Source organism: Bos indicus, chromosome 8 (assembly GCF_029378745.1).
Source record: "Bos indicus isolate NIAB-ARS_2022 breed Sahiwal x Tharparkar chromosome 8, NIAB-ARS_B.indTharparkar_mat_pri_1.0, whole genome shotgun sequence".
NCBI lineage: Eukaryota > Metazoa > Chordata > Mammalia > Artiodactyla > Bovidae > Bos > Bos indicus.
Window position 1 is genome coordinate 60505445 of NC_091767.1, and position 144179 is coordinate 60649623.

General features: G+C 39.6%; 1 protein-coding gene across 9 annotated transcripts; it reads right to left on the reverse strand.

Moving 5' to 3' along the window:
• Positions 1-1284: 1284 nt before the first annotated feature.
• RNF38 (ring finger protein 38) lies at positions 1285-120793 on the reverse strand. Of its 9 annotated transcripts, XM_070794755.1 has the most exons (13): positions 120482-120786; positions 67837-67907; positions 47814-47963; positions 35953-36146; positions 24928-25141; positions 20220-20387; positions 18828-18998; positions 16448-16609; positions 16019-16125; positions 14631-14715; positions 9534-9655; positions 5998-6097; positions 1285-4714 (listed from the first exon to the last, which is right to left on the reverse strand). In XM_070794755.1, exons 1-13 carry the CDS (start codon positions 120726-120728, stop codon positions 4652-4654), a joined length of 1854 nt encoding a protein of 617 aa, XP_070650856.1. In that variant the 5' UTR covers positions 120729-120786; the 3' UTR covers positions 1285-4651. The 9 variants fall into 9 exon arrangements, with proteins under 9 accessions (XP_070650856.1, XP_070650859.1, XP_070650858.1 ...); XM_070794758.1 differs by lacking the exon at positions 16448-16609 and having other exon boundaries at positions 120482-120793; XM_070794757.1 differs by lacking the exon at positions 47814-47963.
• Positions 120794-144179: the final 23386 nt, after the last annotated feature.

The window sequence follows — 144179 nt, forward strand, 5'->3', positions numbered from 1 at the left end:
ATACAAACAGTAAAATATTTCTAATCATACTGTAGTATATTAAGGCATGCAATGAAAACATTGAGAAGTCTAGGGATATCAAAGGTAATGTTTCATTATCATTAGCCTGAAGCACACAGAGACCTGAGATACTTGGTAATGACCTGAACAATTTTATCATGTGGTGCAAATCTGACCTTGCAAGTTAACTGTAGTCAGTCGTGTTTAACTGGTACACTTGAGGATTAGTATTAGCAAAGTGTAGTAAGAATAAGACTAAACAGACTTAAGTCTTTTGAAAGGGGGGAATAAATGGGCAAAGACAAAGTCCTGACAAAGAGTAGTCTAAGGACCTCAGTTTACTGTTAACACAAAACCCGTGGAATCCAGTGGCTCTTCAGGCAGTGACTCAGGATCCAGGGCTGCCATCACCACGGCAGAAGAGAGCGCTGCATGGCCTACCCTTATGGTCCCTTGGTCAGAACCAGCCGCATGGGACTCGCTGCCTACAGTAGTAAGTAGGGAGGTGGGAGAGAATGCACAGGTACTGACTGAGCAGCAAATGCCTCGGTAATATAAGACAACAAGTTTTGAGACATTCACAGTTCAAATGCAAACATTCTTTCAAGTATGTTGGAAAACTGAGGGACACAATCAGTGACCCTGATTGGTCACTTTTCTGAATGCTTCTGTCAAGAAGTACTGGAGCCAAAGGACTGCTTCCTGAAAGAGGGAGAATTGGGTTCTATTACTTAGCCTCATTTTTTTCATCCTATTTCCACTTTCAGCATGTAATAATATATAAGTAGATGGCTTTACTCTCTTCCTTTTTTAGTCAAAAGAAAGCAATTCAACAAACATGTATGGAAAATGAGCTCCTCTTTCCGTATTATGTGGACAAGTTAGACATAACATACTATATCTAACGTGAACCAATCTGCCCAACTATCTTTTGTATCTTATGGTTGACACAAATAGAAAGAACTCCAGGCACCCACTTAATGTAACTTTACTGTTCAATGAGCTCATACCATGTACATGTGCCTACACTCGAGCTATCTTCTTGGCCTTTTTGAAGATATAAGTATCTGCCACACGAGTTATAAAGCAAGTTGGTTTTATGTTTCTAAGTTGTTTACACAAACACAGAAACAAAATCTGAATTACTGCCTCAAAGTTAAGTTTGGCTGCTCGGAGCTCAAGAGCTCTATTTTCCTGCTGGAAGTCCCCTACATCCCTCCCTCCAAACACACATGACCCCTACCCTTCCCTACCTAACACAGTAACACCAAACACAACCCAATGTTTTAAGTGTACATCATACATTTATTACCAACAACCCTCTCAACTCCAAAATTGGGCACAGGGATTAAAAATAAAAATTCATTGCACTACTTAGTAAAGCATTACTAGTAACTTTCATAAAAAATGTACAAACTTTGTTAAAAATTTATCAAGCCTTCAAATGATTTGGTTACAGATATTTATAATACGTACATTTAAAACTATATGTTAACTGATACAATGGAGTATGATTTGAGGAAATGACTCAGCAAATGATTCCAAAATACACCCCTGTGAGCTTTCCATAATCTGAAACAAACAGCAAAATGAGGTAACCAAATGTACCAACAGGGGGAAAATAGCTTTCTAATAAAGGCCTAAAGATATCTGTGAAAAATATTCTCGTAAGTGAGTTGGTAGATCTCATTTAAAATATTATAAGAGGCCCAAATATAAGAATCTTAACAAATCACATTTCAGAGAGTGTATAAAATCTAAATAGGCTTTCACATTTTCTAGATTTTGCTTGAAAAAATTCAGGACAGAAAATCCTAATGAGATCTTGATACCTGGAGGCCTTGTTTTTTGTTTTTGTTTTTCTTTTTGGGGAAGAGGGGGTGCTAAAAACCAACAAAGGTGGTATTTCATGCAAAGGAAAACAAAAAAACACAGCAGAGTTAAGGTGGTAAAGCCAATATTGTTTTAGGAGGAAAGGGGAAGAAGGCAAGAAACCAACATCTGCCTGCTATCTGGTGCATCACCTAAGGAGTCAACAGCTGGGTACAAATCAACTGTTCTTTCTCTTCTGCTAGCCACACGGTTGCTAAATGTGGCTAGGTTGAGCTGGTTTGGAACACATGCATGTACGCTCCTAACACACACTAACTACTTAATAAGCAAATCTGCACACATCTCTAAGAGCCCCATGCGAAGAAAAGACATTCCCAAAGAGAGATCAGCCACAAGAGTGCAACAATTCTGGATTTTACCAAAATAGACCCTGCTGCCTCCTAAATTGCCAACGGCCTCTCAAAAATTTAATGGAAAAGGGGTAGTATGACAAGAATTCATCATCCCAGAGAGGGAAGAAAGAGCTACTTTTCCTAGTCATTAGTACAGTGTGCCTTGTTAATTATCTATATAAATTAGAAAAAGTGCTTTACTTGCATGCTTCAATAAAATGAATACTGAGTGTAGTAATGTTATGTTAGATCTGTACAGATATAAATTTTTTGCAGCTATATAAAAGAGTCTATGTATAAGATGGGCTTTTGCCATTTTAAACATGATTTTTTTAATTAAAAAAAATAAAGATTAAACTATACGTGATTTGTAATGTAGTTGATTATTACGCCAGTAATTTTGGTCTTTAACACACTTTATTCATTAGGAACAGGTAGGGAATACTCTAATGATTTAAAAGTAACATGTGCATTTCACCACTGTTTAGATGTATTTCTGATGCACTGACAAATACAGGGGCAAACAAAGTATGCAAAATCCTACTTGTAGGACTAGATAGAGGCAACAGTGTCTGGAAAAGGGCAAAATTGTGCTTCTGTGTGAATTGACTTTACTGAACTCTAAGCTGTGATAAGCTTATAGTCTTCAAGGGAAGGCAAGTAGCATGGCAGTAACAAGTAGTTAACACTGTCTGAGTAGAAAACAGACACAGCCAAACGAAAGCTGAGGTTGGCAGCAAGTCATCACAGTCCTGACTGGAGAACTGCAGCTTGTGCCACTGCAACCAGAAGGAGGACAGCAACTGCACGAAGAGGCAGACAATGGTGAAGACACTAGAAGAATGAGAGGGGAATTCAAACACTGCTAGAAAAATGACTTGAAACGATCTGAATTATGCTCAAGGAACCTATTAAAAAAACAAAGAAATCCACACAGCTATGTATTCTTTTCAGAGCAACTAAATGCAGGTCAATTCCTGTTTTACAGCATTATTTTTTATACAAAAATCAAATCTTCATTTATACTGCAAGTATTCTGGACACCTGTTAATTTTTTTCTCATTCAACAAAAAAGAAAAGTGATAAAACATCAAAGCACACCAGGTCTAAGGAACTCGAGCTGTCACAGCACTTGATCCACCCTGGAAATGAGGATTTCAATGAGAAGCACGTTTACTGAGGGGAGAAGAACTAGACAACTTTCAAAATTGGAGCTTGGCAGAACAGAAACATAGTCTTCTTAAAACAATTTTGTTGCCTGTGGGAGCTTGAACAAATAACATATCAGAAGTCAAGCTGAGTTAACAGATTTTTTTCTGGTGGAATTAGAAGAGGTGAGACTTCATGGGACCAGTGGTATTCTTAGAAATATATTACTCAAATATCTTCAGAATAGACTACAAACCTAAACATTAAAAGAAAAAAAAAATCACAAGCACGTCTGGCTAAGAAGCTTACTGAAAATGTAAAGGAAAACCAAGAGAGTATCAACATTCAAATCACTGATTGAAATGCTAATATTGCTAACTGATGATGTATGATATTGCACCTTCTTTTTGGAAACAGCAAGTTGGAGATTTAAAAATTTCTTTTTCACGACAAAAATCAAAATTTCAGGTTCATGGAGTGAGAATCTATTACACTTTTTCCTTAAGTGACCCAGTTGGGACCACCAACGAAGAGAAGGTGACAGCTGCCTGAAGCAAAGGAAGAAGGCTTTTCTCATTCCATTCACTGGGAGGGAAGGGGATGGAGTATTCAATGCTTATCGTTGATGCACCCTTAGCAATCAGTGTGCAACAGCAAACACAAGGGGGAAACCAGTGTACAGTACTAGTGCTGTTTAAATAACACACCAGATTATACATTGCAGCATAATTAAAACTACACACACATTCTTGGTACATGCTGGTATATAGGATCTCATACACACGTTAGCTACCATGCCCTCACACAAGTAGTTTCACACATTCTCTCTCTCACACACACAGATACATTTACCATCAACAGTCATACGCTGCACTCATTGCCACTCACAGTTTCTGAAGGCTCTATATAAGGTAGATTGCTATATCATCTGGAGCTACCACTTTTAATGAAAGCACATGCTAAAAGATCACGTCCACTGTAATCTTGCAGCAACACTCGGAATGATCACACAAAAACCAGGGAATGTTAGTGCACACACAAAATTAAGCTAAAGAAAAAGTCTTTGGAGTTCCAATCACACGGTTAGTATAACAATCCCATAATTGTGAAGACTAATTGTAAGCTTTTATAGTTGATTAAGTCACACAGTGCAAAGAAAGGTCCATTGACCCTTTTGGTAAAGGGAGGGCTGGAAGCCACACAGATTAAGTTCAATGGATAGTCCGTATATACATGTGATGAGGAACACCCAAACTAAATTTGTGCTCTTAGGTTGGTCATTCTGAATCCCGATGCACTTCTGAAGCATCAGCTCGGCAGATTGGGCAAGTACGATTTGCCTAAAAACAAAAGAGAGAGCACTTGTCTGAATTTTGACTTACACTGTGAAACATATTAAAAGAAACAGAACTATTTTTACTTTCTACATAGTTTTTACATTCTCTGTTCCTTTAAGAAAGTACAATCATTTAATCTCTTAAAAATACTCCACAAACCTCTAAAACAATAGCCTATGAATAATTCTTTATTTGGTTTGTTTTAACATAGACAAGACTATCCATCACCACTTCAGCCAAATGTAATAACTGGCTTAAAATTAAAACTCCATCTCAACAAATGGCATTACCATTCGTTGTGCTGCTAAAATCAGAAACATAAGCAACACCTGCTCTCTTATGTTCTACAAAGCATTTTTTATCAAATGCTCTCATTTCTATATTATGATAGCTCTCGAGTCAAGTACTCTTTTCATCCAGCTTCTACTATTTGTTCTTCATCTTGCCCAGTACATCCTTATTTCATCAACCTCCTCTATTACCTTCTTCAAGGAGTGGCCGTGATCTTTCTAAAACATGCTTTCAGGATCCAGTCCAAACTCTCGCACACTTCACAGTGACTTCACAAAAAGCTGACTCCTGGTTTTACCTCTGAATCCCCTTCTCGCTACTCTCCCTCACACTCTAGCCATCAGCCACACAGAACACATGCTTTTCTGGTCATCCTGTTCTCACATGTCAGGGCTATGCATATATAATAAGTTCCGTTTTCTAAAAAGCTTAGATTCTTTACCTTTAGGATTCAGTTTGGACAAAACTGGGTACCCTTAATCTGTGCTCACATGGAAGACTGATTCTATTTTAACTTATCTGTCTTCCTCTCCAATTTTCAAGTTATCTAAGCCAGTATTATCATCCCCTACTCAGAATAATCTAAAACAAACCAACCCTAAAGTTAACTTAAATTATTTTACTGTATCACATTTTCATCCTACTATTAAAAAAAATTTGGGGGGCTACACCCCACAGCATGTGTTTAGCTCTCCAACCAGGGATTGATCCTGTGACCCCTGCACTGGAAGGCAGTCCTTAACCCTGGACTGCCAGTGAAGTCCCTTTATCCTACTATTAAAAAAGAAGAAGAAAATAAGAAGTCCCTGAAATAATTTCACCCTGGCATACTATCAGAATTTGTGTCTTTGGAATTTTCCCTCCCATATACACAAAGGAGAAAATGGTCAGAATTATGAAAGCTGTGTTTCAATTTAATCAACCTCCACCAAACCATGGACTATGGTCAGTAATAGAAAATTCAATGTCATTCTCTTCAGATGCCATCACTTTACCTTAAGCCATTTGTCGACACACTTGGCATGGAACTCATGGTTACAGGGTAAAACTCTAAGTAGCTGCCTTGACTCAAAATCACACATGCATACTACACACCTGAAATAAACCAGAAAGATTGTTTAACCATAAAACCAAGTAGTTTCTATTTTGTTACAACTATCGAAACCATAAAGCCATTTACTATCTCACTTATCAAAATACCATGTAAATTTTAAAACTAAAATAATCTATCAAATACCCTTAAAAAAGCATGATGTTAAGACATTTAGTAAGAGTGCTTTGTTTTGCTTAGTGAGAGATCAACAAGAAAATTTCTGGTTTAACATCCAAGCCAGCCTTAATACTGAAGATGCTATTATATTCAACAGTGTTGAAACAGCTGGACATTCATAAGCAAAAGAATGTAGTTGGACTCCTACCTCACACAGTATATGAAATTAACTAAAAAATGAAAAACCTAAATATAAGAGCAAAAAACTATTAAACTCTTAAAGAAAATACAAGTGTAGATCTTCATGACCTTGGAATAGGCAGTTCAGTTCAGTTCAGTCAGTCGTGTCCAACTCTTTGTGACCTCATGGACTGCAGCACACCAGGTCTCCCTGTCCATCACCAACTCCCAGAGTTTACTCAAACTCATGCCCATTGAGTCGGTGATGCCATCCAACCATCTTATCTTCTGTCGACCCCTTCTCCTCCTGCCTTCAATCTTTCGCAGATCAGGGTCTTTTCAAATGAGTCAGTTCTTCACATCAGCTGGCTAAAGTATTAGAGTTTCAGCTTCAGCATCAGTTCTTCCAATGAATATTCAGGACTGATTTCCTTTAGGATGGACTAGCTGGATCTCCTTGCTGTCCAAGGGACTCTAAAGAGTCTTCTCCAACACCACAGTTCAAAAGCATCACTTCTTCGGTGCTCAGCCTTCTTTATGGTCAACTTTGACATCCATACATGACTCCTGGAAAAACCATAGCCTTGACTAGACGGACCTTTGTTGGCAAAGTAATGTCTCTGCTTTTTAATAAGCTTTCTAGGTTGGTCATAACTTTTCTTTTAATTTCATGGCTGCAGTCACCATCTGCAGTGATTTTGGAGGCCCCCAAATAAAGTCCCTTACTGTTTCCACTGTTTCCCCATCTATTTGCCATGAAATGATGGGACCAGATACCATGGTCTTCATTTTCTGAATGTTGAGCTTTAAGCCAACTTTTTCACTCTCCTCTTTCACTTTCATCAAGAGGCTTTTTAAGTTCTTCACTTTCTGCCGTAAGGGTGGTGTCATCAGCATATCTGGGGTTATTGATATTTCTCCTGGCAATCTTGATTCCAGCTTGTGCTTCATCCAGCCCAGCGTTTCTCAAGATGTACTCTGCATAGAAGTTAAATAAGCAGGGTGACAATATACAGCTTTGACATACTCCTTTCCTGATTTGGAATCAGTCTGTTGTTCCATGTCCAGTTCTAACTGCTGCTTCCTGACCTGCATACAGACTTATCAAGAGACAGGTCAGGTGGTCTGGTAGTCTCATCTCTTGAAGAATTTTACACAGTTTGTTGTGATCCACACAGTCAAAGGCTTTCGTGTAGTCAATAAAGCAGAAGTAAATGGTTTTCTGGAACTCTCTTGCTTTTTCAATGATCAAACGGATGTTGGCGATTTGATCTCTCGTTCCTCTGCCTTTTTTAAATCCAGCTTGAACATCTGGAAGTTCACGGTTCATGTACTGTTTAAGCCTGGCTTGGAGAATTTTGAGCATTACTTTACTAGCACGTGAGATGAATGCAATTGTGCGGTAGTTTGAGCATTCTTTGGCATTGCCTTTCTTTGGGATTGGAATGAAAACTGACCTTTTCCAGTCCTGTGGCCACTACTGAGTTTTCCAAATTTGTTGGCATATTGAGTGCAGCACTTTCACAGCATCTTCTTTTAAGATTTGAAATAGCTCAATTGGAATTCCATCACCTCCACTAGCTTTGTTCGTAGCGATGCTTCCTAAGGCCCACTTGACTTCACATTCCAGGATGTCTGGCTCTAGGTCAGGGATCACACCACTGTGATTATCTGGGTCGTGAAGATCGTTTTTGTACAGCTCTTCTGTGTATTCTTGCCACCTCTTCTTAATATCTTCTGCTTCTGTTAGGTCCCTACCATTTCTGTCCTTTATTGAGCCCATCTTTGCATGAAATTTTCCCTTGGTATCTCTAATTTTCTTGACGCGATCTCTAGTCTTCCCCATTCTGTTGTTTTCCTCTATTTCTTTGCATTGGTCACTGAGGAAGGCTTTCTTATCTCTCCTTGCTATTCTTTGGAACTCTGCATTCAAATAGGCAATGGTTTCTTAAGCATGATATCAAAAGCGTAAGAAACAACAACCAAAAAAGGCAGATAAATTGAACTTTATCCTTTAAAATAAAGGGGGATACTAAAGATGCTTTATAAATCTAAAGTGAAAAGACAACTAACTCATAGAATTAAAGATATTTTTGAAAATCATGTGTCTTACAAGGACCTATATATATAAAATATAAATAACTCCTACAACTCAATAAAAGCAACCCAATTAAAAAACAAAGAATGTGAATACACATTTCTCCAAAGAAGATACATAAATGGCCAGTAAGCATAGTAAGAGCTCAACATCACTAGCCCAGCTGGAAAATGAAATCCAAAACCTCAAGAGATAACACTTCATTCCCACTAGGGCTGCTAGAATCAAAAGACAGACAATAACAAGCACTGGTGAGGATGGGGAGAAAAGGAAACTTCTGTACACTGCTGGTGAGAATGTAAAATGGTGTGGCCCATTAGGAATGAAATGATACAAGCTACAATATGGTGGTCCTTGAGAACATTATGCTAAATCAAGGAAGCCAGACCCAAAAGACCCCATGTTATATTGGTTCCATTTACATGAAATGTCCAGAACAGGCCAATCTATGGAGATAAAAGTAAATTAGTGGGGGCCTGAGTCAGGGCTTTGGAGGGTTGGGGAGCAATGGGGAGTGGCTATTAATTGATAAGGTATTTCTACTGGGGGTGATGAAAATGATATTAATTTGACTGTGATGATGGTTGCAAAACTCTTATTAATATACTTAAAAACCACTGGATTGTACACTTTAAATGTGAACTATATCTCAGTAGAGTTGCTATTAAGAAAGATGCTATAATAAGCAGAATCTTTAGGTAAACCCCTCAAATTTTACAGGTATGAGACTTTTCGATTTAATATAAAACATTCTAGAGTTAAAAACCGTAAGATTTCTAGGCTCATAAAAATCCAGAACAGCACTGTCTAGAACCTTCTTAGGTGACAGAAATGCCATATACCTCTATCTTTTGATACAGCATCACTGGCTAGTGCAACTAAAAATTTTAACTTTAACAGCTATCTTATTGGACAGAACAAGCCTAGACTATGAAAACGGTCATTACTTACCTTCATCAAGTTATCTTTGACTTTCAAGCTTTTATTTCATGAAGGTGGAAAAGTAAATTTAATACAGAAAGATGTCAGAAAAATGTACTTACAAAGTCTGTTCTGACTGGTGGTTGTTAGGATTGAACCGGTAAGAAGGAAGTTGTTCAATATCTGCTTTAGTCAGTCCTCGAGGCTTGGCCTCTCCCAGTCGCTCTGCTAGGTTTAACAGGGCCTATAGAGGGAAAGAAAGATGTATCTGCATATCCTTCTCTGAATTTTATATTCCAACATATATATTTTTTAAAATTAGCTTTATTATGGAAAAATTTTAAATATATACTAAAGTAGAAAAATAGTATAAAGAAATTACTTCCATATGCCCATTACCCATGCTCAACAGTTCATGGCTAATTTTATTTCATTTTTCACTGTCCACTCCTACATCCACATTATTTTGAAAGAAACCTAAAACATGGTATTTCACTGGTAAGATAGTTCTGCTTTTCTGTTTAAGGCAGTCCGTCAGCCTCAGCATTTTGGACACTTGAGGCTTGGGTAAAGTTTTGTTGTAGGGGGTTGTCCTATGCACTGCACAATGTTTAGCAGTAACCCTGGTCTCTACAACATCTGCAATGGCTCAGCACTGAAGAATCTGCCTGCAATGCAGGAGCCGCAGATTCAAATCCCTGGATGTGGAAGATCCCCTGGAGAAGGGAATGGCAATCCACTCCAGTATTCTTGCCTGGAGAATCCCACGGACTGAGGAGCCTGGCGAGGAGGATCGAAAAGAGTCAGATATGACTGAAGCAACTTAGCCCATGTGCGTTGGTCTATACAAAAGTTATCTCCAGACTTTGCTAAATACCTTTTAAGGGATAAAACTATCCCCAGGTTGAGAACCACCAGCACTTTAAAAACTAAAAGATTATTTAAAATGTAACAACAGAACATTACACTCTCCAAACTAGTAATTCCTTAATGTTAAATATCTTTGATTGTTTCAATTATTTTCAATACTCTTTGAAATAGTTCGTTCAAATTAGGATCCAAATAAACCATGTTACCACTGCCTGATGTCTCAAGTATGTATTTTTACTCTTCTATTTGTTAAAGAAACCAAGTCAACCACCTGTAGAAGTTCCCAGTCTGAATTTTGCTGACTGAACCTCCCCACACCGATTCCTGTGGTTTAATACATTCCCTGTCCCCTCTCAGTTCAGTTCAGTTCAGTCGCTCAGTCGTGTCCGACTCTTTGCGACCCCATGAATCACAGCATGCCAGGCCTCCCTGTCCATCACCAACTCCCGGAGTTCACTCAGACTCACGTCCATCGAGTCAGTGATGCCATCCAGCCATCTCATCCTCTGTCATCCCCTTCTTCTCCTGCCCCCAATCCCTCCCAGCATCAGAGTCTTTTCCAGTGAGTCAACTCTTCGCATGAGGTGGCCAAAGTACTGGAGTTTCAGCTTTAGCATCATTCCTTCCAAAGAAATCCCAGGGCTGATCTCCCCCTTCAGAATGGACTGGTTGGATCTCCTTGCAGTCCAAGGGACTCTCAAGAGTTTCTCTAGCACCACAGTTCAAAAGCATCAATTCTTCGGCGCTCAGCCTTCTTCACAGTCCAACTCTCACATCCATACATGACCACAGGAAAAACCACAGCTTTGACTAGATGAACCTTTGTTGGCAAAGTAATGTCTCTGCTTTTGAATATGCTATCTAGGTTGGTCATAACCTTCCTTCCAAGGAGTAAGCATCTTTTAATTTCATGGCTGCAGTCATCATCTGCAGTGATTTTGGAGTCCAGAAAAATAAAGTCTGACACTTTTCCACTGTTTCCCCATCTATTTCCCATGAAGTGATGGGACCGGATGCCATGATCTTCGTTTTCTGAATGTTGAGCTTTAAGCCAACTTTTTCACTCTCCACTTTCACTTTCATCAAGAGGCTTTTTAGTTCCTCTTCACTTTCTGCCATAAGGGTGGTATCATCTGCATATCTGAGGTTATTGATATTTCTCCCTGCAATCTTGATTCTAGCTTGTGTTTCTTCCAGTCCAGTGTTTCTCATGATGTACTCTGCATAGAAGTTAAATAAGCAGGGTGACAATATACAGCTTTGACGTACTCCTTTTCCTATTTGGAACCAGTCTGTTGTTCCATGTCCAGTTCTAACTGTTGCTTCCTGTCCTGCATATAGGTTTCTCAAGAGGCAGATCAAGTAGTCTCTACTTCCTGTAATTTGGAAGGTTTTACTATTTCCATCATACTGCTCAGCATGCCTTGTTTTTATGTTAGCACTGATGGAACACTGCCTAGGATCCATTAATTCATTAAAAATTATAATATTCTATTATTCTTTATTTATTAGATAAAATGCTTTTTATATTGATCAACTGCCTCATATCAAACTATACTTAGTTGCATAATTTATATGAAATTGGAAGGATAAGACCAACAAATTTATTTTCTATTGTTTTTTTTTTGAAGTATCACTCATGAACTCATGGATTTTAACTCAGGTGGTAAGTTTCAACACATTGTAGCTATTATATTTATTGATTTTACCCTGCTGCTGCTGCTGCTAAGTCGCTTCAGTCGTGTCCGACTCTGTGTGACCCCACAGACGGCAGCCCACCAGGCTCCACCATCCCTGGGATTCTCCAGGCAGGAACACTGGAGCAGGTTGCCACCAATGCATGAAGGTGAAAAGTGAAAGTGAAGTCGCTCAGTCCTGTCCGACTCTTCTCGACCCCATGGACTGCAGCCTACCAGGCTCCTCCGTCCATGGGATTTTCCAGGCAAGAGTACTGGAGTGGGGTGCCATTGCCTTCTCCGTGATTTTACCCCAGTCCCTCCATTTTCCTGGTTTTCCATAGTTCTAACTGTTCGTTTGCTTTCTACAATCAGGCAGCCATGTACAGGTCGCTTGCCCCCCACCCCCTTTTTTAAGGCTACCACTGGTTAAGAGAATAGGTAACAAAGAAACATTGATGGACAACGAGAGGAATAAGTTTAACTTTCCATAGACTCAATAATCAATGCTGTGGTAACTGTTGCTACTTCTGGTACAGCCTTACTTGGAGAAATGGGTCACCTAAAAGACTCTTTCCCCATTCCCCATGCATGCCCCCCAGTGTCTCTAAATGCTAAATAGATGGTAACTTGTTAAATTTTATCAATGCTGACTATAATTAGCTATAAAATTTATGATACAGGTGATATATCTTTTATACCTCTATTTTATATTCTATAGGATACTTAGGTCAACTAATACAATTTATTGACTACTATGTTAAGGCCTTATTGGATGGAGAGTAAAATGATATTGAGCCCTTAACAAATCTACATGATCAGAAGGCAAGACAACTGAAGGCAGGACATAATAATTATGCATAGTTGTATAACACCTATGAGGGCAAAAAGGAGAAAGACTCATACAGACCTGGGAATAGACCAGAACTGCCTTTCACAGAGGCAGCATTAGTTGGGTCTTGAAAGACAGCCATGTGTAAGAAGTGGGCAAACTTCTTAAGAAGAACCAAGGGAAGTAAAGGCACTGAAGCAAGGATGTACAGGAGAGACTCAAAAAATGATGAGTACTCTGGAATAGGGAGTACTGGAGGCATGCACACTATGATAAAACCACAAATAGCAAATACTTTCTTGACTGGATTAAAGTACAATTTTGCAGAAGATTAAACATGTCAACCCCAAATATAATTTAGAAAGAGACTCTAACGCCAAACACAAAATATTTTTCTTTTACTGGGATGGTATCACTGTTTTTACCACTGATATGTATATGATCTGTTTAACAGAGAGCTGTCTTGCTTTCAGCAATATGACTTATGATAATTTTAGTACAAAATGCCTAAAGGATAACCAACTCCTTTTCTTACTACTCTGTTCAAAACTAGCATAAACAGTGTAGAAACATAAAATTATTATAGCCCATTTCTCAAGAGATCTGAGACTGGAATCCAAAGGACACTGCAATATGACTGTACATGCAGAAAGTAACATAACAGCATTTTAAAAATGACAAAAGAATACAGCATTTGGCCTGATTTCTTCCACATGCATTAAAAAGGGGGGAGGGATGCTGTAAGACTATGTGTGTCTTTCCTCTCTGTACCCAGATTCCATTTACCTAAAAACAAATAACAAAAAACCTGTTCCAATATTTATGTTGTATAGAGACTAAGTGAGGCTGGGGTAAGCAGCAGCCAGCCAGCAGTACCAAAACAAAGTCAGTCACTCACATTCAACATTTCCAAATCCAAATATGTCTCCCAACCCTTTAACTGTCCACTCTACTCCAAACCTCAAATAATACAGCAATGTCAACATCATCTAAATTAAGTGGTATTATCTATTTGCCCTGACATCTTGGAGGCAGCCCTCCTCACAAGCTATTGCAGTCCTTTTGCAGAGCATCTTCTCTTGGAACCCTCCCACTCACAACCCTGACACTACCATAAACCATTCAATGATCAAATCCTGTTGATTCTAGTGTTAAAATGTTTGTCAAAGTGTATTCTTTTCTACTTCAAGTTTTCATAGTTCAGAACTTGCATGGTTTTATAATTTACTGTCTGGTAAAAATTGGTTACCCTGCCACCAACTCTGAACCACTTCATCTATTTCTTCATGCTACTAATTCTGACTCTTTAAGATAGCAATCTGATCGATAAACACCAAAATATTTAGTGGTTCGTTCCTCCCACAATATTCAAAATTATGTTCATTCTGTACCAGGGCAAGCACAGGGCACTCAAATACAACCAGTTGAGTTTTTCAATCAAATCTCCAGGTTCTCCTCTCACTTTAGCTAGATATTATGTTCTTCCTCAAGAATATCCAGCATTTCCCTGCCTCAATCTTAGGCATGAAAAAGCTTTCCCATCCCTCAGGAACTGACTCTTCACACTTCTGCGGCCGCAAAATGTTTTCAGAATATCCGATCTTAATTCATCATTTTCTCATTTACATTCTCTCACAGGAAGTGTATGTAATTCTAATAGAGAACACCAGTCTATCTTGTTATCATAACTATGTGGCACATGTTGAAATAATTTTTGATATATCTGTATCTTGAAATATACAATGGATTTACCTAGTGTTTAATTAGATGAATGAGTTGAGTAGTACAGTATTTTTATGCATACAAAGTTCCCCAAATCAACTCACAGTTCATCTACTAACCTCGTAATTTTCTACTTCTCCATCTTCCACATCCAATTCAAAGCTGAAAGTTGGGCCCACTGCAGGTGGCACTGGAAGCATTGATCTGCAGTGAAAATAACCAACACAAGGATTGATACATTAATGCATTGTATCAGTGAACAGGATGAGAAGAACATGGCCAGTGCTACAGGGATAAAGAATGAATGTTGATCAGTGACAACCCTTTAAAGAAACTGATTTTACTAGCAATAAACAATTAAAAACTGACATTAAAAGAATATCATTTGCAACAGCATAAAAAAACATGAAGTATTACAGATGAATTTAACAAAACATGTGCAAGACCTGTAAAATAAAAACTGTAAAAATACTGCTAGGATAAATTTGAAAAGGTAATAGACAGAGAAATATACCATATAAGTAGGTCAGAAGATTCAATATTGTTAAAGATGTCAATTCTCTTCCAAAACTCATCTATGGATTTCACATAATCCCTACCTCACGTAATCCCTACCAAATTCCAGCTTTTTTAAAGTAGAAACTGATTTGCTGATTTTAAAATTTATATGGACATGCAAAAGACTTTAAATAAAATCAGTTTAAGAACAAAATTAGGAGATTTATAGTATCTGATTTTAAGATAATAAAGCTACAATTTTCAAAATAGTATGATATAGGCACATAGCCGTCTGGTATAAAAACAACATTCCCTAGCCTTTCTAGAAGTACTTACAGACATGGGTCTAGATTCTAACCAACAGGAGTTATACATGTCGGCAGGAATCATACATGCAACTTCTAGTAATTATCCTTGAGAGGAAGCAGGTAGGCAGAGAGATTCAGTTTCATTTTTGCTAGCTAGAATGTGGATGTGACGGCCAGAGCCTGAGAAGTCATCTTATATCATGCAGAGGAAACCATAAAATTTTGAGGATGGTAGACCCATTCTTCAGAGTTATGGAGTTAACAGACCATGTCTGAATCACCTAATTCTAGGCTTCACTGCACGAGAAAGATAAAAAGAACTATGATGTTTAACCTATGGGTGTTTCTGTTACAAATCTAATCCTAGCAGAGTATTTCTAAGGCACAGATATAACTTTTCTCTCTTGCTTCCCTTGAGAGAAGTGGCAGCATTAAATGCTAGATAACCATGGAAGGTGGCGAGTGACGCCTGCTGTGAAAGAGGCAACCCATTTAAGCTTCTCTACCTAACTTCTGGTGTACCCCTGCCCCACTTCTCCCCTGTCCTTGCTCTTCTCTTTCAGCCTTAAATGGTCCCCCACCCCAACCTCTTAACATCAAATAAAAACAAGTATCTAAGACATATAAAATTGTTCATAAAGGGAAGAGTATCTCAAGGGTGTCAAAATTCAGAACTCAATAAAGAATAAGACAGAACTTACAACACATATGGTAGTAAGCTGGGATGGTAAGGGGGTGGTGGTATGGGCTGCTGGGATCGGTATCTACTGCGTCCTGTGAGCCTCCGAGGCATAAATGGAGGATAAGGCTGTAGAGAAAAAATGTTAAGACAATTTAACATCATTCCACATCCACAACTTTTTAAGGTGTTAAATAAAGTCTCTTCTTTTTTAAAAACCTAGAAAGTTATTTATTGTTCAAGGGTATTTAGTATTTCTTAAATGTTAACAAAGGTGCAGCAACTAGTTTAAAACAAGAATACTCTTAGGTGTGCTTCTAAACACAATTTTCCAACTGACTGCAAGAATACATTTAAAATTCGAAACATGTAGAATTATACTGAAGCAGAACTCAAAACAAGTTAGTTACCAAAGCGAGCAATAAATTAATAACAACGAATGAAAACTTACTACTCCATACGAAACCTCCTGATGCAAAGGATCATGTGTTAGGAACTGCAAAGGAGCTGATGGAGGTAATGTCGGGGGATGGGCAGATGGAGGGTAAGTAAAACCTCCCACAGGAAGATGTTCTCCTAAGAGTTCCACTTCGTTTTCTATCCTTTGCAGAGGCTGAGGGGGGGAAAAAGCAAACTAATATACTTCCAGTGTTTAGATAGATAGACTGTGCTTTATAACAAAATTCAAAAAACCCAAAGATATCTTTTGGGTCATGCATTTCCTGATGTTCACATCAATCTAAATTCATACATGTGGACATACAGCCTACAGTAATACTGCCTTTAACTGAATTTCAATAAGAAGATCTCTCAAGCATGTTATTACACATTTCCACTATTCACTAAATGAAACATATCTTTCACTATTTGAACTTTCCCTTAAAAATGATATAAAGAAAGACAAAAAGTCATGTAGTAAGCCAGTTACACGAAAGTTGAAGTTACTTAAGTCATGGCACACTGAACTACATCAATTTCAGACACAACCTTTTAACAGACGAAATCAAAGATGGTGTATACTGTAAATGAGAACTAGGGCTAAATAGTATAGAACACAGCAGGCAGTTATTTTATAGTAGAAAGCTTACGGGCTTTGGCATTAGACAAACTCTTGGTGCTGTAAATAATGAGCCCTGTGGCTCTTATAGAAATTACTTAATCTGAACCTTAATACTGTCATCTGTAGAACTGACATGTTCATAGCCTACTTCCGAAGTGTGATTTGAACACCAAGACAATGTTCAGAAAGCACACAGTGCTTTGCAAAGCACATAGCCTATGTTGCCCCCTCCCCCCAATCTTTTATAAAAAAATAGCTTGAGATAAAATTCACATACTATAAAATTCACCCTGCTAAGGGGTACAATTCAGTGGATTTTAGTATATTCACAAGAGTTGTACAATCATCACCACTGTCTAATTTCCCTCAGACATTCCCAAGTTCTAGACAACTGCTAATGTACTTTATATTTCTATACACTTATTTTGGACATCTCATATATATGGAATCACACAGGATGTGGCCCTTGTATCTGGCTTCTTTCACTTAGCATGGTTTCAAGGTTCATCCATCTTGTAGTCTGTATATTAGTACTTTGTTCTTTTTGGAGTTGAATAATCATCTACTGGATACATATACCATGCCTTGTTTATCCACTCATCAGTTAATGGACATCTGGAATGTTTCCACTTATGGCTATTAGGAATAATGTTGCTATGAACATCTGTGTACACATTCTGGGGCTGATGCTTTCAATCTGATCTCTTGGGAACAAATGTTAGTCTAACGTCTTCCCACAGTTAAGAGAACAGCAACACATTATTCAAATACAAGTAACTGCTAACAGTTACTGTGAAAAGTTATGTATGCTTGTATGATGGCTAAATTTAGTTTTAACCTTGAATTCCCAGGTACTGGAAGCTTCCTAAGGAACATCCTGGCATGAATCCTGTTCTGATTCTAATAAAAGATTTTCTTGTGGGAGTAGTTTCAACTTTTCAGATTAGCCAAACTTCTGTCATAATTGGCTTCTAATTTTCAGGAAAGCAGCCAGGTAAGCTCGTATCTCACCTCTTCCTGAGACTAAGCATGGTGTATAAATCCTAAGTAAAGCATGGTCAGGCTCTGTTAGGGTAAACCATCAAGCTCCATTCACAAGACCATTTCCACTCAAAGCATTTCCATATGTTCTTTCCCTTATTCTCCTTTAATCATGGTTCAGATGTTCAACTTGGCCTGTCTAGAAAACAATGGGGCCTTCTTCCTGTGTGTTTTCCCGCACTGATCCCTCCAGCCCCTGGAAATATTATGCCTCTCAGCTATATTCCAGCTCCAGGACAGAGTGAACTATGCTAACAGAGTATCTCATCTACTTTTCATCAGAACACAGCATAAAACCACCCTTTGGAAAAAAACAATTGAGGTTCAAAGGATTACTTACTTGCCTAAATGAATATAAATATTATTCTAACAAGTATAAACATTTTTATAATATTTTCATTTTCCCATTTTAGAAACGTATGAAAGGAAAAACTAGAACTGTGTTTTTTTTTTTCCAGATTCAATTTCCAAAGGATTGCAGATACAAAAGAATAAATTTGATTAGACAAGTTTCATATAAAATAACTAGAAAAACTTAATAAACCAAGGAACTGTAGGTACAATTATTGCTTATATATATTTCTATGTGTGGGGGTTCTTAGTTCTTTTAAGAACCAGCAAAGTGTCATAGTTACAATTTTTAAATGATAACAACTTAAACATCTACTAAATTAATCTGTCTTTTACGTCTAAACATTCTGTAAAAGTTAAAGACAGAAGAGATACCTACCGATCGTGACTGCTGTGTTTGGAAAGGGACAAACTGGCTTGGAGGTGGCAAATGAGGAGGATGATGGGGAGAAAGATGGGGAGGATGTAAAATAAACGGATCACTGGAAATAAGGGGTGGAAATGCAGCATACGGTACTGGTAAGTGCTGAACAGAACATGCTTGAAGCATCTGTAAGAGAAATCATTTTTTGTTGAGAGTATCAGAATATATTAATTAAAAAAAAAACTATACAATCAGATTGAAATGTTACTCCCAGAATCATAAAAATGTCTTAATAACCTATAGTAACAATAAGATACTTATGCATTTTTGCATTTATTAGTACAATAAATTGTAACTAGTAATTATTCTGGATTTTACATAGCTCTTATAAATCAGTCAAAACACCTATCTTTTACTTAAGCTTTTGTAATACCTATGAAAATGAAGGGAAAGTGCCACAGAGAAGGAATCTCTTCCCACTTGGCTTAAAATGTAGCAGACATTACTGCTTTCCAAGAAGCTGTCCTTTTCAATCTTGTAATTTTTTTTATTTCTAAGAGCCCAATTCACAACTAAATGCTTTATGATCTCTCAATATTTTAGTTTGCTAATTTAGCACATTGGTTCTATAATCTATTAATGAGAAACCATGCATGGGTAAATTAATCTGTTAAATTGGTGTTAGTACTTGTATGTATGTGTTTGTTTTAATCTCAAATTCAGACAGGATTATTAGGATTTTAATAAGATTTAGCAAAGTGCTTTACTTTGAAGACTTTATTGACCTTAGACAAGTCATTTAAATTCTCTGGTTTTCAGCAACCTATTTTTCAAATAAGGGGGCTGAACTAGGGGCTGGTAAAGGACAAAGTATAAGAGGCAAAGGAGTATGAACTCCTGTTTTCGCATGCTAATTGCTTCTATGATATTAAGCACACCATTTTCAATTTCATCATTTAGAAAATGAGGGTACTATTTTCATCACAGGCTTCCTATAGTATGGAATAAGTAAGTCTAAGCAACTCAAAGTGCCTATTAAAAACCCAGCAAGTGTTGAGACTATTAATGTTGATCACCAAATTCTGAGACTTAATTACTAATCAGTTCAATATCCTAAGTTAAAACCTGAAGGACAATCTTTATTAAGGTTTAATTATAAACAGTGCAGACATGTGAAGGAACATGCTTTGACCTTCAAAGAATGTTAAAATATGTGTAATTTAATTAACGTAAAAACATATGAAGTTTTAAAGCTAATTCTACTTTACTGTTACTGTATAGGTGCAACTGAGATTTCTGTTGCAATAAAACTGCATTTTTTTACTTGAAAGTGAAAAGCTCCAAGTCTCTTGTGTTTTGTTTATATAACATATTTCGCCACTCTATAGAAGTACTGCACAGACTTACTGGAGGAGGCACACTACAGACAGGGAGGTGCTGTCCACTGAAAACCACAGAGCATCCTGGGACCTGTTGTGTACTGCAAGCAGGGATGTGCTGGCCTGTGCAGAGGGGAATCCCATGTGGTGCCACTGTTGTTACTGTGTAAGAAACAGGGACGGTGCCCTGATGGAGCTATTAGAAAAGAAACAGAACAGAAAGATGTGAGTGTGAGTTTGGATAAACTTTTAACAGTTTGGATAAAACATCAATTATTAAAAATTAAAATCTGGGCATTTATTGATTCTATTCTTAGCTGCAAAGATTGTTCACAATGTACTTCTGCAACAGTTTCAACCAAAATATTCTTGTTACTGTAGAGAAAAGCTGTTTCAAGAGCAGTATATGATATCCATTGAACTGGGCCTGACTCTTCACTCAAAAAAACTTGTAAAGTCCAGGAGATAATGAACTGCTATATTAACTCTTCAAGCCTGCTCTACAGAGCAGAAAACTTTTCTAAGGAGGAAATCTGAAAAAAAGAAACATGTCTGCTAATAACCTGCTCACATTCAACAGGAGGGAAAAAACCATTTGTTTAATCCAACTAGTGAAACGGAGAAGGCAATGGCACCCCACTCCAGTACTCTTGCCTGGAAAATCTCATGGATGGAGGAGCCCAGTAGGCTGCAGTCCATGGGGTCGCTAAGAGTTGGACACGACTGAGCGACTTCACTTTCACGCATTGGAGAAGGAAATGGCAACCCACTCCAGTGTTCTTGCCTGGAGCATCCCAAGGACGGGGGAGTTTGTTGGGCTGCCGGTCTACGGGGTCGCACAGAGTCAGACACGACTGAAGCGACTTAGCAGTAGCAGCAGCAGTGAAACGTTAAGTAGCATTTTTAAAAAAATAAATAATTCCCTTCTCCCCTGGTCAGTTTTATTCCCATCCTATCTATCTGGAAGCAAATGACATTTAAAAATATGTCCTCCTGTATCATTCTCCATGAGCATGTAAAAATATGCATGAACTATTGTCATGCTTGTTTTTGTTCTTAACAGAAATATTACCCTGCAACTTACTTTTTCCAATTAATATTGTAGATATCTCTTTAAAGAAATTAAAGCCATCTCATTCTTTTTGACACTAACAAGATATTTCAAATACAGTCATCACTTTAACACAATCCTATCATTCATATACTAAAGGACTTTAAGTTGTATCACCTTTTACCAATACAAATAACAGCCATAAAAAACATCACTGAACATATATCCTTACACATTAGTTTCATTTATTTCACAGGGATTACTGGGTAAAGGGGTGAATGTATTTTAAACTTTAGCAAAAGTCTGGATGGATTAAATCACAATCCCAATGGTAGTAACAAGACTCCCAGCACCTCCACTCAAGGCAGAGTTTGCATAATAAGCATGCTTGCTTGTTATATACAAATACTACAATGGGGGAAGGGGGAAAAACCAGTATCTATCGGATTTACTTTAAATTTGTATTTCTCAGATTAGAGAGGTTGAACATCTTTTAATATGCTTATTAATCATCTAGATTTCCTTTTATGTAAATAATCTATATCCTGTGTTCACTGCCCACTTTCTATAAGGCTGTCCATTCATATTAACTTATAGTTTGGCTTTTTACTTAGAGATACATGTAATATTTTCTCAGTCTATGATTTCTCTTTTGATAAATCTTTTATTTAATGGTAAATCAACATTCCCCTTTCCTCTAAACTGAATTACCTCTTTCTATTCAGTAACTTCCCAAACATACCTAGATCTATTTTGTGCCAAATTTGTGTTGTCTCAATTATAGTCTCTTACTAGAAAAGTCAGTATCTAGTAAGACAAGTTCTTCTCATTATCATACTTTCTTCTCATTTTATTTTTGGGCCATTTTTTATACATTTATTCTTATGTAAATAACCTCAAATAATTTTATTCAGTTTCAGAATCCACTGGAATCCTAATTTATATTAACTGTACTAAATGTTATTTTACAAAGAACAATTTTATATTCAGTCTTTTTGTCATGTCACTACATGATCACTACTATAGTACTATACCTCCAAGAAATTAGGTTTCTTCATAAATACTACTTACTGAATTTATTACTCAAAATTCTTTTGTAAGTTTGGAGGCTTTGTTATATTGCTGATAGGTTATTTTTGTCTATTTCCATACCAAATTTCTTAATTATTCTGGCAAAAATGCCTTCATACAGCTTTATAATTAGTCCTAATAATTAGAAGAGCTACTCTGCCCAACTTGCTCTACTTCAGAATTATACACCAAAAGTTCTCTTAATTGGCTTAAAACACATTGTTGGGTCCCACACCTGATAAATCTAGTGTATAGTTTTGAGAATCTGCATTTTTAATAAATGTCCAGGTGCTGCTGCTGCTGATTAGCTAATTCAAGACATACTTTGAGAACCACTTGGCCTCAGAGACCCGAGACCAAAGTGTCAGTTGGCCAGCTATTTCACTGAGGGCCAGAAAATTAAGTATTTTAAGTTTGTGGGCCATCCTGGTCCCTGCACAAAGCACCCACAAATGACAGATGAGCAAACAAGCTTAGCTGTATTCCAACAGAACTCTACGAAAAACAGCCAGCAGTAGTTTGCTTTTCCCTGCTCTAGATAATCCCTGGTCCTTTAAAATGCTGTAGAAATCGCAGAATCAGTTTCTCAAGTTACACCAAAAACTTACTGGAAATTTACTTGGAATACACTAATTCTATGTATGTGAGTTCTGAAAGCAGACAGTTTTTACAGGTTTGGATCTTTCAAGCCAAGTATCTATTTAGACAGTTTTGTAATCAAAAAGGACTTGAACATCTTTTGTTAAGACCCTTAACTTCCTTCATGTTATTCTGATTTCAGTTGTACTTTCTTCTTTGCATATTCAATATGGAGAATTTCAAACATGCTCAATGTATTTTTTTTTTTTTTAATTATGCTGACTAGTATAAAGAAACACAACTGATTTGCTGTATTGTTGCTTTAATAATCTGGGATTTTCTACCTGTATGATTATCTCATCTGCAATTACTTATGACGCTATTTGCTCTTTTCTTATTCTTACCCTCTATCATCAGTCCTGGCCTGTTGTTGTTTAGTCAGGTCTGACTCTTTCACAACCCCATGGACTGTAGCCTGCCAGGCTCCTCTGTCCATGGGATTTCCCAGGCAAGAATACTGGAATGGGTTGCCATTCCCTTTCTCTAGGGCATCTTCCTGACGCAGGGATCGAACCCACGTCTTCTGCATTGCAGGTGGATTCTTTACCACCTGGGAAGCCCCCAGTTCTGGCTTAGATTCCAGGATACTGAATAGATGCAGTGATAGTCATCACCCTGGCTTAGTCCAGCTATCAGCAAGAAAGCACTCTTTAAGTTTTACCATTAATTATGTTGCTTGAAATGTTATGTGAACTCAGTGTGGATCTATTTCTATTGGTTTTCATTTACAGTCTTTCTTTCCTCATGTATTTGGTTAACTTTGTTTCCTGCTTACTGTCCTTGAAAATTTAGTTGAGGAAATTCTCTGAAAACTAGAATGAAGATTTCATCCTCCAAAGAGAATATGCATGTTTTCTAGGCCCCTGCAGTCCCAAATACTTTGAGTAACTTCACAGTTGATGTGAATTTGACTGCAAATTACATTTGGTGCCAGTTACTTTTATTCTGCTGAAGCTGAAGCTCCAACACTTTGGCCACCTGATGTGAAGACCCGACCCACTGGAAAAGACTGAAGGCAGGAGGAGAAGGAGAAGGAGGTAACAGAGGATGAGATGGTTGGATGGCATCATCAATTCAATGGACATGAAACTGAGCAAACTCTGGGAGTGGTTATCCTCAATCAGGGGGAATGCTCTCAATAACCCTCACTGACAGCTCCAGAAAATAAAACTCCCCTTTTCCATTTTAAGATATTTTATTGGATATGATGGCAAAATTTTATATCTTTGCATCTATCAACAAAATAAAACATTTTCCCTTTATACTGAAGATTTCCTAGTGTTGAATTTATCCTGCACCATCAGGATAGACTATTTTACTATAACACTATTGTTTATTATTTAAACATCTGCATCTGTACTCAAGAGGGAAAGTAGCTGAAAGGTTTTGTTTGCTGTACTGTCTATGAGGTTTGATTATTAAGGAGCTTCACATAATATACTTGGAAAATTTCTATCTGTGGCTATGATTTTTGGTCTGGCAAACCCTCTTCTCAGCTAGTTCCTCAGTTCCTGGCAGGAACAAAGGGAAAGAAAGCTCGGTACTTGTCGTCTCAGTGGAGACCTAGGAAAACTTGAAAGCAAAGCTGCACCCAACTGTCTTGCCTACTGAATTACTCTAGAAGAAACTGGAAGGAAACAGAAAACAGGAGTATATCCTCAAACCACCAGCTGACTGACTGGCGTTGTTATTAAATTCTCTATCAGTCATTTGAAATCAACTATTACAATGAAGTCATTCTGAGCTTTTATAACCCTGATCTAAATTTTTTAAAGTTCAACTTTCTTTTAAGGAAGCTGTGTAGAATTTAAATTTTAATCTTCAATGAAGAACGATGAACTTATCTCCAATAGATTCATTTTAGGTAAAACTATTTCCTTTTAGGTAAAAGTAATCTACAACAAAAAACAATCAAACTAAATACACTGCTACCAACTTTAAGCATCTGTATTTCCTGGATATTCTGTTACTATACCTGATCATGTATGTCAACCATTACTGCATTCTGCTGGGGTGGATGAGCAGCAGGGTGTAACAGACGGGGAGATACATTCGGAGGGTGGAAGGCTCGAGGTTCTTCTATTGCTTGCTGCTGTGCATAAGGGAGATGGTGATAATTTTCATCTTGACTAATGGAATTAAGTCGAGACTGACGATCCCTTCTTCCTCTCTGACGCCTGACAGGAGGACTGTAATATAGTAAAAATGTCAGAGGTCGTTATAATGTTTACTGCTGTGATCCATCAGGATTGTGTACTGTCTCTCTTTGTAATCCATTAGCAGTATAAGCTAAATAGGCTTGAGTATTAAAGAACTGCTGTGGTTCATCATCAGCTCTAAACACAAAATAGAATGCATGTTTTTTAAGAAAATAACAAGAAAACAAAATTGATAATTGATTCTGAGAGTATTTAGAAATCAATAGCCAATCATTGTCATTTTGGGGGTGGGGGTTTAATTGTATAAAATTGCCCTTTTTATAGACAAATATCTATAAGTTCGTATGATTTAACCTACTATTTTGTCCCTTTTATTTTATAAACATTAACAACAAATTTTAATCTGCATATATCCTGGCAGTAATCCTATTATGCCTAACGGGCATTTTATATTTGTTTACTGGCTAAGGCATATAGAATAGACATAGTTCCCACATGCCCAAAATGACAATTTTAAAAAATGAGTAATAACTAAAAAACATTTAATCTATTTACAATTGCAAATAACTGAGTAACAATAAATACTGAGAATGAAAATGACTGTGAGATAGTGTCAGCATAAATACTCTAGCGATACACAGAATTTTTAGGTAGAATTTGGCTACAGTGTCAGACTTTATTTTTTTGGGCTCCAAAATCACTGTAGATAGTGACTGCAGCCATGAAATTAAAAGATGCTTACTCCTTGGAAGGAAAGTTATGACCAACCTAGACAGCATATTCAAAAGCAGAGACATTACTTTGCCAACAAAGGTCAGTCTAGTCAAGGCTATGGTTTTTCCAGTGGTTTTTCTGTGAAGAAGCTGAGCTCCGAAGAATTGATACTTTTGAACTGTGGTGTTGGAGAAGACTCTTTAGAGTCCTTTGGACTGCAAGGAGATCCAACCAGTCCATCCTAAAGGAGATCAGTCCTGGGTGTTCACTGGAAGGACTGATGCTGAAGCTGAAACTCCAATACTTTGGCCACCTCATGTGAAGAGCTGACTCACTGGAAAAGACCCCGATGCTGGGAGGGATTAGTGGCAGGAGAAGGGGACGACAGAGGATGAGATGGCTGGATGGCATCACAGACTCGATGGACATGAGTTTGTGTGAACTCTGGGAGTTGGTGATGGACAGCGAGGCCTGGCGTGCTGCAATTCATGGGGTCACAGAGAGTCGGACACGGCTGAGCGACAGAACTGGCTACTGAAAGAAACCACTTTTACTCTCTATGCACTTGTCATCTACATAGTTAAACACAAATAACAGTTGTTATCATAAGTAGACTTCTATTTTCCACATCCCTTAATTCCACAATTCAGCTCCACTGCTTTTTACAAGGGCTCAGCATGGGTAACAATTCGAACAGCAGGCCTCAATAAAAATGTACTCCATTTCAGGCACAAGAGGCGAAACAGCCCCTTTCTAGACACAGCTGCACATAGCCATCTCAGCAGTCTTTACTGAGGACAGGTCACCTTTCCCTTAATTGTTGCATTCTGCACCTCTAAATCTGTTTCTTCTTTCTCTCAATTGCCCAATCTTAAAAAGAACAAGGGACTTTCTTTTGTAATATTAATTTCTCCACAGTGCTCTTAATACTAACCCTCAAGGTTAATGCTCCATTCATTGCTTCCTCTATGTTCAGCATAACTTTTTGCATTTCTGCTTCAAAATCGACAAACTATATTTCATTGATTTTCAGGTGCCATCTACCTTAGAACTTACTTTAATGTTTTGAGATACTTTTCATATAGTCTTTGCATAACCCTTACCCAGCTTTCCCTCATGTTAATATCTTCCATTAGAAAAAAAAATTATCAAAATTAAGAAATGAACCTTGGTATCATACTATTAATTAAACAACAGAATGTATTTAGATTTCACCCAGTTTTTCTAACAATGTTCCCTCACTGTTTCAGAATCCAATACAGGATCCCATTATTGCAGAGTGGTCATGCTTCTTTAGTCTTCTCCAATCCATGAAAGCTCAGTCTTCCATGACCTTGATAGCTCTGAAGACATACTCTGCAGAATGTCCTTTTAACCCAGGTTTGTCTGATGTTTTTTCATGACTTGCATGGCATTACGTATTACTGGAAAGGATATCACAGGGTTGATAGGCCCTTTTCAGTGCACTGTATAAAGGGCCCCACGACACTGATATGCATCACTCATGCTTACGTATGTATTACCAATCACTTGGCTAAACAGGTTTCTGCCAAGACCCTATTTTCTTACTGTCCATGGGGTTCTCCAGGAAAGAATACTGGAGTTGGTTGCCAGAAGAAATATCAACAACCTTAGATATGCAGATGATACCACTCTAATAGCAAAAAGTGAAAAGGAACTGAAAAGCCTCTTGATGAAGGTAAAAGAGGAGAGTGAAATGGCTGGCTTGAAACTCAACAATAAAAAAACTAAGATCATTGCATTCAGTCCCATCACTTCATGGCAAACAAACAGAAGGGGAAAATGGAAGCAGTGATAGATTTTATTTTCTTGGGGAGATACTCTGAATCATGCAAATATTCTGCTTTTGCTAAAAGTTTGCCAATAACTTTAGATTGCATGAATGGATCTTCAGCAATCACTCTATTCTGATATTCTAATGGTGATTTTCTACTCCCTTCATTTCTTCCATATATATCAACTGCAATTCTATAAAGAAGAGTTGCTCCTTCTCTCTCACTTAGTTATATATGAGTAGGGGCTAACAGATACTTATTTTATTCTTTAGGTGATAATCCACAGTCATTTTATTTTGTTGTTCAAATTATTTTAACTCTGTTCAATGGGAGCATTTTGGCTCCTGTGACCTTCTCCTGTTGTCTTTATCATTTTGAGCACTTCCTTAATATATGGACCACAATATGCCCTAGGCTCATCTAGTATTTTCCCTACACCGACTCTGGAATTAACCAGTTCTCCAAAAGAGACTCCAAAGAGTCCTGGTTCCTTAAACTGTAGAATGGTATTTAAAAGCTAAGTGTGCTGACTGCTACACAGTTTCTAGCCTAAGAGAAAAGAACAAGAAAATTTATCTATGTATATGCACATATCTGTATCTGTACAACTATTTTAAAGGACCGTTTAATATATCACTAAAAAGGAGAAAGCTGCCAATTAGACTATGCTACAGGCTTCCCTGGTGGCTCAGGTGGTAAAGAATTTCCCTGCAATGTGGGAGACGGGTTCAGTCCTTGAGTCAAGAAGATCCCCTGGAGAAGGGAATGGCAACCCACTCCAGTATTCTTGCCTGGAGAATTCCACGGACAGAGGAGCCTGGCAGGCCACCATCCATGGGGTTGAAAAGAGTCGGACACGACTGAGCGACTAACACTTCACTTCATACCATCAATATAGATATTATGATGTGAAAAAATGTGCACTTTAAAATCAAAACACACGCCCAGATCATCTCCCGAAAAACTCTCATTCTATTCAAAAACTTTAAGGGCCCCTTTTATTATCCCTTTTATTATTTGATTCCATTGTTGCTTCTTGCTCTTACTTCCCTACTCAAACATAATTTCAGAAACTCAAAACTCACACAAATTAAGACACAAGTCCTCGTGCTGAAATGTAAATTCCTCGACAATTTTGGTCCCTATCTTTCCTGAATTTCCTCTTATTAAACGTTATGTATATGACTTTGTGGTAGAACATTTAGAAACCATAATTATTTGAAAATCTAGAAATAAGAAACAGTGATAAAAGATGGACAAATATTTCTCAGTTGACTTTTATATCAGTGATAGATACTACTTTATCACTTTGTTTTAGACATATCATTTGTAAACAGCACAAGGCTATTCCCTCCTGGCTCACTTACGTACCCTTGCTGGATTGAGTTTTCTAGACTACATGCTGTTTATCTGTTTCATTGTGTGGAAGCTATATATACCAGTTTTATTCTTCCAGTGACTACACTTATATTTTTAAATACATACTTACATTTTTAAAAAAATATCTGGATTGCACATTTTTACTTCTCTCTGCTCCGTCCCTATTTTATGTTCAGATTTTTTTTTTTTAATTTCAATCTTTTTTTAAAGAGACTTTTATTCAGACTTAGCAAACCAAATCATATTAAATTGTCCTTTCTGCATTTATTCTTCTACTTCCTAGACAGAATAGTTTTTAATAATTCTTTCAAAAAGGTTTTCTGTTTTAATCAGAAGTATAGTTGCCCTACAATATTATATGTTAGAAATATACAACATAGTGACTCACAATTTTAAAAGGCTACATTCCCTTCACTATCATTATAAAATATTGGCTATGTTGCCCACGTTGTACAATATATTCTTGTAGCTTATTTTATACTGAATAGTTTGTACCTCTTAATCCCCTACTCCTGCACTGGAATTCCTGCATTCTTCACTTTTTTTCCCCTCTCCCTATTGATTAACCATTAGCTTGTTTTATCTGTGAGTCTGTATTTTTGCTATACTCACTAGTTTGTTGTACTTTTTAGATTTCACATATAAGTGATACCATACAGTATTTGTCTTTCTCTTGACTTATTTCACTTAGCATAATGCCAAGTCCATCCATTCTGCTGCAAATGGTAGAACTTCAGTCTTTTTATGGCTGAGTAGTATTCTACTACGTATTCTTTATCCATCATCTGTTGTTAGACACTTAGGCTGTTTCCATACCTCGGCAATTGTAAACAGTGCTACTATGAACATCAAGGTGCATATCTTTCTGAATTATTTTTCTTTTTTAAAAATACGTACCCAGGAGTGGAACTAGTGGATCATATGGTAGTTCTATTTTTAGTTTCATTGAGAAACATCTATACTATTTTCCACAGTGGGTGCACAAATTTACATTCCCAACAACAGTGTGCAAGTGTTCTCTTTCTTCCACAGCCTTGCTCACATTTGCTTTTCATGTTCTTTTTGATAATAGCTGTTCTAACAGGGGTGAGGTGATATCTCACTGTGGTTTTAATTTGCATTAACCTGATGATTAGTGACACTGAGTATCTTTCCAGGTGCCTGTTGGCCATCACATTTCCTCTCTGGAAAAACATCTATTCAGGTCTTCTGCCTATTTTTAAAATCAAATTGTTTTTCTGTTATGAGCTGTTTACATATGTATGACAGTTAACTCCTTATCAGTTCTATTATTTGCATATACCTTTTCCCATTCAGTATGTTGTCTTTTCATTTTGCTGTTGATTTCCTCTGCTGTGCAAAAACTTTTAAAGTTCGATTAAGTCTCAATTCGGAGAAGGCAATGGCACCCCACTCCAGTACTCCTGCCTGGAAAATCCCATGGATGGAGGAGCCTGGTAGGCTCCAATCCACGGGGTTGCGAAGAGTCGGACACAACTGAGCGACTTCACTTTCACTTTTCACTTTCCTGCATTGGAGAAGGAAATGGCAACCCACTCCAGTACTCTTGCCTGGAAAATCCCATGGACGGAGGAGCCTGGTGGGCTGCAGTCCATGGGGTTGCGAAGAGTCGGACATGACTGAGCGGCTTCACTTTCACTTTTCACTTTCATGCACTGGAGAAGGAAATGGCAACCCACTCCAGTGTTCTTGCCTGGAGAATCCCAGGGACAGGGGAGCCTGGTGGGCTGCTGTCTATGGCGTCACACAGAGTCGGACACGACTGAAGCGACTTAGCAGCAGCAGCAGCAAGTCTCGATTGCTTATTTTTGCTTTTATTTTCTTTGCTTTAGCAACCAGGTCCAAAAAAGTACTGTTGCAATTTATGTCAAAGAGTTTGCCATGTTTTCCTCTAGGAGTTTTATAGTTATCTGGTCTTACTTTTAAGTCTTTAATCCATATTGAGTTTATTTCTTTATATGGTGTTTGGGAATGTTCTAATTTCATTTTTTCCCATGTACCTGTCCAATTTTTTCAATATCACTGAAGAGGCTTTTTCCTCCCCTGTATATTCTTGTCTTTGTCATAGATTGAACATTGTAGGTGGGTTTATTTCTGGGTTTTCTATCCTGTTCCAGTTATCTATGTTTCTCTTTTTATGCCAGTACCATGCTTTTTTGATGCTTATAGCTTTGCAATATAGTCTGAAAGTTAGGGAGCAATTGATTCTTCCAGCTCTGTTGTTTCTTCTCAAGATTTTTTTTGGCTATTTAGGTATTTTGTGTTTGCATAGAAATTTTAAAATTATTTGTTCTAGTTCTATGAAAAATGTCATTAGTATTTCGATAGAGATTGCACTGAATCTGTGGAGAAGGCAATGGCAACCCACTCCAGTACTCTTGCCTGGAAAATCCCATGGACGGAGGGGCCTAGTGGCCTGCCGTCACACAGTCAGACACAACTGAAGCGACTTAGCAGCAGCAGCAGCATAGTGTTTATTTTTAAAAATCCACGTATAAATGGATCCATGCAGTTCAAATCCGTATTGTTCAAAGGTCAACTGTATACTGTAATAAAATTTATGTGAATGTGGTCTCTCTTGCTACCTTTCTATAAGGTTTTCTACCTCCTTAGGTAGGTTCATTCTTAGATATTTTATTGTTTTTGATGCAATGGTAAGTTAGATTATTTCCTTAATTTCTCTTTCTGATAGTTTGTTGCTCATGTGTAGAAATGCAACAGATTTCAGTATATTAATTCTGTATCCTGCAAGTTTACTGAATTCATTGATGAGCTGTAGCAGTTTTCTGGTGGCATCTTTAGGATTTTCTATGTATAGTATTATATCACCTGCAAACAGTGGTAAGTTTTATTTCTTCCTTTCCAATTTAGATTTTCATTTCTTTTTTCCATCTAACTGCTTTGGGTAGGATGTCCAAAATCATACTAAATAAAAGTGGCAAGAGTGGACATTTTTGTCTTATGCCTGATCTTGGAGGGAAGGCTTTCGGCTTTTCATTGTTGAGTATGACATTAGCTGTGGATTTGTCACATATGACCTTTATTATGTTGAGGTATGTTCCCTCTATGCCTACCTTCTGAAAAGTTTTAAAATCATAAATGGTGTCAAATTTTATCAAAAGCTGTCTCTATATCTACTGAGGTGATTATATGGTTTTTATTCTTCCATTTGCTAATGTAGTATATCAGACTAAATTGCAAATATTGAAAAATCCTTGCAACCCTGGGATAAATCCCTCTTGATCAAGGTGTAAGATTCAGGGAAGATCTCTTATTGCTCAACTTTCTTTCTCTCTGAACGTTTATGCACATTCTTGAATTTCACCAAGATCTTGCTCAACACCCATTCTTTAATTCTTGAAAATGATTTTTATACTATTTCTATAAAAACTGTTCCCTTCTATTGTTTCCGTCTGGAAATATGATTAGATGTATTTAGAACTGATGACTGTCGATATATTTAAATTTCTTTCCCACACTTTCCATTTTTCCCTTTTCACATTACATTCTGGGAAAGCTCTTTACTTGATCTTCCAGGGACCAAGATGCTTTTTCTGCCTGTTCATTAATTTTACCAACTAAGATTTCCAGTTGATTTTTAGGGATACAATCTCTTGTACTTCTCTCATGTTACACTTTTTCGAAAATTATTCTTGTTTCTTAACTGTTTTATTAGTTATTTTATTAACTGTTACTTCAAGCTCTTTCTTTGAGTTTCAGAGACTTTCTTTCACTTTGTTGGCTTTCTTCAAATGTTTGGTAACTTCCCAGTGTGCTCATCTTTGTATCTGAAATTGTATCAGATTGTTGCTGAATACTGCATCTGCTTATAAACCCTACTTCTGGCAGAAAAACTGGCAGTTAAACTTATAGCTAGCCTGTAAGTACTAAGGAGAAGGAAAGGGCAACCCACTCCAGTATTCTTGCCTGGAGAATCCTATGGACGGAGGAGCCTGGTGGCCTGCTGTCCATAGGGTTGCACAGAGTCGGACACGACTGAAGCGACTTAGCATGCATGCATATATTGGAGAAGGAAATGGTAACCCACTCCAGTGTTCTTGCCTGGAGAACCCCAGGGACGGAGGAGCCTGGTGGGCTGCCAGCTATGGGGTCATACAGAGTCAGACACGACTGATGCAACTTAGCAGGAGCAGCGTAAGTATAGTACTAAAGTGAGAAGGAAGTAACAAATAACACACAATGCTGGGGATAACAAATTTGTAGCTTGTTTTCTAGGTAAGTGCTCCCTATCTCTCCTTTGTGTTTGACGAACAGGGATATTGATGCTTCTTTTCAACCTGAAAACTAGTTCCTGCCATCCAGCAACAGACACTGTCATGCTCTTTCTGGTCCAGAACACATTTTATGACCTACAGTTGTACTCCTGGGCTTTTATCTTAATGAAATGCTTGCACATGCACACTAGGAGTTGTCTACACAAAGGGTCCTAATAGAACTCTTTTTATTACCCAAACTGGGCATAACTATTATCCAACAGTAGGTGGGTACATAAATTATGGTACATTAATTCAATGGAAGATTATATCACAATAAATGAACTACTGCTACCCACATTAAAAAAGACTGACTGCGTAATAAACAAAAAATACACTTACGTGAATTAAACAAAATGCAAAATTGTGTTTTTAGAATGTATTTACAGGTATTAAAAACATGTACCAAGGGAGTTAGAACAAATCACAGGAAAGGGTTGAACAAATCACAGGAAAGGATTTTGATGTTATATTTTAACCTAAATGTAGGGCACACTTGTGTGTTACCCTTTTTAAATGTACACTTGTTTTACAAGTTCTCCTGAATGTATGGCATAGTTCACCATAAAACAATAGGAAATATCACAGCAGGTACTCAGACGTTATTTCCTTATGTAGTTATATTTAATAGCTATGAAATATTTTACCTGGTTGGCATAACATTATTTTACTTAAACATTCCCATATAATTGGGTAATAATGCACCAGATAATGTGAAAGTTTAATGGTCTCAACAGAATATACCTCAGGAACAGGTTTATCTTGTCTGATTTGGAACAACGAATGATGGGTTTTAACATCCCTTCAGTATTAAGTTACCTGTCTGTTAGTCACTCAGTTGTGTCCGACTCTTTCAACCCCACTGACTATAGCCCGTCAGACTCCTCTGTCCATGGAATTCTCCAAGCAAGAATACTGAAACGGGTAGCTATTCTCTACCCTAAGAGATCTTCACAATTCAGGGATCAAACTCCGGTCTCCTACATTACAGGCATATTCTTTACCATCTGAGCCAAAATTAAGTGCCCTAAGGCTGCCCTAACAACATATCACAGACTGGCTTAAACAACAGAAATTTATTTTCTCAAGTTCGAGAGACTTAATGTCCAAGATCAAGGTGCCAGCATGCTCGATTTCTGGTGAAAGCTCTCTCCCTGGAGTCTTGTAAGGACACTAATCCTCTTGGATCAGGGACCTGTCCTGATGATTTCATTTAGCCTTAATTACTTCCTTAGAAGCCCCATCTCCAAATTCATCCACACTGTGGGTTAAGGCATCAGCCTATAGATACTCAGGAAACATATTCAGTTCGTTAACACCTTACTACTTCGAGATCATCAGTACTTCTTAGATTATCAACATCCTGGAAAGATAAACAGTTGTCTCACTTCAAGGATGTTCTATTTCCTTGGAAGAGGAAAGGTATGACCTCAGGCCACTACTAAACAGGAAGCAGCTCAGGAAACATATTCCCTGGAGAAGAAAAAACAAGAGCCAAGTCCCAAATAGAAGAGAGGACTGAAAGCTGAACTAAACTTCAGTCACTCCTCATATCACAGGGTCCTCAATTTGAAAAGAAACTTAATGAAACTACAGCTGCCTTAGAGAATACAGAAGGAATATTTGTGGAGAGAGGTTATTCATTTGTAAGAATGGAATGGATAATAATGGAGTGAAGAAGAGACTGATCATTTCTAAGACTTCCATATTTCCACTGTTGTTGCTGTTCAGTTGCTCAAGTCGTGTCTGACTTTTTGCAACCCCATGGACTGCAGCACACCAGGCTTCCCTATCCTTCAACATCTCCTGGAACTTGCTCAAACTGTTGTCTATTGAGTCTGTGATAGCATCCAACCATCTTATTCTCTGTTGTCCCCTTCTCCTCCTGCCTTCAATCTTTCCCAGCATCAGCGTCTTTTCCAATGAGATGGCTCTTTGCATCATGTGGTCAAAGTATCAGAGCTTCAGCTTCAGCATCAGTCCTTCCAATGAATATTCAGGACTCTTCTCCTTTAGGATTGACTGGTTTGATCTCCTTGTTGTCCAAGGGCCTCTCCTTAGTATTCTCCAGCACCACAGTTCAAAAGCATCAATTCTTCGGTGCTCAGCCTTCTTTATGGTCCAACTCTCACATCCATACATGACTACTGGAAAAACCATAGCTTTGACTATACAGACTTGTTGGCAAAATATTAATAATGTCTCTGCTTTTTAATACACTGTCTAGGTTTGTCATAGCTTTTCTTGCAAGGAGCAAGCATCTTTTAATTTCATGGCTGCAGTCATCATCTACAGGGATTTTGGAGTACCGTTGTAAATTATAAAATGCATTTTTCGGTAATATGGATTGAAGGTCAGCCCACAAAAAGTCTTAAACCTTGAGGTAGCTGAATTCATATATAAAGGTATGGATTGATTTTAAGTAAATCACTTTAGCCTCTTATTATACAATTTCTACATCTGTCAATCCCAAGCTAAATGAATTCTCATGATGTTGTTTGGTAGTCCAAACAACTTGTAATGTTGTTTGTGTGTGAGTGTACAGAGACAAAAGGTGTTGATATATTTATAAAATGCTTACAGAAAAAATGCTTTTGGATGTTTAAAAATACTCTACCAATGACTAAAAATTTAATAAGCAATAGAACCAACTAACCTTCTTCTGTTGCGTGCAGGTGTGTTGCATCGTTCCCCTGAGAAGTGATGTTGGCTTGGTCGAACTGAAGGGGGCTGCCTATTTGATGTCATCTCCCATGGTCGCATTGGTGGTGAGGGAGCTGGTGATGCTGATGTATAATCGAAGACTGAATGAGAGAGGCGCTGTCTCTTGGGACTTGGACTATCTTCACTCTGCCAATGCAACAAAATCAATCAACAGAATAAGAGTTTTAAAGGATTTTTGCATTACTATTTACATGCATAGATGTTTAAGTACGTTTACCTCCAAGTGTAAAGGGGGGAAAAGATACACTATTAACTTGAATTAAATATCCGTTTAAAAGATGTGAGGGGTGGGGTAGGAAAGAAAGATCAAATGAAAAATTAACTCTTTATTTGAATTCATCATGAAACTAATCAGGTAACAACATACATACATGATAGGGTAATAAGCAATTTGGAAGGAAATGGCAACCCACTCCAGTATTCTTGCCTGGAGAATCCCATGGATGGAGGAGCCTGGTGGGCTACAGTCCACGGGGTCGCAAAGAGTCTGACACGACTGAGAGACTTCACTCATTATTGTACTTGACTGAGCATCCCAGGTGGCTCAGTGGTAAAGAAGCCACCTGCCAATGCAGGAGATGCAGGTTCGTTTCCTGGGTTGAGAAGATCCCCTGGGTCTAGAAGATCCTCTGGAGAAGGAGATGGCAACTCACCCCAGTATTCTTGCCTGGGAAATCTCATGGACAGAGGAACCTGGTGAGCTACAGTCCATGGGGTCGCAAAAGAGTTGGACAGAACCTAGTAACTAAACAACAACAAATGGTACCTGACCACCGCTATGAAACTCCAATTTTAACTGAAATTCTACTATGCCTTCCCATCAGTTACTAGTTACTCTTTTAGGCATTAGTTTGCAGCTGAGAGATCCATTTAAGAGAGGGTATAATTTAAGTAGGCCTGTGATTTGATTCTAAATCACACTTGTCTACCTCCTTATTCCCATTGTTTAAGGTGATTACATTTACTCTTTAAAGCGATTATGTGGACAAAGTAAGATTTACTTAAAACATTAAAAAACAGTCAATCGATTTATTTCATCAGTTCTTAACTAAAATATCATAAAAGGACATCTTGGGGAAAGACATTTCAGGTAGATCATGGGAGTGATGGATAATTCAAAACTTATACCTGTCAATGTTGAAACAGTCTCAAGCTTTCTTGCTTACTAGCTACAAAATTGGTATGGATAACTTAATTGAATTATTAACTCTCCAGGATTCCTCACACAACTCAATCTTCCAATTGAGTCTCACCAAAACTGTCAAAATTGTAAGTTAACAAAGTCTGATGAGGGCCATGTGTTTTCTAATAAGAGCCTCTCCTGTCTCCAGTCTACTCCTGAAAATTCTATTTGGGTATCAGAGCACTTTGGGGCAGGGAACTGTGTGCCCTGAGGATGTGGGATCTTAGTTCCCTGACCAGGGATCAAAACCACACCCCCTGCATTGGAGGTGAAGGGGTTTAACCACTGGATCACCAGAGAAGTCCCTAGAGCACTTCTGATTGGCACCTGCTGCTAGAACAAAAACCATGTTAATATTAGCTAAAGAATACACGAGGCTACATACTACAACATTAGATTTTAAGATATAAAGCATATAAAACAATTCATTAAACTGACAGGAATGAAGCAAACTACTTTGGATCATTCTAAATTATTTAGCTGAGGTATTCACAAAATCATGCCATGTCCAATCTATATTAGGGAATACTATAATTCAAATTTGTCATTATAACAAAAATAGGAAGTAGTTTTCAGAACCATATACAAGTTTCTTATAATTTTCCTCACCACACTAACCTTATTTCTTCCTATAGTTAAGTGAAAGTCGCTCAGTCGTGTCCGACTCTTTGCGACCCCATGGCCTATATGGAATTCTCCAGGCCAAATACTGGGTCGGTAGCCTTTCCCTTCTCCAGAGGATCTTCCCAACTCAGGGATAGAACCCAGGTCTCCCGCATTGCAGGCAGACTCTTTACCAGCCGAGACACAAGGGAGCCCAAGAATACTGGAGTGGGTAGCCTATCCCTTCTCCAGAGGATCTTCCCAACTCAGGGATAGAACCGGGGTCTCCTGCATTGCAGGTGGATTCTTTACCAACTGAGCCATCAGGGAAACCCTATACTTAATGGTGCTATTAAAAATATACTTGTTTTAACCCCTGATTTTAATATCAGTTATGTTTTGATAATCCTAAAAAAAAGTGAAAAATAACCGTTGAAATTTAGATATTCTGATTAAAACAAAACGACAGAGCAACTAAGACTTCACAAACTCAAACATGAACTGCACAGGTTAGAAGTGATCGCCAAATTTCGTAAAACAGACTTCATTAACGTTGACTTTTTAAGGTACAAAATACTAGTGATGTATCATCACTGGCTTTCATATGTATAAAAGGTGAAAGTCTCAGTTGTTCAGTTGTATTCAACTCTTTGCAACCCCATGGACTGTAGCCCCTGGGCTCCTCTATCCATGGACTTCTCCAGGCAAGAATACTGGAGTAGGTGGCCATTCCCTTCTCAAGGGGATCTTCCCAACCCAGGGATTGAACCTGGGTCTTCTGCACTGCAGGCAGATTCTTTACTATCTGATCCCTCCTATGTATAGCCTGTACCTCAAAGCTTAGCGTGAACTAAGACATGGAACTCTGAATTCTAAAAATCCACTGCCCAAATGGAGGAGAATGTTGTTGTTTGGTTGTGTTCGACTCTTTGTGACCTATGGACTGTTGCGTGTCAGGCTTCCCTATCCTTCACCATATCCCAGAACTTGCTCAAATTCATGTCCATTGAGTCGGTGATGCCATCTAACATCTCATCTTCTGTTATCCCCTTCTGCTCCTGCCTTCAATCTTTCCCAGCATCAGGGTTTTTCTAACGAGTTGGCTCTTTGCATCAGGTGGCCAAAGTACTGGAGTTTTAGCTTCCGCCAGCAGTCCTTCCAATGAATATTCAGGATTGATTTCCTTTAGGATTGATTGGTTTGATCTCCTTGTTCTCCAAGGGACTCCCAAGAGCCTTCTTCAACACCACAGTTCAGTTCAGTTGTTCAGTCGTGTCCAACTCTTTGCGACCCCATGGACTACAGCACACCAGGCCTCCCTGCCCATCACCAACTCCCGGAGTCCACCCAAACTCATGTCCATTGCGTCAGTGATGCCATCCAACCATCTCATCCTCTGTGGTTCCCTTCTCCTGCCTTCAATCTTTCCCAGCATCAGGGTCTTTTCAAATGATTCAGCTCTTCCCATCAGGTGGCCAAAGTATTGGAGTTTCAGCTTCAGCATCAGTCCTTCCAATGAATATTCAGGACTGATATCCGTTAGGATGGACTGGTTGGATCTCCTTGCAGTCCAAGGAACTTCTCCAAAACCACAGTTCAAAAGCATCAATTCTTCAGCGCTCAGCTTTCTTTATAGTCCAACTCTCACATCCATATGTGACCACTGGAAAAACCATAGCTTTGACTAGACGGACCTTTGTTGGCAAAGTAATACCTCTGCTTTTTGATATGCTGTCTAGTTAGCATATCAGCAGTCGAGGTTAGTCATAGCTTTGCTTCCAAGGAGCAAAGCGTCTTTTAATTTCATGGCTGCAGTCACCATCTACGGTGATTTTGGAGCTCATGACAACAAAGTCTCTCACTGTTTTCATTGTTTCCCTATGTATTTACCATGAAGCGATGGGACTGGATGCCATGATCTTAGTTTTTTGAATGTTGAGTTTTAAGCCAGCCTTTTCACTCTCCTCTTTCACCTCCATCAAGAAGCTCTCTAGTTCCTCTTTGCTTTCTGCCCTAAGGGTGGTGTCATCTGCTTATCTGAGGTTATTGATACTGAGGAGAATACTACAGATTCACAAAAATAACCTTAAAAAACTTAGGCTATCATATTTTCAGTGATGTTCAAGTTGTGCGTTAGCATATTCTTATTTTACAACAAAGCTATTACTTTTACGAATGGAAATGACTGAGAAAATTTCCCATCCCTTCTCTTTCTGTTGTAAAAGGTTCTCAGTGTGAAAGAGACAAAGACTAGGAAATAACGTGGAAGTGAGCTCATTCACTATGGCAATAAGCCTTACTTTTTCAGTCAAAGTAACAGGAAACCACAAATTGATATCTAGGGACAGGGATTAAAGAGTTTATTACATGCAATGTTGTTTCATATTCCTTATCAATTTGAGTACTCTTTCAAACTCTAACTCAGTATTTAGCATCTAATAAAATGCGTAAAGGATTACATCTATCTAACCCCAAATCTCTATAACCAAACATTCTTATTAGAAGTGAAAAAACCCCATAAGAAAGTATTGCAGGGTTTTAAAAAAAAGCAAATCAGAAATTGTTAAATGCTGAATGCCATGGGGGAAAAAAATACACAAAAACACATGTGCATATGTACATATATAAACACACATAAAATATAAATATTTATATATCTCAATCAGGAAGTTTTGGAAGATAATGGAAACCTTCAGCAAAGCAGAACCAGGTTCCAAGTTCCAGATTTAAAATGGTGATTGAAATGTGCCTCTGACTTCAGCAACCACTAGTGAGCCCTGAGGACTTCCTTCTCAAAGGAACAAGGGGGCAACTAGAATCAAGAGGTAAAATCTCCAGAAACCTGGTCCTCTCTCCATCTGGTCCTTAATCAGGACCACCATTCATCTCAGACTCACAAGTAAGTAAGTACAGCGTGATTTATGAGTTTCCAACCCTCTTTTAAACTTCCAGACTTTCTCTATTTGCCTTACATCTTGGACAAAAGACTAAATTTCTCATTCCACATGTGGTGCTAGTGGTAAAGAACCCACCTGCCAATGCTTGAAGCCTCAAGAGATGCGGGTTAGATCCCTGGGTAGGGAAGATCCCTGGGAGAAGGGGCATGGCAACCCATTCCAGTATTCTTGCCTAGAGAATCCCATGGACAGATGAGACTGGTGGACTACTGTCCACAGGGTCACAAAAAGTCAGACAAAACTGAAGCGACTTAGCATGCAAGCATGCAGAAAAAACACTCACTGAATTCTATTAATTAAAAATAAAAGACATGACAAGAACCATCATTTAAAAGTCTATAAACAATAAATGCTAAAGAGGTTGTGGAGAAAGGGGAACCCTCTTGCACCATGGGTGGGAATGTAAGTTGATACACCCACTATGGAGTATATAGTATGGAGGTTCCTTAAAAAACTAAGAGACGTGAAAGCAATTAGAAAACTGAAACACTCACTCTACATAAAGCAACTAATAAAGAATAAACACAAAGACAATTGCCTTTTTGTAAATAATAAGCAGGGGGAAAGCTGGAAATTAATAACTTTATATTTGAACCACACAATATAATTTACAAAATGATCTCTACATATTCTCTCACTTAATTCTCCACAAACCCAAGTCTTGACTTAAACTATATTCAAATTTATGTAAAATGTGTTTCTATTAGTGAAGATGTACCACAGACAATTCCGTGAAATACTGCCTTTGAACTACACAAGGTATACAAAGTCCTGTCTGACATAATTCACACAGGACTTTAGAATTTTCTAAGTAGTACAGCTTTGATAGTTCTCAGCTCAAAATGTTTCAGAACAAAATCCAATTTCATAACCACTCTAAAAGTACATCGTCCTGGAATGTTATTTTACTTAAAGATATGGGCGAGGGGGAGGCTTTCACTGTTCTGTTTTCAAAAGTTACTGCAGCAGACATTAAAAAAAAAAAAAAAAAAATCAGGACTTTGCTTTTGATATGGCCCAGGTTTGTGTTTTTTTTAAATAAAAGGCCAAAGAACAGAATGACTGTAAGTGCAATGAGTGCTTACAAAGGGACTCTAGTGGTATAACTAATGCAGTCCCACCATAATGAAGAGGATAAAATACTGTGTGAAAATATTAAATTACTGCAACATTGGCCATAACTACTAGGCCAGCAGTGGCTTCCTGAGTTTAGGGAGGCCTGTGTGGCTAACTTCTGAATAATTATTAACAACCTAAGTCCTAGATTTTTCTTAATTTTTAATTACACAAAACACCACTGGTTCACAAACTGATTTATCTTGATGCTGTACATGTACTGTGTTCAAATGCTGTATTTACTTCCATAGAAGCTAAAAACAAGGATAAATAAAATAATCTGAAGCATAAATATGAAACCAACAAAAACAGAAAAGCTATTAAGAACAACCTGAAATCAAGGGATCTCTTTGAATTATCCACATGGAGTTGTGCAGACAACTGAAGCTCAAATAAAAATGTTAATTCAGCAGTTTCTGGTATACAGATAGCCGATATGTCAAAGAAGTTGCAGGCAGTGACAAAATTGCTCAAAATATCAATGATTTATACAGTGAAAAAGAGGTCCAATGCTAAACCCTAAGAAGCTCCAACATTTGATGTTGAGTAGCTGATGAAAGGAGCTACTTTAAGCCAGTGGAATGGAGTTTCAAGGAGTCAACTATTAGGTTGATGCAAAAGTAATTGCAGTTTTACAATGTTGCACTTATCTGTTTGATATTGAGACACACTGTTAAATACATGTGGTTATGTTATACATCTTTTTAATGTATATTTCTAAATATTTTGCTAATAACTTTTAACTTACTGTTTATATTTATTTCAGACTAGAGAAATGATGTTAGACAAAAAGCAAATTGGAGCGATTCTCTTATTCAAGTTCAAAATGGGTCTCAAAGCAGCAGAGACAATGCACAACATCAACACATTTGGCCCAGGAACTGCTAACGAACATACAGTGCAGTGGTGGTTCTTGTTCTGCAAAGGAGATGAGAGCCTTGACGATAATGAGCATAATGGAAGTTGGAAGTTGACAACGACCAATTCAGAGGATCATTGAAGCTGATTCTCTTTGGCAACATGAGAAGTTGCCAAAGAACTCGACATCAACCATTCTACAGGTTTTGCAATTTGAAGCAAACTGGAAAGGTGAAAAGGCTTGGTAAGTGGGTGGTGCCTCATGAGCTGATTGAAAAATCAAAAATATCGTTCTGAAGAGTCGTCTTCTCTTATTCTACACAACAACAACAAATCATTTCTCATCAGACTGTGATGTGTGACAGAAAGTGGATTTTATACGACCAAGAAGCTCCAAAGCACTTCCCAAAGCCAAACTTGCACCAAAAAAAGATCATGGTCAACGTTTGGTGGTCTGCTGCTGCTCTGATCCACATCTTTCTGAATCCTAGTGAAACTGTTACATTTGAGAAGTATGCTCAGCAAATCAGTGAGATGCACTGAAATGCCCACAGCCAACACTGGTCAACAGAACGGGCCCAACTCTTCTCTACGACAACATCTGATCGCACATCTTACAAGTGATGCTTCAAAAGTTGAATGAATTGGGACTACGAAGCTTTGCCTCATCCACCATATTCACCTGACTTCTCGTCAACTGACTGCCACGTTCTTCAAGCATCTCAACATCTTTTTGCAGGGAAAATGCTCCCACAACCAGGAGGAGGCAGAAAATGCTTTCCAAGAGTCAGTCGAATCCCAAGGCACATATTTTTATGCTATGGGAATAAACAAACATTTTTTGTTGGCAAAAATCTGTTGATTTAATGATTCCTATTTTCATCAATAAAGATGTGTTTGAGCCTAGTTACAATGATTTAAACTGACGGTCCGAAACCTCAAATACTTTTTCACCAACCTAATTAAGAGGTCATGTAGAATGAGGGTTGAAAAACAGCCACTGTATTTAAACAACATGGAACTCAATAACATGAACTATTTTTGTACAATATGATTTAGTATCATTATGGCATATTTCCCTTTATGACAATTTTGGGAAAAGTTCCTGTGTTTCCTTTGTTAATTTTCCTTATGAATTTAAGGGTAACTGTAAAGTTCTAAAATAAAAATTTTCTTTTATTATTTTGGCTGAAATTTTTATTATGTCTATGAACTTGTTAAGAGAATAGACATTTTTACAATAATTAGTCTTCTCTTTCATAAACAATGTATTTATTTGTATAAATCAACAGATTTCAATCACCTAACTTCAATAAATTTACAGATTAAAGTTGTTATCTAGTTGTATTAAAATGCACACCTGAGGAGAAAAGGGAACCTCTTACAGTATTGGTGGGACTCTAACTTGGTATAGCCACTATAGAAAACAGTATTGAGTTTCCTCAGAAAACTAAAATTACCATACAATCCAGCAACTCTACTCTGAGGCATATATCCAGACAAAATTCTTAATTCAAAATGATACATTCACCCCTATGTTCATAGGAACACTGCAGACAATAGCCAAGATATGGAAACAACTTAAATGTCCACTGACAGATGAATGAATCAGGAAGATTTTATTTATTTATATATAAAATATTTAAATAAAATGGAATACTACTCAGATTAATAATAATAATGCCATATGCAGTAACATGGGTGCTACTAGAGATTACCATAATAAGTAAAGTCAGAGAAAGACAAATACCATATGATACCACTTATACGTGGAATCTAAAGTACGACACAAATGAACCTATCTACAAAACAGAAATAGATCCACAGACACAGAGAACAGACTTGTGGTTGCCAAGGGGGAGAGGGCTGGAGGATGAAATGGGAGGCTGGGGTGAGCTGGTGTAAGTTTTTATATACAGAACGGATAAACAAGCTCCTACTATATAGCACAAAGGACTATATTCACTATCCTATGATAAACCATAATGGAAAAGGATATTAAAAATAACATATATATGTTAAATACACACACACATACACACACACATTTCTGAAATCAAGGGCTGTGCCACATCTGAAATTCAAGTTCTCCACAATGCACCTGACTTTTTAATAAAAGCATACAATCTTCACTCCCTCACTGAATTGGTTGGTAGTACAGTAACTGCTCATTTTACTTTTGTTGGATTTACTATGCCACTATGTTATTACTGCTTTACTATGTTAATTTCTGCTGTACAACAAAGTGAATCAGCTATATGTATACATATATCCCCTCCTTCTTGAACCTTCCTCCCACCCCGCCTCATCCCACCTCACAGAGCACAGAGTCGAGCTCCCTGTGCTATATGAAACTGCTAATTTTAAAACTGTAGGGGGTTGATGGCAAACAGATGTGATGGAATTTGGGGGGGGGGGGGGGTGGTACTGAAACTATCGTATCTTTATTGTATCAGTTCCACATCTGTATGCTTTTGTCAAAACTCACAGAGCTGTACGCAAAAAAGGTGAATTCCACTGTAATTATGCCTTAATTTTAATTTAAAAAATTACAAGAAACACCTTGATGCTAATTTTAAATATAGGCTTATTTTTATAGACATGTAAATGTGCTTCTTAAACCATTTTTGAAAAAAAAAAATTTCAAAGCAAGAAAAACAAAACCATCATTTTTATAGAAATGTTCCAAAATATTGGTAATAGTTGATTTCTTAAGCTGGATGGTAGATTTTTAAAAATTATACATACATCTTCATGCTTTACAACATGCATGTGAAATATTTCATAATTTTAAAAATTAAAAAGCACGCAAAACTTGAAATATTCTGACTAGAAAAATGAGCAAAAAAAGAGCAGAGTGAAAAGTAATAAACAAGGATAGTGATACAAACTCGGTTAAGTAGTGAAGATCAAGGACAAAAAAGATCAAAAATAGGATGAACTTTTTGTTCAAAGACTGATGGTTAAAAGCAAGGATCCAGGAGAGTGTCAACACTTGCCTTCACCTCTGTGACCATCCTACTTACTCGTCACATATCCAATTCCACGCTTGAAGCAAGAAAAGCCAATCATTTCTTTACTCCTAGAGAAGGCTATAGGAGAAATGAGTCCTCACAAAAGAGACTAGTTTCAGCTAAAATATGAAGTAGAGGGGGTGTTTTAGGGAAAAAAATGGAAAAGGTAAGGTGATTGTTTGGAATGGATGGAGTAAAAAGGGAAAGGAAAAGTAGAAAGAGTTGGGAGGGAAACAACTTGGAGCAAAGCTGCGAGCAAACAATGCATTAAGGCAGTGACTTTGAGGACAGGATACGGCTGCACAGGTTCTCCTTTTCATATGGCTACTAGGTTTTATAATGATGAGAACCATAACCGGAACTAGGAAATCACACTCAATTTTGGTGTCAGAATTAGTTGAAAGTACCTGACAGTATCTCAAAGGGGATGTGAGAAGGATTTACTTTACTTCATGTGGAACAGTGGTAGGGATAATAACTGGACAAAGAAAATCTCTAGTCTCTCGTGGGAGCAAAGTACATTAAAGGCCTGATTTTTAAGTTAGAGCAAAGTAAAGTTTAAGTTAAATTAGGACTATAAATAAAAAAAAAAATACCTTTCACTTTTCTCCTAACACTCAAGTGGAACTGGCTAACTTTTTGGTTTTATTTTCAAAACACGGGTTTTAATCTACTGCATTTGGCAGCTATTCTTTGAGTTAATGTTACCTTAATGCTTAAAGACTCAGAGTAAGTACAGAGAACACAGAAAGTGTCAAATAACTGTTTACTGGTGGCAGTAGTGAAGGTATGAAGTCAATTTCCTCATTAGTTACTACTAAAGATCAAGTTCTTGCCGCTAATGCTGTATTCAAAACAGCAGTCAATATGCCACGCAATTCAATAAACGATGTCTTTTAACATACAGTGAACTGTGTTTACAGAAATACCCATAAGGTGGTATGATAGAGATAAGAAATAGCTGAAGTTGGATTTGAGTCTCTATTCTGTCAATAAGTAGGTATGTAAATTGGGCAACTCAATGAGATTCTCTGAGGCTATTTCTTCATCTAGAAAACCATCCAGATGAACTTTATTACGATGGCTAAAAACAAAAGGAGACCACACATGCAAAGCAGAGAACTTGACACACAGTGTCAACAAGGAATAAAAGACTCAAGAGCCCCAGGTCACCTATACACCTTTCCTCACCTACATCAGCTTCTAAATCCTACCTCTCCAGTGTGTCATAAACACCTCTCTTTCGGAAGTAGTCTCCAGTCCCAACCTACCACTCCCACATGAACAGAAAATAAGCTGGCTCTATCCAGAAGTCCTAGCTTTGATTAGCAATTCTCACTACCTCAACATGGACAATTACATGTCTTGGCCCACAACCCTAGTATCCAGAAGCAATTCTGTAACTTAGTTTCCTTTCTGGTAATGATGACTTCTGTTACTGAATCTCGGAGAGTAATGGATTTTACATACAGTAGTCAATGATTTCTGTGAGTACATCCTAGTAATCTTGTTAATAACTTAATGATAGTTTAAATCCATTTATACCTTAATTTGTTTTCATTTCATATGTAATGAAATTTTAAACACATTTACCCACAAATACCAAAAGTCACAGAAGGCAAGTTACCATATTTTCTCTCTGAAATGTGCATTACTACCAAAGTCTGTAGTGTGCATTACTATCAAAGCAGTGATGGCTTTAAAAAACATCTTACATGCTTCTATTTTTCTTTCTCTATACAATTTCACATATTCTGTAATGTCTTCTACTTTCCTACAGAACTTGACCTATTAGGACACATGATTAAGACCAAAAGATTAAAAAACAAGAATATTAAGTGGTCAAATAGTAACAGCAGCTCAAGAGAAGACAAACATTCTTCAGAAAAGCTGGCTGAGTAAGTTAAAGATGTCCTCTAAGAAGAATACTTATTTCCACAAACAACAGAAAATGAGAAGTAGGAAGATACTAAGAATGTTGGTTCAAGCCTTCCTAGAGACAACCTAGTACGTATCTTGTGACTTTCAGCCCTACGAAGGCAAAGGGTAAATATATAAGAACCTGGAAGAAAGCTTTGAAGTGAGCATCCTCTTGAACGGTAGTGTTCTGATCACTTGGGAGGAGAGGGAACAGGCTCTGAAGTCTCACCCTTTCACAAATCACCTTGTTAGGATGGCCAGGTAGAGGTGCTGAATTGGCCCCGGGAGATATCTGGGAAAAAGAGGGAGAAGAAAAGGATAGTTCATGGCTAGCTGCACCAATGTGGAGAATCATGCCTATGAAGGACAGTCTGGATTTTCTAGGTATTTGATGATTTTGTTAGCAGAGCACAAGAAATAAAAAATTAATCTTAAACATCGAAACAAACATAAGGAAGACAAAGACTGCCTCTGGCAATGGATCGCTCATAAAAACTTTCTTTAAAGGCAAAACAGCACTGCTCAAGAATGCAAAGTCCTTCCAATGTTTCCCATGTAGTACCTATCTATATCTTTCTTGCTGGCATTAATTCTGAAATCTTAAATGACAGATAAGATTTCATGTCAAGAAAACTGGAAGTAAAAATCACTTAAGTACAGAAAGATTAGTCTCCACCTGGCTATGATTAATTTTTCATTCTGTTTTTCAGTTCACCTTCCAAATTATCAGGCAAGGGAAGAGAGATTTTAGAACATCTATGGCCAAATTTCTATAGCGATCACAGGTATAAAAAACAAGATTTATATTGTGGAGACCTCAGCTCTATTCAACACAAACCTAGGAACCTACTTAATGAATAAAGGACAAGATCATAAGACTCAAAGTAAATGCCTGCATGTTTTAAATGCTTGACTAGACTGTGAGTTAATGCCCTAAACTCATATGTAAATATACTTGATCTGTAGCATTTTTGATCAGACATGAGTATCACCATTCCACGGTGCTGTGCAGTGAATTGCCCTTTGGGATTAAGGTCTGTGGACCTGCTTGCCCCTAAAGGACCAGGTGCTTTAAGGCTGTCTTGTTTTTTCGTTTCATTGCTGCAGTCATTCCCTTACACATAAGTGTCTATCCTGTAACAGGCACTAAACAAAAACACAGTCATGATTTTCTACCTTCAAGAAGTATATGCAATAAAAAGAAAAGCAAATCACCATACAGTATAAAAAAGTACCTTTCTGTAGTAATGGTCCATACTGGTGCTATGGAGAGGTAATTGGTAAGAAACAATGTTGTCAAGAAACTACAAAATGATCAGCATAACTGGTCAGTAAGGAAGTAGCCAGAGAGGAAGGAATAGACAGACCATAAAGTGGCAGGCTAATTATATGAATAATGCTGCTATAATAAACTTTGTTAGCCCCTTTAGAAATTTTTCTTTCTGGCTTGATATGAGCCTGATCAACAGATAACTAGGCCTGTTAAGAAAATAACTACTTCCAAAGACCTTCCTAGAACTGAAGGCAATAATTTTAGAATTTATTAGTACTGCTCCACCAAATGCTCTGGACATGAACTAAAGCTCACCTCTGTACTATAAACATGCATGTGTTAATGTCCTTTACCATTGTGATGAAGCAGGAATGACTGAATCAAGGAATATCTACTGACTGCCTCCTATAAGCAAAGATTTATGTTAGAAAAGAAAACAAGAATTCCACCCTCAAGGAGCTTATTCTTGTTTAAAAAAAAAAAAAAATAGAGGTAGGAGCCATGGGTATATCTGAGGGCAGGAGTAAGAAAATATTTCACAGGAACAAGTATTTTTCACATTCCTGACTCCATTTAATCTAAGGAGTGCTTTTACCACTTTAAAGTAATTCTCTCTCAAAATGGCCTGTTCCTTTATGCAGGCTTCATGTTCTTTCTACAAGTTTATAATGTGCACAATAAGTACATCTGAAGAGTGTTTTAATAAGGTGACATAAAATCAACTATCACACTTAAGCAGTCTTACAAACTTAAAAAGTGTGAGCAGCACGCTTACAAACTGCTAGTACAAAAGCTGGCTGGGAAAACAAATTTCAGTAATACATAAAAAGCTGACAAACCCTGGTCCTTGCAGACACAGGGGAGAGGGGTAAGGGGAGAGAAAAGGAGAGAGAAGGGAAGAGGGAATTCTAAGATGGCCTCCAAGATTCCCACCTCTGGTGCGTACCTCCAACCCTGCGTGGTATGTGGGGAGGACTGTAAACATAGTGAATTTCATTCCCCTGTATAATATATACAGGGGAACGCGTATAATTGCGTTCAATTATATGACCTAAATTATACAAACCCCTTCACAGAGGTGAAAGGATTTTCGGATGTAATTAAGATTTCTTATGAATTTTAAGTTAATCAAAGGGGAGGTTATCCTGGGTAGGCCTGAGTTAATCAGAGAAAGCTCTCAAAAGAGAAGTTGAGCACTTCCTAAAGAGATTCTCCTGCAAACCCTACAGACGAAGTTGCTATGTTCTGAGAAGGCATGTGAATGGTAGAGACCTGAGGGCAGCTAGAATCTAAAAGTGGTCATCAGTTGATAGCTAAGATCAAGATCCCCTCAAATAAAACAGGGGACCTCAGTCCTATAATCACAAGAACCACATTATAACAACAATGAGCTTGGAAGAGGACATTAAGTCCCTAATAAAATCAGAGCCCAGCCAAAAAAGACCCTGACAGAGGCTCTAGAGCTAACCCATACCAGGACTTTGATCCACAGAAACTGTAAGGTAACAAGATTTGCTTTATGCTACTAAACTTGTGGCAATTTGTTACACACAATAGAAAACTAGCACAACAAACATGTACATAACTGACTGAAAACTCAGTACCATACTCAAGCAAAGTTTCTTCTCCAGAATTCTAGAGAAAAATTCTGTATTAATTTGACTATGAAAGACATAAACTAAAACTTAAAAAAAAAAAAAAAAAAAAACCTAAGCAATACAGCAGTTTTTAAAACCTCAATTCGGTAATAGTAAACTTCATGCCAGGAATCAAACTTGGCTTTCTCATATTTACATGGTACAAGTTAGGGTTAACCAACTTGCTTGCTTAAAGTCAAACATAAATACCAAAGCCATAATTTGAAGCCAAGTGTATCCGGTTCTAAGACTCAGACTCAACCCACTAAACCACCCACTAAATAGAATTTTTAAAGTAACATTCTTCTTTGTAATCTATCTAGTTGGATTAATAACTAGCAACTATTCCACAATGCCTATTTACTTAAAGCTATTTTAAGTACTTAAAAATTAATGTTTCCTTGGAAATTGTTTCTGACTTCTACTACTTCCCTAACTCTCCCTCAGTTAAAATTAGTCAGGTTACACAGTATCTGAAAATCAATACAGTTCTATTTTCCCCTAACATACCAACTAACTGCCAAGCATTACAAAGACATGGTAACTTCAGCCTTCTCTCAGGATGCAACTGTATTTTAGAAGTCTTGCCATGAAACATCCCTGAGATGGGACTGAGCCTGTAACTCCACACACTTTGCATTTTTAATGTTACATATAACAATATGACTAGTTCATCCAGCATAACTGTTTCCTGTTTTAAAAGACTGAAATTTCAAAAAACACTTTAACCTTTTAAGCAACAACACATTACTATTTTAAGGTCATCTTCTATTTAATGTGGCCTTTCCCCGGTCTGGTAGCCATACTACCAACAACTTAACCTCAGTGTTAAGAGAGTGTACTATTATTATCATCACTGTGGTAAATTGCAGTAGTTATTGTATTAAAAATAACACAGGACTTAGGTCTACATAATCCCAGAATCAGCTTCCTCCAAAATCACTTACAAAAAAAAAAAGCTACCATGGATGTTTATGTTGGTTGATTACTGTGCTAGAAGCTTACTAAGTATGACTCCTTTAAAACTAACAAAATCCCGTATGGTATTTTTTTTTTTTAATTGGAAGATAACTGCTTTACAATATTGTGTTGGCTTCTGCCCATACAACAATGTGAATCAGCCATAGGCAAAAATCACTTCTGGTGACAACTTCCTTCTTCATTTACATCTTTCTCATAAAAGTAGAGAACATACAAGTGTATGATGACCTCTAGGCCAGTATAAAATAATGTGTACTTTCCACAAAATAAATTGCTCAAAAGGCCAAACCTTCTCCAAAATGGTAACAATACGCTCCAGAAAAAAAAAAAAAAAACACTGTTCACTGTTACAAATTGCATACCAACTGCTCAAAGGCAGTAAAATCATAGGCTAACAGGAAAAAGGAAAGAACAAAACATGATGAGTTAGGTGCTTGGTTGTTGACTCCAACAAGTCCCTTACTCCTTTTGGTCAAAGTCTAGGTACCTAAAAAATGAAGAGGTCAAATCCAAATTATATAAAAATCCAAATATTCTCACTGCTTCCACGATGGCAAATGTTAATCTCCTGGAAAGTAATCAGGGAGATTTTGTTAACAGTTCAAATCATTGATCTTTCATCTGATAAATTCTCAGGTTATATTCCAAATACGAGAAAAGTCATATGCATAAATATGTTCATCACATCAAAGCAACAATTTCAAAGGGAACTAGAAGTAACCTAAACATTTAACAAGTAAGTATTTGTTAAGTCAGTTTATGGTATGTGTTATTATACAGATGTCAAACCATTTAAGAATTGGTACTACTTACCTGAGAAGGATCATTACTTTCCAGCACAGGGATACTTTCAAAAAAAAAAATAAATTATTATTTCCATTCTTGAGTTAGGGCAATGACAAATTGGATCCATGTCTTTGGGGGAGCAGAGCAAAATCAGGGTTGGTGAAATAGCTGAAAGGCTCCACCCTTCTTTCTCACCCCTCAGTCACACAAATCAATGGGGAGGGGTGAAGAAGGTGCAGCTAAGGCAGTCTCTAACCACTGCATGTACTGAACCCGTGAACATGAACGCTAGGAAGAGTAAGAGTTATGCATTCTACTATTAAGTATTTCTTTCGTTCACTTTCACAATCCAGGATTTGCCAGCACAAGGATTATTCTCCCCTTAAGCAAGTGTTTCTAAACCATTTTACTTAAGCTGGTAACCTCAAAGTTGTTGTTGATTTGTAAATTGTTCTAAACCATCTCTTCAAGATTTATTTCTAAGAATTATATGGATTTGGAAAATACCTAAACCAGGAACAGTCCAAATCAGTAAAAACTTACACACATAAACATTTGAAAAGATGAAGTGTGACTGAGCTCTTCATAAATCTTACTAAATAAAAGTAATAATTCAAATATTTATTGCATATCTATCATATGCTAGGTACTATAAAAACAAAAAGATTCTTGCCCTCAAAGAGATTCAGTCTAGTGAGGGGCAAATTCAACAGACATAAATGAGGGTAACAGGGTCCCCTAACTTGGAAGAAGGAAAAGTGTTCAGATACTTTAAAAAGGAACATGAAATGACATTAGAGCTGGGGGAAAGACAAGGCTGTGTATAGGGCCCCTCTTTGTCTACTTGTTCCAATTTCTTACTTGATTATTATTATAGAGTTCAAGCATTTGCCTGATCTCCAGATAGACAATGTGATGGTAAGAATTTCACATTTGTTGAACAAATGAACTAGACTACAACTACAGAGTTCAAATGTGTGTTTACAATCTATATACTCTGTCCAGAGAATAAGCAAGCTATGATTTAACCAAGACAACATGAAAATGGATGTCTGATATATGTGGTTAGTAGAAAAACAATTAGAAACTAGTCAGTAGACCTAGACACTACACAACAATCACAGGCCTAATTAAGAGCTATCTTACCAGCAAAATGAATTACAAAATGGTGGTGGCTTAAACAAAACTAGGGCAGCATAGAGAGAAAGAGATGGAATAGACTGGAAGTAGAAGGCAAAGATCAATCATCTTCCCATACTGATCAATTATTTCAGAGACTTTTATCTGAAGATTTCTCACTCATACTTCTCACTCTCAGCCTTGCAAGGAAACATAAAAAAATGAGCACAAATAAAAACAGGCTAGTGATGTAACTAAGCCTCATCCAAAGCAGTTGACAGAGACACAATAGGCCTACACTTCACATTATGATGCTAACATATTCAAGTATATCTAACTGTGTCACCCTCTGTCCATCCACTCTTCCTCAAAAATCAGGTTACTTTAGAAAATCCTCAATTTTTATTCAAATTAATAACTTCCAACTTAGTTTAACTATAAAAATAGAATGAGTATATGAAATTCAACAAGTATAGGAACACTACCTTTCAGAGTCACAGAAGGTATCAGAAGTGGAAGGACCACAGAGATCATTTAAATCCAACTCATATTTTACAGATAAGAACCTGAGGCCCACACGGCTAATTTGCGGCAAAATATATTCAACTACAGCTTCTAAAGGCCACCAAGTCTTTTAAAAACAAGCCTTAAAAGAAAATTATAGATATCAACTTAAAACTGAACCCCTATAATTAACAGATTCAAGGCTCAATAGGTCTTCAAAAAGTCAAATATATTACACGAATACTTTTATGAGCGAGCAAGAGATGGATACAATTTCTACTTAAAAATCCACTTAATCTTTTTATTACAAGTACATGCCTGCTGCAATGCCAATGATCTGATCCCTATATTTGGTCTTGTATTGTTACTTCTGTAGGAAGCCCCAGATTTCTTCCTAATGGAAGACAGAAACAATTTTAATTTGATCCCAACTGTCTCTGCTGCTGCTGCTAAGTCTCTTTGATTTCTTAAAAATTGAGAGAATGGATTAAAAAAAAAATTTAAGCCCAGTTACCAAGGCTGGGAGCTATTTAAAGGAAATCTGAGATAATTGTGTTAACAGTACCTGCAATCAAGGCCAAACAGGATCCAAAAAGTCTTGCAATTTTAAGGTAATAAACCATTGTGAATGAGCTGCATACACTTAAATCTTCGTGTGTTAAGTGCGCCTCGTAAGAAATCAGAAAAGGCAATTAAAGATTACATTTTGTTTCTATTTACGGTGGAAGATTAACACACCCAACTTAATACATCATTTTTGCAGCACAAATAAAAAGCAAGGTCTTACAAGTCCTACACACGCAAATGAAAACTTTATTCTCTTTATCCCTCAATAATTTCAAAAACTCTAGGCTCAAAACCAACCTCTTTCATTCCTCAGCCCTGAAAGGAGAACTTCCATCCCCTAGAACAAAACGCAGCCTGTTCAGAAACCCGCGGCTGCAGAAGGACGCGAGAGAGGACCCTTCGGACCGGGTTCTGCGTTCTCCTAAGTGACATCATTTCACCTGCGCCTGGGCAAACAGGGAGGGAGTAAAAGAGCCAGGCCATCACCAGACAGCGGTGGGCTGGCGCTCCCTCGGGCTGTGCCCGCACCTCCTCGTCGCTGCCCGGGGAACAAAGAGCGCCGGGCGGCCCGGCCGCGCCCCGCTGAACACCAAGCAACCACATCTCTAGCACGGCCCCGCAGGCTTCTAACCGCCCGAGGCTCGGTCAGTCCCGCCCTCGTGCGGGAATCAACGGCTGCGGCAGCCAGTACCTGCGAGGGGAGGCTCCGCCCTGCGGGGCTACTCCCGCGGCTCCTCGCTGGGCCGCCGCCTCCTATTGTGACCGCTCGCCCAGCCAGCGGCCAGCTCGCCAGATCTTCCGTTCCCGGGCCTTCTCAACCCCGGAACCCGAACTCCGACCCAGGCGCTATCACGGCGCTTCCTTCCTCCCGGCACCATCACACGGGCCGCGCCAGAAAACTACGGCTGCACGCCAGAGCTGACAGAGTCGGCTAACGCCTCGGGGGCTCCATCCTCTCCGCCCCCGCGCCCTAACCGCCCGGGCCGCCGCACGGCCCCGCACCGCTGCACGAGGGGCCCCGCCCCACCGCGCCCCGCCCCGGTGCTCGAAGACAGGACTCGCCACGCGCCGGCGCAATACGCTCCGCTGCGCGCGCAGGCGACGCCCCCCGACTCCAGGCCGCAAGATGCGCGAGCACGCGGCCCTCCTACTCTCGGCTCTCGATCGCCCACCTGCCCACTCCGACCCCTCCCAGGAACGAACCTAGCGAGCCCAGGGTGCGAGACCGCCAGACGCTCCGCCCCTCTCCCCCTCGGCTGGTCTCTGCGCGCGGAGACTCTTTTGTTTCCACCCTCGGGGAGGGGGCGGGGCGGGCTGCGCGCGTCCCGGCGCGCGACTCGGACTAGTTCCGGCAACAGAGCCGTCGCGCAGCGCCCCTGCGCAGCCCCGCCCCGTCCCGCCCCCCGCGCACAGAAAGGCCGCCGCTACGCTGGGCAGCCGGCGGGCCGAGCCTCCCAATTCGTGCACATCTCTCCCAGAATGTTGTTGCAAGTGCGTGCCTAGCGCCTCCAAAACTTAGCCATCAAATAGTACCTGACTTCATTCAGATTCCAAATACAGTGTATGTATCCATGTGGCCTAAATGTTAGGAATTTTTATTGATGTAGAGGCAGGTGATCTGTCAGGGTGTCTTTGTCCAATGTATCTCTGGAGAGGCAGTCAACCCTAATTTGTCCTACTGTAAGGCTCAATTAAACCTGACATTGTGCTGAGAACAGGAAATGAGACAGGTACGGAGACAGAAGCTGGCATGGTGCCTGTCCTGATAATCACATTCAAGATCTAAAAGAGGATGTAATATCTTCTATAAAGCGCAGTAAATACAAGGACAAAATAGTTTAAGTGATATCGAAGTAAAGAGGGAGGTCAAGGGGACATCATCAAAGAAGCGGGTTTTAAGTAGATAGGAATTATATGTCTTCAAGGATGGAGACCATATTTCAGGCCAATCATCAAAAAAAAAACCCAAGTTCTAGTTCTTTTGGCATTACTCAAACCAGTCTCCAGCCTGCTCTGGGCCAAAGCTGCTTCCGATAGAAAATTAGGGAACCAGACTAAAATGATGTTCCAGGATCCTCTGAACCTCTATGTATGAATAACACAAAATGGTAATTATTTGAATACATTTGTCTCCCGTGTCAGACTCAGCGATCAGACTGTTCTGACTATAACCCTGAAGTCCAAACCTACAGCATGAAACACAGCAGCAGGTGCTTAGCAACTGCTGAACTCAAAGTTCCAGCAATCACATCACAGGCTTTTACAACTCCTAACAAAGCGAAGCTAGAAGGAGATAATAGGCCCCCATGAACACGTCCCCTCCCGTAGCCCCACACCCCTATTATGTAGCCCTGTTATCTAGCCACTCTTCCCCCTCAAAGCCCTCTCTGCCAGTCTTCCAAAGCAAGCAACTTTGGAGATGTTTACATCAAAACTTTTAAGGTCCCCGCCTCTCATTTCATAATACAGACGCATAAATTCCAACCACACCTTTAGGTGCATCCAATGTAATCCACTTCTAACCTCTGTCTCCTGCTGTGGATTCACCTGGCATTACAGATCTTCCAATAGAATCTGTCATACAAGCTTCCTTACATAATACAGACCACCCCGAAACAGCTTTTCTTGTTTAACTGTATACAGGTATGCAAGGAGAGGGGGAAGTACAGGAAGAAAAAAAAAAGGAGGGGGGGAACAGGGAGGGAAATTACCATCTGGAAGTTGCCCAATTGTAAGGTAAGACTCAGGTTCCTCAAGTGTTGAATCTCGGTGGCAAAAACCTATTACAGTCCTCCAGGGTTCCTAATCCTTAAATTTATATGCATTTCCCCTGGCCTTCAGCCAATCCTTTGTCAGGCAAACTCTTGAAAACCCTTCTTAAATGGTTGAGATCTTACTTAACTGGGGTGTGAGGACTTGATCTAAGAAGTCTGTCCACTGGTAAACAATGCTCCCACACCTCAAGGTTGAATAGTTTGAAATTTATACTGCAATTTTTTTTCTAACTGATTTTCTAAACCAGAAAACACCCAATGAGTGGGTTAAGTTTTAAGGTGGGCCACTGACCACCTAGTGTGGTGGGGAGTAAATTATACTGGAGCAGTTGCTCATCCCTAGTCCACCTAAAATTTTTCTTGGAGTCTGCACAAAAAGGTCGGGAACCTTGTTGGAGAGGTGTCCAATGGATTTTTCTGCAATGATAGAAATGTTCAACATCTGCAGCAGCATCCAAAAGGTAGCCATTATCTACATATACATGGCTACTGAATGAAGACTTGAAATGGGGCTAGTGCAACTAATGAATTAATTCTCATTCTAGCTTCCCAGGATTGTATAAACAGCCGCATGTTGCTGGGGAACAGTAGAGCACTTGCAGGAAAAGTAGTTGCTTGTAGTAATTAAGCGCTTTTTGAGAATTCTGACTCCAAGACTGCCCTTTAAAATTGGTTTTTAAAAAAACTGGTTTTCATGACAGAAGTGAAAACCGTAAATAACTACTAAAAACTTCTTCCTGGGTTATCTAGGTCATTTAAATCCCCTCAACTTCTAAAACAAAAAATATACCAATATATGTTGCTTACCAAAGAGGAAAATATTGCAGTTACTTCAAATGTGTGTGGTCATTGGTCTACCCTGGTGTCCTACCATTCTAGTACATGGAAATAACTGCTGAGAATTTTTTATTGGGCTTTCCCTTGTGGCTCAGCTGGTAAAGAATCCACCTGCCATGCAGAGATCGCTCTGGGTTGGGAAGATCCCCTGGAAAAGAGAAAGGCTACCCACTCCAATATTCTGGCCTGGAGAATTCCATGGATTGTATAGTCCATGGGGTCACAAAGAGTAGGACACGACTGAGCAATTTTCACTTTCACATTGATCTCGAGATGAATTAGGTGGTATTGACATCTTTATAATATTAAATCTTCAAACTGTAAGTAAGATGCATCATTTATTTACCTGCTGCCGCTAAGTCACTTCAGTCGTGTCTGACTCTGTGCAACCCCATAGACGGCAGCCCACCAGGCTCCCCCATCCCTGGGATTCTCCAGGCAAGAACACTGGAGTGGGTTGCCATTTCCTTCTCCAGAGTTGTTAATTTTTTCAATAATGCTTCACAGTTTTCTGGAAAGATCTTGCACATTTGTTCTTGGGTTTATTCTAAGTTTTATAAATAATTATTAATTCTAATAGTTTTCTTAATTTTTTTGTGTTTCCTACACATATAATCCCATTGGCACAAAATAACCATTCAATTTCTATCTTTCCAACGCGTTTTCCTCTTATCCTGTCTCACTGCACTGGCTAGGACTCCCAGTACAATGCTAAATAGATACAGTGAGAGCATGCATTGTTGTCTTATTCCAAAACTGGAAAGCTTCCAACATTTCACCTTTAGGTATGATGTTGGCAGTAGGTTTTTGGTAGATCCCTTTAGCAAATCAAGGGAGGTTTATTTTATTTTAAATTTGTTAAAAGTTTACCATAAAATGGATATTTAATTTTATGAAAATTTTCTGTATCTATTAGATAATCACAGAATTTCTGTTGCTGGGTGAATTACATTGCTTTTTGGAGGTTAAACCAATTTTACATTCCTATGAAACCATCATCATATTGTGCTACTCTTTTTCTACACTGTTGGATTTGGTTTGCTAATATTTTGCTTACAATCTTTACATCTGTTTTCTTAAGTGAGATTAGCTGTTACTTTTCGTCTTTGTAACATCTTTATCAAGTCTTGTCACAGATATTATGCTGGCCTCGGAAAATGAATCCTGGAGTATTCTTTTTCTGTTCTCTACAAGAGTTTCTGTAAGATTGGTGATGTGCCTTCTTTAAATGTTTGGTAGAATATGCTTGTTAGCCAATTGAACTTGGAAATTATATTTCTTTAGTTATTATGAATTTCTCATCAGATTTTCTGCCTTTTCCTTAATTCTTTTGTTGTTTGTTTTTTAGCCACCCTGCAGCATTCAGGATCTTAGTTCTTCAACCAGGGATCCAATCCATGATTCCTGGATTGGAAATGTGGAATCTTAACCACTGGACGACCAGAAGTCCCTTTTCCTTATTCCAACAAAAGAAAACCACTATAATCTTAGAATATATATAAGGAAGATCTCATTCTGAAACTCATAGGCAACAAGAGAAAAAAACATAAATTTGGATTACTTCAAAATAAAAACATCAGTGCAACAAGAGTGAAAAGGGAACCTATGGAATAGGAGAAAATATTTTCAAGTCATATCTGATAAGAGATTAATATCCAGAATATATAAAGAACTATAGGTAGTGCTAGTGGTAAAGAACCTGCTGCCAGTGCAGGAGACATAACAGAGGTAGGTTTGATCCCTGGGTTGGGAAGATCCCGTGGAGGAGGGCATGGCAACCCACTCCAGAGTTCTCGCCTGGAGAATCCCATGGACAGAGGAGCCTGGCAGGCTACAGTCCATAGGGTTGCAGAGTTGGACAAGACTGAAGCGATTTAACACACAAGAATACACACATAAAGAACTACAACCAAGCAGAAACCAAAACCTGATTATAAAATTGGCAAAGGATTGAAATAGACGTTTTTTAAAAGATGTTCAAATGTCCAATAAGCACTAGAAAATATGTTCAACATCACTAGTCAGGAGAAAAATGCAAATCAAAACCACAATGAGATACTACCTCACACTCATTAGGAGGCTACCATTAAACAAAAAAACAAAAATAGAAAAAAAAAGTGTTGACAAGGATGTCGACAAACTGGAATCCTTGTACACTCTTGGGGGGAACGTAAAATGGCGCAGTCCCTTCAGGAAACAGAATAGTGGTTCGCCAAAACATTAAAAATGGGAGAAAAGATCCAACAATTCCACTCTAGGCATATACCCCAAAGAGCTGAAAACAGAGTCTAAAAGAGGTTTCTGAAAACCTAGAGTCCTAGCAGCATTATTCACAATAGCCAAAACGTGGAAGTAACCCAAGAAACCATCCATGGATGAATAAAAAAAATGTGCTATACACATACAGTGGAATATTATTCAGCCTTTAAAAGGAAGGAAGTTCTGAAGCTACAGCATGGATGAACGTTGGCAACATTATGCTAAGTCAGTCACAAAAAGACTCCTACTATATGACTTCACCTGTATTAGGTACATAGAGCACTCAGATTAAGAGACAAAGTAGAAGAGTGATTGCCAGAGCTTGGGAGAAGAGTAAGTTATTGTGTAATGAATAGAGTTTTCATTTTGCAATGTAAAAGAGTTCTAGGGATTGGCTGCACAACGTGAATGTACTTAACACTGCTGAGCTGTACACCTAAATGAATGGTTAAGAAGGTAAATTTTGTGTTGCAGATTTTACAATTTTTAAAAATTCTTATCACAGCAGCAAAAGGGATACTGTAAAAGAATATATAATGTCACTCCTTCACTTAAAACCTTCCAAAGGCTTCCCATATAGGCAGAATAAAATCTAAACTTCTTTCCCTGGCTTACCAAGATCCACTCAATTTCGTCTATACCTACCCCTTCAACCTCATCTCAACCACTTGTACCCTCATGCACCTTGCTGGAGCACATCAGCTCTCCTTCTGTTTGTTTCTATTAGGGCTTTTACACTAGCTGTTTCCTCTCCTTAGAATGTTCTATGGCCAAGTTTTTCTCAATTTGTTCTTTTCCATCTGTCAGATCTTAGCCTAAGTGTCACCTTCTTAAAGGCCTTCCCTAATTAAAAGACGCTTACTCCTTGGAAGGAAAGTTATGACCAACCTAGACAGCATATTCAAAAGCAGAGAAACATGCCATATGCCATTCAAAAGCTTTTGAATGGCATATGGCATGTCAACATATGCCAACAAAGGTCCGTCTAGTCAAGGCTATGGTTTTTCCTGTGGTCATGTATGGATGTGAGAGTTGGATTGTGAAGAAGGCTGAGCACCAAAGAATTGATGCTTTTAAACTGTGGTGTTGGAGAAGACTCTTGAGAGTCCCTTGGACTGCAAGGAGATCCAACCAGTCCATTCTGAAGGAGATCAGCCCTGGGATTTCTTTGGAGGGAATGATGCTGAAGCTGAAACTCCAGTATTTTGGCCACCTCATGCGAAGAGTTGACTCATTGGAAAAGACTCTAATGCTGGGAGAGATTGGGGGCAGGAGGAAAAGGGGATGACAGAGGATGACATGGCTGGATGGCATCACTGACTCGATGGATGTGAGTCTGAGTGAACTCCGGGAGTTGGTGATGGACAGGGAGGCCTGGCGTGCTGCGATTCACAGGGTCGCAAAGAGTCGGACATGACTGAGCGACTGAACTGAACTGAATACCTAACTAAGAGTAGCAAACTGCTCAACTAATTGCACAGTACTTTAGAGTATCTGATTATTTACTTGTTTACATATACGGTTCATTTTCTGCTCCTTCCACAAAGAGCACCCTATGAAGAAGGACCTTCTTTGTCAGTCTTTTCACCATGATACTCTGTTGATGCAGGTATGCCTGGCATAGAGTAGGCACTTATAAATGTTTGCTAAATGAATAAACAGAGTTCTCCCAAAAGAACGCACTGGTCATAGCATCACCGACACAATGGACATGGGTTTGGGCAGACTCCGGGAGTTGGTGATGGACAGGGAGGCCTGGTGTGCTGTGGTTCATAGGGTCGCAAGGAGTCGGACACAACTCAGCGACTGAACTAAACTGAATAAATGCACAATTTTAAAAAAATGACCTAAAGCTCCACAGTTAAAGACAAGTTAAATAAATTACCATGTATCCTTATAGTGCAACATTATGCAGCTAACTGATGTTTCATGTGTATATAATGTGCAGATTATACTTTTCAAGAGGACCATAAGTTCTCCCATCCTTCATTCTCTCATTATGTAGACATTCTTCCCCAGTGGTGGGATTGATGCTCCCTCCTTTTAAATTTGGGCAGGCCTGTGACTATGGTGGAAGCGAAGCTTTATGACTTCTGAAGTTAGGCATAAGGGGCCATATAGCACCTGCCTGTTTCTATTGGTCACTCTTAGAATCAAGCTGCCATACTGTGAGGAAGCCCATGCTACCTACAGGTGCTCATGCTGAGGACCCCAGCTGAAGTCCCACCTAACAATCAGCATCAACCATCAGACATGTGAGTGAAGACACTGAGATGACTCCAGCCTTAGCCACCATCTGACAGCAAATGCATGAGAAATTCCAAGCAAGAGCCACCTAGCTGAGCACAGAAAACCCAAGAACCATGCAAGAAACTAAGAGATATGCTTTGCACCACTAAGTTTTCGGGTAATTAATTACACAACCATAGATAATCAGTGCAATTTAGTTTTACTGTAACTGTGCAAAGAATGCAAAGAAAAATTTAAAGGAAAAAAAAGCATGTTAAGAGTGTTATCTACTGAAAGATGGTGTATCTACTTATAACAATCTATTTCTATTTCCCTAATAAACACGTGTAACTATATAATACGGGGCACAGGGAGATTTGGTTTTGTTTTTCTCTCTTTTGTTTTAAAGCACAAGGGGCAAGAACAATAAAAAGACTTTTAACTGACGTTTTTTAACTGACCAGAGAAGATTTAAGAATGGCCAATAAACATATAAAAAGATGCTCAGCATACTTAGTCACTAGATAAATGAAAATTAAAACCACAATGAGATGGTACTTCATACTCACTACAGTGGCTGTAGTTTAAAAGACAATCAGGAAAAAGAAGTATCGGCAAGTATGTGGAGAAACTGGAACCCTCAGGCATTTGTTGGAATGCAAAATGGTACAGCTACTTTGGAAGAGTTTGACAGCTCCTCAAAATGTTAAAATCATGTAAAAACAAAAACGTACTTACAGGCAAATGTTCATAAAAGTGGTATTCATAATAACCAAAACATAGAAACAAATATCCACTAACTAGGGAACTGACAGACAAAATGTGCTAGCTCCACACAACGGAATATTACTTACCCATAAAAAGGAATGAAGTACTGATTCATGCTACAACACAGACAAACCATGAAATCATCATGCTAAGTAAAAGAAGCCAGACACGAAAGGCCACATTTTTTTGTAATTCTATTGATATGGAATGTGCAGAACAGGCAAATCCAGAGACAGAAAGATTAGTGGTTGCCAGGAGCTGAGGGGAAGGAATAATGGGGAGTGACTGCTAAAGGGTATGGGTTTCTTGGGGGGTGATGATGATAAGTGTTCTAAAATTAGATGGTGGAGATAGAGGAACAACTCTTTGAATATACTAAAAAACCACTGTTTGCAAAGATGAAAAATACTCTATACAAATATTACTTTTAAAAATCCTGTTAATACTAAAATTCCAATTGCTGTAAACTTCTGGGGAGAGGGATTGAACGTAGTGCTGCGTATATTTTTTTTAATCACTATGTAGTTAAAAAAAAAACTGAATATTTAAAAGATAAAAGGAAGTGTACAGTCATGGAAGAAAAACCAACAGCACATCTCCCACCTTTCTGAAAGCGGTGTGTGTAGGATGACCATACACAAATCGGATTGGTGCCTTCTTCTGTGACCAAAGGACTGAAGGCCAGCACAAGGAAGCTTTGTCCAGAAAGGACTTCTGCTCTGACCAGCCATTTACATACATGCAGTTTTGAAAGAACTCTCCCATTTCCTTCTCTCAAATGGCCAGCTTTCCCAGACATATTGCCAGGCCACTCAGGAAGAGTATACCATTGAGGCTACAAATTAATTCCTCTCACCTGAAGTCTCCTCTTATCAGACTATTCAATGTTTTACCTCATCCTCAGGACAGACCTATTCCCCCATGCCGGTCTTGTTCTCACTGTGAAGATGACTACTTAATTCCAAGTATCTCAAGTACATTAGCTGAGTTAGGTTAATTTCAATACCTAAGTGAAACATAAATATGCTATCTCAATCACATATTTCCCCTATTCTTTATACTTTTAAAGTACTTTGTCATAACTATCACATTTGACCAGTGCAATACAGCAACACACAATGTGAGGTTTCTTACAAAGAAGCACAGGTTTCTGAGTATGAAGCAGGGCTGTCAGGTTAGAGAGGCCTGGAGTAACAAACAGTCGTGAATCCTTTTGGATGTCAAAAGAGCTGGACAAGAAAAAACCGACAGGCCAAAACTGCCTGCCGAATGACTTAATGCACTGTGGTTCTCCAGGGCCTTCACTAGAAGATACGTTTTTCTCTGAGCCTGTCAGAGTATGTAAAGCAACATTAGGAATAGATTTCTTCAGTTGGTCAAATACAGACTCTGGAATTAAGGAGCTTGGGTTTGAATCCCTGTTTACTACTTACTAACTGGGTAATCTTGGGCAAATTAGTTAATCCGTCTCACATTCCTCACCTACAAATGGGAATAAAACAATCCCTATTTCAAAGAGTGTTTGGAAGGCAATCTTCTCCCAATACACACCTATATCCCTTATCTGATTTATTATTCTTCATAACACAAATGAACTAACAGTACCTTTAATTATGTTTTGCCATCTTCCTAACCATTTACAAAGAAAGTAAGCTCCTTAAAAGTAAGGATTCCTGTCTGTTTTGTTCACTATACTTGTCTCCAATGCCTAAAACAATGCTTAAATTTATAGTAGGTACTCAAATATATAATTGATGTTTGCTACTTGGAAATTATGGGATATGACATTATAAATGAATATAAAAATATTCCTAAAGGGCTTTGTGTGAATTGCTATGCCCAATATAAACTGAACATGAAAGTATGTAACTCACAGTATTCAACAGTAAACCTCAGAGCTGCAATCAGCTCCTGCCAGCACTGCCAAGCTGATGTACAGCAGCAGAGAAACTTAAGCTGGAAAACAAGCTCAATCATGGAATTCAAGGGCTTGCCACTTGCGAGGCTATAGAAGGGATATACAATAAATGGCCCTTTTACTCCTTGGTTTCACCTCCATCACACATCTGTTAGTTAAAATTCAGACAACTTTTAAAAACATCAACTTTTGTTCCCAAATCTGAGAAATGAACCATGCCTGAAAGTTAAGTGAGAATAGTAAGCATCAGTGTGTTTTGAAAATGTGTTCAGAAATAACCAATTATTTTACATGGCTTGTATCAGGGATAGAAGAACTGATCTAGCCCCAACACTCCAGGGTAACTCCCTGGAATGGAGTCTTTTCTCCACTGGGATCACAGCTTCCAAGTTTATTTTAAAAACAGGGTTGAGTTAGCTGTGCTCTATAATCCTGTCAATTTTCAGAGAGAGAGAGAAAAGAACATATAATCCAGGTGGCATGTATCAGGGAGCAGGTTTCACTGCTGCTTTACAAAACCAATACCCATTTATTATAGAAAGAAAGAAGTCAGAAACTGCTACAAACATAGTGATCTGATTCTTATCCTATCTACCACTCTCCTTCCCAGAATGATGTCTAATGATCCTATTCAAAGCTGCAATCCGTACCATCCAATTCTGGGTGGTCCTCATCCCACTTATTCTGCTGTACGTTTTCTTCAATCCACTGTGCTTACTGTAACATACTGTACAACATATTACGTTTATTTTGTCTGCCCCTCCCCACTCAGACTGCACATTCACGAAAAAACAGCAATCTTTATTTGTTTTGTATCCTGATGTATTCCCTAAGTGCCTAGAAACATAGCTGCCAATCAACAAATATTATTTGCTGACTAAATCAGTTGAATAAATTATAAATATATTCAAGAGACCCTAATCCATTCTCTCCATTTCCCTCTGGGAGACAACCATAAATATACACGTGGTAGGCAGGAAAGAGAGGAGAGCAAAGCAGTTTCTGACAGTTCTTTGATAGGCTGATCAAGTGACAAAATCCCTCAAATTTCTCTTCCCTTTCCCCATGTATTTCAGGAGAGACCTCTCATCCTAAAAGCACAAAATCAGTCATACAAAGGTTCAGAAATTAGGAAGAAAATCATTTTAAAGTAGATAAAAAATATGTGGCAGAGGTGGACAGAAATCTCATCTCTAGACTCTAAAGCTGGCTTCTCCACTATAAGGGAAAATGGATAGAGGCATATTATACTGAGTAGGCGAAAGAAAATTTAACCCCCACACATCTTTACAATTATGTAACACAACAGCTCGTAGTATTACTGACCTAAAGTGATTTTGCCTTTTGTCTCTATCATTGGTCTTATTTCCAGATGCTTATTTCTAAAATCTGCAGTATACTACATTTTAGGGAGCTAACTATATAGTCTAGAAGTCTCTTTCAGTGGCTTGCTTCTGAAAGAAGTTAAAAGTTAAGCCCATGCCTCTGGATTACTATCATAAGAGAGAATCTGGAATACTAAAAGTGTACCACTCTCTCCATAAACAGACCAAAATCTGACTGAGCAAAGCTCATAGAGAGATCAACACACAGAACAAAGGCCATTTGGAAAATCCCAATGTTCAACCAACTTCTTGATCAAGCTCCAACAGGATGAGGGAGGAGGATCTTGATTAAAACAGCAGAGAAAAACATCACTTGGATTGGTCTGCCTGGGAAACTACCAAGGGAGCGATACATTCCTGTACACAAGACACAGGAAATGGGAGGGAAACCACTGGAAACTGATGATGGAAAAGACTGAATTTAAGCCCTTCCAATATCAGCAGCCAGAGGTTCCAAACACCAAGCCCACATTAGTATTCACTTCAAGGCCTGGGCCGTCACGGGTGCTCGTGAGTACTGAAAAGCGCCCAAAGATCAGTTTCTTTAGAGATAAAAGAACAGAAGCAAAATACCAAAAGACTGGACCTGATTTAAAAAACAAAACAAGCCTAAAGAAGGTTTTTTTGGCATGAATCAGACAGGTTCTATTCTCAATCCTCAACATTTAAATTGGGCTTTGGAAATGGAGTGAAAAAAAAAAAAGTAAGTATAAGAAGAAGCCATAATATAGTCAACTACAAAACAGACCAAACTGGAATGTCGAAGATATTTCAAAGTGGAAACACACACAAATTGCTGAGATAGTTATCAGTTTTGGAAACACCTGTTCGGATATTAAGATAATCCATCCAGGCTGTTCAGGAAAAGAGGAAGTGCAGTGACAGAGACAGGAATGGGGGTAAGGAAATGGAAGGGTTATCAGGAGTCCAGCCCCACTCCTGGAATTACCTGCAAGTTTTCTGGAGCAGTCTAACAACCCAGCAACAAACCAGAAAGGCCCTCTGTATCTCAACACTGTGCCTCCCAAGTCACACTCTCCTGCCGCTACATCCCGAGTTATGCAAGTGAGTTCAGTGATACAGGGCAGCATGCATTTTCACCATTGTAGACATCAACACGGACCTCACCTTGTCACTGTCATCATGACAAATGTGGTCGTGATGGATGGACTGGCACTGAAAAGAAGCACCAACACTACCTACAAGAGAAAGGGAGGAAAAGTTAAGATGCAATAATTCCTTACATTTAACCTGCTTTACCAATTACATGTGCCTTTATATCCATCATCCCATCTAATTCTCAACAATACTCGGAAATAGGCAGGATAGGGATTGTTATTCATGCAGTTTGAGCAAAACAAAACACAGACAGGCTGACTTGCACAAAGGAGCAGTCAGTGAAATAGCAGGTCTGAAACCAGAACCCCATTATTCAAACTCTTAATTCACTACTTTCCACTACATTGAGTGGTTAGTTTTCTGAGTAAGGCCACCTAAATAAGCACAACAGCCTTCAATAAAGCAAACTTCTGTTTAGAAAAAAGAATACTGCTTTTTAGACTACATATACTTGCTTTAAGGAAAAAACCAACACTATAAATTCTCAGCATACAAGTAACACAATCTAATACACAATCACGTGATTATAAGTAGGTTTTTATTACTTTAAAATATATATATTTTTAATATACCCAACCATTTGTTAATTTGAAGAACTATCTCCTAGTAACTACTCTATGACAACAGTGACATTTCTAACCGATAGGAAAACAAATGACCATGCAATAAATGACTGGAACAACTGATAAGCCATCTGAAAAAAGTTTTAGTTTCTACCTCACCATACAGAAAATGATGGCTCAAGATCTATGTAAAACCAATTTTAAAAGAAAATGCCGATTTAAAAAATAATCTTGGAGTAAGAAAAGCCTTCTGAAAGATGATACTGTATAAAATAAGAAGGCATTAAGTGAAACAATCAGCAAGCATGACTGTGGACCAAAATGAGCAAAACCCCTTCTCCTTATATGTAAGAATTTAACCTTGGGTTAATCCTTGTGAACCTGATTCAGACAGCACGCCACCTGTGTTATCTGGCAACACAGAAACTACCAAATTAGTAAACTGCATCTGGAGTGGAAGCAGACAGAGTGTAGGAAGCCACGTTCTTGAATTTCTGAGCGTGGTGATATGTAATTAATCAGGCATGTATGTCCCTGGCAAAAGACCCTAGAAACCATGCCCACGGAGTTCCCTGCACCACCCAACGTGGATCTTATCTCTTGGAGCCTTAGCTGTGAGAAGAGCACTTCAGAAAGAATGAACTGCTGCAAGGACTCCCACTGCCTTACAGTTTATCTAACAGACAAGTTACAGTTTCTGTCCTATATCCTTCTGAATAGTGTTGCCAAGTGAGACCTATGGTGGCTTTTCTGAATGTGCAAGTGTTTAGTTGAACCTAAGAAGATATCCCACCACCATTCCTGTGGACGTTACATGATAGGTACCATATTTTATAAAATTGACAATGTCATCATTTCAGATGTCCTAGTATTCCACATCCTTGAGAAAGAATGCTACCAACTAAACTCTGACACATTTTCTTAATACTAAAAATTTTTATTTTACACTTACTGAAATAACTCTTTAGACTTTAAAGATATCATAAAAGAAAATGAGAATGTAATTGGCAATAACAGAGAAAATTATTAAAACCTACAAAGGATAAAAAGTCTTAAGGGAATTCCCTCATGGCACAGTGGTTAGGACTCAGCACTTTCACTGCCAGGGGCCCAGGCTCAATCCCTTGTTGGGGATCTAAGATCCCACAAGCCCAGTATGGCCAAAAAAGTCCTCACTAGATAAATGGAACATAATTTCTTCAAATGTACAGATTCAATAATCCCAGTAATAGTGACATTCCTAACTTCCTAATATAAACCATTGCCTCCCATTTTATATGATACTGATTATAAAATACAAAGAGGATTAAAATAAGAAAACAAATTAACCTCAAACACAAGAATTAAAATTCTAAACATAGTTAAGCATATATATTAGAGCACACTGACTGCATATGTGATATAGTATGTCACCATGATCTACTCGCTTGTCTTAAGAAAAGCCTAATTCCTTAACTAATTTAACAAAATTTATCAACAAAGTATTAGCATAAGAACCAATCTTTAAAAGTTTGACCACATCAAAAGATGCTGAAAAAGCATTTGCAAATATTTATTATCAATTTCTGTTTTTCAGAAATAAACTTATTGGGGGTACGAGGGAGTCTCAAGAGGGAGGGGATATATAGAGAGAGAGTTATGACTGATTTGCAATGTTGTACAGCAGACACCAACACAACATTGTAAAGAAATTATTCTCCAATTTAAAAAAAAGAAAGAAACATTAATAAGCTTAACAAGTTTTTGCCACTGGATGACAATTCTGGGAAGGATAAGGTGGAGAAGGTGCAGTTGCCAAAAAGGTACAATTATGGATAAGAATAATATAAACCATAGAGTTCCCACGGATACTAATAATAACAGTTAACATATTTAACATAGTCAACAACCATGATTTGGAAGGAAGAATATATATACACACAACAATATCCCCAAATACTAAAATCTCCTGGGAGAATGCTGCTCCTGCTGCTAAGTCACGTCAGTCGTGTCCGACTCTGTGTGACCCCATAGACGGTACCCAACAGGCTCCTCTGTCCCTGGGATTCTCCAGGCAAGAATACTAGAGTGGGTTGCCATTTCCTTCTCCAATGCATGAAAGTGAAGTTGCTCAGTCATGTCCGACTCTTAGCGACCCCATGGACTGCAGCCTACCATGCTCCTCCATCCATGAGATTCTCCAGGCAAGAGTACTGGAGTGGGTTGCCATTGCCTTCTCTGGGGAGAATACAGAATGACAAATTTAGTCATAACAAACTATTCTGTCAAAGACTTGGTAAATGTGTCTCCACAAGTTGGTAAAAATTATACTTTCTGTCTCCTATTATTCTAATACCATGTAATACTAAAATTAGACTGGTGAAAAGAATCCTAAGAACTGATGAAATATAAGCATACATTAGATACCTTTCAATGAGGTACCAAAACAGACATTTATCTTATCCTTATGCAAAACCCTTGTATTTAAGGTATAATGTTATGTGTGTTTCTGCTGGACACAATCTAAGAAGAATTAAACTGTGCTGAAAATAGTTCACATAATACCATCTAACAACTGTTGGGGAGACCACCATTTGGGACCATTGTCAAAAAGTTGGACTCCACGAACCTGGAAAAATGAAGGTTGAGATACCTAATTTAGCAACTTAAAAACCTCCTCGAAAAGAGAGCATTAAAAGTAAATGAACAGACATCCACATACCAAAGGGAAAAAAAAAGAACCTAGACACTGACCATATTTTTCACAAAATGGATCACAGACCTAAATGTAAAACACAAAAGTCTAAGACTTCTAGAAGGTTAACAGCTGACCCTACTCTTTCGTGAAACCCTTTCTTCACTTGGCCTCAGGAAAGCTTCCTACATCACTGACTGTGTTCCCTTTGCTCAATTCTCATCTCCCCAATTTATAAAGGTTGGAATGTCCCAAGGGTAAATCCTCAGACTTCTCTTTTCTATCTATATTCACTCCTTTAGTGATCCCAACTAGTCCCATGGCTGATGACACCAAAATTTTAATTTCCAAGCCCCAGCTCTCCCACCTCCCACCCCAAGGAAATCCAGATTTCTATATCCTGCTACCTACTTGATATCACTTAGATATCTAAGCATCATCTCAAACATAACATGTCCAAAATTGAGCTCTTGATCTTGTCCTCTAAACCTACCTCCAGTTTCAGTACACAGCATAACTATTCACCAGCATCTCTGGTCAAAACCCCGGGCATCTTCCTCAACTCCTCTCTTTAATTCACATCCCACATTTGATGATCTGGCAAATCCTGTTGGTCCCATTTCAAAAATATGCCTGAAATATAACTACTCGGCATCATTCACTGCTGCTACCTAAGCCAATACCTGGACTAATGTGATAGTTTCCTAACTAGTCTCCTTAGTTCTACTTTTCCCCATGAACTTTCCCTACTGCCTCCCAAGTCTGTTCTCCATGTTGCAGCATGAATGATGCTTTTCAAGGTTCAGATGGATTATGTCACTCCTCCTCTGAAACCCTTGGTTACTTCTCCCACTTAAAATAAAATCCAAAGTCCTTACTCCTTGGTCTACAAGGTCTCACATGACCTGGGTACCCTAGACCTTTCTGATCATATCTCCTACTGCTTTTTCTTTCCTAAAAGGGAGCTAAAAACACAATAAACACCTGCAGCAAATTATCATGGTAGTATGCTATATACTTGAAACACTGTCAATCAACACCACTATATACTTAAAACATTGTCAAACAAGACTATTAACAGTTCTTTATATGCAGTAATATTGTCTCCTAATGCCAGGCTCATCTAGAACTCACATCTCCTTTGCTGTCATGTAGCATGGTTTTCCAAATGTCATCTTCTCTCAAGGATAGTTGGAATGTAACTGAAACTCTTCAGCACATTGCTTTGAAGAGAAAAATGTTGTATTAAGTTTGTGAAACAAACATATAATCTTCTTAAATAAACATCAGCAGAAAAAACATTGAGATACATGCAAATTCCTTGAAATCTGAGTATAAAAAAAGAAGAGGCATTAAACCACAAAACTGAACTGCAGAGGCCTGGGCAAAATGTGCACAACTCTTTAAAAATGTTTAGGAATCTTTAAGCTGTCATGAGAATGCTGCATTTTGAACACTGTTAGAATTATTCCTCAATGCACTGTAGTGGTAGTGTGTTAATCTAGCAGTATGAAGTGGGCCTCTCTTAAGCATTTCCTGGACTCAATAGCTAGCAGTTGTCACCTTATAAACAAAGATTTCTGTGTTTTTGTTTGTTTGTTTCCCACACTGCACAGCTTGCAGGATCCTGGTTCCCTAACCAGGGATTAAACCTGGGCCGTTGGCGGTAAGAGTGCAGAATCCTAACCACTGGATCGCCAAGGAATTTCCAAAGATTTAGGGGTTTAAAAGTGCAGCTTTTGAGCTACAAGTGGACAATGGCAAGGGCAACAGCACCAACCAAAGCACCACCTGGTTTCTGAGTCCTGTCCTACAGGACCAAAAGCAGCAGCCCCCACTGGCCAAAGTTTTATCAGTTTAAGTATTGGAAAAAAACCACAAAAATAGAAGACTGTAACTAACCCAAACACTTCATATTCATGAAAATCTAGGAGTTCCTGAATAGTAACTTTTTAAAAAGCATGCATTTATCCCACCTTTTAGAGTAAATGAACAGCCCTAGTTCTATATTATAGAAGAGTGCCAGCACATAAAGAAGGAATTTCAGAACTAGAAAACATCATTTTGCACAAAACGGTTGATTCAGGCAAGGGTCACCAAGGGCTAAAATCGTTATGTGAATGGCTGATGGGAGTCTGTAAACTGCCAAGAAACACTATCTGTCATTGCAGGGAGAACCTAAGGACATCATAAAGAGATAAAACCCTATCATCTTAATCCAACTGCCCATCTTAGCATCATTAACAGTGGGCCAACCAGATGTGACTTCTGATGTGATACACTGTGAAATTCAGACATCACCTCTGCTTGGTAATCAAGCAAAAAATACTTTCCTTGGCTCCATCAAACTATTGGATGTGATTGCCAGTTTACAGGAAACACAGGGGACAGACATCACAGGAAGCAATCAGCTCATCCAAAAGTTGGTTCTGCAGGAGTTCTCAGTAAGTCAGTGTTATTATTATTCTAAAAGGAAAAAGAAAAGATAGGAACTGTGCTAGATTAAAAGAAATGAAAGGAAATAATCAGATACACTATGCATACCAGACTGCATATTAGTTTAAATAAACCAGTTAAAAACGTATTTTGGAGATAATTGGAAAAATCTGAATATAGTAAAATTAGATGAGATGAAAATTTACTGAAATAAAAATGTTTAAAACAAGCAGAGTAAAGAAGAATATGAATAGTATGATTTCATGGTGGTTAAACAAATACATGCATACACAGATATGTGAAGGAAACATTCAGAAGAATATACACTATGATATAACAGTGATAATCCTTGGGTGACAGGAGGAAATTTTTCTTATCTTTGTTCATCCATATATTCTGATTTTCCATGATATGTTAAAAAGGGGGGCCTAGCATCAAGTATCCCTAAGAATATTAGGCCAAATAGAACAAGCAAACTCAAAAAAAAAAAAAAAAAAGATGGAATTCTCTGGCGGTCAGTGGTTAGGACTCTGCACTTCCACTTCAGGAGACACAGGTTGGATCCCTGGTTGGGAAGCTAAGCTCCCACAAGCCACACAGTGCAGCCACACGGTATAGGGGGCTCCAACAGCACCCCATGACTATAAGCAGGATTCTTGAGTTGAACTATCCTTTACCTTCTCTCTCCTTTGAGACCCTGTCTACAAAATGATCTTGGTGGCAACTGGTGCATCTCTCCTAAGATGCAACTGTTAGTCTACGTGTAGGCAGGGATATTTTTACTCTACTCATTTTGTTATTAAGCTCTAGTCCAAATCCATAATGACTTCTGACAAAAGTACCTTTGAGAAAGCAGCTGAGACCAACCTACAAGCACCTGCCTGCCTCATTCATAAAACTCCTCAAAGGTGATGTCTCTCTAACATACCAAAAACTAGGAGTACAGACATAGAATCAATGACCTGGCCTGGCTTGAGGCCAACAATGGGCAGGTAAGGACTGAACCTCATGTTTCAGTGATCTAACCAGGGCTTTTTATACAACATTTAAGTACACAAAGGCTTCCCTGGTGGCTCAGCTGGTAAAGAATCCGCCCGCAATGCGGGAGACCTGGGTTCAACCCCTGGAGAAGGAAAAGGCTACCCACTCCAGTATTCTGACCTGGAGAACTCCATGGACTATACAGTCCATGGGGTCACAAAAAGTCGGACACGACTAACTTTCACTTCATTTAAGTACACAAGGTGATGATCAAGGCTTGGAACAGTTATTTCCTATACATCCCAAGGATGTCAAGTGATTAACTTAGGTCAGAAGTGGGCTATGATGGAAGTCATGTCCTGACACAATCTCCTTGATAATTCTTAGACAGGATAGCAAGGCAGAATTCATTCTTTGATTGTGGCAGATGGATTTGTAAGTTCTCACAAGGAGACAGTAAAATTTAGATAAAAGATGAAAGGTCTTACATAGCTTCTAGATTCTTTAGGACACTGGTACAGGCCCTTCACATAGTTGGTATTCTGTACAAGTTAATTATTCTGAAATTTGGTCCTGTTTTCTGAGGTATTAACAACCCTTCCAAATCAGTCTTTTGAAAACTTAATTAGCCTACCAACCACCACAATCCAAATAATGGGCATAGATTACTAAAAAGCATTTGAACTCAATAAAAACAAAAAACAACACCTTAAGCTACGTCTTGTTCACTCTATATACTGAGAGAGACAGGTAGACTTTATACAAGCCAGCCCCAGCACCTTGCCTGTACTTACTGTCACTGTAATTACTGTCTAAAAGATACTCTCAGCACTTGAGTCTGATTTTTTGGGTCTGCTCCCATACACTGTCTTTTTAGGGCTCTTTTCCTTTGACTCTGGCAGAACAGTAAAACTGACTGATTTTATAGTAGGACAGGAAAACATATTGAGCCGTATCCAGTCCTTGGCCTGGAGACTGCTACACTCTAGAGCATGGTCTTGCTGGGTTTTAGTCATATCACTTGCAGTAGCCTTCACAACTGGTACTGGGAAACCAGAGTCTATAGCACAGCTGCAAAGAAAAGTGTCACAAAGGTTCCAGGTTTTAACAACCAACTAATAACTTTCAAAAGATATCTGCTCCAAAGATTTAGTATCACCCAGTTGTTAAAATCCAACTTTACTTACTCATCTATCCTTAATGTTTCAAGTTTTCTCCAAATGAACTTGGAGAACAGACTGCACTATTTTTAGGAAACTTATTTAAAACTTACTAGACAGGGCTTCTCTGGTGACTCAGTGGTAAAGAATTCACTTGCCAACGCAGGAGATATGGGTTCAATCCCTGATCCAGGAAGATCCCACATGCCACACAGAGCAGCTAAGCCCCGGCACCACAACTATCAAGCCTGTGCTCTAGCACCCAGGAACCGCAACTACTGAAGCCTGCGTGCCCTAGAGCCTGTGCTCTACAGCAAGAGAAGCCACTGCAATGAGAAGCCCATGCACTGAAACCAGAGAACAGCCCTCACTCACTGAACTAGAGAATAAGCCTGAGCAGCAACGAAGACTCAGCACAGTCAAAAAGAAATACAAAAATAAAAAAGAACAAAAGACCACCAAAACAGAAAAAAAAACTTATTAGGCAAACTCTATTAATTAATACACTTTTAAGACATTATTAATGTAAATTGTGTGCTTGCTAAGTGGCTTCAGTCATGTCTGATTCTTTGCAACACTATGGACTGTAGCCCGCCAGGCTCCTCTGTCCATGGGACTCTCCAGGCAAGAAAACTGGAGTGGGTTGCCATGCCTTCCTCCAGGGAATCTTCCCTACCTAGGGATGGGACCCACATCTCTTACGTCTCCTGCACTGGCAGGCAGGCTCTTTACCACTCGTGTCATCTGGGAAGCCCAGGTAATGTAAGGTAAATTTTGATAAATAACATGTGAGGAAAAAGCCAGTTTTACTCTTTAAGTGACTCACTCAGTTGCTTAATTACTTTTACAATAAGATCTTAATGATACTTCTAGCTACCAAGAGCAGAAAACTCAATTTCAGAGTTCCAGGATATTTTGTTTTGAACAATTTTGTTGAGATATAATTCACATACCATACAATTAATCTATTTAAAGTGTAAAGTTGGTTGTTTTTTTTTTTTTTTTGGCTGTACCACATGACATGCAGGATCTTTTTTATAAAAATACTTATTTGACTGTGTCAGATTTTAGTTGCAGCATGCAGGTCTTTTGTTGTAGTGCCTGGATTCTCTAGTTGTGGCCGGAGGGTTCATTTGCTCCACTGCATGTGGGATCTTAGTTCTTTGACCAGGGTTCGAACCCACTTACCCTGCATTTCAAGGCAACTTCTTAACCACTGAACCCATCTTAGTTTCCAACCAGGGATCGAACCGCAGGCCCCTACAGTGGAAGTCCCAAAGGTTGTGTTTTTTTAAGTATATTCACAAAGTTGTACAACCATCATCACAATCAATTTTAGAACATTTTCATTACTGTAAAAAGAAACCTAAGGCCATTACACCTCATTTTTCCCTTCCATGAGCCCCTGACAATCACCAGTCTAACTTGTGTATGTGCCTATTCTGGATACTTCATATAAATGAAATCATAAAATGTGGCTTTTGTACAATAACTGACTTCTTTCACTTAGCTTACTGTTCCTTTGCAAGGTTCACCCATGTTATAACATGTATCAATTCATTTCCTTTTTATGACAAAATAATACTCCAGTGTGTGGATAACCATTCATCAACTGATGGACATTTGGGTTGTTTGCACTTCAGTACCTTTGTCAATAGTGCTGTTATGACATTCCTTTTTGCATTGGCGTTTGTTTTACTTCTCTTGAGTGGAACTGTTGGGTCACACGGACCTCTTCTCAGCCTTTTAAGGAACTGTTTTCCAAAGTGGCTACATCATTATACGTTTCTATTGAATAGAATGAACTTTGGGGTCAGACCTAGATAGTTTAGTCATCTACTGAATACGTGATCTAAGGCAAGTCATTCAACATTTTACATGCCTTCCTCAGCTCTAAAGTGGGAATAGTTATATCTACTTACATCTACTTCCGAGTTGTTCTGAGGATTATTATTAAGCTTAAATATATGAAAATGCTCACAGCACAGTGCCTGGCACATAGTAATTCAAGAAACGGTGCTATGAATAACACTTCTCTTCAAACCAAGGCTGCTGATGTGCCTGTCAAACACTGCCTAACTCCTTAATTTTTCACTAGAACTCTTCGATTGCACTGATCATACTGTCATTTTTTGGTTACATGTCTCTCCAACCAGACCATAAGATCCTCAATTTATCTTTTCGTATTCTAGCATGGAGCACAATTCCTGGCTCATGGCAAGCACTAAGTAAACCCAGAAACAAAGTTAGGTAGAAATGAAATAAAAGAGTGAAAGACAGGGTGGTAAGAATAGACGGGGAGAGAAAGGAAAGGAAGCCTTCCTGAATCATCATCCTTTCTCCCACACAAGCTGCTCAGGCCTCATAATACATTTTGTATGTAACAGTTAAATGCATAGAAATTCAATTTCTCTTCTGGATTATATTTTCTTTGGAGTCAAGAGACTGAGACTTATTCATCTTTATAACCTCTGTAGAACCTAATGCCAAGTTTTGGTCATAGAAAGCCCTACTATAAAAGTTTACTGAATACAAAGACTTTGCACAATTGATTAGCTCTGATTTTATCCCTAACAAAGGATCCATCAAGTGAGGGAAGGAGTATGCTTCAATTGAATAGATGCAACAAGATACAAGCTGAAGGAAGGACCCTTACTTCTAGCCCTCAAAGGCTGTAATTCTTGAATAATCCATTTTAAAGCGAGCCCTGAGCATCTGCTGAGTGCCTACTCGGTAGCAGACATCCATGTGTTAAGACAGCAAAAAACTCCCTTGCTCTATGGAGTTTACAGCTCAGCAGACAGCATTTGCCTTCTATCCTGAAGGTTCTAATCTCATTCATACTCCAGAAGTTTCATTTCTGCAATTGCTTTATTCATTCAATAAATATTTATCAAACCCCACTGTGTCAGGTCTATTCTAGGTACTAGTGACATGTCCCTGGTGGCTCAGACGGTAAAGCGTCTGTCTACAATCTGGGAGACCCGGGTTCGATCCTTGGGTAGAGAAGATCCCCTGGAGAAGGAAATGGCAATCCACTCCAGTAGTACTGTCTGGAAAATCCCATGGACAGAGGAGCCTGGTAGGCTACAGTCCATGGGGTCACAAAGAGTTGGACACAACTGAGCCACTTCACTTCACTTCACTTTACTTCAGTGACATGGTATATATAAAAAAAGGTCTCTCTCTGCCTTTCATTTATCTTATATTTTAACGAATTCTATAAAGGCACATTTCCCAGTCAATTCTGTGAAATGTCATCTTGTAAATGTAAGCTTAGTCATGTATTTAAGTTTAAAAAATAAAAAAAGAATGAAGTGGTTTATGATGAAAATAGAACTCTACTACCAACCCCACCCAGTCTCTAGTCTCCCTTCCCAGAGGCAAGCGTGATCAAATCTCTTAGGCATTCCTTCCAGTACTGACCTCAATTTTCCTACATAATATGCATATATGACTATTGCTTAGCTATCAAATTTTATGTTATTTATAGGGCTTCCTTGTCGGACACGACTGAGCAATTGAACTGAACTGGTGGCTCAGACAGTAAAGAATATGCCTGCAGTGTAGGAGACCTGGGTTCAATCATAGGGTCAGGAAGATGCCCTGTGGAAGGAAACGGCAATCCACTCCAGTATACTTGTCTGGACAGTTCCATGGACAGGGGAGCCGAGAGGACTACAGTCCATGGGGTCATAAAGAGCTGGACACAACTGAGCAACTAACACTTTCACTATTCAATTTCGGTCATACTACTATCAGACAACTAAACTCTTCCATTCCTCCTGTTCCACTTCCTATCTCATCCAGTCCTCCAACACAATTATGTCACATTTTGTGTTTGGATCAAAATGATAAGTCATAGAAATTTCAGAAATAAGTAAGCTCTCCTAAGGAGAGTAGAGTTTTCTAGGCAACAAATATAACCTAGTTTCTTGCTAGGTTTCTGTTTTCTCTTATATACTGGGGCTTATAGGTTTTTAGTTCTTAAAAAATATCACCTGTTTCAGAAATAGACTCACAGACACAGAGAACAGACCTGCCAAGGTGGAAAGGGGTGGGAAAGGGATGGGCTAGGAGTTTGGGGTTAGTAGATGCGAACTTTAATACAGAGAATGGACAAACAACAAAGGCCTACTGTTAAGCACAGAGAACTATATCCAATCTCCCGGGACAAACCATAATGGAAAAGAATATACAAAAGAATGTATATATGTGTATAAGTGAGTCACTTTGCTATACAGTAGAAATTAGCCCAACATTGTAAATCAACTAAAATTTTAAAAACTTCTCTGAATTGCCTTTAAAAAAAAAAAAACTGTTTCAAATCACAAAACAACTCATTTAAATATTAAGCTTCCCATATAATGCTGTCAGCTCCTAATGCTAAAGACAGCCTTCTGTGTGTATATTCATAATTGTATAATAACATTTTACAGATGAATCTTTCACTAAAATTAGTCTCCCTTTTATTGCTCCCGAGTGAGTGGTAGCAGGGTGTTCTGTTTTTATGAGGAAGGTACCAAAATGTTAAGAGTGAGTAGAAAAGTAAAAACCTGGGTTAAGTTCATTGTAAAGTATCTGGGGATGCACCAAACGATCTCCATGGGAAAGCTGACATTAAACTGGTAATCCAAATGAAAAGAGTGCTCAATTCAGTTTGGAAAGAGTTAAACCACTCAGCTCCTTTTCTAAAAGATGACTGCCCATTATTAAAATAGTAATGATAGATAAAAAATCATCTTAGATTCATTTACATCCATTTTTTTTCTCTATAATGTGTGCGAAATATTCTAATTTACAGAAGCATAATCAATAGCAGGAAAAGACACAGTAAGATTAGCACTAAAGAATGGGAACATAAGAATAAATATTATAAAAATGAATAGCCATCCATCTTTCAGCCTTGCCATGGCAACCTGGGTCACTAATCTTTAAAGTCTGTTTCCTGACTTGCTAGTTCTGAGAGAAAGCAGTTTCTACCACCAGAGGAGCAAAAAGTCAGGCTCTTCCTCTTCCCTTTTTGCTGCCCCTACACAGATGAACATTGAAGGAGCAAACAGGATAGGAGTGGCTACTTCAAAGGCCACTCAGGCTGCAGTGGCACGTGCGCAGCCCTTCCCTCCCTCTCCTGGCATTTCAGCTGAGTAAGGCAAGAAGAAGGGGAGAACTCACCTGTCAATCCTACTATCCAAGATGCCATTTCTCACCCAGGATCAGATGGGTCATATATGTTACTGAGACCAAATATAAATGCCAGTACATAAAACCAACTCAGAGGAAAATCGACCTAAACTTGGGTCAGTTACTGTTGTTATCACTCCTAAAATTATTCACACATCCTTGGTTATAAAATGTTTATCTTCCATCTGGGTAACTAAACTTTTCCACTCGAATTCAAAGCTTTCTAAGGGCAACAACCTAAAAAATAGTGTCCACTTTTTAATTAATGCTGTCAGACTGAGCTTGGTGCTGGAAGGAGGGTAAAAGCAGCAAAAACATGGGTCCTATCTTCAGTCAACTTTCAACCTACGAAGGGAAAACAAAGCCTAAAATAGCTTGACAAGATGGTTAACTTCAGACGTTAAGTGCAAAGGCAATCCAGTGAGTGTTTTTTTTAAAAACAGATGTTCAAAGTAGTCCAGGATTCTCAATTAGATTCACTGCTCTAAACCAAGTATTCAAGATTCCTCTCGCCATACTTCACCCCAACACACTTACAAGCAGGAAGAGTTTCAAGACAGTCAATACAGTACAGTACAGTCCAGAGCTTTCACTCGGCTAGGGCAAAGACCTAGGGAAAGCACGATCATTCCCGGATACATTTACTTCCACAAAGTCAGAGGTAGGGAGGTGGGGAAACTGTCATTCCTAACTGGAAGGAAAAAAGTTCTCTCTATTCAACTGGCTAGGTATGAGGCCTGACATCTTCCCCTGCTTGGGGAGAGATGCCCTCTCTTGCTCTCTTAGTATGATAATTATTAGAGCAACAGTAATTAGCAATGTTGAGCATCTCTGGGGAAGGGCAAAGCAATACACAAGGTAAAAGGTTTCATAATGCAGAAATCAGAAGCTTAAGAATTATTATTAGGTGCATGGGTCTTTTAGAATTTTTAAATTATAGTTTTGTCTGGATATATGCTCAGGAGTGGAACTGCTGGATCACATGGTAATTCTATTTTTAGTTTTCTGAGGAACCTCCATACTGTTTTCCTGAGTGGCTGCACCAACTTACATTCCCACTAACAGGAGGGGGAACTGTGGGGTCCCCTTTTCTCCACACCCTCTCCAGCATTTGTTATTTATAGACTTTAATGATGGCCATTCTGACTGGTGTGAGGTGGCACCTCATTCTGACCATATAGTTGTTATTTACTTATTTATTATTGAAGGATAACTGCTTTACAGAATTTTGCTGTTTCTGTCAAACCTCAACATGAATCAGCCATAGGTATAGTAAGGACCCTGATGCTGGGAGAGATTGACGGCAGGAGGAGAAGGGGGGCGACAGAGGATGAGATGGTTGGATGGCATCATTAACTCATGATGGACATGAGTTTGAGCAAACTCCGGGAGATAGTGAAGGACACGGAAGCAAGGCGTGCTACAATCCATGGGGTTGCAAAGAGTCAGACATGACTGAGCGAATGAACAATAATTAGTGATGCTGAGCATCTTTTCATGTGCCTATCGGCCATGTGTCTTTCCTGTTTGGAGAAATGTCTTACGTCTTACTTACGTCTTCTGCTCATCCCTTCATTCACAGCAGCACTATTCACAATAGCCAAGACATGGAAACAACTTAAATGTCCATCAACAGATGAATGGATACAGAAGATACGGTACATCTATACAATGAAATACTACTCAGCCATAATAAAAGAACAAAATAATGCCATTTGCAGCAACATGGATGCAACTACAGTTTATCAGACTAATAAGAAATATCTTATTTCTGAAATAAGTCAGAAAGAGAAAGACAAATACCATATGATATCTTACGTGTGGAATCTAAGCTATGACACAAATGAACCTATCTATGAAACAGAAATGGAATCACAGACATGAAGACTCGTAGTTGCCAAGGGGGAGGGACTTGGGGAAGGGATGGAGTGGGAGGTTGAGGTTAGCAGATGTGAGCTTTTATGTCTAGAAAGAATCAACAATAAAGTCCTACTGTATAGCACAGAGAACTATATTCAATATTCTATCATAAACCATAATGGAAGAGAATTTCAAAAACAGAATGTATATATAACTGAATCACTTTGCTGTACAGTAGTAATTAACACAGCATTCTAAATCAACTATACTTGAATTAAAAAAAAATGATTACTACACATTTCTCTCAGTCTTGAATACTGCTACACAGTACACTGTTATTCTCTAACCCACAAAGTGAAAGAAACAGATATAATGAGTCACAAGGGTCACTTCATATTGCCATATTTCAAATCTATGCAGAATAGAGCCATGCATGAAAAGCAACAGAGAGGAAAACTACAAATAAACAAGAAATGAATTTTAAATTAGAACACAAAAATTACATTCAAGCTAATTCTAACATCAGCACTGGTGGAAAAAAATTTTTTTACTTGCTAATATAGTCTTAGAAATGAAAAGTGGAAAAGAAGCAAAGTTTTGTGATAGGACAGGCTTGGGTTTTAACCCCTGTTCTTCCATTCATGGACCATGAGACTTTGGCCAAGTGAGCTTTAATTTTTTTCCTTATCTGGAAATGGGTGTAACACCTATGATATAGGTTATTGCAAAGTTTATATGATGTATGTAGAAAACTTCACATTGTCTGGCACTAAATAGTTAGTAAGTGGTTATTCTTAAAACATGTCAAAGAAAACCTCCAGAAACTGGCATAGCCTGTAACTGGGAAAATCTTGCCAGCATTCATCAATATGAAAGTGGTTCAATAAATCATTGCTATTCTTTCCTATGATCTACTTATTATACAGACCTCATGAAAGTTACTGACACAGAAAGACCACAAATATACATAAAGTGAAAAAAAGCAAGGTGCAAAATAATAAATATAAAAAGGTCCCATTTATCCAGGAATATATACTAACTGTTAACAGTAATTATTCATGAAAAGGATAATGGGACTGGGGGTATTTACATATTTTATATTGTCTGCATCTTCAAGCACTACTCGCATAACTGAAAACCAATAACAAAAGAGAAAAAAGTATTACCTGTATAATTAAAGTAAAAAATTACTCACACAAAGCACCCCAGATACTGATTTAACCTTTCTATCCAAAACACTGTCTTCCTAAAGTAGCTCATGGTCTGACAGTCCTGAAAATCCCACAGACAGACTTATTTTAGGTTTCATCTGCCAGCCCATCTAATACAGCCAAGGCAAACCTGGGCATGGCCCCTGTAACCACAACAGTGGCTAGGAAGTAGGGGAATGGGGTGCTGGAGTGGGTAGAGGAGAATGAGGTAGAAGAAATAATGAGAAACAAAAAGCTCAGTGGAAAAGGAGCACCCTTCTCTATTTCATACTGTACTGCTGAGGTTACAAAATGGTCTTTGCCCACACTGGTAGGCACCTATTGTGACCTCAGCCATCTATATATGCCATACAGCCAACCTCTCCGTGAATGTCAGCTGCTAAGTAAGGATGTAATTTATGTAATTTCATTTAGCAGGCTTTTTACCTGTTCAGGGTTACTCTGCCAAATCTTTCTTAATATTGAATTATATCACCTTGGACAGATTCCAAAACTATTTTTCTCATCTCATTTTATTTTGCCAGACACTACAAACAGTCCAACACACATTAATAAAAACATCCCTCAGTAAAAAAAAAAAAGTACACCTACTTCAAAAAGGCTTGCTTTGGGAAGTTAATTCTAACACTAAAAGATGACTCCAAATCCATCTAAATCAGCTTGTGAAGCAGCCTTCTGTTCAAAGAAATCACAGCTACTTAAGGAATGACTATCTTCAAGAAAGATTATTTCCCAGTATATTAAATCATTTGTGCTTCCAAAATGATTACAGTGAACATTACGTGTTACCACTGAATGTTAGCCAGCTCTTAGATACTAATGATAATATATTCTTTTATGTATTATATTATATTGAAACATCAATTCAAAAAATTCTTTCCTAATGTGTCACTTTAACATTATCATTCCCCTACACAGGATCCATCAACTGCTTTCTGCTACTTATAAGATTAAAAAGTCAAATTTCTCAATCAGGCATTCAAAGTCCTATACAATCTGTCCTGGCCAATCATCATTACCAACATCTTCCAAAGCCTTTTGCTCTAGCCAGCTATCAACTTCCTGTTCTTTGAACTCACCTTTATCTCCCTGCATTTTCTCAAGTCAACACACTTCCAAAATCCTACCTGAGGGCTTCCCTAGTAGCTCAGTAGTAAAGAATGTGCCTGCCAATACAGGAGACATGGGTTTGATCCCTGATACAGGAAGATCCCACATGCTGCGGGACAACTAAGCCCGTGCACCGCAACTATTGAGCCTGTGCTCTAGAGCCCAGGAACCGCAACTACGGAAGGCCCTGTGCTCTAGAGCCCATGCTCCACAAGAGAAGCCACCTACTGAGAAGCCCGCACACCACCACTAGAGAGTAGCCCTCGCTCACTGCAACTCGAGAAGAGCCTGCACAGCCAAAAATAAATAAATAAAACAATAAAACAAAAACAACAAAACCCTACCTGAATTCTGCTATCTCCCAATACTCAACTCAAACCTCAAAAAAGCTAGAATCATGTTCCCTAAGAACATTTTAGCAATTGTTACCACAGTGGTTTAGGGGATCATTAAATAAAATCCCTTCCTCCCAGCTACCTATCCTACCCACTTCTGGAATAATTAAGAAATAAGACAGAAAAGCCAAACAGATGGAGATCAAACTGTCAGTTTTATTACAGGTAAAGCCCATGTTTTAAAATGTAACTTAAAGGCATAGCAACAATGTCTTCCTAAAACTTCACTACAGAATTGAACTAATTCACTGGCTCCATCACAGTCATAGTCAGAAAACCACAGGTTTCCCCACAGGGAGGTCTGTTTATGGAAAAGTTAGAGGAACAGGCTACTGGTGGCTGGCTATTCAGCAAAGGGAAGAAGAGAGAGAATGAGAGGTAGGCCTGACTAGTTCCTTGCCCACGTTCTCTAATAAGATCAGCTACTCCTCCCCAGAAAAAGACACACCAAGGGAATTACATGGAGTGGTATACCTCTGCACAGAAACACGAGTCTAGGCTGAAAGAGACTTCAACCCTTCAAAAAACTGCCTATATAACTTTATCAGCAATTTATCAAACAAAGACCTATGCCACTTCTTCTGTAGATGCCTTAAAATGTTATTTTTATGTAAGACTTTTACTGTGTTTACATACTATGTTTATCATCTCCAAGTAGATTTTAAGCTCCTAGGGGGCAGCATGTTAAATGGACTGTCCACAGGCATAGAGGCAGTAAGATTCAGAGTGAGGAGAGCAACACTGTGAGCCAGATGACAAAATCCCTCGTGAATTGAGGGGAGTGGGATGAGAGGAATGTCGGTGCCAGGAGTTTTAGTGGATGATCACAAAGAGGAGTAAAGGACAGTGTGGTATAAACCTCAAAGACAGGTTTTTACATGAAGGTGTTAGAGCAAAGGTATGAAAGTTACAAGAGTAAGAAAACGACAATGCTACTATATACATACATTAAAAAAGTAAAAGCAAAGCAGCTCAATTTTTGTATCATTTTTATGCATAGTAAAACATCCACCCAGTTGTTGGGACACAGAACTCTTGAATGGCAATTAGGAATCACTACAAGCAGATAAAAGGTTTCAATTAATATATAGAACTGGAAAATTATTTCAAGCTATCAAACCTTATAGACCTGAAAACAACAAGAATAACGTGATTAAAACGCAAAGAAGAAATGAACTCAAACACTGAAAAGCAGGCACAAACTGAATTGAACTGAAAAACCACAGACACGTGTACCCCAATGTTCATCGCAGCACTGTTTATAATAGCCAGGACATGGAAGCAACCTAGATGTGCATCAGCAGATGAATGGATAAGAAAGCTGTGGTACATATACACAATGGAGTATTACTCAGCCATTAAAAAGAATACATTTGAATCAGTTCTAATGAGGTGGATGAAACTGGAGCCTATTATACAGAGTGAAGTAAGCCAGAAGGAAAAACATAAATACAGTATACTAACGCATATATATGGAATTTAGAAAGATGGTAACAATAACCTGGTGTACAAGACAGCAAAAGAGACACTGATGTATAGAACAGTCTTATGGACTCTGTGGGAGAGGGTGGGAAGATTTGGGAGAGTGACATTGAAACATGTAGAATATCATGTAAGAAACAAGTTGCCAGTCCAGGTTCAATGCGCGATACTGGATGCTTGGGGCTGGTGCACTGGGACGACCCAGAGGGATGGTGTGGGGAGGGAGGAGGGAGGAGGGTTCAGGATGGGGAACACATGTATGCCTGTGGCGGATTCATTTTGATATTTGGCAAAACTAATACAATTATGTAAAGTTTAAAAATAAAATAAAATTAAAAAAAAAAAAAATGAAAAACCATTTCTTAAGATGGCAAACAGACTCGTCCACCTGGCTTTTGCGGACGATGGAGGCAGAGGTGCCCAGGAGAGCACACGGAGAGAAGACAGGAGATTTCAGATGCCGTGGAAGACGAGTTGCAAATGCAAATGTACAGAGACTAGGCAAGGAGCAAATGAGTGAAGTGCACTGCATGGAGCCACAGGCCCGGAGCAAACACACGCCCCTCCCAGTGATCTGAGAACACTGCCCCAAGGGAACGGCCACCCAGTGCAGCCAGCTCATTCCCCTGAAAAAAGCTACATTCAGATTCTTAATATAGAATATTACCCTTTTATTATTGGCAACGACTATAAACATTTTCAAAACACTTTAAGGACTAAATAAAACATGTCAGCAAACCAGATTTGAACCACAGATTGCCAGTTTGCCATTGCTGATTTGAGGAATGAACAAAGAAAAAGCCACCAAAGCACCTAAAAAGAGAGACTGAATGATCAGGACAGAACAGTTCACTGAAGCAAAGGCAGAAGGATTTCAATAGTGATAAACAGGAATTTCAACTAAAAATCAAGGCTGAAAAGTATCCAAAGAATTCAATTCACTAGAAAGTTACTGATGAAATAAAGGCCTGGAAGAGACAATAAATGGCAGCTAGCTACTTTGCAGCAAAATACTTCAGTAAAATGTCATTTTTGAGAACCCACAGAATGGATAGTTCAGAAAATCTTGCTAATCTAACAAAATTTTCCACATATCCCTGATTAAAAATAAAATAGACCTTGGCTTTACAAATACTAAAACTAAATAGTTAAGCTTTTCTGAAGAAAAGAAAAGAATAAAATCTGAATAAACAAAGGAACACTCCCCTTCCTTCTCGCAAAATGCGGTCACTGCCCCTTATTAATCTGAAAACAGCATGATTTCATACTGTAGCATGAAGAACTATCCTCCTTTTTTCTCACAGCCACCTCTGGAGATCACTTACCAATATGTTCTGCTTAATGCAGTATCCCTTAGGCCTCAGCAGACTCTGCAGAGACCACAAAGCTCAAATCTCCTAAAGTGCACTGGTTGACTCAGCACACACGGGGCCTCACCAGGGTTCAGCACCTGACACAAGGGCGGACCATCTCACTCCTCCTTACCATGGGGCAGCACACTCTGATGACGCTCCAACCCTAGAATGACAGAGACCCACAAACGATGTGACTTAGGGACACTCAAAGACAACCTGACAACAAGAATCATTAAATAGAAGCAAAGAACAACAACGATAAATTCCAGGTGGGAAGAAATTAATCGTGAGATGCTCTCTGAGAAAATCTGAAAGTGGCAGAGAAATTGAACATGGTCAGCGAAAAAGACAATGGACATATTAAGACAAAGTTGATTTCATGGCCATGTCTCCAATTTCAAGAGAATATGATTTCATATAATTTTTGCTTTCTAATACCTGGTAACTTGTTAATTGTATAACTAAATGAACTTAATCATCATTTGTTCCATTCTCTTTCATATTAATGGTTTTATAAATTGAGAAATCCTTTGTCAGCCACGTACACAATTTGAGATTGGATAACTGGCTGCCGTATGTATCAAAGCAATGGAGGCTATAACACTGGTATAGAGACACTTACAAATAAATTATGGAGTTGGGATGAGAGAAGGTGTAAGCAAACAGTACATGCTAAGGCAGGAAGTCAAACCATAGACCAGAAACACCTGGGGAGGGTGAGAGAGACAGAACCAGGTGAGTGAAAGAGTCTCCTAAAGCACGGAGGCACATGGCTGTCTGAAAGCCCAGCTACAACTCCTTAATCCAGGTTTTCAACTCAGTACTTCTGAGCATCAGCTGAACTCGAGGACTATCACAAAACAACGAACACCAGCAGTGAACATGTTCCTCTACAAAAACAACTCACAGCTCAAACATGTCTCCTGAAGTGACAGTCTAGGAAAGGATGCATTGAAATCTTCCCTTTCAACTCTCATCTGGGCTCGAAACACATCACCTTGAAGCGGCACATGAGAGCCTGTCCTACATAGTGCATGGTTTACGACTTGCTGTGTCTAGTTCTCCTACACTCACTCTGCCTCTAATCTAGCCCTTGTTTTTCTTCTTCCCCTCTCCACAAAGTTTTGGCTCTTGCATAGGAAAGTCTACGATGCACTAAATACTCACACGCTGTACTGTATGGTCCACATGCACAACTGGACCTCACTCATGTCGGGGAGTTTCTCAGTAAGCCAGCCCTGCAGAGCCCTAATTACACTAACAGCCTCCAGGCAGGACCTCTGGCCCTTCAAGCACAGGCTCTGGCAATGTTATGCTGATTTTTATCACATGAAGTGTTATTTTCTTTTCCTGGAGTTTGAGGGCAAGGAGTTAATATAAAGGGCTCATAAACACAGTGAGATTTTCCCAGCAATTTCTCAAGAGTTGAGAACAATGCGAGTCCAATATAACAGTTTATATGAAATACTTTTTTTTCCTTATGCTTCTTGTTAAGAAAATTTGGAACAAGGACATGGTTTGGAAACAACTGTATTTCTTTGCATTAAAATTAAAATGCAATCTAAAAATGATTAAGTTTAAATACATGGACATTAAACTGATTAAGCTCTCGTGACCATGTGTGGTTAAAAATTTTGACTCTAGAGTCTCATCATGGTGCCTGAACAGCATGATCTAGATACTCTTGTGCTGCACAGACCCCTGCATAACATGTCAAAACACATTACAACGTTTGCTTCTCCTTCTAGACCAAGAACTGCTTAAGAACAGAAGCCAAGACTTAATGTTCTGCTACATTAAGCCCAACACAGTGCTGGGCACATATTAAATATTAAAGAAACACTTCTGAATGGAAAGACATGATACTCAATCTGAATTCAGAAGACAAATTCTGCTATCTCTGTGCTCAGTCACTCAGTCATAGGCAACTCTGCGACCCCATGGACTATAGCCCACCAGGCTCCTCTGTCCATGAAATTTTCCAGGCAAGATTACTGGAGTGGGTTGCCATTTCCTTCTCCAGGGGATCTTCCTGACCCAGGGATTAAACCCATGTCTCCTGTGTTTCTTGCATTGGCAGGGGGGTTCTTTACCACTGTGCCACCTGGGACACCAAGGAGAGATGTAAATCTCCCTCCCTTTGGCTACTCTCCGAAGGATTCCAAATTAGTAATAACTACTAAGTAAGTTCTTATTGTGATCAGTTGCTCAGTCATGTCCGACTTTATTACCCCACAGACTGTAGCCCACCAGGCTACTCTGTCCTTGGAATTCTCCAGGCAAGAATACTGGAAGTGGGTAGCCACTCCCTTCTCCAGTGGATCTTCCCAACCCAGGGATCAAACCCGAGTGTTCTGCACTGGAGGCAGATCCTTTACTATCTGAGCCACAGGCAATCATTATTAAGTAGTAATAACTACTAGTAATTAGCCCTAGATGTATGGGCATTTGGTAATGTGATAGAAGGCTGAGTAACCAATGACCTGTTAAAATAGATAACCGAGGAAAGGAATAAGCCCCTAGAGAAGCAAAGAAAATACAAGTACTTTATAGACTCTGAATTTTTGAGCCCTCTTAACATGCTTGAGACTTAAAACAACTATTGTATAAGGAACAGAAATGTCAACCCAGAAAGGAAATGGTCTTGCCAACTACCTTTTTTACTTTCTTTCAAACCCAATAACCTTAGGACCTCCGCCAAGAAGAAGCCCGAGATTTCAACATTCAAAAAATTTAATAACTGTATTGAGCCCTAAACAAAAATTTATTCATGTTAACTTCAAAACTGGGTTTGTTTTCACTATGTGCATAATTACTGTCATGAGCAACCTAAAGTAGCTGCTTCTACCCTGTGAACTCTTTTTAACTAAAAGCGTGGAAGAGAGTGATTCTTTATTGCAATACTGAAGCCCACATTCAGCTTAACAGCTCTGAATGGCACTGCTGAAAGGAGCCTTTAAAGCTCATCAAATCTAGGAAATTCCCTGGTGGTCCAGTGGCTAAGAATCTGCGCTTCCACTGCAAGGATCATGGGTTTAACCCCTGGCTGGGGAACTAAGATCCTCCAAGCTGCATGATGTAACCAAAAAAAAAAAAAAAATCCTCCTCTACCAGTTCCACTGAGCATCACTTGGCTTGAGGCATAGAGAGAGCTAACGCCAGAGCGAGGCCAGAACAGGTCTTAAAGCCAACTGAGGTCAATGATTCACTACCCCAAACCTTCTCTCTGCAGCTACCAAATGTGTGTTTATTGTGATAAATTGTATCAAAGTATCATGCAAATGCAAACTGAAATGATCAAATATAGTAAAACCTCCCCAAGCAGACTTCTCAGAAAAACTGCATATTCTAGTTGACTTAATTTTCTGGTTACCAAAAATTGGCTTTGATAACCAAACCTCTCAATTATTAGGAAAAAGAACACAAGAAAAGGGGAAAAGCAGAATGAACACTATCTTGCTCTTGACGTGCTATAAAGTAGTGATGGTAAACCACAAACAGCCCAGCCCTACCACTGACTGGCTGTGAGGCAGTGTTCCAGCCAACCTCTCTGGAATTCATTTGCACATCTTTAAAAAGAGCATCTAGAGCACTAAACATGTTTTCTTATCATCTGCAATGTTCTCCAGAAAGCGCCTACATCCATACCTTCCTCCCATAAAAATTTTTAGTATATGATTATCCCAGGTTGAACTAGACCTAAACAGTAAACCGCTTAAAACATCGAATACCTGATCTCCTCTACAAATACTTTTAACTCTAATGAATAATGGTTTGGGTTCATAAAGGAACTATTCAGAGATCTGCCATGGTTTAAAACATTTTAGGCCATACAATGGGGTGGGAGTGGGGGAAGTTGTTCAACTAGATGGAAGAAGCTTTCCAGACCTCTCACTATATCCAAGGAGTTCGAATTTTGTGTGTTACTTATCATGGTTTTGCTGTTCAAATCTGGAAGCTCACTAGGTCTTTCTCCTCAAAAAGAAGACAGCATAACGAACACATGTTAGTTCTTTTCACAAGAACCATACTACTGAATCCCTTTATGTATTTGCTATGTTGCTAAGTCACTTCAGTCGTGTCCGACTCTGTGTGACCCCATAGACGGCAGCCCACCAGGCTCCCCTGTCCCTGGGATTCTCCAGGCAAGAACACTGGAGTGGGCTGCCATTTCCTTCTCCAGTGCATGAAAGTGAAAAGGCAAAGTGAAGTCGCTCAGTCGTGTCCGACTCTTCGCAACCCCTTGGACTGCAGCCTACCAGGCTCCTCCGTCCGTGGGATTTTCCAGGCAAGAGTACTGGAGTGGGGTGCCATCGCCTTCTCCGTTTATGTATTTATATGCTACCAAATACAGTCATGAGGTTATCTCCCCCTTTTTTGTTTTTTCTGTATTATAGTGAAATATACATGATATAAAATTTACCATTTTAACCATTTTTTAGTGTAGAATTCAGTGGGAGAAGTTATATTCATACTGTGCAACCATCACCACTATCTACTTCCAAAACTTTTTCACTACCACAAACAGAAATCCTATAACCATTAAGCAATAGTTCCTCATTCTCCTATCCTTTGTTTTTTATAATTATAACCTCAAAAGCCTTAATAACTTTCAAACTATGGTATGCTGCCACCAGGTGGCAAGAGAGTATCATGGCTGCTCAAGATGGGGAATTGTTTCAAAATAATCCAAGTCAGGTTACAGAGGGAGTAAGCAGAAGTGTAGATGAAATAAAATTGTCAGTCTGGTAACTGTTGAAACCAGGTGATGGTTATACAGGGATTTGTTATACTAGTCTCCAAATCTATACACATTTTAAATTTACTATAATAAATATAAAAAGTGTGCCTATAATATTACAAATATAAAGATTTCACACCTTTTTTAACCCTTGAAAACAAAATATACCTGTTACGTATATTTTTATACATATATATTTCCCAGGTATTTTTAAAACCTGGGAAAATATTTTATACCTAAGTATTGATTATGCATTAATATTAAATCTTATAGTTAGACAGATTTCCAAGGTTACATCTTTATACTAGTTAACAAAAACTTTGTGTTATACCCAACTAAGCCTCATTGCTACAAATGTGAAAAATCAAATGTATTAGTATTCAACTTCTACATATATGCAGAAATAAATTCATGAGAAACTACAAATGCAATACTGGACTTTAATCTCAATTAAGAAGGTTTTGTTTCTTTAATAATAAGCACAAATTAAAAGGAGGCTCTTAATCATCTCCAGAGAAATGAAGCTAGGAGGCAAATAAGTCAATTTAAACTTGTACTCATTTTCCTTAATTCTTGCTTTCTTTCCAAAATTGCCAGTTGACCAGACCACAGAAAAGTCAACCCAGTAATTTTTAATTTTTCTAGCATCAGTATAGAGTAGAAGCTACACCTGGTTAAATTTTTTTGATATTTGGCTGATTTAAAATAATTTTTTACAACCATATTTACTGATATTTCAAAATATAATATGCATTCTTCTGCTTTGCAAAACATTAAAACTAATTTAAAAGTTTTCAGGATACACAAGCATCATTAACATCAATTTTCAACTTCTGACGTCTGCTGCTGTAGAATCAAAGAAGAATTAGACATTTCCTTTCCTGAATGCCAGGCTCTTGGGTTTTCCCTTCAATGACCATCCTAAGCTCTGACTTGCAAGGGAAACTGTCTTCCCTTCTGAGCTGAGAGTTTCTCTTGGCCTCTTCCAGTAATTCAGCTCCCCGCCTACTGAACTCGGTGAATCTAACAAATGCCCATTGCTTCTGCTCCTGGCTAGCTCAAATGCCCCACACCTCCATGGGTCTAGAACAGCTATATCCACATTGTGCCAGGTATGAAGACCAACAGACTGGGCTGTTTTGACCATTGTGTTGATCTATTTAATGATGGATGTATTTGAGTATTCTAAGATAAGGGAATCTTAGCAATAAGAGTTCAATCTTCCTGTTTTACAGATGAGTAAAGCCCAGGAAGATGGAGTGACCTAGCCAAGGTCACAGGATTATTTTGAGGCATAAAGACAGTCCAAGTGCTTTCTGCACTACTTACATGAATATTCACATTCTCCAAGATTATCATATGATAAGGTACAAGCTGACAAAACCATTGAGAGGGACAAATTTTACCCAAATTCTTTAAATTCCTTCTAGGAATAAGATAACAAAATCCTAAAACCTGACTTCTGCTGGGGGAAGTTGTATTAAGATAAGACCAGCTTGATTACAGGTATTTGCTTTCTCCCAGAACATGGAGGCAATGTACAAACCAAAGAGGAAACTCCTCAGTGGTCTAGTGCTTAGGATTTGGCATTTTCACTGTCATGGCCCAAAAATAAAACCTCTTTGTCAAACATCGGGAATGGAATACTGTCCTCATTTGGTATTTTGAATACTTAGTATTATGAGAATAAATCTATTATCATGGTTTTATTAAGTTGTGATCACAAACCCTCTTAAGAGTTTCCCAAGAATAAAGAATTATTTTATATTTAACACCTTGGATGCATATGAGAGAGGGATATGTGTGTGTATTAGAGAGTATGTATACATACTCCATCACATACAGATCACATAAAACATTAACTCTTAAATACTCCATGCTGCTTACACAGAAACCCTTTCCTTCCACTACCACTAAGTAAAAATTGTTCACTTTAGAGGTTTGTGAATTTTCGAAATTTTTATTTTCATATTCATCTTCAACTACCATGTAAAATGCGAAGAATGAGTTTTAACTGATTTCAAAGTTCTTTCAAAAGGAAACAGAGAATTATTCAGTCAGGAAATCTGTAAACACAAGATTCTCCAGTGATTGGTAATGTCAGCACAAGTACTCTTTTACACCTGTGTGTTTTAGGCTACTACTATCCAACACTTTAGAGGAAAAATTTTTATCTTCATGCAAAAAAATTTTTTTAAACTTACAAGGAAGAGAAATTCCATTCATTCACTGAAATTGTGTCTCTTAATACATGAAAACTATATTCAAGGCCAAAACCAACGCTTTCAATTAAAGATCACACATGTAATTAAAAAACCATTTTTCTTGTGGTTTCTTAAGATCATGATCAACTGCCTACAAAATGACATTGAAAATTAAACATTGTAATGATGAATAAATACATTAGAAATATCAATTATCCTACGTAAAGACATAGCATAACTATTTGATATAAGCACACACCATTAATTATCTGTACACCTTCTCCACAACTCCATACAGGTGTCTGACAAGCAGAGAAGGGAGTGGAGAGTATTAAACACAGTTTGTTCTTGGCGATTAGCAGAGGGGAAGGAGTGGGATGAAGGGTGAAATGGACAAAGGGTATCCAACTGTATGATGATGGATGGAAACTAAATTTTGGTGGTGAGTATGCTGTAGTATATACATTAGTAGAAATATAATGCTATACACATGAAACTCACATGACATTACAAACCAAAATAAATAAGAGATGACACCTCTAAATAAATAAATAAGGAGGGAAGAAAGGAAGAACAGGTTGTATTAGTTGTAAACCTCATAGTTTACTTCTCCAGCATAAGTGACCACAAGTAGGAAGAAACTAACTTAACTCAAAGCTTAAGGAACCAAACAGAAAATTCAGAGGCAGGAATAAAAAGAACTTTCTTCCATCTCTACTGGTTTAGTCAAATTATCAAGTATAGACACATACTGGAGTACAATTAAATAGAGTAGCAAAAAAGTATGGGGATCCAAGTGCCTGTCCCACACTACCCACGACAACAAGAACTGGGTTGATTCAGACAGTGAAGTAAATTAAAATGCAGTGGTGGGTGGGTGTGTGTGGGTGTGTGTTAGTTGCTTAGTCGTGTCCGACTCTTTGCAACCCCATAGACTGTAGCCCACCAGGTCCCTCGGTCCATGGGATTCTCCAGGCAAGAACATTGGAGTGGGTTGCCATTTCCTTCTCCAAAATGAACTATAGAAAGAAAGAAAGTGAAGTCGCTCAATTGTGTCCAACTCGTTGCGACCCCATGGACTGTAGCCTACCTACCAGGCTTCTCCATCCATGGAATTTTCCAGGCAAGAGTACTGGAGTGGGTTGCCATTTCCTTCTCCAAAATGCAGTGGTAAGAAATAGGTTTTTCCTAGGCCCAGAACACTTAATGGACTGGGAGAGGAACTAACTTAATCAGTGACACGAGCACATATAAAGAAACAAAAGGCCAGCTGAAAGTGGCAATCAGCAATGAGAAACAGATTCTAAAACCACTCTTGTCATGTCCAGCTCTGCCCAGGAGAGACACAGGGAGGAGAGGACACAGACAAATATTCTGGATACCAGAGGCATTTACTGATAAAAGGAAGATTTTCCATCAAGCCTCCTATTACTTAGATGAAATTCTCACAAAAGGAGCTACCTGTTTTTGCTCTACTTCCATTCTGTGCATATTCTATACAGAGAATATGTGCCAATATGTGCTACTAAGTGCCAAGCACTACCTAAGCGCTGGGTACATCATGATGGTGAAAACAGGAGAGAGTAACTCCTCATGCTGCTTACAGCCTCATAGGGAAAACAATTTCTAAAGGGGCTGGGGGGCAGGATAAGGGGACCTGATACCCTTCATTCCTTCCATTGTTCCCAATGCCAAACTGGTGATCAGCAGGAAGTACTCTGGGATAATATACCAAAGTTAAATCAGTAGAGATAGCCAAATAAGAGGGAGGTCTTGGTCTGTCCTATAAATGTTCATTTTTGAAGAACATGATGATCAAAACTGCCTTATTGGATGGATCCAGGAACAAGACAACCCAGGCTTGAACACCAGCTGTCAAAGCTCTCCCCACTCTTGGGGATAGGGGAGAAGGTTATAGAAAGGAAGATCAGAGAATGGGCTTCTGGGAACTCACCTAAGACAAAGTGAAAAATTATTTGCAGCTTCTTCTGAATGCAACTACAATCAAGACCAAACTCTTCTGCTAAAGGACAAACTCACCTCTCCCACCAGACTTAGAGGGACAAGTATCTGGGCCACATAGGTAAACCCATGAACGAGTAATTGTAAATTGTGGTTAAGTGCTATAAAATAAAAAACAGTGTAATGAGAGAGCAGAGAAGCAGAACCTCCTTTGAACAGGGTAGCCAAGGAAGGCTTCAGAGGAAAGCTGAGTGCTAACAGATGAGGAGGAACCAAGCAAAGAGCAGAATGAGAAGTCTATGCAGAGAAAACAGCTTGTGAGAGGGAAAGGAAAAACTGGGTAAGTTCAAGTGCAACAGGAAGCCAATGAACTGTTTTAAGTAACCGTGCGGCCTATTCTTTTAAAAGCTCTCTGGCTGCTGTGCAGAGAAAACGGGAGGAAAGCCAGAGAAGTGTGAAGACCAAATGAAAGGAAAAAGGCGAGATGGACTCAATGGAGAGAAATAGAAAGGTACAAAAAACATTTTGGAGGTGAGTTGAAAAGGACTCAGTGAAGGATGGGGGTGGGGTGGGGGGAAACAAAGGTGCCTGAAATGACTCCTAGGTGCCCAGGTTAAGCAATTGGGTGTCATTATCTGAGAAGGAAAATGGGGGGTCAGGGGAAGATCAGTTCCTCTTCAGTTTTGGCTGGATAATAAGTTTAGATTTTGACATGTAAAATATGAGTTCCTTGTAAAATATAAATTTGGAAATTCTCAGCATATAAATGATATATAAAATCTTTGGGAACAAATGATATCATCAAGAGAGAACAGAAGAGATGAGGGTACAAAACCAAGCCTTAAGCAACTCAAACCTGCAGCGACTGAGGGGAAGGGGCTAACAAAAAATACACACAAAAGTGAGAGGAAAACCATGGCTATCCAAGAAGTCAAGAGATAATGATTCAAGAAAGAGGGAGAATTCTATGGAGAATTCTGATAAGACACACAGTGAGATATGACCTGAATGTCCACTGGTTTATCAACTCACTATCACTGATCTTGGCAAGAGCAGTTTCAGAAAGTAGGAAAAATAGTTACATAGACAAGGGATGACTTCCTAGCTATAACCAAGAAGCAGGCAAACCACCTCACCTCCTGCTCAACCAAAATAGTCTCTTAACTGCTTTTCCTCCTTCAATACTTACCCTCCCTACACTCCTCAACACAGCAGCCAGAAACACAGCTAAAACGAAGGTCAGATCATTCATCATTCCTCTGCTCAGTGATCTCATCTCACTCAGAACAAAAGTCAAAAAGAAAGTCTTTATAATGGCCTAGAAGATCACCATCCTACTTCCTGTCACCCTCCTTCTCTAGCCCCTCAGAATTCCCTTCTGCCCCTTGACAGCAAGCACTCCTCTGGCCTTCATTTGCCAATGCATTTAAACAGCACTCAATCCTTTCCTTCTTTAATCATCTTTCCTTATCCTACTCTATCTTCTTAGAACTTACCATTTCTATGACATATTATGTGTTTACTAATGTCTGTCTCACATTGTCAGAATGCAAGCTTCATTGTTAAGAGCAGAGGTTTTAACTGTTTCTGTTCACTACTGTATACCCAGTAAGCAGGCCTGGTACACAGTAGAAACTCATATTTATCTGCTGCATTGTAGCTCAGTCAGTAAAGAATCTGCCTGCAATGCAGGAAACCTGGGTTCGATTCTTGGGTCGGGAAGATCCCCTGGAGAAGGAAATGACAAGCCACTCGGGTATTCTTGCCTGAGAATCCCATGGACAAAGGAGGCTGACAGGCCATACTCCATGAGGTTGCAAGCAGTCAGACACAATTTAGCGACTAAACCGTCACCACCTAGATGTTAAAAAGGCCCTTTCACTTTACAAAGTAATAAACTTGTGCTTTCAGTTTGGATATAAGCCTTTTGTTACTTGGACAGTGTAAGTCTGATCACCTGGAGACATGCCGGAAAAAGCCTCGTTTTTGAGCCCATAAAATTGAATACTAGTCCCTATGCCTTGGGAAACTCACTGTAATATCATCCTGTGGGCCATCCCGGATAGACTCTTCAAGGAGTATTTCCATTTAGATTTGAATATGAACTGTTCTCAATACAAACTTCTGGATAAGGCAAAATAACTGGATATAAACTATTTGTAATAACTCAGAAAAGGGGCCATAGAGGGAAGAGTGGTACTGATGAATGACACAAATATGGAGATACATACATATTATATTTGAACAAAGCCAAGCAGGTATGACGCTCTGGGATTAACTGATTCTTCCAAATAATGGAACCATGCTCTCCAGTCTGTCCATCTGGTTTCTCTATTCATCTCACTGATAACGAAGAAATAGACTATATCATTTTTCTCTGCAAACCTCTTATCTTAGGCTGTTCTCCTTGGAAGGGTAACTGACTAAAATATTACCTTGAAACTCCTGATGAATTAAGAACAAACAAAAAGCTCTGAGTTACAACAAGGAAATGCAAACCTTAAAGCAGAGACATTTCTTTGCCAACAAAGGTCCGTCTAGTCAAGGCTATGGTTTTTCCAGTAGTCATGTATGGATGTGAGAGTTGGACTATAAAGAAAGCTGAGTGCTGAAGAATTGATGCTTTTGAATTGTGGTGTTGGAGAAGACTCTTGAGAGTCCCTTACACTGCAAGGAGATCCAACCAGTCCATCCTAAAGGAAATCAGTCCTGAATATTCATTGGAAGGACCGATGCTGAAGCTGAAACTCCAATACTCTGGCCATCTGATGGGAAGAGCTGACTCATTTGAAAAGACCCTGATGCTGGGAAAGATTGAAGGCGGGAGGAAAAGGGGATGACAGAGAATAAGATGGTTGGATGGCATCACCGACTCAATGGGCATGAGTTTGGGTACACTCCAGGAGTTGTTGATGGACAAAGAGGCCTGGCATGCTGCAGTCCATGGGGGTCACAAAGAGTAGGACACAACTGAGTGACTGAACTGAACTGAACCATACCTTTAAAATGTTTAAATCAGTCATTAAGATCATCACTGCTTCACAGATCACATTCCTGTCATGGCGAAGGGGCTTGTGTAACTCACTGAAGCTATAAGTCATGCCATGCAGGGCCACCCAAGATGGACAGGTCTCAGTGGGGAGTTCTGACAAAACGTGATCCACCAAAGGAGGGAAAGGCAAACCACTCCAGTCTTCTTGTCATGAGAACCCCATAAAAACCATGATAAGGCAAAAAGATACGACAGTGGAAGATGAGCCACCCCCAGATCAGAAGGTGTCCAATATGTTACTGGGGATGAGCAGAAGGCAATTACTAACAGCTCCAGAAAGAATGAAGCAGCTGGGCCAAAGTGGAAACAATGCTCAGCTGTGGATGTGTCTGGTGGTAAAAGTAAAGTCCGATGCTGTAAAGAACAATATCACATAGGAACCTGGAATGTTAGGTCCATGAATGAAGGTAAATTCGATGTGGTCAAGTAGGAGATGGCTAGAGTGAACATCGACATCTTCGGAATCAGACAAAAATGGACCGGAATGGGGCAAATTTAATTCACATGACCCCTTATAGCTACTACTTTGGCAAGAATCCCTTAGAAGAAATGGAATAGCCCTTATAGTCAACAAAAGAGTTCAAAATGCAGTACTTGGATGCATTCTCAAAAATGACTGAATTATCTGGTTGTTTCCAAGGCAAACCATTCAACATCACAGTAATCGAAGTCTATGCCCCAATCACTGATGCCAAAGAAGCTGAAGTTGAACAGTTCTTTGAAGACCTATAAGACCTTCTAGAACTAACACCAAAAAAAGATGTCCTTTCCATCACAAGGGATTGGAATGCAAAATAGGAATTCAAGAGATACCTTGAACAGGCAAGTAACAGGCAAGTTTGGCCCTGGAGTACAAAATGAAGCAGGGCAAAGGTTAACAAAGTTTTGCCAAGAGAACACACTGGTCATAGCAAACATCCTTTTCCATCAACACAAGAAATAACTCTACACACAGACATCACCAAATGGTCAATACCAAAATCAGACTGATTATATTTTTTGCAGCAGAAGATGGAGAAGCTCTATATAGTCAGCAAAAACAAGACCTGGAGTTGACTGTGGCTCAGATCATCAGCTCCTTATTGCAAAATTCAGGCTTAAATCAAAGAAAGTAGAGAAAACCACTAGGCCATTCAGGTATAACCTAAATCAAATCCCTTATAATTGTACAGTGGAGATAACAAATAAATTCAAGGGATTAGAACTGGTAGACAGAATGCCTGAAGAACTATGGACAGAGGTCTGTAACATTCTACAGGAGGCAGTGACCAAAACCATCACAAAGCAAAAGAAATCCAAGAAGGCAAAGTGGTCGCCTGAGGAGGCTTTACACACAGCTGATGAAAGAAGAGGGCAAAAAGCAAGGGAGAAAGAGAAAGATATATCCAACTGAATGCAGAGTTCCACAGAATAGCAAGGCAAGATAAAGGCCTTCTTCAGTGAACAATGCAAAGAAGTAGAGGAAAACAATAGAATGGAGAGGACTAGCGATATCTTCAAGAAAATTGGAGATATCAAGGGAACATTTCATGCCAGGATGGGCACAATAAAGGACAGAAACAGCAAGGATCTAACAGAATCAGAAGAGATTAAAAAGGGGTGGCAAGAATACACAGAAGAACTACACACACAAAAAAATCTTAATGACCCAGATAACCACGATGGTGTGGTCACTCACCTAGAGCTTAACATTCTGGAGTCTGAAGTCAAGTGGGCATTAGGAAGCATTACCACAAACAATACTAGTGGAGGTGATGGAATTCCAGCTGAGCCATTTCAAATACTAAAAGATGATGCAGTTAAAGTGCTGCACTTCGTATGTCAGCAAATTTGGAAAACTTAGCAGTGGCCGCAGGTCTGGAAAAGTTCAGTTTTTATTCTAGTCCCAAAGAAGGGCAGTGCCAAAGTATGTTCAAACCACCACACAACTATACTCATTTCACATGCTAATAAGGTTATGCTCAAAATCCTTCAAGCTAGGCTTCAGCAGTATGTGAATCGAGAACTTCCAGATGTACAAGCTGGGTTTTAGAAAAGGCAGAGGAACCAGAGGTCAAATTGCCCACATTCGTTGGATCTTAGAGAAAGAAAGGGAATTACAGAAAAACATCTTCTTCTGCTTCATTGACTACGCCAAGCCTTTGTCTGTGTGGGTCACAACAAACTATGAAAAATTCTTAAAGAGATGGGTTTACCAGACCATCTTACCTGTCTCCTGAGAAACCTGTATGCAGGTTAAGAAGCAACAGTTACAACCTTACAAGGAACAACAGACTAGCTCAAAATTGGGAAAGGAGTATGACAAGGCTGTATATTGCAACCCTGTTTAATTAACTTATATGTCGAGTACATCATGTGAAATGCCAGGCTGGATGAATCACAAGGTGGAATCAAGACTGCCAGGAGAAATATCAACAACCTCAGATATGCAGATGATACCACTCTAATGGCAGAAAAGTGAAGAAGAACTAAAGAGCCTCTTGATGAAAGTTAAAGAGGAGAGTGAAAAAGCTGGCTTAAAACTCAACATTCAGAAAACTAAGATCATAGCATCTGGTCCCATCACTTCATGGCAAACAGATGGGGAAAAAATGGAAGTAGTGACAGATTTTATTTTCTTGGGCTCCAAAATCCCTGTGGACAGTGACTACAGCCACGAAATTACAAGACCCTTGCTTCTTGGAAGGAAAGCTATGACAAACCTAGACAGCATATTAAAAAGCAAAGATTAGTTTGCCAATAAGATAGTATAGTCAAAGCTATGGTTTTTCCAGTAGCCATGTACGGATGTTGAGAGTTGGACTATAAAGAAGACTAAGCGCCGAAGAATTGAATGCCTTTGAATTGTGGTGCTGAAGAAGACTCTTGAGAGAACTTTGAACTGCAAGGAGATCAAACCACTCAATCCTAAAGGAAATCAGTCCTGAATATTCATTGGAAGGACTGATGCTGAAGCTGAAGCTCCAATACTTTGGCCACCTGATGCGAAGAACTGACTCATTGGAAAAGACCCTGATGCTGGGAAAGACTGAAGGCAGGAGAAGGGGATGACATAGGATGAGATGGTTGGATGGCATCACTGACTCGATGGACGTGAGTTTGAGCAAACTCCAGGAGATGGTGAAGGACAGGGAAGCCTGGAGTGCTGTAGTCCATGGGGTCACAAAGAGTCAGACACAACTTAAGAGACTGAACAACAACAAAGGTCATCAATTCATGTAATCCTATACATAATCTATGAAAACATGGATCCTGGAAACTACAGTATTCATCCATCAACTGATTTACAGTTATTGTATAGCTAAGAAAGGAAAGCAACAGGAAAACAATTTAAAATTCTATTCTAAATCTGGCTATAATTACACTGAAACATTTAAAAAATCATTCTCAAAAGAAAATATGCAATATATACAAATAAATAAAACTATAGATTATAAAGAAACAGTAAAAGAGTAGAGAAATAAAGATGTACTGAAATGCTTGTATAAAAATTATGAGGACACTAAAGATACTACTAAGCTCTGCCTCTGACAGTTAGAAAAAGTTTAAAAGCTTTTTCTAAAATCTACATGGATCAACAATGCATGAAAAGATGCTCAATATTATTAACCACTAGGGAAATGCAAACCAAAACCATAATGAACTACCAATGCACCCCCAGTAGGATGATTATAATAAAAAAGACATAACAGATTTTGATGAGAGTATGAAGTAGTCAGGACTCTTATACATTGCTGGTAAATGAAATGGTACAACCACCTTGGAAAATAGTTGGCAATTCCTCAAAATGTTAAACATAGTTACAGTATGACCCAGTAATTTCACTCCTAGGGTGTGTGTATGTGTGTGTGTGTGTGTGTGTGTCTGTGTACCTAAAAGAAATGTAAACCATTACCTAGTAATGTAAACACAAAATCTAGTATGCAAATGTTCACAGCAGCATTACTCATAACAGTCCAAAAATGAATGCAACCCAAATGTCCATTAACTGACAAATGGATAAATAACATGTAGTACATACATACAGTGAATATCATTTGGTCATGAAAAGGAATGAAGCATTGATTTATGTTACAATATGGATGAACCTGGAAACACTATGCTAAGTGAAAGGAGCCAGTCATAAAAGACTATATATTGTACGATTCCACTATAAAAGGTCCAGAATAGGCAAATCTATAGAAAAAGAAGATAGCTGTTTCCTAGGCTTAAGGTGGGAGAAAATAAAGAGCAACTGCCAGTGGGTACATGGTTTCTTTTTCAGGGAATGAGAAGATTCTAGAATCAGACAATGGTGATGGCTGCACAATTATGAATATACCAAAATATTAGAAGCCATTGAATTGTACAATTAGTATGGGTGAACTGCATGATATATGAGTTATATTTCAACAAGCCTGTTAAATTTTATGAACAATGAGATAGGGAGCCCAATGGAAGGTGCCTGGGGGGTCCCTGTAATAACATTATTTCATGATCTGACTATTGGTTACACAAGTGTATTCACACTGTGATGACTCACTAAGTGGTAAACTTACAAAATGTGCATGATTTATGCATATTATCACATGTCAAATAAAGCTTTTCACAAAGAATAACTAGACCTATAAATACTGACTTGGAAGGAGATCCAAGATATAAAGCAGAAACAAGTTTCAGAACAATATATATATAGGATGGCCCCATTTTTAAACACATACACATATGTGTATGTGCATAGTAAAAACACACACAACGATTATATACAACAAGCCATTCTCATTAATCCCTGAAGAATTCAAGTAAAGGGACTTTATTTTCTCTAATACATATTTCTGTAACATTTGAATTTTTTGCAATCTGCATCTTTATTATTAGAAGACAATACATGTATGGTGGTGGTTTAGTCTCTAAGTTGTATCCGACTCCGAGACCCCATGGATTATAGCCTGCCAGGTTCCTCTATCCATGGGATTTTCCAGGCTAAAATACTGAAGTGGTTGCTATTTCCTTCTCCAGGGGATCCTCCCCATCCTGGGATTGGACCCAGGTCTCCTGCACTGCAGGCAGATTCTTTACTGATTCAGCCACCAAGGAAGCCCATACATTTAAAAAAATATTTTAAGGTATACAAAAAGAATTTAATAAAGAACAGAAATTCCTCAATCAGTATACAAAAATATAGAATAGATCCAAGACTAAAAGTTAATCATTTTTAAAAAAAATAACAGCAACCGTTATTTGATTGCTTAGTATATAGTTGGCACATACATCGGCCCATTTTCATTATACCTATATTACACCTATTTTACAGATGAGGAAATACGTCAGGAAATTTTAATCTAATCAAAATAGAACAAAATACAGCTCACAAAATCATTTACAGAGAAAATTTTAAAAAGTAAAAGAAAACAATGAATTCATTCATTTATACTTTTTTAAAGCTTGAAAAGAATTTTTCTTAAAAAACTTTTTATCAAAATTGACTGCCTTCCCACCACACACAGAATAAAACAAAACCCGAAAACTAAATGGAATAAGCTAAAAAAACAAGATAAAAATGGTTACTGCCTCTCCTCCTAAAAGGCTGGTTGTCCATGCTTCTAAACTCTTGATATCAAGGATGGTACAAGGAAGGAAAATTTACAAGCCTTTTCTTCCTTGAATATATACCAAAGCCTTAAATATGAACAAGTCAATTGAGTGCTATGAGATCCATTACAGAAATTTACAGATAATGCCATACTAAAAATGGATTACAGAAAAACGAAAATAAAATAAAAATAAAAACGGATTAATGTAATTCAGTACATAAATAAATAAAAAGAAGACATAACCTCTAAAGGTAGATAACAGGTTTGGCAGGCATTTGACAAACTTATAATAAATAAAAATACTATTTCTTTAACTTGCTAGGTTTCAGACCCACAGTCAACCCCACAATGAATAGTGAAACACATCTGAGGCAGCCTCATTAGATAACAATCAAGTACATGACATTTTCTGGATGTTACAGTCTAGCCAGTTGAAATGACAAAGAAAAATAACAGAGGGAAGTATTGAAGAGGAGTCTAAATTAGCAAATTTGCCAATAACAGAGTTGTCCAACTGGAATGCCCAAGAAAAACCTACGAAAAATTATTAAAATGGCTAAAAGAGCTCAAGAAATTGGCAGGTTTTTAAATAAATACACAAAAGTTAACAGCTTTCCCTAATATCAGCAAATCTCAAAAAACATGATGAAAAACACCCCATTGTCAAAAGCAGGAAGAATGTACTATGGAAATGACATGTGAATTAAACTACAAAACTCCACTAAGCAACATACTATGGCATTTGACAAACTTAAAAATACTTTTTTTTTAATTGTTGGAAACTTCCTTTCCAACCCCTCCCACAAAAAAGGGCAGGTCAGCATCACCGAGGTGGTGACCAGATAACACACTATCAACATTTGCAGGCGCATCCCTGGAGTAGGTTTGAAGAAGCATGCCCCTCAGGCACTCAAAAGAAATCCAGCAATTTTCCATGAAGGAGATGGGAACCCCAAATGCGTGCATGGATACTAGGCTCAACAAAGCTGTTTAGGTCAAAGGAAGAAAGAACGTCCCATACCCGATCCACGTGCAGTTGTCCAGAAAACGTAATGAAGATTCACCAAACAAGTCTACATGTCCGTACCTATGTGCCTGTTACCACTTTCAAAAATCTACAGACAATGTGGATGAGAACTAACTGCTGGTAGTTCAGTAAAGCTACAGAACCATCAGAAAAAAAGCGGGGGTGGAAAATCACATTAATGGATGAAAAGGCACAACAGTGTGACAAGATCAATTATTTCCAACTTAATAAATTTAATGCTTTTCCAATGTGTACACCAGTGGAAATTTTGTAGTAACTCTGACAAAAACTTTTAAAAAATATACCTGGATGAGGGAAAAGCATGTAATGAAAGGCAAAGGTCTTTTTCCAAAATAAGAATACTACAAGGAGTTGCCCTACAAAGCCAATACCCATATAAAACCACAATAAGTAAAACATGCAATACTGGTGCCAGAATACTGACAGATCAATAGAAGAGAGTGAGAAACAGATTTAAGTATTAATGAAAATACAGTATACAATTTAAAATGTCACATTAAATATATAAGGAACTGATTACATTGTGGTACGTCCATTATCAAGTACAACGGAGTACTGCACAGTTATTAAAAATGAGGTAGATGTAGAAAGATAATCACACTATAGTATGATGTTAAAAAAAAAAAACCCACCAATGTAAAGAACAGGAAGTATAATATGATCCCTTGTGTTTTATTTACTCATTTGTTTGAGAGCCACGCTGTGTATAGCAAATATCTGGAAAGAAACACACATCAAAATCGCACTGATACTACCTCTGGGATTATAGTAAGGAGAGGAATAACAAGGGAGAGTCCATCAGTAATTACCCCAACAGTGAAGAGATGGCAAACTCAAATTAGAATAATCTGAAGGGGGTTTGTTTATAAAAGGAATAATTATGAAGTTGGAAGGTCAGGCCTATAGAAAGCACAGGGAAGGAACAGGAACCTGAACTAGCAATAGCAGAACAATTATTGCTCCGGCCCCAAAACAGACAGGACACAGAGAGCACCAGAACCCAGGTAATACAAGACCAACTATTCTGAGAGGAGAGAGAATAAACATTCTGACCTCATTCTTCTCCTCCTTTTCAATCTCCTCTTAAGGCTGAACCCAACCAGAAACCAGAAGATCTGGGAACTCTCTCCGTGGCAAAGAGCCAGGTGGAAATGGGTGAAGGACAGGCCTGGAGAAGTAAATGCAAGGTATCTGACCCAGATTTATTTTACCTTTCTGTAAAATTAACTACATAAATAGAAGTACAATATCATCATTAACAAATGAAAACCTTACACAGAAAGTTAAAATCCCACCCTCTATTAATCTTGGATCCTTCTCCGAAAGTAATCATCTTTACTCTCATTTTGATGGGGTCTGTCACTGACTTTTTTCTAGACAGAGAGACACACACTCACCACAACAAAACATGTAGAATTGTTTTATGAAGCGTTATTTGCTTAACATGAACAGTATTAATTACTCTATTACTTTCTGCAACCTTTTTTCCTTCACCATTTTCAGTTCAGTATAAAATAATACTCAAGAAACCAAGAGGAACAGTTTGAGTCTCCTCAGGGTTATTTATACTCATCCTCAATGGCTCTCAAAATAACCACAAACCCGCTCCAACAGCTGCATTAGCATCACCTAGGAATTTGTTTAAAAGACCCTCCCTAGTTTCTGATTCCAGTGAATCAGGAAGTGGGGTCCAGTAATCTTCCTTTTAACCAGCCATATGACTCCATATGACTACTACGCAGGCTAAAGTTTGAGTTCCACTACTCCACCCCCTGTGCCCTTGCTAGGAACTGCTTTTTAACTAGATCCCAGCATGATGCATGGGAGAAGGCAATGGCACCCCACTCTAGTACTCTTGCCTGGAAAACCCCTTGGATGGAGGAGCCTGGTGGGCTGCAGTCATGGGGTTGCTAGGAGTCGGACACGACTGAGCGACTTCACTTTCCCTTTTCACTTTCATGCACTGGAGAAGGAAATGGCAACCCACTCCAGTGTTCTTGCCTGGAGAATCCCGGGGACGGGGGAGCCTGGTGGGCTGCCGTCTATGGGGTCGCACAGAGTCGGACACGACTAACGCGACTTAGCAGCAGCAGCGTGATGCATAAGTAAATTAAAGTGTCCTGAGCCATAAACCTAACCCTCATCCATATTACCTGCACCTATCCACCCACAAGGTATCTATGAGTGGTTTCTGGGGATGGGAAGCAGGGAGGTGAGCAGAAAGAGCAGTGGTTTTTAACCTCTGTGAATTTAAATCTACCACTCCTGTGGGAAAAACATCAGCACAGCATGCTCTAGTTAGGTAGAGCATGTTAATGTTAGCAGTGTCATCTCTGGTGCGTGATGGATAGCACATAAGTACCATTAAACCACCCTGGAAATGTATTGCTCTTAAGAATCAATATTATATTGTTAAGTTCTCGTTTTTCTTTTAAAATAAGTGACTGTTAATGTTAATAACATTGTTAATAACATATTAATAATGTTAATAAGTTAATGTTAACCCATAATAAAATTATACGACTAGCTAACCTTTGTTTGTATCACTAATACTATAGTGGGAATCCATCCTTTTAAAACAAAGCACAGGGTGGGGTGATATACCTTTTCTGCTTTAACAAGGATAACATCATCAACATTTACAAGTTTATCTACCCTCCATTCCATGCTGCAGCCTCCACCTCCACAGAGCTTGTAGGGAAGGAAAATGTCCCCAGAATTCCACCTTAAATTTCCTGCTGCCACCCTCAAACGTTCAGAAATTTTCTTGCAAAACCTGCACCCTAAAGCCCCTACTTCACTCAGCTTCTTCTTTGCTCTTCTCTCATTTTCCTCCATTGAGTCTCAGGTCTGTCCTGAGTCACAGGCAAACATGTTGACTCTCTCAGGAAATCTGCCAAAGTTACTACATATACATTTGTGCTTGAGAATCATTCTGTCTCACTGTTTATGGCAGCCAAACTCGGGCTAACACAACGATCTGCTTTTTTTAAGGCACTTCCAGTTTCACTTCTAGTTCCTACCAGGCTTACGCCCCGCCCCAACGTAGCTCAGTCCCCACCTCGCCAGACCTAGGAAGTCAATTCTGCGGGCTGAAACCCAATTTGACTGGCCTCTCCCTTCTTAAAGAAATCTCAGAATCAAAATTTCTAAAGCCCCTTTTCAATTTGATAACTCTTCGTCCATAGAAAGGAAGTTTCTTGAATTGAATTTGGGCCTTGGGTTTTTAATTACACAGGATCAGGAAAAATAATATAACTATTCCATCAAACAATTCTATTTTGAAAGGAAACATGCTTACATCTCAAAAGTGGTATAAAAAGGTTTTGGTAGGTAAAACTAGTTTGATTTCTACCCCCACCTCACACAGATGTTTGTTGATACCATTTATATCAACTGAGAGAGCTAGACTCAAAGTATATACAATATTCTAGAGTCAAATTCTTACTTTAGTTTTAATTTCACGGACATTAATAACTTCATGAATTCCACACAGATTCACTTTAAGAAGGCATATCTTTTGACTTGTTGTCTTTGCTAGTTTTGGGTTTATTTGTTGGTGTTAGTTGCTGTTAAGCACACAATGGTAGCTTTTATTTAAAGTTAAAACTTAAAAATATCATGGAACAGTAATTTCTGTTTTCAACAATATATGCAGTTTTTAAAAGAAACATGGGATGATCAGATCTCAAGATTTCATGACTCATACTCTTCATATATAACAAAGACAGTCAACAATGTCTTTCATTAGAACCCCAAACATACTGTAACTATGTTCTGACATGTTCTGATAAGTTCTGATGCTAAGTTTCTTAAAGAAACGCAAACCAGAAACAGGGTGGAAATTCCTCAATTATCTGGATTTAATCAGCTTTTATTCTGCCTTAAAATGGCAACCCACTCCAGTATTCTTGCCTAGAGAATTCCATGGCCAGAGGAGCCTGGTGGGCTACAGTCCATGGGGTCACAAAGAGTCAGTCAGACATGACTAAGTGACTTTCAACAACAGGAACACTATCTTACTCCTATGAATTTTCATACTGCTTAGTAATTTGAAAGGAGAATTCATTTTCCTTTCCAGGTATCCATAAATGAAGTAGAAGAAAAAGACTGAGTTGGCAGGGCTCAACTCAAAAACATGCCATGTTCCAAAAGTCTGTAACTATCCTACCTGGTTGTGACCTCAGAATCCCACCTTCCCACAGAACATTTTCTAAATGGATGGCCCACCAGTGCCTATTAAGCCCACAATACAGATGAAATAATATTAAACACACTGTAACTGCTTGAAAAAATTTAATCTCAGATTCCAAGTGTAGGCCACCTAAAGACAATTTTTAACAAGCATACCAACTAAGTTAAGTAGTTCATTTGGGAACCACTATCCTACATTAGGGCTTCCCTCATAGCTCAGTAGGTAAAATGCAGGAGACCAAGTTTCTATTCCTGGGTCCTGTTCCTGGGTCAGGAAGATCCTGTGGGGAAAAAAAAAAAAAAAGGAAGATCCTGTGGAGAAGGAAATGGCGACCCACTCCAATATTCTTGCCTGGAGAATCCCATGGACAGAGGAGCCTGGCAGGCTACAGTCCCTGGGGTTTCAAGAATTGGACAGGACTTAATCACACCGCACCATCCTACATTATCTTCCCCAAATAATCTATTATGTCAGACAGCATCAACACAGCACCAGGCTCTCCAGCTGACGCCTGAAATATTCATATTTTATACCACTGAATAAAGGGACATGTTTATGCTTTAGCTTGTGACAAATCAAAGTTTATTATGGAAATTAAGAAGGCTAAAAAGAAGTCTAACATCCATTCTTGTACTAATTTCAGAGAGGGAAAATCCCACAAAAAGGTGGGATTCTGAGTAGGGCCAAATTTCTCCATGAGAAGTTTTGTATCTGCTTAAGGGACCAAACAAGCACCAAGTTAAAACCAGTGTTCAGCATCACAGAACACGGGAGATTTTCTAAGAGCAATTTAAACATGCCTGATCTGAAGTAAACCCACTTCAATGCAGGTACTCCTACTCCATGTTATGTGGGAAAAGAAATTAATTATAATAAATAATCCCAACACAAAAATTTAGAACTTAAAAAGGGGGGAGGGGCACATTTCTCAGGAGGCGCAAAGGTAAAACTGGACGGCAAATTCCCTTTAGTGGCCAAGACAGTAATCACCTTTGCTTATATTCAATCTTGTTTCTTCATCTGCACAATAAGGATAATAAAAGCATCAATCTTAGAGGACTGTAGTGAAAATTAAATGAATTAATCCAGGTAAACCACTTAGAACAGAGCCTTGCACATAATAAGCACACAGTAAATGACCACTAGATATTAAAAAACTAGTATGATTTGGAAAAACTGGAGGAAGACAGGCATTCCAAGCTGAGGCAACAAAGGAATACAGGTGAAAAAGTGATACACAAATATATGGACAACAGGGTATTATACTTCCCTGTAGAATATCCATGAAGAACAGTAGCAACTGGAATAATGAAGACCCAACTATGCTGGCCTCAAATGCCAAACCAAAAAATATTTCTTTTTCTTATAAGGCAGTCACTTAAGTTTGTGATCTGATTAGATCTGTGCTTTAGCAATATTATCATGATTATATCATATCACTATTATTTATGCAAATTTGATGTTCTCTGCCCTTTTATTAGGAGTTAGCAGATCCAAAAAATTTGTTTGGTCAGCTAACACACAGTCAGAGTCTATTGCTAAACTGTTTCATATGTGAATCAAATCTGAAATTCTCACTGTTGTCTGGTATATAGTAGGCATTCAATAAATGTTTTATCATTACTTTTACTGGCCACCAGAGAGCAGTGAAGTAAACCATCAGAGACTATTTGTATATATACTGTAAGAAATATGTATTATCAATGAAGCAAATGAAGTAACTGAGTAACAGTGGTAAAATATAAGTCACTGCTGAGTAATATATGTACCTAAGACAGGCGGGGGGTGGGGGTCGGAGGAAATCAACCTTACATTTCATTAAAAGCAGATAAAATGGAATCCTGTGTATTTTCAAATCTCACAAAATTTAGCTGTTAAATGGGTACAGTGTTTTTAAGGATTATTTGGGCAATATCTTTGTATGGACTACCCAGTATTCTTAAGTGATGATAAATTTAAGGCAGAGTTCCTCAAGATGCCTGTACTGCCACGTTCATTGCAGCATTATTCACAATAGCTAAGATAAAGATCCCAAGTGTCTGATGAATGAATGAACAGATGAAGAAGTTGGGTAAATGGATACTATGGAATATTATTCGGCCATGAAGAAAGAAGGAAATCCTTCCATTTGCAAAAACATAGATATAACTGGAGGAAATAATGTAAAGTGAAATAAGCCAAACAGAGAAAGACAAATACTGTAAGATTTCACTTATATGCAGAATAAAAAAAAAATTTGTTTTTAAATTTAAAAAGTTGAACTGATAGAAACAAAGAGTAGAATGGTGGTTACCAGGGCCTCAGGAGTGGAGGAAATGAGATGCTGGCTGAAAGGCACAAGCTTTTAGTTATTAAGATAGGTAAGTTCAAAATAAAATAAGATAGGTAAGTTCTGAGGCTCTAATGTACGGCACGGTGACTACAGTTAATAGTACTATACTGTATGCCTGAAATTTGCTAAGAGAATAGATCTTAAGCATTCTCACCAAAAAAAAAAGGTAGCTATGTGAGGTAATTAATGTGTTAATTAACCTGATCATTGTAATCATTTCACCGGGTAGACAAATATCAAACCATCATGTTGAACAGTTTAAATATGCACAATTTTATTTGTCAATAAAAATGGGGAAGGAGAAGAGAAAGAGAGGAATGGAAGAGGAGAAAGAAAAAGTGTAAGAAACTAGTTAAAGTAATACACTAATAGCTAACATAGTAGAACAGGGTTCTCTAGAAGACTGATTGCCAACAGAGCTCAGAAGCATATCATGACAGGATGGTTGATGTAAGAGGTTACTAAGCACATTTTGTTGTTTAGTCACTTAAGTTGTGTCAGACTCTTGCGACCCCATGGATTGTAGCCCACCAGGCCCTCTGTCTGTGAAATTTCCAAGGCAAGAATACTGGAGTGGGTTGCCATCTCCTCCTCCAGGGGATCTTCCCAACAGAAATCGGACCCACATCTCCTGCACTGGCAGGCAATTCTTTACCACTAAGCCACAAAGGAAGACCTACTAAGCACATATCCCTATATTAATTGATTTTTTTTCTGGTGGTGGTAGGGGAAAATCAGCTTCCCAAAATGTCAGTCAGTGCTAACTTTTAAAACTTAAAAGCAAACAGATTAGCAAGAGTCCCCCTGGATAGTAACTAAGTTATCTATTAGGCTTTCCTGGGCAATCAATCATTCTGGCAACACAAACATAAAGCAAAGTAGGCCTGGATTTCTACATACCTTCTTCTAAAGTACTTTTCAGTTACAATTTTAAACTAAAGGGAAAAAAAGTTCTGGCTATCTTGTGCTTTTTAAAGCTTCAAGTATCTTGCAAGTATTAGAATTTAAAACCCTGAAAAGTATTCACTTAAACACATTCCCATCAGCATTACCAACAACGCTCCATTATCCATCATTTGGTACTGTCTCCAGATGATTTTTAACCCCCTCCTGACGTCTCCTTACCAACAAGTACTTGGACACCATCTTTACCCTGCATGTCCCCATTATTTGGTTGTGCTTAGGGAATTGTAATTACAGTGATCCTTCCTTTAAAACATCCTCCAAGCACAAAGCCTTTTTGTATGATTAGGGATGAGGGGGGCACCTTCCAGGCTCCACAACAAAGGGTGGGTGGTGGCAACATAAGAAGCAAGGAAAGAAGAGGAGCTGGGGCCATTCTGGTAGCCCTCGGGTCTGGTTCAATATTGTTTGAGGGATTTTACTCATGGGTGTCCAGCCCAAAGGTTCTGCAAAGCCTCTATACCCCTCCCATGAGGAGAGTAAAGGACAGGGCCTGTCCTGACAGACAGATCACCACCAAGCCCAGAAGGAAGCATGAAAAGCAGGAGAAAAGAAAGCTGTGGCTGAAATATCCTCTTCTGTGCTGTTCTCCGTACTTCAGGTAATGAAGTCTCTGACAGTGACACCATCATCCCATTAATCACTGGTGACCACCGAATAAGTGCTCATTCAAACATGTATTCAGGCATCAACAGAAATCTACACAAGAAGACAAATCTATTAAAATGAAAAAAAAAAAAAAAAAAAGGTAGCCCAAAAGCCAAACAATAATATTTTTGTTAATCATGAGTCCTATCTCCTAATTGCAAAAGTGATTATGAAATGATGCCCACCCTACTACTTCAGTCTAAGTCTTCAAAACCACTCACTTTCCAGCTCTGTAACAATAACACAGACTTTAACTGAAGATCAGTGAGCACCATCTGCAAACACTGAAATCAAAGGTGCTGAGGCAGAACAGATACTGACAGGTAACTTTCGACTCAAGGAACATCCCAGAAGCACTACAAAATATTCTATTACTTTACTGCTTGTAGCTCTCTCTTCCATGTATGTATTTCTTCCTCTTTATCACTTCTTTCTTTCTATCAACAGGGTCAAATGGTCATATCAAAACTTATACACTCTCCCTCATTTGTATGCGTATTTTATCACAAAAGCAGACAATGCAGTGATAGCTTTCCATGACTGGAAGGAGCTGCTGTTAAAGGCTAACACAATAATCCCACCATTCTCCTCCATCTGCCCAACATCACTCTGGTTAACTGCCAAAGCAGTCCCTAGAATAGCACTAATATCCATTTAAAATAAAAACAGGGAAAAAAAAACCTGAAACTGCTTCGGGTAAGAATTGTTTATTCTCCTTGTATGGACAGAAGACTACTTTTGTTGAACATTTTCGGTTTTATTTGCATACATTTTTTAAAAAATTTTTTAAGACAGCAGCAAAAGCACAATGGTACCCTCTATCCATTACCCTCAATCACGTTTAAAAATAATAATAAAAACAGCAACAGAAACCATTTCAAATTGTACCTCTCGAGCCCGCAGAACAGCACTCTTCCATGACAACTGCTCTGAAAAACACACTGCCATTATTTGCAGAAGCAGTAGGAAGTCCAGTCTGGTCCTTGGTTCAGCACTCCCCCTTCCTCTCCAAGAAAAAATGAAACAGCAGGAAACGTAAACAACCACTTAATGGAAAATACAAATGGGTAAATATTTTCCAAACTGGCTAAAAAGCCTCAGGTCCTAAGAAATTCAGGAATGCTAGTGTAGAGAGAAATAGGAAGAGAAAAAAATAGCACTGAATTTCCCCCTCAAAATGAGCACTATATGAATGCAAGAGCAAATGTGGCACACAGCTACTTTCTCTCCTTCGCTTACCAGATGCTTCTGTCTTTTCAATGACTTCTCATTGTCTTTCCATAAATAGTGGTATTTTTCAAATTGTTCATTCTGTACACATTTCTCTACACCCATAACAAATTTTACAATTTTGAGCTGAACTCTTTGGTTCAACTGAGCTTGGTAATGAAAAGGCAGGGGTAAGTCCCTTCCCATGAGAAGTTCACAAGAAGAAAACTCGTGCGGAGGGCCAGGACCAACAGTGACCAGCCCTATCCGCAGAGCCTGTGATGAGTATAGACAGGTAACAGCTTGAACAACAGTCCAAAGCCGCAGGGCCATGCTAGTTCAAAGAGCACCTTTATGAGGATTAGAAAAGGGTATCCAACTAAGGGGACATGGTTCCACACATGTGCATCTTGTAAGTGGAGCACAAAATGGGTTTGCACTCCCACTTGAGAAACAAAACAAGTGTCCTGAGCTGAGCATAAGTTATACAACTCTGTATCAGCAGCCCTACAAAAGTGCACCTGGGGCAAAACTGCACCTCTAAAATAGGTTTCCAGAAAGAACTTCACCAATGGCAAACAGGCATTTCACATATTTCATCACCAGAAATCCTTACATGTTAATATAAATTCATTCACAAACATATTAGGACTAGAGGAAAAGGGTCTAGAAAGAAGAAAAAGTAGCAAATTTGGGAGAAAGGAAACTCTTCTGTCTAGAGCAATAATGAGTTGTTCCTAAAGCCCCTAATCTTTGACTACAGGTTCAAATAACTGAACTTCAAAATGCATGTGCTAAGTTAAAACACTCAATCACTATCATCTACAGAGAAAGGCAAGATCACATACATTTACCTCTAGGGGCTTACTTTCTCCAATTTGCTAGTTTTCCTTCTCAGTCAGACACTATTTTGCCTCTACACTAACTATAAAACTATATATAGTGATACGTGTGGTTAAAGTTTGTAAAACCCGATAAAGAGCCCTAGTAGGTAGTGGACCTCTTGGATACCTGCATGAAAGTAAGAGGAATAGACAACCCAGATTATGAAGGGTTTAACATCCAATGGCTTCCAACCCTATCATTCTTTTATGCCCTGCAAAAGAGCTAAATATCTCATAGGTCCAAATTAGTCCCAGTCATGCAGGAGCAGCAACAGAAGGCAGTCCAGGGGACAGGCTGGGCAAAGCTGAGAACCACAGCCCAGAGTCAGAAGAAACCTAAGGCAGTGGTCTCAAACTCCAGTGTGCATCAGAATCTACAAGGGAACATGTTCAGAATCAGATTTCTGGGTCCCTCCCTACATCTGATGGATGAAAATGTCCTGGCACACTCATATTTTGACAAAGCTCAAATTGCTGACCTAGGTCTACCAGAAAGTTTAGAAAGACTGGGAAATCCTCCACGTGCCTTATCAGCTGTTACGAAATAAAAGTCATCCATCACAAAACTAGGCTTTGCAGGTCAAAAAGGGGTGAGAAAAAGATCACCAGCCAGCATGTCTAACCGGCTGTGCAGGGCTGGAGCCTGCAGCCAGACTTTCATTATTATGGCACAAAACCCCTGTGCTATGTAAACAAGAAATTGTTTTGCATGTGAGAAATATTTCAAACATCTGAAAAAAATTTTAAATAACATAATGAATTTCCTTGTATCCTACATTAAAGATAAGCAAATCTTAATTTGCAATTGTCTGATTCAAATTTAATAACAGAGTACTAGATATAATTAAAGCCCTCTGTGTGTCCCTGTGTGTACTGACCAATTCCATTCCTCATCCATTCTTACGAGATAACCACTTCTCTGAATTTCGTGTTGCTACCATGAATGTTTTTATACTATTACTACATATGTACACACATACAGGGGACTTCCCAGATGGCTCAGTGATAAAGAATCTGCTTGCCAATGCAAAAGACACGGGTTCAATTCTTGGTTCGGGAAGATCCCCTGTAGGAGGACATGGCCACTCACTCCAGTATTCCTCCCATGGACAGAGCAGCCCGGCAGGCTGCAGTCCATGGGGTCGCAGAGTTGGACACGACTGAGCACACACAGACACAGAAAATATTACTGTGTATGTTTTCAGATTTTATGCAAGTGGAAACATTCTCTAATAACTCTTCTGTTACTTGCTGACCCACCCCATATTATGTTAAGATTCAACCATTTTAATGCATGCAGCTACAGTTTATTTTTCACAGTGCTATAATACTCAATTGTGTGGGACTATCTAATAATTTATGTATTTCCCTGTTGGTGGACATTTAAGCAGCAATGAACATTCTTGTACTTATTTTCTTGGACAAGTGTGCAAAGATTTCTTAAAGTATATACCCAGAAATGGGCATTTTAGGTAAATAAGTTTGTCTGCCCTCCTTCAACCAGACATCATGTTACTCTCCATGATGGCTGTATTTATTTACATTCCCACTAGCAGTATATAGATGATTCCCTCACAATCTCACTAATACTTGATTATCATAGCATTTAATTTTTGCCAATCTGATAAGTGTGAAATGGCATCTCAATGATGTTTCAATTTACATTTCCCTGATTTTAAGTTTTTGACAAGTAAATTTTCATGCTTTTATGTGTATCTGTCAAATAGGTTTTTCTCAGTTTTCTAAAAAAAATGTAACCATCTTTTCTGAACCAGGGGAGCTGTTCCCAAAGAACCTTGCCAACAGCCACCACAACTGGAAAGCTGAGGTGCAGGAGGGCAGCAAGAAAACAGCTGACTTAAACAAGGAATCATCCTGGACAAAGGGCCCTAATTAATGCATTTGCTAATTAGTCTTTCCCTTCTCTCTTTTGTCAAGCCTTACTTCCAAGACAATACTATAGGCCTGCCTTAGAAGCCGACAGAGAATGGGGGTGGGGAGCAGAACAGCTAAAACATTTATGTAAAAGTACTTACAACAGTCTTTATTCAAAGAAAATGAAGAGATTGCCTACCAATACCTATTACTCAACCCTGTAAGACACCATCCTCCTCTAACAGACTCCTTTCAAGCTCTATACCTTTGGCTCCCTCTCTGAAACAGTCCAATCTTTTTCTCGACACTAGACACTGCCTCCCTCCCTTCAGCAACCCTTTTATCTCCCTTCCCCCACAATGACAAAATACCCTCTCCTTTCCCCCATTCCACAGCTTCTATTTTCTCGCTCCACGGGACCCTCCTCTATCTTTGTCACCTCTAGAACCCCAAGTTCCTTTCCAGGATGTATCTCCAATAAAAACAACCCACTCGAAAGAGAAACGGGAATCCCAAGGGGTACACGGCCCTGTTCCATACCAGGCAGGCGGGTGTGACTAGTCCCGACCCTCTCACTTCCTTCCCCCTTTCATGCCCAGGACAGCTGTTCTTTCTCTGAGGGTTACCCAAGTGTGACAGGTCCAGACCACCAGGGAAAACCTCACTTGGTTCTTCTGTAGCAGAAACGCCTTTACGAGGGTCATATATACACTTGTTTGGGGCATGAACGAAACTCGGGCCGTTTCATGGAAAAGACACCTTACGAGCCTCTCCACAAAAGCAAGCAGGCCTCCCTCCTATTAACTCCAGCTGGACTGGTTTACTCTGTGCAGTGGTGGGGAAGGTGGCCTGGCAGAGACCAAATGGTCCCCGCGATTAGAAGTTTCCGAAGCTCTGACCCACTCACTCAAGAAAGCCCTCTTCCCCGAGAGCACCACCTCACAGGAGTCTCTCCTCCTGCGGATCCCCAAATCGACTCCCCAGCACAACACCAAGCCCCCAAATCCGCCGCCGCTCCGCCGTCCCAGCCCGCAACAGATGCTTCCTCCTAAACTAGCCCCAAAACGCCGGGTGGGCGTGCCTGGGGACGGGCCTAGCGCCCCCTCCTCCGCGATCAATCTCAGTTCTTCGGAGCTGGGGGCTCTTCCTCCTTCCAGCGCCCCCTACTCGGGGCCCGGGCCAGCCCAGAGTGGCCCTGGGTCCCAGCCAGGCTACGACTCTCGCCGGCTATGTGACCTTGGGCAAGTCACTTCCCCCAGTAAGCCTCAGTTTCCTCCTCCGCCCAGCGGAGACCTGGAGAGGTCCTGCCCTGCCCACTCTTGGGGGGGCGGGGGGAGGAAGGGGGCGGTTAGCAACTGGGTGGGAAAACGCTTTGTGAGCCGCTCGGCACAGCGAGGACGCAAGACTCCCAGGGGCTCCGGGGCCGGACAAACCTGACCCGGACAACGCTCCACCCCCTCCGTGGGGCCGGGCGGCTGGACCGCACGCCTCTGCCCACCCCCATCCCCGGGATCAACCCACGCCCCTCCCCGCCTGGCCCGCTCCTGGACCCCGTACCTGCTCCCGGGGATCGGCCGCAGGCGCCGCCACCCTGGGCGCCCGGCCGGAGAGGCCCGTGGCCCGGAGGGCTGAGGCGGCCGGCGGCAGGGGGCTCGAGCCGGGGCGGCGGGGCGCGCAGGCGGCGCGGGGGCCCGAGCTCGGCGGGGCCCGGCCTGGGAGACGACGACTGAGGCTGGAAGTGCGCGGCGGCCGCGGCTGCTGAGGCGGCGGCGGCGGCGACCGCGGCGGCGGCGCTTCCGCTCATGGCGGGGCCGCGGGCAGCGGCTCCGGCTGCGACTCGACTCCGGCGCGGCAGGCACTGGCTGGGCCCCGGCCGGCAGCGGCAGTGGCGGTGGCGGCGACAGAGGCGGCTCCCGGAGGGGGAGGAGGAGGAGCCGGGAAGCGGCAGCGGCGGCGGAGGGGGCGGGGACGCGGAGGGGGGCGGGGACGCAGCGCCGCAGCAGCCAATGGGCGGCGGGCTCCTCCGCAGACCGAGGCTCCGGGGCTGGGCGGGCGGCGCCGTGGGGCATCCTCTGCCGCTGCCGCTCGCTGAGGCGGGGAGGCTGAGGGCCGCCTGCCGGGAGAGCCCAGCTTCGGGGTCTGCTCCGCCCCCGGTCCGCCTCCGAGGCGCGGCTGCGGGCCTCCGGGGCCTGGCCTCTAGCGACCCAGGCCCGGGTGCACCTGGGTTCCGTCGCGGCTGCCTCTGGCGCCGGCATTGGCTCCTGCGAGTTTGCCCGGGGCTTGGCCCGGGTAGCTGCTGCCCGCCAGCGCTCCCGCCCGCGGGCTCCCATTCCATGGGTTGTGCCGCCTTGGCCTCCTTCCTCCACCTCTTCCCACACTAGAGCACAGCCTCTTCTCCTCTCCCTCTCTTGGCTGTTTTCTCAAAGTTTTTCCTTTTCAGACACTTAGGACAGAAACTCTCCCTTCTCTTCTTGGGCTGTATCTCAGTGATGAATCAATCCCTGCGGACCCAGAGAGGGTAACAGACGCAGAAACGAAACGGCTGGAGGTGTGCTGCCTTCTTTGAATCTAGAGACCCATCTTGAATTATGAGCAGAAGCCAAAAATCTGGCTCAGCCCTGGCCCCTCGCCCCTTTTCTGACTTTCTCTTCCTCTTTCCTACTTTAAACGCCCTTGTTGTTAAAAGACTTGCAGGAAGCTATCCAACTCGGCTGGGCCTAGTCTCAAAAGAAGGAGAGGCTGTGCGGTGCAGAAAGGCTTTTGAGTTGTGCTGAGAGCTTTTTTTATTAGAGAAGAATTCCGCAGATTCATGCCCCTTTGCTCCCTCCTCTTCTTGGATGTGATGTTAGTTACTGAACCCATTTTCCTTTCATGTTTCTCTGACTCTCATATCAAAGCCATAGGGGAGCAAAATAATCTCAGTCATGTACTAGGAGTGCCTCTAAGTACAGCCATGTGGGTGAGGGTGCAACTAAACTGCTGAATAGATCATTTCTGTATTGTCCTCGGCCTTTCCTCACATGCAGCCACCAACTGGGGACTGAGCAGGGAGAGAGAGAGCTGCAAGTTGACAAGGCACAGTGCTACAGTGGCGGCTGGCTGGGTTAAAGAAGTGCAGATGAATCTTTGGCAACAGGCATTTCGAATTCCACCCTAACACTTAATGAAGTGTGTGATCTTTTCATTTATACAATCATGACCAATGCTAAACTCTAAAGACCTAACGATAAAAATACAGTCCAGGCCTTTAAAGAGTCTACAGTCTCCTTGGAGGTTGATGAGACACATTCTTAGAAGTAAAGAATGTAAGGATGAGTAGGAGTTTACCAGGTGGAGCAGATTGGAGGAAAGTGGACTGGGAAGATGTTAAAGTTACAATTAGCTAAAGGACCTAGTATTATCTGAATCCCACCCTTAACTTTCTGGTCATAGAGGAGGCAGGTAACATATTACTAGCTGGGTTTGGTCCCAATGTCTACTGTAGAATGCCCGTAAGCTATTGCATTCTTATCTTTTTTTTTTTTTTTAATGTACTTACTTGGCTGCATCAGGTCTTAGTTATTGCACGTGGGATCTTTGGATCTTTCGTTGTGCCACATGGACTCTCTAGTTGTGAAGTGGGGGCTCAGTGATTGTGGCACCTGGGCTTAGTAGTTGCAAGACACGTGGGATCTTAGTTACCCAGTCGGGGAACTGATTCTTAGCCAATGGACCTCCAGGGAAGGCCTTCTTATCACCTTTGATAGATCTCAAAGCCTTGCATGAAATTAGGCCTATTTCCACTACAAAGTCCAAGCTCCAGTTGCAACTCTTACAACTTCAGTTGGTCAAATGTTTTGTACACTACCCTAGAAGAAAAAAGGCAGGAAAGCAGTTTAACCCAGTAATCAAAGGCGCCAATTGAGGCTTCATTGCAGGCCAGGAAGAAACAAGGGAGAGGGCCAGGCTAGGTCCTGGGCCTCCTCATCTTGCCAGTTAAGGGATGCAAAAGAGAGAATGGATGACATCCATGTGTTCTGTGACCTTTATCTCTGAAAATTTCTGTCCTCCAGCAATGACCGGGAAAGGAGATGAGTATGATGTATTCAGGAAACCACAAGTTTAATAGGGCTGGAACACAGCCTGGGTGGAGAGTTGAGAGAGAGATCAGACAAGAGAATTAACAGGAGACCAGAAGACCATAAAAAATCTTGAGTGCATCTGAACTTAACCCAAGTAACTAAAGAGCACTATTGAAGGGTTTAATGAGAGTGACATGGTCAGATTCAATTTTGGAAAGACTCTGGCTGCTGTGTAGAAAATAGGTTGGAAGGGAATAAGAAGAGAGGTGATAAAACCAACTAAAAAGTTATTGTATCAGACAAAAGATGAAAGTGACCCAAACTGAGGCAGAGATGATAGGAATAGAGAGATATTAAGGTGGTAACGGAGAAGGCAATGGCAACCCACTTCAGTACTCTTGCCTGGAAAATTCCATGGGCGAAGGAGCCTGGTAGGCTGCTGTCCATGGGGTCGCTAAGAGTCGGACATGACTGAGCGACTTCACTTTCACTTTTCACTTTCATGCATTGGAGAAGGCAATGGCAACCCACTCCAGTGTTCTTGCCTGGAGAATCCCAGGGACGGGGGAGCCTGCTGGGCTGCCGTCTATCGGGTCGCACAGAGTCGGACACGACTGAAGCAACTTAGCTGCAGCAGCAAAGGTGGTAAATTCACCAAGACATAGATAGCTGTTGAAAAAGGTGAAAGACAATCAAAGATGACAGAGATTTTTGGCTTGGGCAATTGGGTGAGAGTGGTGCCATTCCTGAAGGTGGGGAATCCTGAATTGGGAACAGAGAACTATATCTTGGTTAAATCAGTTTATTTTTCTAACCCTCACTCTCCTATTCATATAAGGCAGAAGAGCTGAGGAAATTATCTAAACTCACTACTATTACTAAAGTCCTTCTAAGATTGGTACCCAGAGACTTACAAAGAGAGGCAAGATAGCAGAATTGCCCTTTTCACTTTTTATTTCCATTTTGGTTTATTATGGTAAAATATATATATATATGTAACTTTATCATTTTAATAATTTTCAGGTGTATAATTCAGTAGCATTAGCTACTATTAATATCTTAGTTTGAGCTGCCATTACAAAATACCACAGGCTCAGGGCTTCCGTGGTGATCCAGTGGTTAAGAATCCACTTGGAATATGAGGGACACCAGTTCGGTCCCTGGTCCAGGATCCCACATGCCTCAGAGCAACTAAGTCCATGAGCCAAAAGTACTGGAGTCCGTGCACCTAGATCTCATGCTCTGCAACAAGAGAAGCCACCACAATGAGAAGCCCAAGCACCGCAACGAAGAGTAGCCCTACTGCCCGCAACTGGAGAAAGCCCAAATGCAGCAACGAAGATCCATCATGGCCAAGAACTAACTAAATAAATCCTCTTTAAAAATCCTTTAAAAATACCATAGACTGGTGGTTTAAACACAAGAAACTTATTTTCTCACAATTCTGGAGGCTAAACATCCATGATCAACATGCCATCATGGTCAGTTTCTGGTGAGAGCTCCCTTCCTAGCTTGTAGATGGCTGACTTCCCACTGTGTCTTTACATAGCGGGGAGAGAAAGAGAGCAAACTCCCTGTTGTCCCTTGTTGTTGTTGTTATTGGTCAGTCGCTCAGTCATGTCCAACTCTTTGCAACCCCATGGACTGTAGCCCACCAGGTCCCTCTGTCCGTGGGATTTCCCAGGCAAGAATACTGGAGTAGGTTGCCATTTCCTCCTCCAGGGGATCTTCCCAACCTAGGGATTGAACCTGCACCTCCTGCATTGGCAGGCGGATTCTTTTATTATTATTATTTTAATTGAAGGATAATTGCTTTACAGAATTTTGTTGTTTTCTGTCAAACATCAAGATGAATCAGCCAAAGGTGTACATATGTCTCCTCCTTCTTGAACCTCCCTCCCATCTCCCTTCCCATCCCACCCCTCTAGGTTGATACAAAGCCCCTATTTGAGTTCCCTGAGTCACAAAGCAAAGTCCCATTGGCTATTTCTTTTACATGTGGTAATATAAGTTTCCATGTTACTGTCTCCATACATCTCACCCTCTCCTCCACGCACCACCCCCTCCCAACCGCCTGACCCTGTGTCCATGAGTCTGTTCTCTGTGTCTATTTCTCCATTGCTGACAGGCAGACTCTTTACTGCTGAGCCACCAGGGAAGCCCCTGTATCCCTTTTTATAAGGGCATTAATCTCATCTTGAGGGTCCTACCTTCAAGACCTCAAAACCTAAAATCTCCCCAAGGCCCCATCTACAAATGCTATAACATTGGGAGGTTAAGACTTCAATATATGAATGGGGGAATGCATAATTCAGTTCATAGCAACTACATTCACAATATTTTTCAAACATCACCACCATCCATTTCCAGAACTTTTCCATCATCCCAAACAGGATCTCTGCATCTATTAAACAGTAACTCTCCAATTCTCCCTTCCCCCAGTCCCTGGTACCTCTATTCTACTTTCTGTCTCTATGAATTTATCTATTCTAAATACCTCATACAATATTTGTCCTTTGGGGTCTGGTTTATTTCACTTAGTGTAATGTTTCACAGTTAAACCCTGCTATAGGATGTATCAGAATTTCATTTCTTTTTAAAGCTTAATAATACTATATTGTATGTATACATCACATTTTCTTTATCCATTCATCCATTAGTGGATATTTATGTTGCTTTCACCTTTGGCTATTGTGAATAATATTGCTATGAACATTGATGTACAAGTATTTGCTTGAGTCCCTACTTTCCATTCTGTTGAATTCCACATTAGAGTGGAATTGCTGCATCATACGGTAATTCTATATTTAACTCTTTGAGGAACCACCAAACTGTTTTCTTCAGTGGCTACAACATTTTACATTCCCATCAGCCATGCACAAAGTTTCCAATTTCTCTACATCCTCATCGACACTTGTTATTTTCCATTTTTTCTTTCTTATATTAGCCTAGCCATCCTAATGGATGTCAAGTGGTATCTCATTGTGGTTTTGATTTGAATTTCCCATTTCACTTTCAAGGCCACCATGTCTATTACTTGTATTTGTTTTCCAACTTGGTTTGCAAAAGTTTGGGGTGGGGATATCAACAGAGGAGGGAGATGGTAAGAAAATAATGAAAGAGTTATTTCCTGGAAATTATAGACTTCTAATAGTACGTAAAACAAAGAGAAGAGCAAGACAGCCTTGGCTACAATGCAGAATAACACCCTGCAGCCTTAGCAGCTGAAGGATTCCAGATGAATGACAGTGACAGTCATAACCACAGCCAGTAAAGGCAGTGGAAATAGCAATACCAAGTGGAAAGGGCTGGAGCATGAGATGATGAATTTAAACACGAATACCACATGACTATACATGTTCACAGACACATGACAAACACCCGTGAAACACCTCTGAGGTTGCCCTAAAGCACTGGGGATGTGTATTGCAAGGTATGGGCGAGGGCAAAAGAATACATGTCAAGTATTTTTCTCACTGTTATAACACTAATATGCGTTAGTTTCTATTTCCTTAGGCTAGATTTCTAAAAGTAGAATTGCTAGGTCAATGTTTTTAAAATTTTACTTTCCAGAATGATTGTAGTGGCAATTTGTCTATATAGTCTTTTATTTATTTTTACTTAAACGGAGGGGGTTGACTCAATCCTCTTCCTCACTTGCAAAGCCTCTCACATTGCTTTATTTAGTTATTATTCTCTTTTTTCCATATTTTCCAATCTCATCCCCCTTTCTCACCATAGGAAATCGTTCCAGTCTGTCTAGTGTACATCCTTTTGTCTGAAGATGTCTATTTGTAGTGTGTATCATTGTTTTAGATACATATGTTTTTTCCTTATATAAGTAATAGTGTAATTTTTTTCTTTTTTTTTTCTTCCTTGCAGTAACATGTTTTTATGATCTAGTCTACTGCTTATAATTACTGCATTATACTCCATCCACCACATTTTGCCCATAATTTCAGTTATGGGCATGCAAATTATCTCCCAACTCCCCACAACCAAAAACAATACTGCTATGAATATCTTCATATTTTCCTTCCATGCGTGCTCAGTCATGTCTGACTGTTTGTGACCCCATGGACTGTAGTCCACCAGGCTCCTCTGTCCATGGGATTCTCCAGGCAAGAATAATGGACTGGGTTGCCATTTCCTCCTCCAGGAAATCTTCCCGACCCAGGATTTGAACCCACGTCTCCTGCGTCTCCTGCATCTCCTGTGTCCACTGCACTGGCAGACTGATTCTTTACCACTGAGCCACCTGATACCTATATGAATATCGTTACATGCCATTATTGGGACCTGTGAGAATTTGGGAGGTATTACATATTCAGTAGCAGAATTGAATATTTTATAGTTTTTTTCTCCTTTATATACCTTTGATTTTCATTTTTTGATTATTGATAAATTGTGCATGTGTGTGTGTGTTTTTAACCACTGTGTACTTCCAGGAGTTTTCTTACCACATCCTTAGCCCTACCCTCCATTGCTTCTTTGAAGGCTAATTTACTTTGTAATTGATTGTAACACATTGAATAAATGTGATACGTGAGTCCACACATGAATTCATAATGATACTCAAAGAGAGAAGGAGAGAAAAGAGAAAAACATTCATTTGCCACCAATGGAAATACTATAACACCAACTCCTTTGTCAGGAAATTGATAATTAAAGAGAAAGAATGAAGCATTTAATCTGCCTTTTTTTGGAAGAAATTAGGCTCAGTCCCAATTGATGAGGGAAAACTTCTTTATAGAACAATGTCAACTAATAAATGTAGGACTGATAAAATTAGAAAATCACCATTTTGCAATCTCCAATAAGATAATTGATTCAGGCAAGGATCATCAGTGAATGTGAAACTATTAGAAAAAGGAAAAAAGAAAAAAAACCAATCTACCTTTGCATCAATTTCCTTCCACTCACTTGCCCTAGAACACTTCCAATTTGCCTGCTGCTCCCACCATTCTGTTGAAACTGAAATGCTTGAAGGACAATGGTGACTTCTCAGTTGCTAACCACAATGGTCTTTTCTCATCCTCCATGATCTCTTTATGGTATTTGACATTAGAAGCCACCTTTTTCTTGTAACTTTCTCCTTTCATCCACAAAAGCCTGGTTATCTGTTGCTATATAACAAACCCACTTTGTATTAAATGGTTTAAAATAGTAAATTATTATTTCTCATGGTTTTGTGGGTGGACTGGGTTCAGTTGGGTGTTTCTCCCTCGGGATCTCTTTTAAGGTTGCAGTCAGATTCTAGCTAGGGCTAGAGTCATCTGAAAGTTCAACTAGGGTAGATATCCAAGATGGCTTCCTTACTCATCTGGTCCCTAATCTAGATGGCTGAAACAGCTGGGGGTTACCACGGTGTCTCTCTTTCTCGGTGTGGCTCGTCTGGGCTTCCTATTAGCTAGATGGTCTCATGATAGATAGGCTTCTTACATAGTGCCTGACGCCCCCTAGAGTTAAAGTTCCAAGTGTCCCAGGTCAAAACTGCAAGGCTTCTTATGAGACAATTAATGGTTTCTTTCTCATCCGGTATGTATCATCCATTATGTCCAGCACTGGGCTCTTTAGAGGGAAAAGAACTAAAGGGCCTTCCAAAGTGGAGTGTAAAACTCATCCTTATTTTTATTGTTTCGTTTTTAACTATGTGTGTATCCATATCTAACCGCAAAGCAATTTTGAAATACTCACTTTATATCAAGTCTTTCCAAAGCATTTTATGAATTTGTTTTCATAGAACCAAGAAGTCTTTTCTTTAGCATTGTGCTTCTGCAGTTACTTAATAGTTAATTAAATAGCATAATTTCAGTAATAAATATAGTGAACATAAACAGTTTGGGGAACAAAGTACCAGAACAGTCTATTGGCTCTGAGTGTTCAATATACAAGGGCACAAATCAGTGTATTTTATGTAGGGAATGAGAAACATTGGTTAGTCTGGTCAATCAGTTAAAAGGGTTCCTAATTTATCTTTTATTGAACTTTTTGAATTGGAAGTAACAGACACCACTTTTAAGAAACATGTAGAATTTATTGGCTTGAGCTGGGGGCTCAGATGGTGTCACCAGCTCCCAGTATTTCTCCATCTCTCAGCTGTGCTTGCCGCCATGTTCAGTTCAGTCAGTTCAGTCCCACAGTCATGTCTGACTATTTGCGACACCATGGACTGCAGCACGCCAGGCTTCCCTGTCCATCACCAACTTCTGGAGCTTGCTCAAACTCATGTCCTTCGAGTTGCTGATGCCGTCCAACCATCACATCCTCTGTCGAGAGCCACCAGTTGGCTTCATGCAAGATTCCATGTGGGGGCAAGATGGTAATGGTGGCTCCTAGTACAGAAGAGAAAACGTGTTTCTCTCAGCAATCCCACCAACACTCACTACTCGTCACTGGCTAAGATTGGGTATGTGCCCACCCCTGAACCAATTTGTGGCCAGGGCAATGTATTAAGGTGATTGCTTAGGTTCTCTAGAAACCCGACCTAACCCCGTGGAATAAGAAAAATTGCCTTCAGACGTTCCAGCATGCAACTATAGAAATCCATCCCTGCAGGAATGATTGAAGGAAGGACGATGTGTTGCTTGAGGGCAAGTATAGCTTCTTGTTCCTCCCTGTATTCCCTCCCAACTAACCAACACCTTGCCTGTTCTCCTGAATACAGCAGTCATTACTCATGGTGAACTAAAAATTGCGTTCATCTTTCTCTTCATTTACTGTTCATCTTAAGGCAATTTACAGAAGACTTGCCCTTGGTGTGCAAAATGCCAATCCCCATTTGCCTGAATTTTGTTATCTTTTGATCTCTTATGCTGTCAAAAGGTCTCAAGCATAGGTTTGAACGGAGTTTGGATTGAAAGACCCACAGAACTGAGCTCCTTATAGAATGCTCTGAGTAAAGTCTTTCCTCTCCAGCTCAGGTCTTGCCTGTTGCTTTATAATGCTGGTGAGGCAGTTTTAATTTTACCTTCTGGATTTATACTAGAGCCACTTTTAGGGACTCTCCTTGGGTCTTTCCAGTAGTCCTCCTCTCTCCCTTCCCCCTTCCCTTGGTCCCTCCCTTCCCTGCAGCCACAGCTGCCTGGCTCCAGGGCACTCAGAAGGCACTGTTGCCTAGGCAACGCAGGAGGGGGCTTCAATCTCCTGTCTCCCCAGAGGGGCTGGGCTGGCCCTGAGCCAGAAAGAAGCAGGGGGCAGGGGACCCAACTGGCCCTGCACAGAGTGTGTTGGGAAGTAAACAGACCATTGGTGTGCTGCTACCAGAAGAGATGGGGAATGTCATGGGTGTGATTGTATTATACAAGCAAACCGCCGATGATGCTATGGCTGACTGAGAGAACAGGAATGCGACAGGAAAAAAGAAGGCCTGACACATCTTGGCCTGATGCAGTATCAGGGGGTAAAATGGCTGAGGCTTGCAATAGTTTACTGGAGCTGTGGTAAAATGTATTACAAACAGAAAAGTATTGTCTCACTGTTCTGGAGGCTAGAAGTCCCAAATCAAGGTATTAGATGGACCACTCTCCCTGCAAAACCTGTAAGGGCACCCTTTCTTGTATTTTCCTAGTTCCTGATGTATGAGTGCATGCTAAGTTGCTTCAGTTTTGTCTGATTCTTTTCAACCCTACGGACTGTAACCTGCCAGGCTCCTCTGACCATGGGATTCTCCAGGCAAGAGTACTGGAGTGGGTTGCCATGCCTTCCTCCAGGGGATTTTCCCAACCTAGGTATCGAACCTGAATCTCTTGTGTCTCCTGCATTGGCAGGCAGGTTCTTTACATCTAGCGCCACCTTTCCTGGCAGTCTTTGGCATTCCTTGGCTTGCAGCTCAATAACTCCAATGTCTGCCTTCGTGGTCATATGGCATTCTCCCTGACTGTCTCTTCATGTGGCCATCTTCTCACAGGGACATCAGTTATATTGAGCTAGGAGTCCACTCTACTTCTCTATGACTTCATCGCAACGAATTACATCTGCAACAATGCTATTCCCAAACAAAGTCACATTCTGAGGTTTGGGGGGTTACGATTACATACATTTTCTTAGGGGACACAATTTAACCTCTCATGACTTCCCCAGACAGGTATAAATGATGGGCTTAGAAGTTCCTGTCTTATAAAACAAAGGCCTAGAAAGGTTATTTGACTGAGCTAAGGAAGAGGTGGAACATCAGGCTGAGGAACTTGGCTTTTATTTGGCAGAGAGGAATCACGAAGGGTTTCAGAGCAAGTAGCAGTGTAAGCACCTGTGTGACTACCTATGAGACTCGAGATTTTGAGTCCTTAGTTCCTTTTTTTTTAGTACCAGTGGAATGAGCCCCTTCTTTCTTCAGTGCATAGTCATATTCCCTGTCTAAGTCTCAACCTAATTACGTAGTTGAAGCATGGGTAAGCCTCGAAAGTGAATAGCACAGAGTTTGACATGTGCACTTTTGGTCTTCTTCCCTGGTGGCTCAGCCTGCAATGCAGGAGATTGGGGTTCGATCCCTGGGTTGGGAAGATCCCCTGGAGAAGGGTAAGGCTAAGCTACCCACTCCAGTGTTCTGGCCTGAAGAATTCCATGGGCTTCCCTGGTGGCTCAGAGGTTAAAGCGTCTGCCTGCAATGCAGGAGACCTAAGTTCGATCCCTGGGTCGGGAAGATCCCCTGGAGAAGGAAATGGCAACCCACTCCAGTATTCTTGCCTGGAGAATCCCATGGACGGAGGAGCCTGGTGGGCTATAGTCCATGGGGTCGCAAAGGGTCGGACACGACTGAGCGACTTCACTTTCACTTTCACTATGCAGTACATGGGGTTACAGAGAGTCGGACATGACTGAGTGACTTTCACTTGGCACAATTCAGAAATAAGAGTGCCATTTGCCAACCATGCCAGCCTTGATTGTCTGATAGTCAAATGAAGATAATAAGAGTATCTATTTCATAACATATATCATGCGTGCGTGCATGCTGAGTTGCTTCATTCATGTCTAACTCTATTCGACCCTATGGACTGTAGCCCGCTAAGATGCTCTGTCCATGGGATTTTCCAGGCAAGAGTACTGGAGTGGGTTGCCGTGCCCTGCTACAAGGGATTTCCCGGCCCAGGGATCAAATCTGAGTCTTCTGTGTCTCTTGCATTGTAGGTGGATTCTTTACCCAGTGAGCCACCTGCGAAGCCCAATATAGATATTTACATATATTTGTAATCATATCTTAGAAGAATGCCTGGCAAAGTAAGAACTCAATAAATGTTCACAATTATGCAAAAATGGACAGTTCATTTGGTGAAGAAAGGCAGGAAAACAGTTTTTAGTAGTGCTGGTTGTAGACTTTAGACCCTGCAACTACCATTCCTTCTCTCTTCTAGGAATAACAGTCTCCCATGTCTACACAGCACTTTTCAGTTCTCAAAGTACTCTGCATTCATTCTCCTCCTGTGTAATCTTTGTGACAATCTTGTGAGACAATCAGGGCTTTTGTTGTTGTCTCCATTTTGCAGATGAGAAACTGAGACCAAGATGGAATAAATCAACTGCTTTTAACTTTTTTTCTTCTGGGACATTTTGAGAGATGCTGCTTTCAGGTGCACACTTTCCACTGTAATTCTTGCCATATCTTTATCCCTTTCTTGCCTATTGTTACACAGCCTTAAAAGAAGGGTAATAAGAACTATATGCAATTCATGTGGAACTATATCTTTGATACATTATTGATGAAAAAATCAGATTGCAAATATGGTACTTACTGTAATAGTCTATGTATGTTTACACATGTATCAAGTTATCAGTGAGTCCATATAGGAGAGAGTTCACGGTGGTTAATTCTGTAATTGAGGAGTAAAATATGGGCAGAGTGGATGGAGGGAGCATTCACTTTTACTTTATATAATTTTTAAATAATTTTGTATTATTTTTATAATGAAAACATAATTTCATTTTGAAAATATTCAGTATGCAAAGCAACATTATTACACGGATACCTTGAAACTGCTCTAATTTTCTTCAAGGAAATCATTCATGAATATGCATAGGCTATCTCTGGAAGGGTATTTAAAAAACTGATGACAGTAGTTGTCTCTCAAGAGGAGGAATGAGGGACCAGTGTTTGGACTCAGGGATGAGAGGAAAATGGACTTTTTACTGTATACTCTTCTATAAAATTTAATTTGTTTTTTAACCAAATGCATGTATTATGAATTCAAATGAATTAAGAGAAAATTACTAAAAGCTTCAGTGATTTATAATTACCAATGAATAATTTGTAACTCACCTCAGGACCAATTACCACACACCAGTGCTTCCTCCTGGGTTAGATACTGAGCAGAGTGTTAAGATCCAAACTCAGGGCTCCTGATACCAAGTCTGTGACTGTCTATATACCAGGAGGAGAAGGGGACAACAGAGGATGAGATGGTTGGATGACATCACCGACTCAATGGACATGAGTTTGAGCAGTCTCCAGGAGCTGGTGATGGACAGGGAAGCCTGGTGTGCTACAGTCCATGGGTCGCAAAGACTCGGACACGACTGAGCGACTAAACTGAACTGGTTGCTTTAAGGCCTGCACCCTGTCATTCCTCAAACCCCTAAGGCCCAACCCCAGGCTCCAGAAACCATGGCAGTAACATCACAATTATCATGCAGAAGAGTCAGGACTGTGAAGTTAACTCCCCAACTAGTCTTTAACCAATCACAATTCTATATTGTTTCTTTTTTTCCCGATGAGAAATAACTCACATGGGATAAAATGTGCACGTATTAAATGTTCGTCTCAGTGAATTTTTAAATACGTTCAACTGTGTACCATCCCAGTTCAAAATAAACACCATACCACCTTTCTAGAAGGTGCCTCCTGCTCATACCACCCCCTAAATGTAACCCCTATTCTGGCTCCTAGCCACCATAGATTAATTTTGTCTGTTTTTGAACTTCACACAAATGGACTCATAAAATTTCTACTCTTTGGTGTCTAGCTTCTTTTGCTTAACACTGTTTTGTGAGACCTGTCCACATGGTGGGTAGCAGCTGTTTGTTCATTCCAGGAATGAAAGTCTGAACCACAGGATATACACACACCTAACTTTATATATACTGACAAACAGCTGTTTGGTGTTGTTGTACAGTTTATACTCCTACCAGTAATATGAGAATGTTTTAGGTGTTCCACATCCTCCCCAACACTTGATATCATCAGTTCTTTAAATATAAGCTATTTTGAAGGGGGTCACTGACTCTATCTTGATCTCGCTTCACCCTCCCAGCCTCAGTTCTCTGGTTCCCTTTCTGCTCAGTCACCTGGTCTAACCACCCCTCAGTGGACTTTTCTGACTCCTGATCAATGCGTCCAGGCCTTCTTTCCTGGAGAGAGCCCTCTCCTGCTATAACCCCTGCTATGGGTTGAATCACAGTGGTTACCACAAACAAATCTGATCTCTGCTAAAGGCTGAGACCTAATTCTGGTACAGACTGAGCCCTAAAGTTGATCACAGACAGGTCTCTTCCCTAATCACTGACTATACACATAGCCCAGCACAGACTGAGCCCTAATCACAACTACATGGTGAATCCTGATACCAATCACAGTCTGAGCCATGACCCCAGTAGCAGACCAACATCTAATGTCAGATGTAGCCTGAGCCCTGAACCTACTCAGACTAACCTGATCCAAACTCAGACTGATAAATAAAAATAGATCAAGCACAGCATTAGAACTTACAGTTGACATTTGAACAACACAGGTTTGAGCTGCACAGATCTAACAGCATATTTTTTCTCAAATACTGTAGAATCCACTGTTTGTTGAATGCATGATTAGTTGAATCAGATTCACTGTTTGTTGAATGAGTGGTTAGTTGAATCAGTTGTGGAACCACAGATATGAAGTAATTGGGAGTATGAAGGAGCCCCTGGTATGAAGGAACCCCAGGTAAGGAGCACTGACTATAAATTATAGAGGGATTTTCAATTGTGGTGGGTGGGCACTCCTAACTCCTGTGTTGTTCCCGGGTCAACTGTATTAGAGAAAGTGAAATTACAAGAAAAAAATGCATTGTGAAATGGGTTACAATTTCTATGGTCTCTTCTTGGTTCACCTCAAATTTTAACTGTAACTAAATTCTGCTAAGTTAGGGAAAAAGACTATAACCAACCTCACCCTGATGTGTTGTAACGAACAGGCTGGAGGCGGGGGAGTGTGGCTCAAGGAAGCCTAAAGCTGAGCTAGCCCTGCAGATGGTGGTGGAAAGACCGGCAACCTTCTTCCTGTCCTCACAAGATGGCAGGTTTATTTTAAGGCTGTTTTTAACAGCTTAAAAAAACGGATTCAAAGAACACTGGGGGAAGCCTCTGATTTTTGGGCTTCTGCCATGGTACCGTTTTTTTTTTTTTTTTTAAACAATGGTATTTGACTCCTAGTGAGATTTGTTCCTTCATTGCATTCTGATCATATTGCTTTTCACATTCCCCTCCCTGCAGTGGCTGTTGGAAAGGAAAAAGGAACAGAACTTTCAAGAATGAATGCTTAGAGGTTCTGTTTGCTGTTTGTCTGCTAAAAACAAGAAGCTAGGAACATAAGCAGCAGGCTAAGAACATAATTTTCACTTCTCATGCCCTTGAGAAAAATTTTGATTTCACCCTTAACACTAGGCGAAGTACCCTTAACGGACTGTGTTCTGTAAAGGATGGGTGATAAGTCTGCAAAGTGGACTTTCACAAATGTTTTTTCTCCTGGACAAAAATCCTAATTGGTTTGAGATTTATGATTTTTTACACATAAACTGGATAAGGAGTCTTGTGGTACTACAGACAGGCACTGGACTGGGAGTCAGGAAACCTAAGCGGTTCCGCCACCATTGGTGATGTGGTGCAAATCCCTTTCTCTCCCTAAGCTTCCTCTTGCCATCAATAATAATAAAGTTTAAATGAAGCTGTTTGTAATATCTTTTATATACCTCGTCGATTTAATCCTTACAACAGTCTTATAGAGATGAGAACTCTCTACAGTTCCTCTCTATGTAAAATTATTCTCATTTTACAAATGAGGTAGCAGGGGTTTAACGGGAATTAAGACTTGCCCAATATAACACAGAAGTCAAGTAGTTTTATTATTTAGTCAGGCAGTTTGTTGTTATTTATCATTAATTTGCTCATTGACAAACATCTATTAAGCACCTTTATGTGCCAGATACTGTTTTAAACTCAAGGAAAGGGGGCATTTTCAGACCTAATATGAACTTGTTGGGTTTTCTATAAGGGTTAATATGTTAGCTAAAGGTGGGTATGAATAGAGAATTTACTTTCTCCTTCTCTTAGGACCAATTTGGGCTAACTTTATAGCTCTATCCCCCTGGAAATGTAATAAAGGTGAAATGTCAGCTATAGTATTAGGCAGCATTGATTATGGTAAAAATAACCCCTGGTTGGTAAAATGCATCTGGGCCAGCATATATAAGTACCTGATGCGAAGCCAAGGCTTTGGGCCTCCCTAAGCACAGTGACTCCTGTAACTAGGTTCATCTCCTACAGAGAACCTGAAGGTTATGCCTGTGGGACACAAGATATTGATTCCTATTTGGGACAGGGTATTTCTTTTTTAAAAAAAATAGATTATCTATTTATTTATTATTTTTGGCTGCACTGGGTCTTTTTGCTGCGCCTAGGCTTTCTCTAGTTGCAGCGAGCAGGGGCTACTCTTTACTTGTGTGTGTGTTTCTCATTGCAGTGGCTCCTCTTGTTGCAGAGCACGGGCTCTGGGGCATGTGGGCATCAGTAGTTGAGTCACGTGAGCTCGGCAGTTACATCTCTTGGGCTCCAGAGCACAGGTGCAGTAGTTGTGATGCATAGGCTTAGTTGCCTGCAGAATGTGGAATCTTCCCAGAGCCCTGCAATGGCAGGCAGACTCTTAACCACTGGATTACCAGGGAAGTCCAGGGGCAAGGGCATTTCTAAGCTAAAGTTGTCACAACATTCACTGATGTGATTTTTATCTCCTTTGGCCTGGGGAGCTGGATTACTGGACAACTACAGCAACTCCTGAGGAAGAGAAGTACCAGGTGCTGCCTTATCAGCATGCTGTTTCTTATCCAGGCCCATTGTAAATTAATCTGATGCCAAGTGAGTGTAACTGAGTGAAGCTAAATTTCCAGTCGAGCCCAAAGAGCATCTGATGATGGGACATTTCAGGAACAAAACCAGGTCATGGAGATAGGAGTCCAGTCTTGTTTTTTTTCTGACTCTAGAGCCATGGTTCTCAATCTTGACCACATTCTAGACTCAGAAAAAATTATTTATTTATTTATTTTTGGCTGCGCTGGATCTTTGTTGCTGTGTGGGCTTTTTTCTCGTTGTGGTGAGTGGGGGCTACTCTCTAGTATGGGCTTCTCATTGTGGTGGCTTCTCTTGTTGCACAGCATGGGCTCTAGGGCAAGCAGACTTTAGTAATTGTGGCACGTGGGCTCACTAGTTGTGGCTCCTGGGCTCTAGAGCACAGGCTCAGCAGTTGTGGCACACAGGCTTAGTTGCTCTGCAGCATGTGGGATCTTCCCAGATCAGGGATCAAACCCATGTCTCCCGAATTGACAGGTGGATTCTTTACTACTGAGCCACCAGAGAAGCCTTAGATTCAAATTGAAATCTTTGAATCACTTGCCACAGTGGACACAGCAATGGAAAAGAGCAAAACAGTTACACACACAACACAGATGAATCTCTCTGACATAATGGTGAAGCAGAAAAGCACCTACAGGCTAATTCCACTGATCTGAAGTTCAAAAGCTGGCAAAACTACCCAGAATAGTGCCAATTGTTGAGGAGTGGGTATTGATTAGAAGAAAGTACAAAGGAGCCTATTTGTGCTCATGCTCAGCTGTGTCCAATTCTTTGTGTCCCTATGGACTGTAGCCTGCTAGTCTCCTCTGTCTGTGGGATTTCCCAGCAAGAATCCTGGAATGGGTTTCCATTTCCTCTTCCAGGGGATATTCCCCACCCAAGGGTCAAACCCTCATCTCCTATGTCTCCTGCATTGCAGGTGGATTCTTTACTGCTGAGCCACCAGGGAAGTCCACAGAGGAAACTTCTAGGGAGCAATAAATATTCTATGTCTTGGTCTGTGGTGGTTACATGAGTGAGTGTATATATTCATAAAATATGTGAAGCAAAGTTAATCCAGGAATTATGAAGCAGAATGGTAAGCTGGACTCAAAGCTGGGTGGGATGTTTAATGGGAGATCAGGCAAATTTGAGGCCTTGAGGCTGTATCTTCTAGAAAAGCTCCCACTGATTCTGCAGGGTAGAGAATGCAAGCCCCATGATACAGTGTGTGAATAGTATTTTGATCAGAGAGACCCAAGGCTTTGAAGAGAGGAGAAATAGGGGTACATGACCTGGATGACCAACTCCCAGGGAAACAGGAAAGCAGCATCTGGGTCTGGAACCAAAAGGCAAACCTCCACCATGCCAGGCACTATTTGTAGAAAACACAGGGAGATAATAGCTTATGAATATCAAGTAACAGCTTTTGGGATGGTGTTTTACTTTTCATGTGTCTCTCTTTTTCCCCCATCTATTTTGTAAGAGTTTTAATTGCAAGGAAATTTAATAGCATAATTTATAAGGCCTCATGTCAGTCTGTTTGGAGCCCAGACAGTACCTGAAATTAAGTTCTGGCCATTGTTGTAATGGATTCATTCATTCCTGGCTTCAGGCTGGGACAAAACTGCCATAAAACCAAACTGAGGGACTTGCATAGTGGCCCATTTGTTGAGACTCTGAGCTCCCAATGCAGGGACCCAGATTCAATCCCTGATTAAGCCACAACTAAAGATCCCTCATGCTGCAACAAAGAAACCACATACCACACGCAAGGAAGACCTAGAGCAGCCAAAAACAAACAAATAAAAATTCAAACAAAACAAAAAAGGTAAAGAATTGCTAAAAATTATATTTAAAAAAAATTAAAAGGGAGAATCCAGGAGTCATGTCTTATGAGAAATGGTCCTGGCAAAGTAAAGATATAGGGGAAGAGGACAGGACATGAGAAGTGTCTCCAGATATCTAAATGCTTGCCATGAAAGGAAAGGTCAACCTGCTCAGGATGACTCAGAGAGGAACCAGGACGAGTGAGTGGAAATTCTGAGAAATAGAGTGCAGTGAGAAGAACCTTCTGTGAAGAATTAGAGGCCTCACAATTTTCCCCAAGTGAAATTTATTCATGCACATTTTCATTTACTGTGCTAGGCTCTGGGATACAGGGAACATGACCCCCAAGGTCCCTTATCGAGTTTACTAAATGTGTCAGAGACTGAAGATTGCCTATCTAATATTTCCTCTCCTCTTCTCCCTTACTGACAAAATTCTAATTTTGTTATGGACTTTAATATGTCCACCCAAAATATTACATTGTCCAATCTCTCTTGTAGCTAGGGATGACCAGTGAGATGTGAATGGAAGTTGCAGGTGAACGTCTAGGATATCACCTTAAAAGAGGCTCAATTAGATAACAGGGCAATAACATCATCACCCTCTTCTTTTTTTTTCTGCCTAGAAAATGGCTAAAGTTTGAACAGCCATATTGGGTCCTGAGTTCCCCTTCAGAATTGAATCCAGTAAGGACAGTTGAAGAGAAAGACATAAAGATCTTGGGTTTCTAATGACTGTGAAGTCTCCATATCAGCTCTGTATAGACTGTCTCTCTACTTCTCTTACAAACTTCTACCTTGTTTTTAAGTTATTTATTTAGGTTTTCTGTTGTATGCAGCCAGTTCTACTGATACACTAAGAAAAACTTTTTTAAAAACCAAAATTGTATAAAAGGATAACTGAGATCCCTTTTAGTTCAAACAGCTGTATATTATGACTTTTATTCTCTGAGGTCCCAATATGGTGTCACCTTTCTATATGAAACTTTTCCAGATTCTTTAAGAAGGTTAAATCTCTCCCTCTTTGGTTCTCCTGCAGCACTTTGTTTATTCTGCTAGGATAACACTTACCTAACTGAGTCTTATAGCAGGCCCCTGACACACACCTTTATGATTCCTGCTCGTTATTAACTGTATAAGGCAGAGTATGAGGAGAATGTTTAAATGGGGAGGGCATTTGTGTTGCTGTCCAAGGTCCTGAACCTTCGAGCACACTAGGACACAGTTGTTTTTTCCAGTCTCTGAGACACTAATTCTATCTGACCAACTCACTAAACAATTCTGATGAAGCAAGAAAGAAGCAACAGCAAGAAATGAAACAGGGCAAAAAGAGAAAGAAAGAAATGGACAGAGAACAGAGGTTGCTCAGAACATTGCTAATGAAAGAAAGCCAGAGAGCAAACAGAAAATTTTTTTTTCCTTTTGACAATTTCAAATAATGTTATCAGAGTTTACAAATATTGATAGTTAAGAAGAGTTATAAATATGTGTTCTAAGTGATGCAAAGTTGTGCAAGTATTGATATGAAGAACTATATTTATGCAGACAGGGAAGCAGAACTTCACCTAGGTGGAGATGGCAGGAGGAATGATCTTCACTATATTTACACCATGTGTTCATGCTTCTTCTTTTCAACCTTGATAAATACTTTGTGGTTTTTAAAGATAGTGCCACACAGGAAGTTGGACCATGACTTATGTTTTACAGTTCCTATGATTGATTAATATTTTTTTCATGGTCTACCATATTTTTATTGGTTATTAGCAATGTTATCTCTCACCCAAACTTGGAGAATGGGATATTCTGCCCAGATTCCCTCCTCCTTGCAACTCATCCCAGTTACTTACCCTCTGTTTGGCTTGGCTAGCCAAGTGAGTCCCTCTTATACAATATTTTTACAGTGCTCTTGATTTAAATTCATCCTAGGTGTTTAAAAATGCATCATCTCAGATAATCCTTTCAACAGCCCATAATATCAGAATAATTATTCTCAATACTATTAAATTCATGTCATGGATCTTTGAGGCTGTTTGTGAATTGAATAGCTGAAACAAAGAATAGTAAATCACAAGTGTCAAGGGTCTGTTCTAATTTACCTGTCTCCCAAAATAGCCTATGAAACCTTTAAAGTTGTGAACCATTTCTTATTCATCATCATATTTTCAACAATATCTAGCATGGTTTCTGACACATAGTAGGGGCTCAAAAATATTTCTGTAATAGATGAAAGAATTAGTGGAAATATATAAGCATTAGCATTGCATTTAAATCATTTAAATAGGGTGCATTTATGAATAATAGCAGAGAAGGCAATGGAACCCCACTCCAGTACTCTTGCCTGGAAAATTCCATTGACAGAGGAGCCTGGTAGACTGCAGTCCATGGGGTCGCTAGGAGTCAGACACGACTGAGCGGCTTCACTTTCACGCACTGGAGAAGGAAATGGCAACCCATAAATAATAGGTCAAAGATATATTAGGGAAAAGAAAGATACATAAGGTAAATCTCAAAATAGCCTTAACTATGGTGAAGTATTGGGAGAAGGCAATGGCATCCCACTCCAGTACTCTTGCCTGGAAAATCCCATGGATGGAGGAGCCTGGAAGGCTGCAGTCCAGGGGGTCGCTAAAAGTCGGACATGGCTGAGAGACTTCACTTTTACTTTTCACTTTCATGCATTGGAGAAGGAAATGGCAACCCACTCCAGTGTTCTTGCCTGGAGAATCCCAGGGACGGGGGAGCCTGGTGGGCTGCTGTCTATGGGGTCGCACAGAGTCAGACACAACTGAAGTGACTTAGCAGCAGCAGCAGCATGGTGAAGTATTAGAAAAACATCCTACATGGTATTTCCACTGTATGAAACAATGCATCATTGAAAATTAAGACAGGAAACAGGAATAGTGAAAAAATTCCCTTCCCATCTAGGTGTCACTTCCCTATTGAACCAAAATGATTTAGAGAAATAAATCTGAGAAATAAAAGGGTATTCTGAGACTACTTTTTCTCAGAATATTCTGAGTAAGGGTATTTCTCTTATTCTGAGAAATAAAAGGGTAAGCCCTTCATCCCCATCTCCTTGCTTTCCCTCAAATTTCTCCCCTCTCTCCTTTCCCTTCTGTTCCCATATTCAAACATTTACTGAGATCCTGTCACATTAATGTACTGTGAGGATTCCAACCCTTGCCTTCAAAGAGTTTACTCTAGTCAAGAGGGGGAAAAGTTCACAACCATAGTGATAGTATCTGATTCTGAACAATAATGTCAAATCCACAGTTTTGCCTGGAGCTGCCCTCTTGCCCAACATGAACCCTATCTTGGAAGATTTACCTGATCTTACCTCCAGAGCAAAGGACAAAGAAAATTCTTTTCCTCAGTATCTATTAATAAGTACTCATTTGTATCTGAATGGATTACAATAATAGCAAGACTTTCCTTTGGGATTAAAAGCCACAGAATGATATCCAAAATGACTAGAACTACTCAAAAAAGGATCATAGTGACTAAAAGAGGATTTTATAGCTCTTCCAATTCAACCATCTTATTTTTTATATCTGGAAGCTGTAGTCTGGAGAGGTGGGAGGATTGCCCACAGTCACACAGCAAATCAGTGGCAGTGTACAGCTGGAGCACAGGTTTACAGGCTCCCACCAAATACTCGCTTTATTTTCCACTATTTTTAAAGTTCCCATCATTTCATGGGAAATAGATGGGGAAACAGTGGAAACAGTGTCAGACTTTATTTTTCTGGGCTCCAAAATCACTATAGATGGTGACTGCAGCCATGAAATTAAAAGACGTTTACTCCTTGGAAGGAAAGTTATGACCAACCTAGATAGCATATTCAAAAGCAGAGACATTACTTTGCCAACAAAGGTACGTCTAGTCAAGGCTATGGTTTTTCCTGTGGTCATATATGGATGTGAAAGTTGGACTGTGAAGAAAGCTGAGCACCAAAGAATTGATGCTTTTGAACTGTGGTGTTAGAGAAGACTCTTGAGAGTCCCTTGGGCTGCAAAGAGATCCAACCAGTCCATCCTAAAGGAGACCAGTCCTGGGTGTTCATTGGAAGGACTGATGCTGAGGCTGAAACTCCAATACTTTGGCCACGTCATTCGAAGAGTTGACTCATTGGAAAAGACACTGATGCTGGGAGGGATTGAGGGCAGGAGGAGAAGGGGATGCCAGAGGATGAGATGGCTGGATGGCATCACCGACTCAATGCACATGAGTTTGGGTGGACTCCAGGTGTTGGTGATGGACAGGGAGGCTTGGTGTGCTGCGATTCATGGGGTTACAAAGAGTTGGACACGACTGAGTGACTGAACTGAACTGAACTGAAGGTTTACTCAGGGTTAATGTGTACAGCCACAGGCTGTGCCCTGAACAGCTCTGACATGACCATGATGCAAATGGCAACAGCCCTGTTTTCACCAATGTGCTCCTGAGATTATTTGAAGTAGTTCAAGACAAATATTTAAAGATACTAATAGTTATGGCTTTATTTTAATGTTTAGGAAACATAAAACGCACTTTGATTTTATGGATGGGGATATTATGTAGTAATCTAAAGCTTCCTTTAAAATTTAAGTTGAGGAATTTCCCTGGTATTTCAGTGTCTAAGACTCTGGCTCCCAATGCAGGGGGCTCAGGTTTGATCCCTGGTCAGGGACCTAGACTCCATCAGTTCAGTTCAGTTCATTTCAGTTCAGTTGCTCAGTCGTGTCCGACTCTTTGTGATCCCGTGAATCGCAGCACACCAGGCCTCCCTGTCCATCACCCTCTCCCAGAGTTCACTGAGACTCACGTCCATCGAGTCAGTGATGCCATCCAGCCATCTCATCCTCTGGCGTCCCCTTCTCCTCCTGCCCTCAATCCCTCCCAGCATCAGAGTCTTTTCCAATGAGTCAACTCTTTGCATGAGGTGGCCAAAATATTGGAGTTTCAGCTTTAGCATCATTCCTTCCAAAGAATACCGAGGACTGATCTCCTTTAGAATGGACTGGTTGGATCTCCTTGCAGTCCAAGGGACTCTCAAGAGTCTTCTCTAACACCCCATATGCCACAACTAAGAATTCTCATGCCACAATGAAGATTGAAGATCTCACATGCTGCAACTAAGAACTGGCACATTCAAATAAATAAAATAAATAAATATTAACAAACAAATATTAACAAAAAATTTAAGTTTAAAGGTGAACGAATTAAAATATTTTTTAAAAGATGTGCGACTGGTATAAGAATGTGATAAAAATCATGAAAGAAGTATACAAATTACCAACGTTTAGGAAACACTGTGTT

What these genes read in the sequence shown, in the direction of transcription:
- RNF38 (XM_070794755.1), bottom strand. Translation starts at nt 120,728, where the DNA reads ATGAGCGGAAGCGCCGCCGCCGCGGTCGCCGCCGCCGCCGCCTCAGCA. An exon ending in CGGCCGATCCCCGGGAGCAG is followed by an intron (nt 67,908 to 120,481) that starts GTACGGGGTCCA and finishes TTTCTCTTGTAG; the next exon opens with GTAGTGTTGGTGCTTCTTTT. An exon ending in AGCTTACTACCATATGTGTT is followed by an intron (nt 14,716 to 16,018) that starts GTAAGTTCTGTC and finishes TTTTCACTGCAG; the next exon opens with ATCAATGCTTCCAGTGCCAC.